This window comes from Gavia stellata, chromosome 1 (assembly GCF_030936135.1).
Source record: "Gavia stellata isolate bGavSte3 chromosome 1, bGavSte3.hap2, whole genome shotgun sequence".
NCBI lineage: Eukaryota > Metazoa > Chordata > Aves > Gaviiformes > Gaviidae > Gavia > Gavia stellata.
This window is the reverse complement of record NC_082594.1, coordinates 84,328,116-84,472,294: the sequence shown is the minus strand read 5'-3', so window position 1 is coordinate 84,472,294 and position 144,179 is coordinate 84,328,116. Positions and strand designations below refer to the sequence as shown.

The following is a 144,179-nucleotide window of genomic DNA, read 5'->3' as shown; positions in this document are numbered from 1 at the left end:
ACGCCACTTGGCGAGGAGCAGGGTGCCAAAAAAAATGTCAGCGAGAAGGAAGGTGTCTGCCGAGCAGTGAGGTGAGGGAGCCCTGCAAAGGGGGAGATGGTCTAGGTGTGGTGCCCACTGCCACCACTGCTCCTGTGCTTTACCCCAAGCCTTTCCATGCATAGATTTGTGCACTGGCCATGAAGAGGAGATCTGAACACAGGACTTTTCTATCCATGTTGAACCCCCACATCCCCGACTAGAAAGCCATGCTCCCACACATTCATTCCCTGTAAATCTTATCTTCTCTGTCCTCTCCCTTATCCTCCTTTCAGTTCGTCCCTCATCTAGAAAGTGCGAGCAATGTCTTCAGCCCTGCTCTGACTTGGATGCTGCTCTCCCATTTCCCAGCAAATGCTTTGACCAAAGGGTATTATGCAAGCAATATAATCATAGAATCATAGAATCATAGAATATCTCAAGTTGGAAGAGACCCATAAGGATCATCGAGTCCAGCTCCATGATATGTGCTTTCATTTACGTATATGCTTTCATATATGTTGTGTGACAATGAAACAAAAGGCAAATTAGTAACTCAGTAAACTAACTTGAATAATTAAAGAATATAGTAATAGCTTCCTTTGCCAAACTCTCCCCAAATTACCTGGCTTTCCACAGGCACTAGTGGACAAAATGGACCATGATTTTAATCTGAATGCACTGTTTTGAATGCAAGGAACATACACTTTAAGCATGCATAGGAGTATGTATGAGCATACACCTAACATACAACAGAATGTAAGAATAAAATGGGAAAACGAGAGGGGGAAGGGGACAGGAGTGGTCAGGGTGATTTCAGCATCACAGGATTGCGTAGGGGGGCATGTACAGATCTCAGAAAGTTCATTGCAACTTCTTTTGATTTGTTCCAGCTCTTGTCCAGTGTTTCCTGCTCTCCCTTCTCCTTCACCACTTCCCTACTTCATGGCAAAAGTGAGCTTCATCAGATAGGGAGAAAACCCCAAACACTTAGTTGTTTCCTCTTGTATTGTTGGGCACTTGAGCTTTTTGAAAAGTTGTTGCATAAAACAAATTTGTATTGCATTTGGTGAATATTTGAGACACGAAGAGTTTTATTACACATGATTACTATCAGCAATAATGGGTTTAAACTCTGAAGATCTCATACTGTGTGTGCATTTCCCTGACTAATTTTCAGTAGGATATTCCCAATATCCTCTGCTGTGTAGATAAGAGAGACAGTCAAAGGATGGATGTCATTAATTTCCAGGAGACCTTGTTTTCTTTTCTTGTTTAATTATTACATCATTACTTTTTATTTTATGTATTTCAAATAGCAAATAATAGCATTGAGTCTATTGAGATAACTATGGCTTAGCAACTTATTAGCATATATACAACACTACATGGCTTACTAGAGAGAAAATTTAAGAGTATTTCAATCTTTCCTATGTCTGTGTAATCAGATACTAGATCCTGCATAGCTGTAGTATACTCTAAATCACTCTTCAGCTGGAATACATGAACTGATTACCATTCATCTTACTTGAAATACTGTTAAAAGTTAGGCCTTGTCTCTGTTTCTTCTTCTGTATTGTCTTCTTGTTGCTTCCCAGCTATATCCTTTAAGTGTATATTTCTGAACTTTACTAAGATGACCTGAAATGGCCCTTCCATAACTTCACATCTTAAAGCAAAAGAAAAAAACCACCATAGTCATTGTGCCTATAATTTAAATATAACTTATGATTTAGGATGTTAGTATTTCATATTGGCATTTTAACAGAAACTGAAAGGAGTAAGATGGTGAAGTGTAAAACAGCAACACATCTAAACAAATATTTTTTTTTAGCTCATAACAGAACAGCAGTCACACATAAAATGCATCTGTGTGGAGCCGGAATGGAGCACAAGGAAAAGCTGGTCATGCAGCATCCATTTCCTGATCACCATGAGGGGAGCTGCCCCAAGCTGGCAGTCCTGGACCGCTCTGCAGCTGCTTTGCTATACTGAGATGATGCTGCAGCTGGGGAGAGGCAGGGGCAGCAGGCAGGGGAGGGATGCGGCAATGCACGGCTAGCAGAAACCCAGCAGAGCAAGCTGGTAGCTTGGAAGAGCTTGTGCCCAATGTGATGTGCTCATGTTGCTTATCCAGATTTGGAGTTTGCCTTGTCAGCCAGCTCCCGGCGGGTAGGAAGGGCCTTGAAAGGGCCCCTGCATCTGCGGGGCAGGGCAGGGAGCTCTGGCAGAGAAGAGCAGGAAGAGCAAATGGGCAGCGGGTCCCTGCAGGGCCCCCACGCGGAAAACCACTAATTACCTTGTGAGCAGATAGGAGGGCAGGCTGTTTTATTGACGATGAGGTATGTTTTCTCTTAAAATGCTTTTCTCCTAAATGACACTTCGCTCTAAGGAAGCTCTTCAGTCACCAGTTACGACTTTTCTTGTATCTGGAGAGAACAAAATTACCAAATGGGAGCCTAAATCAGATTCACCAAGGTAACTGCATTTTACCCCAGGGAGTGGCACCCTCAGAGCCAACTCACAGAGTGGCAGAATCAAGTAATGCTGTTCTCAGAAAAAATGCAGAAGCTGAAGGGCAAAAACCAGTGGGGTACGCCAGAGATGAGGAAGCATCAGAGGTGATCACCTGGTGATTATAACAATTAGGTTTGGGGATATGAAGCAACCCTACATTTGGTTTGTTTTCTTTGTAATTACGGTTGCATTGTGGTGACAGAAGACAGGCAAACCACAGCATCCGGCATCATCCTGCTGCACAGAGTCCTGGGGCCCATGGCTGGGGCTGACTGTCTGTGGATGAGATGCAAAGCTGGACACAAGATGAACTTCTCCTCATTGCCCACAACTGCCCCAGCTGCTTCCCGAGGGGAAGTGGCACACCAGTTTTACTCCTCCTGGCCGAACAACCATAGCAGCGTATGGTTAGAGGCTCAAAATGGAAACCCGGGCAGCTGTCATAGCACCTCTGCCAAGGATTAGCCTGCCTGGGCTGTGCCATCTTAAGTATTGCTTGAGCCTCCACAACTGATCAGCCAGAGCAATCAGGAGAAATGTACAACCCCTTTCGTGCAGTGCAGGAGGGCTGGCTGTGCGTTGTGTCGGGCATCTCTGCAGCACATGACTCGCTGTCACTCCTTACTGGATCCTCCTATTCCCAGCTCCAGCTTAGGTCTCTACATTGAGCCATATGTTAAAAATGTCCTTCCCCTTCCTCCCTCCCTTTTCAACCAGCCTGTGAAAGAGCCGCAGTTGAGGTTTAAGTGTCTGTAATGTAACATTGCCAAGCCTCCAAAGACTGCAAAATTTCTCAGCGGAAAGCTAGGACATGACATGTGGTATTTGGAATGATTAAGTTGGCTTTATGCACCACAAAGGGCACAAACACCATTATGAACATGACTGATGTAATGCATTTACAAGTCATTTTTTAAAACAATATTCACAAAACGGAGTGCTAACAAGACTATTTCAAAATGCGTGAAAATGACTCCAAGTGAAAGTGTTGTGGGCAGATACAGTCTATGAAGTCACTTAGAAGCTAAGCCCCTCTTAGGCCCATCAACAGCAGACAAGTTTAAGCAAAACAGTCATTTATCTTGGTTTTCACAGCCTTGGAACTCCATCTTAACTGCCGATGTCCAGTGTGTCTGCAGCCCTCCCTGGGAAAGATTAATAGGTCTTGTCAGATGCAAAGCATCAACTTTTTCTTTCAGGAGCTAATTATTTTGTTTAATTGTAAGTTATGTATGGAATTGACTCTTAAAATTATAAAGAAATATCACATAAAGTTCAGATCATAACAATTACAGCCAGGGAAAGGAAAGCACAAAGCAAGTATTCACGAGACTGTCATTCTGCAGATATGAAGAGCTCTCTCTCAGTGACATTAAACTGCAGGAAATAGATGTTTTTGAAACTTTAAAGCTACAGAAGCCAGTCTGTGCTCCTAAACATTACCACATTCAAGGGATGCAGGTTTGCTCAGCAGTGCACCAAAGGTGCTCACCAGCCTGCAGATGTGTTGATCTTGAGCATCCCATTAATAAATCCCATTATGAATAAATCACAGAGAAGAAATCTTGAGCTAGCACGAGAATGACCAAACTGATCTAGCTCTTTCCAACCCCAAATTTATAGAAGACCTGAACAAATGTAGTCTTCCTACATATTGATAATAAACTTAAGTTTCCCTTACAGTTTTCTCCCTGGGATCATGGCATGCCATTTGTAGGCAAGATAAGGTTTCCCACTAAAATGAGTAGGGCTATTTTCAGAGTTTTTCTTTTTAAATGAAAAATAGCACCAACCAATAAGAATTTGTTAAAAAAACCACTGGGTAGTAATGCCACCATGTCCAGTGAGATTTTGATTAAGTGGTTTCTGATCTATGAATTTCACTTACTGCACTGAAAGTAGAGAGGGTTAAAGCAATCTCGGAAGACAATCAATATTTCATTTCTTTGGAGCCAAGTAAGAGCCAAGATAAACACTTCTGATGAAGATGTCTGTAGGACTGGTGCTTTTCAGTTTTACCAGCACATCCTGATGAATCCTCCCAAACTCCTGTGGGAATGGTTAAAATTATTCTCATCATTTTATAGGTAGCAGCATTGAAACACAGGCAGAACAGCTGACATTTCAAATGCAGGTGTCTTAAATTAGGACTTAATCCATCTTTTGACATCTAAACAAAGGTCTGGACAGAAGTTCACTGAAGTCAACTAAGTTTTCATTACTATTTAACTGGGTCCAGAATAATTTCATATTGGTCATATAGCAAATGGGACATGCAAAATTCATGAACCTTTTAAGAAAACGGGCAGAGTCCTTGTGGAAATGCTGGGGTTAGAATTCAGATGCTTCTGGCTTTCATCCCCTATTTTATATTTTTGGCATAGACAACAGAATCAAATAACACAGACCTCAGTTGCTTTTATTCGAAGTAGCTACAGGAATATGCCACAAGCCCCAAACTGGTTTTAGAAGTGGATGATGTGTTTAATGTTAATTGCTAATTATAATATGTTTGGTCCGAAATATTTATTTATTTATTTATTATTCAACCAGTTCTAAACGGTCTGCATTAAGGAAAGGTCTACAGAGTACTGAAAAGTAGCAAATTATTCTTCAAGACACATCTGCAGAAGAGTGCTGTGTTATTTAAATCCTTGAATCCTGATTGCAAGGTTCTGCTGCATCATCTGGTAAATCTGGTCCCATTTCTACCAAAGAGTGGAATTTAATTACAAAGGCTTGTGAGTATATCATGCATAATGATATACGCACAGATGTTAAGTCCATCGACAGCTTTCTCTGAACATTAACAAAACATAGCAATGTACCCAGGGGAAAACAGCAGGCTCACCAGTTTACTGATGTGTATATGAGTTTTTCTAAGACAACAAAGGCTTTTCTAAGATGTTAAACAATAAAACAAATTGATTCAGGCCTGTCTAAATAATAATACGTTGTAGTCTCAGATGTTGCGCATCTCATTGATAGTATTTTCAAAGGGTTGTTGAGCACTTAACTGTATAATCTTTAGTAAAAATGCTGAAAAACATGTAATTAAAATGCCATCTAATAATGAACTTTATGGCTCGTTTTAATATTTAATTTTTAAATGTATGTAAACTGACAATCAATCTACAAAATCCTTTATGAGGTAGATAGGTTTGAAAAAAACACTGCTCCAGTATAAAGGCAAACATATTTAAACAGCTGAAATTCTCATTCTTCTGCATTGTGATATGCATATTGGAGTTCAGTGACAGACTTCTGCAATAGTTTAATTCTGCTTTTAAAGGATACTTTAGAATCTGTATTTTAGAATAGTGTCACCATCTCATAGTAAAAGATCTTTTCTGGTATAAGCACAGGATGTAAAACAAGCCATTTTTTATCAAAACTCTTCACTTCAGCTTTAGCATCTCAAGAAAGCCTTTGCAAATAAAATCCCATGAAACATCTTGCACATAAAAATGTACCTTTCAATCCCAAGAAAAGAAACTCAGCAATAATATTATGAACTCCAGAAAATCACAGTGGCGTAGAGGAGGTGAACAGAAAAATTACATAATTCAAGAACTAGCAAGAGTTTTAAAATGATCAAACAAATGGAAGTATTTTCCCCAAATCATGAAACATTAAACTGGAGAATTTGATGTTAGAGGTAATTCTGAAGGCAAAAAACTTGAGTGAAGTTAAAAATGATTCAGATGAAGAAGGAAAAAAATCTGTCATCAGTAGCTCAGCATGAAGGTGCAGCTAGAACCTGTACTTCAGGATCATGAACTGCTGTGAAGCTGGGAGATTATACTGGGGAAATGTTGCCAGTTCTTAAAATTTAGCCCTTTTTTCTATTGCAGACTATTATACAAATGAAGGACCATTGGTTTGACTCAATAGGGTGGCACATTCTTACTGTTCAGTAAAAGGTGCACCACTGTTAAGTGGAATAACTTCAGATCACAGGCTAGCTATTTTGAGCACTTCATTCCTGCTCTATTTTCTTGCTAACAGTTTTGGAAGACGTACCTTCTCTGTTATAAATTGCATTTGAAGAGGTAGTTTTTCAGACAACAGAGGTAAACAAATGCATATACAACAAATAATTCCAAGGAATGAGTCAGTAGAGGTAGGAGGTCAAATTATTACGCTGACATATCCAAACTATCCAAACTGGCCACAGAAAGGTGAATCTCTGATGCAGACATCAGATCATCAGAAAGATCTCCACAGCCTTCAGGATAGGCAAAGACAAGCCTTTGTACATTTACTAGAGTTTTGGTGGGTTTCATAGTTGCACAGTCTGTGTGATGAGGTGAATGACACACTGGGGCAACTGGATGGGCTGGGTATGAACTCTCAGGCGGGTTTCCCATTTGAGGTCAATGGTTATGGCATAATTTAGATGAGGTAGAAACTGATAAGCCCGTGGATGTCACCAGGAGCCGCAACCACCTACGCTACTTCAGATCAAGGGATAGAAGTGGCTGCTGTACAACAATAACAATAGTAACAACAGCAAGAGATTAAAGTATCACTTGTGGTTTGGTTCAACTATCTGCCTCTCTCCCCAGTTGGCAGCTGTGGCATGATACCTCCCAAAGGTAAGTGCTGTGGTTCCAGAAGCAAACAGCGAGAGCGCGGTGTTCAGTTGCACAGGACAGTGTAAAAGCTTAATTCACAGTGGTTAAAACAGCTAGGAACTTTCTTCATAAACATTTTCTTTTGTGTAATCTTCTCCATGTTGGACTGGAGATACCAACAGGGCATGCAAAGGAAAGTTTCCAAAGTAACAATGGGACATTCCAGATGACTTTTGTGGGTCCAAAATGGTCATTGTGCAGAAAGACAGTAAAAAACCATGGGATAGCCTCCTAATTTACTAAATTATCTGAAGTCTGACTGTAAGAGTGACTTACGGCTCCAGAAACAGGAAAGAAAATATTTCAAGTGGATTCACTGCTGACCTATTGCCAGGTACGGCAATATTTAGGATGCAAAGAAATTATTGTACATATGTAAAGGGTACCTCAGAGATTGTATGGCTGATCTTTCCTGTTTTTTCCTGCCCCGCAAATGTATCACAGTGTGAGGGGCAATGGGAGTGGCTGTGGTGACTGACTGAAAAGGCCTCGTGAAAATTTTATGTCCAACAACAGTAATCTCCCTTAGAAGTATATGATGGTAATTATTTTAACACAGTGAAATGCACAATACAAAGAAGCACCTGACAAGGCAAATTACAGTATTTAAGTGTAAATTAGGCACTAGACCAGCAGACATGTAATTAGCCAATCAAAAAATATCACTAGTGGATTTTCATGCTCATTGCTTCTGTTCACCTGCAGTGGCTTAAATTACCCCTGTATCTCCAAGGCGGGGGGGATGAAACTTGTTAATCTATTCTTCTATTGGAAATTTCTGTGGGTACCTGTATCTATCAAGAATTTCTCACCTTCCTGTGATGGGACCAGCCTTGGACTGGGGGATCACCGTCCCCTTTTTCTTTCCTGAGAAGTGGCTATGCTTGCAGTGATGGAGTTTGGAGCAACACCTAGAGCTGAGGTAAATCTTTCCAAAAGGCTATGGACCGTGTCCTGAGCAGTCAAATCAACCCACCAGCAGCTGCACCGGTTCAGTTTAGTTTCTCTGACAGCCTCTTCTAGGAGAAAGGCGTTGTTCCAGGGGACAAGATTTCCTTTTAGAGCTCTGAAAGAACAAACGCATCTAACCCAGAAGCCAAGAGGAGCAGTTACTGCACAAAAATTAGGACTGCAAAGCAGGGCAAGTTCTCGAGATACTTGAAATGTATACCTTTGTGAAGGCTTGTACAAGTAATAGTTTGTAAATCCACGTAAACCCAAAACATTTTTTTTTAGCCCTGTTCTCAGGTGTGAGATCATCCAAGAAGCGCATCTGTTCATTTAAATCTTTCTTGTAGTCTAAAGCTCGTTTAGCTGGGATTCCTTAGGTGCACTAAATCCCAAATAAGAGCAGGTACCAAGTACTTTGAGTGTCTGGCCCAGAATGCTTTGTAATTTTTAATTTTTAATTAATTATGGGAAGGAAAGATTGGACTGAGGTCGTAGAGGTCTATTTTCATAGGAAATTTTTTCTTAAGGTAGTACAAAATAAAACAAAAATCAGGTACTAATGCATATGTCTCAGAGGTTAAGACGGGGAATTGCTGAAACATCATCTCAATTAGTAGCACTCAGTACCAGGCAAATCCTCATATAGTTTGTGGATTTAAAATGGTATGTGAATTTATAATACCACACTGGTAGAATTCAGTATTCACAAACACCATAACAGCACCCACCAAATAGAATGGCAAGAAAATTATAAATGAAAATTTTCAACAAATAAATGCAAATATGGAATCACGGTTCTCATCTTCTGGGCTCTAATTACATGCTTACTTAGGAAAAGATGGCTAAACAATATTGCAACCTATAAACAGGGTTAAGTCAGCCTTTAGATGAAGCTCTGGCCTGTAAAACCCTTTTTGAAGTTGCCTAGTCCACAGCTACGAATAAAGGTGAAAGAGTATCTTAATTGTTAAACCTAATATATTATTTAAAGCTATATTTAAAATTATTAACAGCATTGAAATGCTGAGAAATGCAAGCTAATGAGCATTTATCCTTGAAAAACATTACTCTGGAGGCAAATTTGTTGATGTTATAAAAAATTTTTCACTACATGTTTTTAATAGGTCTGTGGGTATTTAAAATCTAATTTAAAGGTATCTTAATGTATTTTTATTTCCTTCTTGTAAAATTTTAATAAGAAACAACAGAACTACTCAATTCCCTGAAAGTGCATAAAAACAAATTCAGACATCAGAATGCGGAAACTGCCAGTTTCAAAGCTTTCACCCAAAGCAAGTCCAAAACATTTTTTTTGTTTTCCTGAGGCCTAAACATTTTGCTTCTTCTTTTCTCATAAATAGGCAAATATCATACTTCAGCCTCTCTTGGAAGGAGATGTTCCAGGAGCACGGCAGCTACAGCTCCCCAAGCGGGCCTGAGATCAGCATCTGCTGGTACCTTTCTGCCGCTACTGATCGTACCATTGTCAGGCAATGACCATCCGCCTACTTCATATCAAGTATTAGGATTGTAAGACCCAACATGTCTGGTTTTCACCCTTCTCTGTCCTTGCTATCCTTTATTTCTATGTAATTTTCTCCTTATCTAATTCCAAATTATTATTGAATGTAACAGGCCTGTCATTCCTGCAGAAGTGGTATGTTAGCAGGGTATGCTAGGAAACACTTGGCAAATGTAGTTAGCAATCTGACTGCTGTCCATAGAAATATAGGGTTGTAAGACTAATTTTCATTTATTGTTGACATCCTAAAAATGTCCTATGCCTGTTATGTGTTGCAGAAAAATTTTTGTTACAAGTTGTTTTGAAATAAACAGCGAAAATGCATCAATCTATACAGACTCATGGCAAAATCTTCATCATTCGCTTTCAGTTGTTGAGACAAATTAATACCAGGTACAGACCTTGTCCATTAGGCCCTCATCCTGCAAACACTGGTGTAACATACAAACAGTTTAGTGGAAGATTAGGTGACTACTTCCATGTTTGCAAGGACTCTCAGGACGGGGACCTAGAGGTGGATAAAGGAAACGAACAGAATTACTTCTCCTTTTCTTGCTTAGTACACCTCCCCAAGGCCAGTTCTTCTTGCCTAGCTCACACCGAAACTCCATGTATTTGCAAAACTAATGGGGCCCAGTAAAAGCAGAATTCCCCTGGCTGGACGTGCATTCAAATCATTTTAGGTAAATGCTGCAGTGCTGAGACTGCACTGGATGCACCATTTTGCTGTCTTAACTTACCCTTCCCCACATGCTACTGCATAACCCACCTTTCGAACCCTGTCTTTTACTTCAGAATAGAAGCAGAAATACTTAACCCATCTGTGGTTTCTCAGTTAAACCATATTGTTGAAAGCAGTATCAAGAGTTATTTATGTTGTTGAAACCTAAAGAGCCATCAGCCCCATATTTTTCTCAACATAAATACAAGCACAAAAAAAAGTCCCTGTCCTAAAACAGCTTACAGTCAATATAAGATATTACAGGCAAAACCGTATTACACTCAACACTGAGGGCAGTGCTGGGTAGTGGTGGTCCTACCATACAAACATCCTAATACAGTGATAGGCTTTAATTACATTCATATCCTCTAACAGACACTTTATGAAAAGTTTACACGGTTGTTTTGATGTAACTAAGGTACACAAGAGGTCGTGGTGTATGCAATTCATTTTCTCAGACCATCCTCATACTCAAATAAAACAATCTGTTTGAAAGGAGCCTTGTTTCATTGCTTTATAATTCTTCCAGTTGGTAATATTTTCCTTGACTTATACCATGGAAAAGTACAAACACTTCTGAGCCATACTTCTAGCCCCTACCACACTATGTGTCCCAGTCTCAGTAATTAGTACCTCTGAGATATTCCATCTTCATTTTTCTAGCCTAGTATTTTAGAGACTTACTTAAATTTTCTTTTTCAAAGCTGTAGTGCTTTTGTTCTTCAATAATAAATGACACATACAGAAAAGCAAGAAAGCATATTTAAAGCATTACATATAAGATGGGGTCAAAACTTTTTGATGTTTCGTTTTCTGAGATACTTTGAATTTTCTTCTTTAAGTCATCGTGCTTTCATTCACTGCTAGTAAGTGATGTACTGTAAAGGCAGAAATGCTTTTAAAGGCATCAGGTGTAAGACTGAGTCAAAATGTTGTAATGCTAACGGTCAGTAAGCTCATTCATGGAAATAGTACTCAAATTCAAGAGAAAATATCTTGGATAGTGAGTTTTACCATGGGTTTCTAGTCAGTCAAGAAAGAACTGGACATTGCTGAGTGGATAAAGACTCAGGAAATAATTTCCAGTCAATTCTATTTGTAATAGGTGTAAAGCTTCCTCTCACTTTGAGTAAAGCTGGGTAGAGCATTAAAAGTGATGGCAATGGAAACGCACCTTTAGCACCGCTACCAGGCTGCTAGCGAAACAGAATCACAGAATCACAGAATCACTGAGGTTGGAAAAGACCTGTAAGATCATCAAGTCCAACCATAAAAAAACAAAAACCAAAAACAAACAAACAAACAAAAAAACCCAACACACCCACACACACCCACAAAAAAACCAAAACCACCCACAAACCACAAAACACACCACAACCCACACCAAAAACAACCCACCCACACCACACAGCACCATGCCCATCAAGCCACATCCCACAATGCCACATCCACACGCTCCTTGAATACCTCCAGAGAGGGTGACTCTACCACCTCCCTGGGCAGCCTATTCCAATGTTTCACTACTCTCTCAGTAAAGAACTTTTTCCTAATATCTAGCCTGAATCTCCCCTGGCGCAACTTGAGGCCATTTCCTCTAGTCCTGTCACTTGTCACTTGGGAGAAGAGACCAACACCCACCTCTCTGTAACCTCCTTTCAGGTAATTGTAGAGAGCGATAAGGTCTCCCCTCAGCCTCCTCTTCTCCAGATTGAACAACCCCAGTTCCCTCAGCCGCTCCTCATAAGACTTGTGCTCCAGACCCCTCACCAGCTTCGTCGCCCTTCTCTGGACACGCTCCAGCACCTCAATGTCCTTCTTGTAGTGAGGGGCCCAAAACTGAACACAGGATTTGAGGTGCGGCCTCACCAGAGCCGAGTACAGAGGCACGATCACCTCCCTGCTCCTGTTGGTCACACTATTTCTGATACAGGCCAGGATGCCGTTGGCCTTCTTGGCCACCTGGGCACACTGCTGGCTCATATTCAGCTGGCTGTCAATCAACACCCCCAGGTCCTTTTCTGCGGGGCAGCTTTCCAGCCACTCGTCCCCAAGCCTGTAGTGTTGTCTGGGGTTGTTGTGGCCAAAGTGTAGGACCCGGCACTTGGCCTTATTGAACTTCATCCAATTGGCCTCAGCCCATCGATCCAGCCTGTCCAGATCCCTCTGCAGAGCCTTCCTACCCTCAAGCAGATCAACACTCCCGCCCAACTTGGTGTCATCTGCAAACTTGCTGAGGGTGCACTCTATCCCCTCATCCAGATCATCGATAAAGATATTAAACAAGACCGGTCCCAAAATTGAGCCCTGGGGGACTCCGCTTGCGACCGGCCGCCAACTGGATTTCACCCCATTCACCACAACTCTCTGGGCTTGGCCGTCCAGCCAGTTTTTAACCCAGCTAAGAGTGTACCTGTCTAAACCACAGGCCGCCAGCTTCTCCAGGAGAATACTGTGGGGAACAGTGTCGAAGGCTTTACTAAAGTCCAGGTAGACAACATCCACAGCCTTTCCCTCATCCACTAGGCGGGTCACCTGGTCATAGAAGGAGATCAGGTTGGTCAAGCAGGACCTGCCCTTCATGAACCCGTGCTGGCTGGGCCTGACCCCTTGGTTATCCTGCACGTACCCTGTGAGCACCCTCAAGATGAGCCTCTCCATAATCTTCCCCGGCACCGAGGTCAGGCTGACAGGCCTGTAGTTTCCCGGATCCTCCTTCTGGCCCTTCTTGTAGATGGGCATCACGTTGGCAATCTTCCAGTCGTCCGGGACCTCCCCCGTTAACCAGGACTGTTGATAAATGATGGAGAGCGGCTTGGCAAGCTCCTCCGCCAGCCCCCTCAGCACCCTTGGGTGGATGCCATCAGGCCCCATAGACTTATGAGTGTCCAGGTGGCATAGCAGGTCATTAACTGCTTCCTCCTGGATCATGGGGAGCCTATTTTGCTCTCCATCCCTGTCTTCCAGCTCAGGGAGCTGGATACCCTGAGGATACCTGGTCTGACTATTAACAGTTTTATTTTAAACTCCCTAAACCAGCATAAAGGTGACTATGGTTTCAAAGACAGTCACTAAAGAAGCACTGAGGCACAAGTTTCATAAGAACCACAGTAAAAATATCAAAGAATTTAAAAAAAAATGAATGGTAAATTTATGCATAAATACACTGAAGAACGTGCTTCTCCTCTGTAGATGTATTTACTGAATATGATCTTCAGTTCTTTATATTATCATTTTGAGATTTTTTTTCAATGACTGTCAAAATTAATAGAAGCGTTCAGTCTCTGAAACTACAAAAAAATACTAAGCTTCAGCTATCAAGCATTAAAAGTTCGTGCACCGAATACAAATCATTCTCACTAAAGGAATGAGGCAAAAAGCCCCACCTTAATTATTCACAGATTTAATACATTGAAGTATCATTAACATTCAGGACTCCATCTTAAAGTAATTAAAATGCAGGAAGACTTAGAGTGGAGGTCATTTAGAAAAACATCTATACAGGTGTATTAAGAAGGAGGCTGGCTGGAAGAGAGAAGCAAGACATTTTAAGGAGGAAGACAAATGCTTGTTGACTCAGAGGTCCAAAAATACCCTCAAAGAGCCTTGATTAAGGAGACATAAGGTATCTACACATTTTTATAAGGTGTATTTTAGCCAAGTGCTTTGTACATAAGCTTCCTGACACATGACCAGCACTTTGGGGCTAGTTTTCAGTAACGTGTTTGTTTACAAACCACTTCTGTCAAGCTCTCTGTGTTGTGTTTAACCTTGAACCGTGCATAAGGAAGTTGTGTATCCAGTGTGGTGCCTCAAGCAGCTCGGTTTCAAGGCCTCCTGAAAGGGAAGTCTGGTTGGTAGACCTGGCTGAAAACTGGGATAAGCTTTGCTTCTGCAGCAGGTAACACACATGCCTTCTCCTTGTTTCCTCCAAATGCTGAGCATTTCTTTAAACCATTTTTTTAAAACCTGGATTTCAAAGCCATTTTACTCCGGACTAAAAGTTTCATTTTACAGTCCTCTGACTCTCATCAACTGAAATGAATACTTAGATAAATGAGACATTATTTTCCTGCAGGGCTATTTTCCTGAGATTAGAATGATTAAAATTTCTTCAGCTAAAAAACCACCATTAAGTAATTTATGAGCCAGTGGCAGATTTAGTGGGCACATTTGCCCCAACGCTGTATGACATAGTTGTGACATCTGAAAGAACAATGTTAAGCTAAATGGTTAGTATGCAAAAGGGCTAGTGATGACAGTCCCACATAATCCGCCATAGTTTTTCTCTACACTCAGCTTGTTTTTTCAAGAAAGCATTTAAATAAGTCAGTCCTCAGTATGAAAAGAAAGGACAGCCTTGTGATAAAGACATTTGATTTGCATTTCAATTTGAGTCCTGTTCCTGTCTTTTTCTTGCTGCCCCACTTAATTTGCCTGTTCCTCATTTTTCTCTTCTATAAAGTGGAGAGAGTCAAGCCTTGGTTTTACCTATTTGGACTGGGTGTTTCGAAAGCAGAAGTATGAATTGGAGGCTGATAGGGACCTTTTCTTCTGAAAAACACTGCAGAATCTCAATGGCTGAAAAGTGAAGTTTTCCTGTTCAGCCATCCTTAGCTCCACAGCTTTTGGGGCTAATTCTTGCTTCTTTTGTTAATCACATGTTTACATTTTGTTATTCAAGGAGCTGAAGTAAAGTAAACATGAGCTTTAGGTTTAAGTGTCATGCTCTGTATTTGTTGCACAAGGCCAGGGGAGAAAACACTTGAAGAAAACCTCACTGGATTTACTCAGGTTCAGGAGAAACAGCAGATTTTGGCAGCAGGCTAAAGATAGCCGGGTAAGATGAAGTGCAGCAACAGAAAATGTTTCGAGCTGCTGAAGAAAGTTGTTAGGATTAGGGCTGGAAAAGGCAGGATGTTAGTGACATTCTGAAGGGCCATCCAGTATGGGAATGACTTACTACTTCATAAATTAGCCACAAGGCATTCCTGAGAGGCAGGAATTTGCCTGTGACACCATCACAGAGCTGCAGAGGGAGGATACATTGTCCACACTCCCACAGGAGAAGTGGATTCACAGATTCCTCAGAGCCCAGGCAGTTTATGAGTTATCATGTATCCACAGAGCAGATCTAAGCCATGATGCTGAAAAGGCCTCCCGAGTGACAAAGAAGAATGTCAGCTATTTGTAGCTGACGTTCATTTCTGTTGCAGGCAATGCCCACCTAAAACCAAGTAAAGGCATGTTTACACCACTCGGAAGTGTGTGTGATCCCAGGGCAGATCTGGGGATGATGGTTGCTAAGCTGGGGTCCCAGAGGAAGCATGCCTCCACTGCTGCAAGGCTGTGCCCAGCCAGTTAAATCTCCCTTTCAGAAGCTGGCATCTGTCTATCCATGCTCTTCTGGACTTTTTTTGCAGCAGTCAGCACTTCACACTAAGGTATTCACTACAGTTTGAGTTTTTCCCGGACAAAGTACCAAAAAAAGTTACAAAGGAAAACTGCACCACCACCCCTGGTCTGCTTTCTCTCTTGGAGCATCACAGGGACGTATCAGCTTTCTACTACTGTTTTGTCAGTATCTGTATCTGAAACATAAGTTGAAATGGTCAGAAGACATTGACTCAAGTACCAGTCTAAGCGTGCAGTACAGATTTCATATCAGTACTGTTATACAAAGAACACACAGCTCTCCTTTTCCTTCCCCTACAGCAGCACTGCCTCTGGAAGGATTGAGTTCACAGAAGATAATCAGGTGGATTACACAAATGGACAAAACTGAACTGATGCTGCTCACTCAAGGGCTTGTGGTCATCTGGGCATGAAGCTTGCCTAGTTTAATAAATACCAATTAGTACCCCGTGTGGCAACATGTCTTTCAGGATATGCACCCAAATACAGTGTGTATTTTTCTATCTACGCTGGCTTCATGTACCACAAAAGCTCATCCCACCTGATGCTGACACCACATAACAAGCGCTGTGCAGAGATCTCCAACCTCACCATGGTCAGGCAGTTCCCATGGTGTTGCATCGCTCTGTGCAGGCGTATCAGCTTGGACATTGAAGCAACACAGCTGGAAATCACTAGGCAGGTGCCTCTAGCTCAGCCCAGTGGTGCGACACAGCTGTACTACTTCTCATACCAGCCAGCTCCATGCAGAAGCAGTTCAAGTGGCTCTCCACGGTTTTTGCCAGTTTGCTCCACTTTTCAAGGTTACCTCATTCGGTATTTGAAGAAGTATTTGCAGTTACTTTGTTTTCTGTTACTGTGATGTTAAGTGTCATATAAAAATCCACTCAAAAGAGAATCCAAAAACATTGCTTTTTGGCCAAGAACAATTTTAAGCATGCAATCCCTGTGAAATGTCTATAGCGGTTATTTTAGGACCATAACCCTAAAGTCCTTTACACTTCTGTACATAAAAGCCTTTTTGCTAGCAACCTCTGTTACCAATTCTACCGCAAGCAGGAACACGACCTTTACAAAAGATAAACACAAGTGGAGCAAGAACTGCCAAGCAGTCTGACAGTGCTAATACCTCTCTATGAAAAACAAACCGCAGTGCTAATTTACGGAGTTGAAGATCAAAAGGAGATGTATCCACACTTAGACTATTCAAGTGTAGCAATTACTTTCAGATCTTAAAATGGAGCTTTCCCTTAAGCCAAGCTGCTACCTCCTGTCCCTTGCTGTGAGGAAGCTTTGTTGAGGACAGCTATGCTTGTCTTGCAGAAAACGAGTACTTTTAGCAAACGAAGGCTGAGTTTAAATCTCACACCGCTGCACACAGGGACTAATAATTTCACTTCAGAGGTGGCCTCACAACTGAGTGAGGGCACTAGAAGCGTGCTAGCCATCAGTGGTAATAGCATTACCGTATTTGATGAGAGTCCAGTTTCTCCACATCTGAGTATGCTTTAAAGGTCACAAGTCAATGCTCAGAAGTCAATGGAAGCTGTCTGTTGCAAATGGTAGGAAACATCACTAAGGGTGTATCAGCTTTGGTGTAAACAGTGTGGTTTCCTCTGGGTCCATGGCAGCTAAAAAATCTGCTCTCTACTACCAACTGTTTAAGAGCCTAATACTTCTCCTTTCTAACACAGAAGTGGACACTGATTTCAGTGGGGAGCATGATGAATTTCACTATCTCTCTGGTTAATATATTTGTATTACACTTCCAAAGTTCACACCTGAGGATAAACAGAGGCTTTAAATCAATTGTGAATGTTTGTAAAGTTCCTTACAATTTAAAAAGCTAAGTGCAAGCTATTATTATCTTCTTGTTACAATTTTTCTGTCATTAATCATTCTGCTTTTTAGGGGGAGGACAGCTGACAACCTCCTTAAAATTTGATTCATCTATATTCATCAGAACTATTAGCCAAACCTTTCCCACAGTGAATACACTAAATACTGCCAAAACCTAATTGTTACATCATGCATATTATCACTCCTTTTGACCCAGTTGGTTAAACCAAGCTATGGTGTCTTCTAGGTTATTTATCTTGGGCGAAGACATGGACGGTAGAGTCAAGTGCCCTAGACGCAGTGTGTGCAACCCATGATTTTCCTGCACTAGGGCAATCCAACAGAAGATGGCTATTTCTTCTCTCACAGCTATAAACCACTGTCAGACAAGGCTCAGCACAGAGAACTCTCGGTGCACTTTTTCTGTACAGTGCTGCCCACGCTGTTTCACAGTGGGCCCAGTGTTTTCTTGATCTCTTCCCCCACTTTTCTGGTGTTCCTCTTCTCCTCCTCCTTATCAAGAAGCCAGCCTATTACCAGCCACTCTCCTCTATCATATTATTTCCTACTGCACACCGTTCCTGTGTGTAGTTTTGTCCAGGTTTTCACCTGAGGTCCATACTTGGGTTATATTACATCTAACATAAGTAGGACTAGAGCAGAGACCAATTGCTGAGATGAACAGAAAGCAGAGAGTGAGGTCTCAGATGGGACAGTAAGAAAAACTTTCCTTAAGGACCCAGATGGGACTGTGTGACTTGTTACTTGAAGATGCTGGACTAACAACAAGAATGAAAGATTGGTCCCTCTCTTCCAGAATGAAGCAGGAAGGCAGAGATTTGTTTACAAGTCTTTTTAATTTCTGTTTTTCTGAGTTCTGCATTTTTGTTGGTTTAAGGGTTTTGTATTCATAAATCTAGCTTTCACATTTGATTTTTTTTCCTGGAATTTCTTACTTTAGGGAAATGACTAATGCAGATCCACATCAAATTTCTGGGAAGCCTCACCACAGGTGAGTATTTATAGTGTGGTCTAGGGATGAATTTTGCAAGAAATTTGTATTCAGAAAAACTGAGCAGGCACGGCACAAGACTTGGCCAGGATATAATAACTTTTCACTGTAATTATCCTAATGCCTATGCTCAGTTGTCCTAGATGACTGGCTCTGAAAGGACTTCGATGAAAGAAACGAAACTGCCTGTTCTGGCAAAGCAGGATATAAAAAGGAGCTGAGGGAAAGGTAGGAGTGAGTATTTGGTGTGGGAAAAAAATGGATGTTCTTGTCCTCTTTGCAGACTTCATCTGAAAGCCTACTGTCACCCTGCCAGCTTGTCTGTCGTCTGTCACATTTCCAATTTGCCTGTCAGCAAGACAGAGGGAAATTGCTTTGGATGAAAGTTATTGACTGTGTCTTGAGACATCTGAATTCAATCCACAGCTCTGTCCCAGGGTCTCAGGATGATACTGTGATGATCTTAAGATAGCTTCTGTAAAGGCATCCCAGGCTGCCCCCCGCCTGCCCACTCACTGAAGGGAAAAAAAACTTCACCAACCCTTTTGCTGCTACTTTTCTCTGCTGTCAATTCAGAGGACATTGGTACATGCTGTGCTTACATGTCCTAACAAATGTAGCCAAGTCCAATCTCCATACAGGACTTCAGGTGTTTCTGTATCACAAATAATTATTTCACAATAACTATGGAAAGTATATATTTTCCCTCCATTTTACATGTGGACTGCAGATGGGAAATCTTTACTCTGGCAGTTTTGGCAGCATGGTCTGATAGTGCCAAAAACTTTTGATATGTGCTGCATGTGACCCAACACCTATGGAGCAGCATGCTCCACATCCACGGCAAGGTACCTTTTGTCCTAGGGTGCAGTTAGCCCCAAAGGTGTAAACAGAGATTTAAACCACAAAAAAAAAATCAAAACATATGAAAGCATTAGCTGAGTCTTAAAAAAGACTACAGTAGGACTCAGTAAACGCTCACTACATCCATAGTCCTGAAGTTAAAGCCATGTGGGCCATGTATTCAGGAGCTCTGTGAGCCAGGGCACTTGTCCATGCAGGGATGTCGCGAATGAGTGGTTTAGGCCACTTAAAGAATCACCATCAAGGATATTGACAAAAGCGATTTTAACAGAAGTTTATAAAAATGCGACTTAACAGAATTCGATGGCAAGGTTCACTCTATTACTTACTAAAACATACAAAGGGAAAATTGAATTAGGATCGAATCAGAATGGTTTATACAGAGAGATCAGAGAAAGAAAAGGATAAAGAGGACCCTCCTGTTGAGTCAGGAGGTGCAGAATGGACCCCCTTGCTTTCTAAACTTCTCAGAGAGGAGTTTAGGTGTGGCTGAATCCAGACTTAGTCTCAGACTTGGTCAATGGTTCATATCTAAAGGAAAGGAAGGGTACAAGGGACAAAGAAATCCTCCCATTGAGTCACAAAGTTCAGAGAAGACTGGCTGGGTCCAATCCTAGTCCCAGACTTGGACAATGGTTTATGTCTAGTGGAAGAAATACAAAGAGTAAGGAAGACCCTTTCGTTGAGTCACGAGGTTCAGAATAGACCCTCTTGCTTTCTAAACTCCTTCTCAGAGAGGAGTCTAGGTGCAGCTAGGTCTAATCCTAGTCTCAGACTTGGTCAATGGTTCATATTTAAAGGATTATATCTATTTAGTAGCAATCTAAGGTTCATTCACAGTTTAAGGTAAATCATAAAATCTTAGCAGCACTTAGTTTAATATTCGCAAACTGAGTTGACAGAATTTACTACAATCACAACAGTGGCTTGATTACAGATTTGGAATGATAGTATTATACTTGCTATTCAGTACATAGATTGATTCACACACACACAGACATCTCTGTAGATCTAGAACTATATATATATAGAATAGAAAGAGATATATATAAAGGTATACCTTTATATATAAAATTCCCCTAAAATTTATATTTAAAATTCCCCTCAAGTTCCATGCAATATTCACTTCAAATGTCTCAGAATTTCTCAATGGGCAAAGGTTGAGCCTCAAGGAGGAGAGGGTTTTAGCCCAGGTCCCACTGCCAGCTTTCGGTGGCGGTCCTCCAAATTTCACAAACTGGAGAGTTTGTGAGACTCTGAAAGGCGTCCCACTCAGAGGGAGATGCTGGTCGCAGCCCACTGCAGTCCAGGAGAGCTCAAAAGGTCTCACTTGGGACCGCTGTTTATAGGTTCGTTAGATGATTGGCTTTAGTCATCAGCAAGTTACTGGAAATTTACTGGAATTCTGGTAACACTGGTACCGTTCCTCTTGGGCTACAGTCCAGGTAAGGGATGCTCCAGGGCTGTCAGGGGATGACTGATTATTCCCGTTCTCGTTACCCACCTTGAGTTGGGTAACAGGAATGCCTGGTACAGTCAGTGCTACTCCCCACCTTAGCCGTGCAACAGTTCCTGGTATGGTCAAGGGATGCTTAACCACCAACTCATTGCGCTAAGGCCAAGGCCTAGCTGGAATTCCTGAGAGTGGCCCAGGAAAAAAAAAAGGGGGGGTGGTGGTGAAGGGAATGCATCACCACAAGGGATGAACTAAGATGGTGGCAAGCATGAATTTAAATGACAACTTCAGCCTTTGCAGCACTCAGGACAAAACCTGACATCAACACATAGTTGATTGCGACTGGAAAGAGTTAGGTTTCTTTCTCTCTCCACTTTCTCAAAGCTAGAAGAAAATCCTGTTGTTGAACTAGCAGGACAGAGGCATACCAGCATCAGCCTGCCTTGCACTATTTTTAACTTGGTGTCACCAAATGGCATGCAGGATATACTTGTGGCAATGCATGTCATACCTGAGCATCTTCCCTTCCCATCTCCCACCTCCACTTCTTCATACTCAAAATAATAACTTTCTGATTCACTGTTATTATATTCTAATCTCCTAAAATCATATTGGCAGACTAGATTGATCTGTCTGTATATTTTCCTTAGTCTCAGAAAACTTTGTTTCTTAACATATAAAAGAAAAGATTGAAGAGCTCTGAAAATACCTTCCATCGGCTTTTTTTCTGGTTTCAGTTATGACATTCTCATTCCAGTGGCTTTCCTGACTGCAGATGGTGCTTATTGGATGTGCAGAAGTATGATAACATAATTTTAAAGTAAAGTAGCATCTTTAGATCCCTACTTTCTTTTGATTTAGCCAAAAGAGGCATCTTTGAGACTTCTTAGCTCCTTTCCGGAAACCCGTAACAGTATCCGAGTGGCAAGGTACTGCCATGTACAATACATGCAAATTCCTGGATCCCAGGCCTGGTGAAAGCTGACACTATGGAGATGGAAAAGACTGCCGGGAGGGGAAGGGAGCGTTTTAACATCTTCTTCTTTGTTGTTTGTGAACTGCCTGGGGTCTTGTTGGAGACAGCTGATGCAGCCCACTTTTGATATAAGCACCGACCACGGTTCCAGTCTAATTACAGTGTGGTAGATTGTGTCTATATGCTTTTATAGCACTTTCCAGAATGGTATCAAAATATTTCATGGGTAAATTAGGTCTATAATGTTTCCTGGTGGACATCAGGATCTTTTGATGCTTTGCTGGTGAAGCAGGCATTACTTGGCACGATCGTTGTTCTCTCTTTTCCTTTCTGCTATATTAACCTACGGCAATCTATATGTCTTAGTAAGGATAACGGTTTTGCAAGATGCTCTGAAAAGAAGGCTAATTCAGAGCCTGGCAATATCCTCTGAAAGTTCAGTTTGTAGCTCAAGAACAGTGTCTATAATTCAGACTCCTTGTGCTGGGCTCCAGGAACTGCCCTGGTAAAGTCATGAGTGAGTCACAAATGATGATGAGACCAGTAATATAACTTTGCCCACAGCAGCAACCAACAGTCTTGGAAACTGAAACTAAGATTTTGAAATGACTGAGAAAATGGATGGAACAATTTGAGCCCAAGAATAATGTAGTTAATAGTGGACCATGCCCCAGAGAATGTAAAGAGCTACATTCTGCATATAGTGCAATAGTCACCTGCGGTTGAAGTTTTTGCCTGGGTATGTAGTAATCTTACTAAGCACCATCTTATCTTATTAGTATGAAAGGAATTTTGGCATTGAAAGGCCTAATGAATTAAAGCTTTGTTCGGGTACACAGTGGAAAGAGATTTACACTTGATGTGGACAGTGCTCGGGTTTTTTCTGATTAGGGAATAGGGCAGTAAGCTTTGTAACACGTTAATTTGTTAGAGCTAGAATGTGTTTTGACTAAGTGGAAAGAAAAGTTGCTTTAATTCTTAAAATGAATAAGACATTTAATGAGACAAGTTGTTTTCATTTGAAAATATTTGATATATGTGTAAGATATGCTATCACGAAGTAAATGCAAATGAAATTAAACAAAAACAACACAGGACACTAAGTTTATTGCTGGATGATATATGTCATCTCTAGCTAATTAATAAACATGTAAATTAGGCATGCTGAGGACAAAGAATGTGTCAAAGAATGGCTTTCTGGAATGATTCCTCAAGATGATGTCATCATGGCTACCATTTATCTTGTTTCTACCACGCTGAGGGTCTAAGTGTGGAGAAGCTTGTCTGGTTTGGTAAAGCTATCTTGGATTTTAGCAGTAAAGATGGTTATTCCAGATTTTGTTTGACTGTTTAAAGAAGCAAATCTCATACAAGCTACAAACTTCATAAATTAGAAACTTGACTAAACAACAGGATTAATACACGAGAACCTCAAAGAAGGTGAAGCAAATATGGGGGAAAAATGTCAGAAGAAAGTATTGTTTACATCTGACTCAAGTTAAATGCAGAGTTCATCATCTTGAGAAGAAAGCAGCAAGTGAAGCTTTCTTCTTGTGGAGAAAAGGCAGTCCCTCAAAGTATTGCTCCCTGCTTATCAGACCTATCTCAGTCCTGCTTGTGCTGAGGGAGTCGTCTACATCTCAGTGCCAGTCTCTCCTCAGAACAAGAACAACTTTGTAGAGTAACATACTAAAATGGAAACAGTGGTACCCAACGGTACCAGTAACCCGTCACCAGCAGCAGAACTGACAGTGTCTCCTCCACCATAGTCAGAGTATGAGTAGTCTCATATGGACACTAAGGTGCAAGGGCTCAAGGTGTAGAGTTTGGGCCCTGGATGGGTAGACTCCCATCAACCCCCGCTCAATAGCTGTAGCAGTAGCACAGCAGTGGGAGAACCTCGACGCATGAGAAAACAGAGCAAGGCACACGTTTCACTGGCTCTCCTGGCTATGGATAGATCTTGCTTGACACCCTCTTTAACCAGACTGCACAGAGGAGATTCCTAAAGCTGGAGTCTGCTCACTGGACTTCCCTTTTCATCTTGCTTCCTATGACCTGATGGTTCCTGGTTCTGGTACCACCTACTTTCTGCAGAGGCCAAACATGCTTATTAATGTGACTGTCAGACAAAAATAGTAGCAACTCCCATACTCAGTAGTGTGAGAAGGTGTTGAGAGAAGACTACGTGTACCTGCGAGCATAAAGAGAAGCAAGAAAGCCCGGGACACTCCACTCATTAGAGCACTGAAAACGTGCTACCTTTCTTCACATACCCTATCAACTCCAGCCAGCTCAGAAGGAACGACTAGATCCATACTCATCCTGCAGGTGCTTAAAATTAGGTTTGAGGAGCATGTATGCACGTGGTAGGGATGAGGCCGGGCACATCAGCCTTCCACCATGTGTGGAAACCTCTTGGCAACATATGTGTGAGGCACACACCTCCCCTAAGGGCCCCATATAATCAGCCTTGAAACGGATTATGATTTAGCTCCTATTCAGTCATTTTAAGTGATTTTTCTTTTAGCTAAGGCATGTTCAGAGAGTCTGGAATAGGCTGGAATAGATAGCCCCTTTGCTAACCTGTCTTAGTCCTAACAGAGCAAGACAGGTTAGCAAGGGGACTACCTATGGCAGGGCTACCTGCTCCTAATGGAGCAAGAGGTATGGAGTGATTCCACTTGATCTGTAGGATATCTGGAGTTGTGCATAGATTAGTGACTTTGTGGTTTGTTGGACATTTATCAGACAGAGATTGCCAGGATGAAAGGTAAGGACTCCCTGCACTTCTAATAGCACTTCTCATCTCCTTTTTTTAATTCCATCTCTAAAATTAACGTTTGTAGCAGATCTGAAGGAACGTCTCTCTTCCACTCCTCTCCTACAAGAAAGCATGCAATTGTTTCCCTGGGGTTAGACATCTACAAACTTCAATGACTTTGCAATTGAGCTTTTACAAAGCTTGTTTGCTTGGTAAAAGAGCGAACCACCGTGAAACTGCCAGGGCTTGGTGGCCCTCTCCTGGCCACACCTGTGCCATGCACTTGTCCTCAGACACAAACCCAGCTGCAGGGCAGCCCCAGACTCTGCACTGTGCGCTGTACTTTGCTTGGCAGCTTGCTGGCAGCCAGCAGCAGCCAAAAGCAGACGTGTAAAATAAAGCAAGAAGTTGAATACATTTACTTTGGATGAAACAGGACGCCTTCATGTTTTACGTGCTGGCATTTTGCCAAGTGGCACGCTAAATATAACCAAAGCTCCTTTATCGCCTGCAATATGAGGTGCAACATGTTCATCACAAATAAATGTTTAGAAGTGTGTTGATCATTACAGGTAGGATCCACCTCACCTAATTTTGGTCCCTCAGGTCTTTTGACACCTATCCTATGTTAGCATCCTTTATAGTCATTCACTTTGCCTCTTTCAGGTTGCGATGAGACGTTTTCTAAGGGTGGCTATTTCGCTCCACCGTGAAGGCAAGTGATCAGTGCCATCCACCAGAATATAGTCAGTTAGCTTTCCTCTTTCCTTGTGAGAGCCTGGTTCTCCTCTTATTTTCACTGGGGTGGAAAACAGCTATTCCAGTGAAGGCCATCACATTGCCTTGGTGTGGAAAATAGTGTAGATAAAACCAGAACTGGGCTGCAAATCTCTTTAAGGATAAAGGGGATTCTTGCCACTGCTGGTATCCTTCCCCTTCCTTCCTCTCTCCCCTTTCTCCTCGTCCCTTCCTTCCCCCATCTCTCTGGGTCCGAAACCATTCAGGGCTTGTGAGCCTCCTCTTTTGTCTGGCAACACGGCAAATTCCTCCTGCCTTGATTTTAAATATTTAAGACTACAATATTTGAAATACAGTACACTGACAACATGTCTTTCATAAAGACTGATGAGTCACATAGCAGGAAAAAGAAATCAAAATACCCGTTAATGACACATTGCTGATGGAGTTTGCAGGTGACAGAAGAGACTGGGCAGTGCCAAATAATGTAAAGTGTTAGGTCACTGTTACAGTATAATCTGAATTGTTTGGTGAAGTGGAGAAATTCAAAGGCTTATGTTATTATAATGCCACATGTCTTATGTGTGTAGGAAGATACGAATTCCCATAGCATCAGGCACTGTCCTGAGAAGCTGTGACTGTTCCTTGTATATCTTTTTTAACCAGCTGAACCTGAGTACCCAGTGCAACCATAGAGTCAAAAGCCTCAACATCACCCCAGGAAGGACAAACCACCAGCTATGAGAAGAGTCCATTGCCCCCTCTTTGGCCTGAGTAGGGGTGTGTGTACAACTCCACACCCAGTCCTGCTGCCCCTGGCTCCATAGGGTGCTGGAAAAACAAAGCAGGTGTCGGAGAGGAACAAAAAGGAAAATCAGAGAAGTGGAAAATTTGCTTTTTCATGAAAAACTGAGGTATGAGTTCACATTGCTTATGCAACAGAGAGTTAAGGGTTTGAACAAAATTTCTAAGAACGCACATGAGAACAAAACTTAGTTAAACAGTTCTCAGACCCATAGGATATAATGAGCTACCAGGACTGGAAGCAGAAGTCAAAAACATTTGTACTGAAATAAAAAGATAAATTACATGCCTGGAAAAAAAAAGAAGGAGATATAAAGGCATAGAGTAACATCCTACAATGAGATTGTGAAAGCTTGTCGATACCTAAGAGCAAGAAGTAGCATTTCAGAAGTGTGTGTGATGCCAAGATCTCATTAATTTGTCTCTGAAAAACTTATGCTTGAAGTTAACTAGGAATACGTGATATAAATTGATAACTGATCTACACCTTTGTTAGCATAGCAATCGCTTGGAAAGCCTAGCACAGAAGTGCTTTGTGACCATTAATAAGCTGAATGTATCACTCTTATTTGCAGCAAGGTGTTACTTCCTAAAGAGTAGGCTCCTGGTATGAAAAGACTGACAGTACAAACAGAACAGACTTGTCCCTGATCGAGAGCCCAGCCCCTAATCCCGGTTTAAAAAAAAGATGTATCTGCTCACTGTGAAAGGCAATTCAGGACTGCCTTGGCAGCAGGCAGCACTGCTCCGCTGCAGGGCTGCCCCAGGCTGTACCATCATGTCTCCTTGGCTTCATCCCTGCTACAGCTCTTGATTGTAACAGGGCACCACTGTGAAGAGCCACATCAGCTAATAGCGTGCTAAAATGACTCTGCAGCCTTGGAAAAAGAGTGTAAGGTTGGCTGATGATGGTTAGAGCCTGGTGCAGGAAGGTGCTTACATTTCTAATTTAGAACAATAGTGCTAAATCCTAACAGCCACTGTTACAATGAGCAACACATTATAAAATCTGAACATTTATTACAATGCTTTTCTGGAAAGATTTGTTATCATCTGTAGCATTCTTCAGAGATTAGTACTGTTATTACAGTCTCCTTTACACTACTTCATATTTACCTCTGAAGACAGGAGAGATGATGAGACCTTTGTAATATTGCCTTGTGTTCCTTATGTGTTGGCTTGCTCCAGACTGAATCAGTCCCACATAGGCAGAGCTATCCTACTGTTGACTTCTGGAGACTTTTGCTGCTGGAGGAAAAGGCAATTCCTACACTTCCTGAACTTTAAAAGTCCTGAACTCTGAATTCAAAGAGAGGCCTGGAGTTGCTTCTCAGACTCTTCTGCTTTTCTACTTCTCCCATCACCTGTTTGGTAAAACGAATCTCTGTTTCTCTCTGGGAGAAAGCACGAAGAGAGCTGTCAAATGCCAAAACATAAGAAGTCTTTGGACTGTAACAACAAAGAAATAAGCTGACAAAATATGCACTGCCCTGCCTATAGTCAAAGGACTTCTGATCTGCAGGTCCAAGAAGAAAGAAAAAAAGTACCATTTTAGCTGCCAGGGTGCTTTAGCCATTTTAAAATTATGTTTAGGTGAAGTTGAAAACAAAACTCCACTTGGAAATGAAAAAATCAGTATTTTGTTTAAGTGTCGAAAAATGCTCTTGATGTTTCTACTTTTCACTTTTCCAATACTCTAAATGATTCTGTCAGTTTGGCTAGAACTTGCAAATAATGTCAGCCAATTCTCAAATGGCTTTTTTTTCTTTTTCTCTTTTTTCTTTTTCTCTCTTTTTTTTTTTCGCAAATGATGTGGCTTTTTTTTTATCTTTTAAGCAGGAGGCGGAATGGTTCTTCCTTGTGAAACTTCATTCCCTGCATGTGTACAGGCACACAGTACTGTGCATGATCCTTTGGAGAGGGAGACTGGGCTAATACTTCCTTCAGCCTCAGAAAGAGAGAGCTAAATACTAATAAGCTGCTAGGACATCGTTTCCCTGTCTCTCTCACTATTTGTAACCCATGGGGATGTACACAAACCCATGGGGATGTCAGGGAGAAAATGTCTTTCCTTTTTCACCCTAAGCAACTGCATTTGTTATAGGTAAGTCTATCATACCCTGCACCTGTATTTTTAGAGCACAGAGAGAATTGGTTGGCTATTTCTAGCTCCAAAACACTGGATTAGACAGACTGAGGTTTCAACTGAATACAACCCCACTGTAACAGCCCTTAGTAATGACCTTGGCAAGACATGCATGTCCCTGCTAGTGCTGCAGAACAGAACTGCATATTATTTTTTCCCAAGTAACATGCATATACCTTTAATTTCCCAAAGAGTCCAATTCCCAGATGGAATTACACATCACTACTAAATCATTGTTGCCGAGGACCTCCATCCACCCCAGCCCTGGTGAGCAGAGCTGCAGATGGCCAGGGACTGACAGCAAACTGTCTGGACCCCTAGAAGACCCTCTTTCCTCTCATGCAAAGGAGCAGAATTGAGGGTGACAAGGCACTCAGTCTGACAGCCCTGGACTTTGCCTACCCACTTTGTCCTGTTTTTTGGGGGATTGGGGGAGTACGTGAGGCTCATTTTCTTTTCTGGAACTGGAGATTTCATTTGTTTCTCCTGGGCTGTTCCCAATGGTCTAGTAAGTCAACAGTTTGGTCCAAGCCATGTATCTTGCATCAGATTGCATGGCCTTGGGGAGGGTGGGGATGTTCCCTTCTTCACTCTGGCAAGATGTCTCCTTCTTCACATCACCAGAGCCAGTTTGTAGGGCTGGGCAGAATGCATGTGTTATGTTGGACAAGCTGGAGCAGAAGTACCCTGACATGTGCCCATGACATGGGGTCACATCCACAGTATATTCCCCTTGAGCTGTGTGGTTAACTGGTCATCTTAGTTTTTCTTCTGAACTTGATGATAGGCTCCAAAATGCAGCTTTTTGCAAGGACTGCAGGAGAAAATGAGTGCTGAGGGAAACATACCTGTCTGGTACAGTCACAGAGGGGAGATGTGTACTCAGTAGCAGAGGTAGCTGTTGCAGAGGGAGGATAAAGTGCTGTTTAATTTCATGTATGTGTTCGTAATACAGTCATTAAACAAGAATGTTGTAAGAATTATTTTAGATTTTCATCTAACGGCTACAACTGCAGCAATTAAAAAAAAAATGCAGATGCTGATGAGAAATAACAACATTATGGGAGGCATAAGAATTCAAAAGTTATTTAACTTGCATAACTCCCAAATGAAGACCCAATAAAGCTGTTCAGACACAGCTGCGGAAACTATTGCTACCCTCAGAATACAGGTTATTGAAATAAAATGCATTGTTAAAACACCAGTTTCAGGATGAAAATATTTTCATGGGATACACTTAGAACAGAATTATTTTTCTATCATCTCACATCCTTGAACATCAGCCTTGGGTCTGATCTGCATTATGCAAGTTGGAGTCAGCCACAGGGTTTGCATGGCCGAAAATGGAAAAAAAATGTAAAATTTTTGTTTGCAAGGCTTCCTAGATTAATGAATCTGCCTTAAAGTAGTCTTGAGACACAAAAAACAGAGCATCCCTGTTGATGGTGGGTGAAACATTTGGTCTTAACTACCTGTAAATAATTTAAGTGCTGAAAAGTTTGGTGATGCTGAGTAGGCCAAAGGCACTTAATTATCTAACAAGATTCCTAGGGAACTCCAATAGTGTTTTCTGCCTCATTAGGATAGAAATACAATTTTTCTCCTGTTTCAGCAAACGCCTGCTCAACAAGCAATAAAATGTGCAAGCTGGAACTTAAAGACTGGTTAATGGTCCCTTGACATGATCCTACTGAAGTAAAAACGAGTAAAACCAGCATATGCTGTGTACACAAAAAAGACATTTCCGCTTAGAAGCTAATATTATAAAGAAAACATGCTGAAGGCCACAAAGATCTCTGTATCTCCATGGATGGCAATTCCAAAGTTTTGCTCAGCACCCATTTTTGTTTGTTATGTAGTTTCTAATACTGTATTTCCTATCATTAAAAGGAAAACGAGGTGCTGTAAAGCAAGTTAACAAGTAGCTTTTCTCGAGCTGGAGATGGAGCATTTACTTTACTGCCCGCGCACATGCCAGCTGTGTGAGAGTGTCTTCAACCAGGCATGCTATGGTTTATGAATTTCATGCCACTTATTATTATTTATTATTTATTATGGCTGGTTATGAGTACTTAGAAAGTGCTTTTTATCAAAGGACTGTGTGACAGCTAAACAGTTTTGTAAAGGAAAACCACGTTTGACTTTTCTTTTTGTAATTTACTGAAGGAACTTAAGACTCTTTTTCAAAAAGGATGGACAAAGGGCCTTGAGCTCCCACCTTCCAGGCTGCTGGAGAGCTGGCTGTCAGGGACGGTGTCTATTTATTGCCCTCTGCTGGTATCATCCCTAAATTTGATGTTTCAAACCAGAGTTGTCTACCATTTGTCTCATCATTTATTTGCAACTCTCTGGCAGTGCAAATGATATTTTGGAGGAAAGACAGATTTGAAGATTGTTACGGGTAGGATGAACTGTCATGTGCTTAACTGTCAAGAAATGAGAATGTTCACAAATGAAGTGCTGAGAAGCTGAATCTCTTAGGCTATTTCTTGAAGAGGGTCTTCAAACATGAGAAAGAATAAGAAAATGTTCTCCACAGAAACAGACCCTTGAGAAAGGGAATCACACTTTGAGGAAACTGAAGAAACTCCTGCTCATTTTCTTTTAATAGAAAGCTCGAAGCAGTAAAACTGAAGTCAAGTTTCGCTATTGTTTAAGTATTCATTGCTTCACTACATCATAAAAAGAACGTTTTAGGTAAGAAAATAGAATAACTTAGCAAATAGACTGAAAATGTAACATTTCATTTATCATATGTGCAGATAATATCTGTTCCTTCTTAAATCATATAAAAAATGATTAAGCCCTTTTGGTGAGAAACTATATCCTTTGCTTTTAACAACAAAAGTACTCAGCCATAGTAATATTTGCCAACAGATATGGTGCTACTCAATTGCTGGCAATGTAAAAAAAAATAATTCATTTGTGGGGTATTTCTGTTCCTAAAACTAGAAGCACTAGCTTAAATAGTGATGGTTTCTGGGAAGTCTCAGGGCGTGCAGTCTAGCTGGGTCCCTTCTGGTTTATGATCTAATAATCCAACTGCACAGCTGTCCCTCTTTCCCGTATTCTCCCACCCCTTCATCATCCATCTTCTTTAGCCATTCCTTTTCCTTTTCCTCCTTCCTCTTGCTCAGTGCGTATCTTCATCCTGTCCTTGCCACTACTCCGCTTTTTGTATGTTCAAAGAGTTCAAGACTAAAAGGCACCAAGTCTTCACCTAACCTTATTTAATATATAAAACTAGCTATAGACTGTCACCCGAAAAAAATTATATTAAGCACAAGATGCTGCAGTGGTCAAAAGCACACTCTTTAGAGACAGAAAGACTGGATAAGATACCAAAAGCAGTAAATTGATATCTTCCTTTAGGAATTTGTTCCAGTGTTTTCACTCTCTTTCTCAACAACCTTGCCTAAATTTTTATTTGAATCCAGCTTCCTCAGATGTTGTTACAGTACACCACTGAATCTTCCTCTCAAAGATCAAAGACTGCTGTAGTACTCAGCATTTTCCTCTTGTGAAAACACTCACTGAAATCACATCACCCATGAACTTGCTTTTAGGTAAGATAAATGGACCAAAAGATTTAAGCCTTTCGTTATACCACATTTTCTCCATACCCTCAAAATTTCTCTCTTTTCCTTTCTCTTCTGTCCTCCAGCCTCCCTTGCTACATCTTGCTGCTCCCAAAAGTCTCTTTACCGTGAGAAAAAATAAGAGAGAAATTCTGTTTCTGCTACTGTATGAACTGAGGATGACAGCTCTTGTGATCCCAGACCCATTCCAGCTCCAAGCAGCTAGAACACACTTGGGCTGGACAGCTTTCATAGGACAGAGTTGAAAAGCCTTCAGCACTTGCAAATTAATACTAGTTTAAACATTGTAACTCATCAAATGTGGGCAATTTTTCTAAGAGAAAGAAAAAGTTATGCCTCCAAACCCCGGGTGAGTTCTCTGCTCTTGAAAAAGTCCAAATTCCTGCTCCAAAGCAAGAAGATGCCTGCTGACACTACTGAAAGAAATCACTTGTAAAACTGTTTGAACTTAGTAGAGCAATCTGTTCTCTTCTAATTTCAGTCCTGAAAATGGCCAGACTACTTTTACTGAAAATTCCTTCCCCCTGGGGTCTCCACCCCACTCCCCTCCAAAAAAAATACCAAGCCTAACACCTAATCAGCCTACAAACATTCAGCAGGTACACTGAAGTTGTATGTAAACAGCAGCAGAGTAACAACATAATATCCATGCCAGTTGTAAAGCTGCAATAGGCCCTGGATTTTGCACTATCTATAACCCTTTTCCTAGAATTACTCTTCTGTTAGATTTCTATATGAATCTGCTTTTATTTTGGTACTGAACATCTCAATATTCATCAGTGGAGTTAAGGTGCTGTATTTAATGTATATTTTCCAATGATATTTGGAACTTAGTTAGAAAAACAGCTTGTATTTCTTTAAATACAAGCCCCAGTTTACTTGATATATCCGTGCGCGTGTTCTGCATTCTAGTATACTGGCTATAAAGTCGAATTTGAAATAACATTATATTACATGACTGTCACTCATAATTATGCAGTCCCCTTTGCCCCTTGCTTTTCACAAGTGTTAATATCTCTAGTACTGTACAGAGAAAGGAAGTCCTGAAATACCTTTGTTGGTTTTCTGTACATTTCTAAAAAATCTTGCAGAAGGAGTTATGAATATTTATTACAGTCATATATTTAAATGGCTCTTATAACATCTTTATCCATAAATGAATACTGCATAGCACAGAATGAATAAGAAATTGCTGAGTATACTGGAAATTCTGCATGACTTCCTTTGCTGTTTAAAAGCTCCCCTTTTGCTTTGCTGTGGAAGAGAGTTATTGAGATATGCAAGCAGCTGGTTCACTTCACACCACAGAGGAATAGATCAGTCCTGACTAGCAAAGCAGAAGATGGACTGTACTGTAGAAGGAAGGCTGGAATAGAGCTAAGCCATGTTAAATTAATGGGTAAAGCTTTCAGAAATACCATTTTATACATGAAGCTCTGCTACTTTCACAAGTCGCCCAAAGCAAAACTTCTTAGTTGAATTATTCACTGAGGGCAGAGTGAATTCTTTTCTCCCCTGAGAACTGATTTTCTAACTTCTGTCAAGGACGTGTTTTCTTCGGTCACGGCACTCTCCTCCATGGTGGATAAGGTTGGATTGATACTCTGCAGCTGCTACATTCCCTGGTAAACTTGGCAGGACAATCTTGACAGTGTGAGGCCAACTGATTTTCCAGCTGCTATTCTCTTGGATGATCTGCATTTGCTAGGAGACACCAGATTTGCACAACTTGTCATCAGCTTTTCCCAAACCGCTGCTAGATATAGCCTCATTCATGCTTATTAATCTTTGTGAACCAAACAAATTCAAACAGGAGGCAGGTGCCAACCTCTCCCCAGAGCATCAGTTAGCACTGAAAGCAAGTAAGGTGGATACCCAGTGACACAGGTTGAGAAAGATTCAAGGTACCTAGCACGTGCTGGGTGTAAGCTGTAACCTGAATGAACAATATCCATAGCCACACTTTTCCGTTTTAATGTTAACCATAATGACCTCTAGTTTCCAGGAAGCCTCCAGGAACTCTGCTGGTCAACCCCACTTCTTGCAAGTTTCATGGAGCAAAACTGACCAAAAAGTCTCTGCTTCTCAGGGCAGTGGGATATCACCCTGGTACCTTCCCGCTGTTGGGGCTCAGTTCCTCGAGCGTGCCTTGCACAGAGCTCTGCAGGGCACAAAACCTCCCCACATGGGGCCAAGACTGGCGGCAGGATTTGGCAGGGGAAGGTGCCCACATCCTTCCCCCAGGAGCAGCAGGCCTTCCCGCCTGCAGGATTTGGCACTCCTCACTCCCCACTCTTGCAGAATCCCTGCTTGGGGTCACCAGAACCCTCTTTCTCATAACACAGGACTTTGCACCTCCAGGAAGCTACTGCTCAGCAGCAGTTTTGCCAGCAGGCAGTAGTTTCAGGGCTTAAACAGATCTCAGTGCCCCAGAGCCCCAGCCCTACTCTCCCCAGCCACTGAAGCTGAGCTTGCATTGTCCATAAAACATAAGTAGAACCCTTAAAACCAATAAAAGGTGAAAGGGGAAAAGGGACATGCTGGAAAAGTTGGACACTTCCATTTGAGTTCCAAGTCTGTCACCCCAGTCATTAATTTTGCCACTTGTAGTCTTGGCAATGCATTACCCTGAGCCAGAGATTGTGGATATAATCAGGTATCAGCACTGTGAATCTTTTTTCATAGCACAGGCTTTATAAAGCTCCGTAGCAATCCTGAAAATGATATGAAAAGCAAGAAGGCTCTTTAAGCTAGAAAAGATCTGCTTGGTAACGACTGCAACATCAGTGCATGTGCAGAGGAGCTGCCAGGACTGGGACGTGTCCCATTTAAAGCCTTTGTAGCTTGAACATCAGAACCCAATTCCAAGGGAGGGGAGAGGAAGATGGGTCCTTCTGCTCAGGAGGGAAGATCCATAAATGATGACAGGCAGGTGGGATAGAAAAGCTTGGTGATGCTAAAGCTGTGCTGAAGAATTGAAGAAAAGGTGGGAAGGGCATCCTGCAGACTGACAAGACAGGTAGGGAGAAGACTAGATGTTGGACAAAAAAAGAAAATACAAAGGATACTCCTCAGTGTGGGGGGACTAGACTGTCAGGCCCTCATGCTACCTGATATGTGGGACCAGCTCTAATTGCTAAACATCACAGAGAATTGCTCTTCATAGATTTATTTTTCTCTTTCTTTTATGTGTTTCTAATTCCAATTTCTGTAACTAAATGACAAACCCATTTTCTTTTCTAGAATAAACTTGCTGGTTTGTTCTTAAGTTTATCTGTTATCAAGACTAAGTCCCTCCTGACAGATATTAGGCAGTGACCAACCAGTAGGTCACAGCTTCAGGAGCCCCACATGATATGAAGGGAGTTACAAGAATAAAAATAAACCTTCATTCTGTTTCTTAGGGGAAGAGGCAGACATAGAAAGATTGCATGTGTATCTGCAAATGAGTGGAGCTCTTAGAAACCTTGCTGTCCTCTAATTATCATTACCGCCATTTCTAGTGGGACTTCTAGACAAGTATCACTTGGTGAATAGCCCTTTATTTCTACATAACCTTTCTAGAAAACCCTTTACTGACGTAATTTTTTATATCATCCCTATTTTGTCTCCAGCTATGCTGTCAAGATGCAAGTTTGCCTGATTTTCAGAAAGTTGGAGAAATATTTCAATTCTGATTCCGACATCAAACAGATTTAATAATCAAGCAGTAATTTAAAAGAAAATAAGTAGCTTCAGTCAACTAGAGAAGTTCATCACTGTAAGAGACAGCTTTTTTTATCTCAGTTCATAATTTTAGTGTATAGAATCTTCTATGAAGAGATATTGTAAAACAACTGGACCTTATGCCTTCAACAGTTTCACCGAGTAATTCAGGAAGATGCCATGCAGAAGGTGTCCATTGAGAAATAATAATTATTTCTTGAGGTCTCTCTGTTAACCTCTCAGGCTTCATCCAGGGGTTTGGAAGCATATGGAAAAGCCCTGAGCAAAAATCATTCAGACTTGGCAAGCTTTCCTCAACAGCAGCCTGTGAAAGAACCTGTTAGGGAATTTAATGATGGACTACAAGAGTTCATCAGCCACAAATTATATCAGTCCAAAAGCTGACAGAGGTTCCAGTTAATGTATTAAAATACTTTTGCCCTCATGAATGGATCATGGGGCCGGGGCATAGAAGAATAATGAGCAATATAATATCTACTCTTACTGAGCAACCTTTGCACAGCCATTGAGTTTCAAGTGTCAGCTGTCAACAGTGTTTGTATTTTTCCTAAATTGACTGACTTGACCTCAAAAACTCCTACTAACTGGACTAAATAAGGGAAGGAAGGCTGATGTGGGAAAGGTGTTTTGGAAGTAGGTTACAGCTTCTTGTCAGGCTGAAAGGAAAATGCTGTTTCCGCAAACTCTCAGCAACACTAATGCGATGATCGCCTTTCCCCAACATCGGGCTGTTCAGTCCCCTGCCCCACTGCAGCATGCTGCACGCTCGGTTGTGCCAAACAAGAAGTTCAGCTCTAGGCAAAACATAACGTTTCTTCTCATTCTTGACCTGGGCGGTTTCAGTGATCCAGCCACAGCTCAGCCCCCACAAAGACCTTGGCTGGCAGAGCTGAGGGGAACAAACACAAGGACAGCAAGGGCTGGGGTGGGCAGGCAGGAAGCTGAGGGGGTGGCACTCTTCAATGAGGTTTTGTATTAGCAGGTAACGTGAGTCAATAGGAGCAGCTCTCTAGAGTGAAACAGTTGGTGCTGAGGACCTGATGCCTGTGTTATACCCATCCTACATGGGACGTATATCCAGCTCTAGTCCAGCCTTGGAAACCGAATGCCCATCTATGGCTGTGATGAATTCGTTGCACTCCTGAAGCACCTCCACCCCTTCAGTTTTCCCAGTGAAATCCAGTCCCTGCAACCCAAGAGTGCTCCGTGATCACTGAACCCATGTGCAGAGCGGGTGTCTGGGCCGGGACGTTTGCTTCAAAAGCTCACCCTGAGCTGAGCGAATGCAGAACGCGGGCGGACCCTGCAGTGCTGCCATAGCCCCATTCAGCCTCGGCCACTGCCAGGAGGGTGGGCAGAATCACAGACGGAGGGTCTCAGCATGGTCGCAATACTGCTGCATCCATGCTAGTGGCCTCCTGGGCTTGGGTCCAGGGCCACCAGTGGCCTCTGAAGCCTCTCAGCTGCACAAGCTGCAGAACCAGGTAGGTGTTGATCCATTTAAACTTTTCACTACTGTCTTCCTCCTCTTGATTTTACCACACAGCTTCCAGAGGGCTCCTCACACCTTGCTTATCTTCCTTGGTCAAAAGTAGTCCTTCTTGATCTCCACAGCTCACAAACCAGGTTTCCAAGTGACACGGAGCAGCCGTGGCAGCACCTGGCAGCAGGAGAGGTCACAAGGCTTCACAAATGAAGCAATCCAAAGCACTTCTTTCTCTTGCCCAACCGTCCTACCATGGGAACCCCACCTCTCCCATCCAGGCATTGGGCAGGGTCCATAAACACTGTAGGTGGAAGAAAGGAGGATGCATCAGTGTTCTGTATGTCCTCCATCTTAAGGGCTAAAGTGATAACTCACCCTCCCCACTAACAGCGGGTGGGGGACATGTATCCTTGCACTGTAGTCTTTGTCCTATCCCTTTTAAATAATTTAGGTATCCACTTAACCTATTCAGTTCGCTCACTTCCAAGACAGGAGAAAGAGAAAGGCCCTGGTACAGATTTGGGGACTGGATTCCACAGCTGCTGGTTCCATACAAAGCCTGAGGACAGGTGTATGGCATAATTAATTAGCCTTTTTTTTTTTTTTTTGCATAGGACACATAAATGACAAACAGAGAAACTAAAATGCCTTTTGTTTTTGTAAAAATGCATTGAAGAGCAGAGAGATTCTGCCTTCGTTGTCACAGTTTGGACACTGTGCCATTCCTACGCTACAGCTACAGGGGACCTTCTATAGCATTACCACGCAAATTTGCTGAGATTACCATTTTTACAATGGATGACAGGAGAATTAATAAAGATGATGTGTTTAATTTATGTGCTTGACAGGAATATACTATTTAAGTCTATTAAAAATTAGAAAAGGAGCCTGGGACTTTCTTTACCTCAGTTTTAGTTCATGGGTTATTGCAAGAAATAAATTCTACTGTTCAATTATTTACAATCCTAATGGTGTTGCTTTCCTTTAATTGCTGAATATAGACAAAACTTTATTTATAGATAAATATATATTAAGTTTATTCAGGAGTTAGAGGAGAGCAATAATTAAACACACACAAAATATCTGAATAACTGCAAATTAAAGAAATGAATAATAACTGAAGAGATAAAATTATGTTTATTTTAGTAGAAAAATTATCTCCTATTTGTGACTAAATTCTGCCAATAATATATTACTGCTGTCCTCATATTTTGCACTATGAAATTAACTTGTCACTTCTGCAGTAATTCTTTATGAAAGATGTATTAAAGTCATGTCAGAATTTCTAAGTAATCAAAAGTATTTCACAAAGGCAAAGATTAAGTGTTAGAAACTAAAAAAGACTCTGACTACAGGATTACTTTATAAGCGACTTTTTGGCCACCGAATCTGAGCATGTTGGAGCCTGTTAAATATTAACAGACAAGTGCTAGGAAAGGATTAGCTTGGACTGTGAGCAGGTACGGCAAGAGGCAATCCCTTCTTGCTGGGTCTAAGTAGAACTGACAGTGCAATATTTTTCAATACCTCTGAGGTGAAAGCAGGAAAGTGGATGCTTATTTGATATTCTAAACAGATTTTTTTTTTGTCAGAACATAAAGTAAGGGGAAATAAGAGGAATTTTTCCAGTTCCTAGCACTGTTCCAACATCTGGCAGTTATAAAACACTGTAGATAAATACTATTGAATACAATTTTTTTAAAATAAACTTTTTTTATTTAACTTGGTCAAAAAATCTGAAAACTAGTTTGTTATGGCTATTTACCCAGGAAATCTTACTAGTGGGAACAAGAAGTAGGTTCTAGCATGTGGGAGGATGATGATGGCCTCACAAGTTTTCAGTTAATCTTTGTCTGCTGTTTACATCTTTGCAGGAGTGTCATTTCAGACAGTTACTGAGATGCTGAAGCAGTATCTTGTTAGTATCATCCATGCTGTTAGAGTTGTAAAATAATCCTGACCAGTTCCTACAAACTAACTGTAACCAGGGCTGGATCTGGTAGAAGCTCAGTGACTATACTCAGACAGGTTATTTTGCCACAGGAATCCCCCTTAGGACCTGTGGTTGGTTCCTAGGTGCAAGAGGCTGCCGGTTCTCCCGGCTATGTCCTGGTGGCACTCAGATTTAAGTATTTTTCTCCATTTTTGGACTGCTAAAAGCTTCCTAGGTGACTAAATACTGGTCAGGCAAGTTTTCATAAATCATAGAATCACAGAATGGTTTGTGTTGGAAGGGACCTTTAAATATCATCTAATCCAACCCCCCTGACAAGGGCAGGGACATCTTCCACTAGACCAGGGTGCTCAAAGCCTTGTCCAACCTGGCCTTGAACTCTTCCAATGATGGGGCATCCGCACCTTCGCTGGGCAACCTGTTCCAGTGCCTCACCACCCTCATCGTAAAACATTTCTTCCTAATGTCAATACCTCAGTTTAAACTTGTAGTCAGTGAAGGATTATTATGATCCAGAGAGAAGTAGAAACTTAAACTTCATCAGAAACATCTGAGGAGATTAACCTGTTAGACAGACCACCTGGGACCAAGACCTGTGCTGACCACTCTGGGTGACCAGCCAAAGGAGGACTGAAGATGTCAGAGCAGGAGACAAGCTCCAGGGCTGGGCTGGGGACAATCACCCTGCTGAAGGCGAGTCTGACTTTTCAGCCACCCTGTTGGAGATATATCCATCTATCCGTGTCAGCTGAGTCAACGGACGGCTCACAGAAAGCAATGACTCAGGAAAGGGCTTGGCAATCTCTATAACACAGAAAAATCAATACATAAAAAAGAGTATCAGGCTAGGGCTGGAAAGTGATCTTGCCTCCATATGCAGCGATTGTAAGACTGCTGCTAGAATAGTGTGCCACCAGGGTGGATGTTGGAGAGGGAGAATTCAACAGAAGGACACAGGAAATTATCCAGTAGAGGGAGGGGATTCTTAGGATGCAGAAGGATTGAGTTATTCACCTTGTTCAAGAAAGGGTGTGAGGTCTTACAATCATTTTAGATAGCTATTTACACAAGAAAAAAAATGCTGGCTTGGGGGTTACCTTTACAGACATGAATTCATGGGAAACAGGGCGGAGGAGGACCTTAAGAGGGTTGCAATCTACTGTCAGCACTGGTCAGGGCTGTGCATTTGCTTTGTTAGTGATACAGGAACAACACCCGCACATTCCCCCTTCGTCCCCCAGAAAGCTGCACAGCTCCTCCAGCCCCGGCTCTTCCACCCTGCAGACAGCAGCTTACTAGGGTTCAGTAGCTAGAAGCTGAACTCTGCCAGAACAAAGTCAGCCTTGAAATAGGACACAATTTCCTTGAAGTAAGGAAATTAACAGCTGGAATGATTTAGCTGGGGAATTGCACAGGCTCTTAAAATGAAATTAAGTGTCTTTCTAAACTGGCTGTCATCCAGTTGCAGAGAACAGCTCTACGCCCTCTTTCTACAGAAGACTAGAGCACATGAACACAGTGGTTCCTTTCACCTCTACAACCTATGAAAGATAAACCTGACATTTATAGGTATTTTGGTTCCTGATCATGCTGACTTCGCAGCAGTGTGTGTTCCTGACCTGACCCAGGGCAGGATGCGCAGCTGCCGTATTTGCTACTTGTAAGATTTGGCAGATACGGGGAGGAGGGAAATGAATCACTTGCAAAAAAGAAACAATGCATTTTCCTCACTTTTTTTCCCTAACGTCAATCAGTGTAGCAGCTGATTAAAAAAAAAATGAGGGCAGAGAGAAAAGAACCAACATCCAGTACAAAATTTCATACCTGTTTGGTCAAACTTTTAAAATAAATGTATGGATGTAAAGAAATTCTTCCTTTGCAGGCAGAAGTACCCATACAGAAACAGGTCACTCAGATCCCAATAACCAGCTCCGGCAGCTTGCATTTTATTCAGCTCCATCCTTTTCAGTGTGGCACCTCTGAGTGAAGCCCACAGCGCTGATGGCTGTGCCTCGGCTGATGTGGATGAGGATGCACCTGGGAGGAATGGGAATGCCGTCATGCCCTTGGCTTTCTTCTCTGATCCCAATGCCTGCTGGCTACGAAATGGTGGTGTATCACTTCTGCTTTACACACGCGCTGGCCAAGCCTTAATGTGCATTCAGAGCAAGCTGTCTTTCTTGGGCATGCCAGCTGCAATGCAGAGTAAAAGGAAAGGCAAGCAGGCACTTAAATGGGCTTTGAAGCCCTCATTGCGATGCAGTGAGAATAAAAGCTTCTTTGCTGCCAAAAAAAATCAATTGGCAGCGGTACAGAGTCTCTCTTTTCACTGTATCCCCTGCTTACACTCACACCTTTACTCTGTTACATTCTTCCACAAATTGACACCAGTTAAGACGCGGCAGCACACGTCACCTGGAGATACTACATGGCTGGCCTGGGAGAGCCCTCCGCTCCTCTCTTCTCATAACTCGCCTTGATTGCCTGCCTTCCAGCACGGAGGCGGATATGGCATGGGGATGGCAACACCTCCTGCATCCCTCTGCTCGGCTGGGGTGCAAGGCTGGGTGCCGACCAGGCCAGCAGCACCACTGGGACCTGGCTGCGGGTACCCCTTCCCGCAGGTGGGTTTTGGTCACAGCACTGCGGCGGGCTGGCCCTGCAGCTTTGGCCAGGCGTTTCCCGTCACTGAGCCTTTGCTTTCTTCCCCTCCCTCATCTTGCAAGCTCTTCAGGTCTGGAGCTCTTTTCTTTTGCTGGGCAATGGACAGTATTACATCAAATAACAAATAAATAACCTGTAACAGTCCATGTTGCTCTGTTCCTCCCCCGGCTGCATACGTAGCACCTCTGTTACTCCATGCTCGTCCATGCTAGTCAATCCAAGCAGGTTCCTGAGCACAGGACCACGAGTGTCTGCCCTAAACTGCTCCCTGACCCCCATTTTGGCTGAGCTAGTGCTCCCCCAGAGCAGCTTCCAGGCACAGTCTGGCAGTGAAGGCAGCAGAGTGGCCATCGCTAGCAAGCAGTGCCTACAGCTGCCTCCATCTGCAAGCCAGATGGTGAACTGGCATGGACGTGGGCTGTCTCACAGCGGTCAGTCCTGATGCCCAGGGAAGCTTCTGGGCATGCTTCATTTACTAGTATAGACACGTGGACATGGTCAGCATGCTCGTGAGTCTGTATAGCACCGACACAGCCAGTGTCTGTATGCAGATGGGGCATAGCTGTACCCAGAAATTGGGTCCAACAGGTGCAAACACTGTTTTTTAAAACGAAGCTGGACTGAACCCATAGCCCAAAAGGAGTGGGAGGTAAAGCAGCTTCATATCCCTTTTATTGCTTTCATTACTCAGCTGTTCCAGAGACTGGAGTTGTCTCTGACATAATTAGGGCTCTATTGCTCTGCCTATAACGTGCCCTGTACCAGAGCTCATGGTACAGTCCCTGTGAAGAAACCTTGATGGCAGTTATCCTCTATTGCTAAAATATTTCTGCAATCATACCCTTGGCTTTTCCATCATTTACTGAAGAGGCTGGAATGAGACAGTGGATCTTTATGTTGCACAAAACATACCAGAGCATTGGGAATAGCATATCAAAAGCAATAGATTGTATCTTAACTTCATGGGTAACCCTTAAATAACCAAATGGACAAAAATCTACATTTAAGTGCTCCCAAAATCTATAAGCTTTGTACTCCAGGCAGATTTTGCATCTTGGTATTCTTATTACTCAGTTTGTACCTGAGAAGCAAGGAAATGTGGAAAATATGAGGCAGTCCTAACAGCTATTTATACCACCCTAAATTATGGAAAACATAAGCTTTCCCTTGAATAATGCTTGCACCACCTTTTTCTAAGCAGTTGCACAAAATCATTACACTTTGCAAAATTAATATGTTTGCTTGACTTTGGAAAAAATAAGTTGCACATATCAGCATTTTGTTTTGATAACTTAAAAAATTATTATTATCTCCATATGCCAATATCTAGGCTATGATTAATAGCAGACAATTTTACCTCTAAACTGTCCAGCTTTTACTGTAAAATCCTGTAGGTCTTAGTGGAGGACTTGGGTTTATAATGAAATCTGAAAATGCTGATTTAGTTATTTTGCATCCCCAAGCTGGAGGGATAATTGAACTAGTTGCTCAGAAAAGCAAGCTCAGGCTGGTGAGATGAAAATCCGACCACAAGATGGCATCTCGTTCTCACAGTAACATTCAGCAATGGGCAGCAATATTTCTGAAAAGAAAATGAAGCGGTGATGGGCATTTCAGTAAACCAAAACCATTTTAGACGGCACTCACTCACAGGGCTGCCCAGTGTGGCACATGACTGGAGTAGCAAAACACAGAGCAACGAGCTCCTCTCCCTCTCACCCCACCCAAACTGAGGTTTCCTCCACTCACGGGTCCTAAGGAAAATTTTGACCTAATGTTTTTAATTGCTGTAATTAAAAAAAAAATAACCTGAAGCCACCATGAATATAATGCAGGCACTTTGAGGCTTTTAAAGGGAAGGTTAATCATTAAAACAGATTTGAGAACCTTTTGATTGTGAATTACTCCAGAAGACAATCTGTGGCTGATTTTCTTGACAGCAAAACGCTTTGTTACTCTCAAGGATGAGAGAACCATTTTCTATAATTCTTCATTTCCAGTACATATCTCATATCTATGGTATGTTTCCATTTATCAAAGAGTGATGAGACACAAAATAAGGCTACGGGCTCAGGTGAGAATTACTTTAGTAATATTACCACGGGGAAAATGTGACTGGCTCTGGAATTGATATAGTATGAAAGCTAAATTTAAAAATACACACATTTTAGCTGACACTGCTGTTTAAAACAGAAGGCTTTAGAAATTAGATGTCTTTTATTTCTTCTGTGTCCTAGTAAGTAGCACCTTTCCAGTCTCAAAGCACTATATTAATTAAGGACCCAATACCTGAGTGTGGATCCTCTCCAGGCTCAGACATTTCCTTTCCCCGAGTAACGCTATGTCCCTCTGCACCAGCAGCAGTGCCCCAGGGACGCCAGTGCCATGGGGGAGCTGCTCCCAGAGCGGAGGGAGAGGAGAGGCAGCAGGGCTCCGGACTGCCCTCTGCTCCATGACATCCTCATCAGCAGCGCATGCACCACCGTCTGGTTTCGCCTAGGTTTAAACAGGAGCCATGTCATGAGGGACGCGGTAAGGGAAGAACCAGTTGCCTGCTAGCTAGACACTGCTGAAATCTCCCTCTTGGCCTTGGTCATGTCCCTCCGTGCTGGAGGCGGCCGGGGTTACAGGCAGCCCTGAGAGCAGGGGAGAGGGGGCAAGCAGGCAGAAAGCAGATGTACTGCAAGGTGGGTAGAGTGGCCTGTGAAATCCCGCGAAACATCAGTCTATTTGGACAAGAGAGTGTCTTGTAAATCACGGTCCTTCCAAAGGCTGTTCCTCTGAGGGCGCGTGTGTACATCAGTCCTTGCTCAGGCACGCTGCCTTGCTCGCTGCTGCAGTTCTGCTTGCTCTGAAGTGAAATATCTTGTAAATGTTCTGTAAATCACAGCCTAAGACAGCAAAAATGCTGCATCCGGCTGAAATTGCAGGGAGAGTTTCAGAAGTCAGGCTGCTATCATCTGTATTGGATTAACAGCACCTCTTCACAAAATTTGACGTGGGATCTGCAATGACCATGAGGGGTCATGAACCCACCACAATGGCTCATCAGGAAGACAGCACCATGTTTCCCAGTAAAATACTGCTCATCTGCTGAACCATGAATATCGACTGCTGCAGCACCTTTGTCTTACTGAAGGCTTTCACTAATGCATTGGACAAGTATTCTGCTGCAATTAGCATCTGAAATCTAAGAAACAAAAGCACAGCTCTCTTCAGCTGTGGCTTGGAGAAATGCCATATCAAAGTTCTCCCAAGCTCTGCCCCCTTCGTAGCTGTGTAAGATACTCCTTGTTCCAAAACATTAAGTGAATGATTGCGTGCTACTCCTGTGTTTATTAGTGGGAGGCAACACTTCCCAAAGCCTTGTCTGTTCTTGAACTGAAAGAACTGTGCAATAAAAAACCCCAACATTATGAGAAGTGTTCAGAAAATATCAAGGAAAATATAATTGAAATTGTCCTTTTCTTTCACACATTGAAATCTGTGTCATTTTTATCCAGCCTGTTTAAAAATGGCTCTGTTCTGCTTGCAGTGGGAAAACAATAGTGTAGACAATTTATTCAGAACAATCACTTACTTGAGATCTGTTATAGTCAGAGAGCTTCAACAAAGTCTGTGTCATCATGGAAGCTCATGAATGCTTTTACATATTCGCACACACCTAATGTGACATTCCTGACACTCCCCTGTCATCTGAATAGCTGCCAAAAAAATACTTTAGGACACACTTCAAAGCTGAGAGCATCTTGCAAGAGCTTCCACAATTTAAAACACAGAATTGAGGGTTTTTTTTGATAAAATTTATTAAGAAATTTGTACTCATTATTATTTTGTTTCTACTACTGTGGCTTAATTTCAGCTTTTCTCCTCTGCACTGTTTCCACCCAGGAGAGCTATATTGCTCCATCCTGTGCTGCACCAAACCCCTGACACTTGAATGCCCACCTTGAATGCCACTGCGCTGGCAGAGCTCCCCAGAACTGAATAATACTCAGGTAGACATGACTGCTTTGCCTACACACCATGAGTCTGAGCTTCCCAAGTCAGAGAGGGAGCAAAACTGACCCAGATTTGAGATCTTTCCACATGGACTTGGGACCAGCTCCTTCATTTACCTGAGAGCTGGGACTTCACAACAAAACCGTTTAGCCCTGAAGATTACCCCAGCTTCTACCTCTGTGACCAAATCTGGGAGCACAGGAGAGTTCTGGTACCTGAACTAGAGCAAGAACCAACTATGAACTGGCCTCTCTCCTTCACTCCGGTTCCCACAGGCAAAATGACTGCATGAGAGCTGCAGTGTATCTGCAGGTAAGTACAGGTGCAGCTTCAGCTTAAATAGCTTAAACTGCAGGTTTTTCCAGAGTTCCACTAATATCAGTCCACGTCCTAAAAGACATGTTATATACGTAGCATATATGAATACATGCAGGCTTTTCAGATCCCAAAATGAGTGGATCTTCACTAAGGTTATGCAAACAGTACAAAGAGATAGATTAAATAATAAATGCAACATGTACTTCCCTCACTTAGTATTCCCTCAAGTTGGAACGGGATCATCTACGATATTCACACAAGCCCCATAGCTCCCTTTCTGACCATAAGGCTTCTTTTGCCATTGAAGGTCAGCGCACCTGACATGGCAAGTCCTGTGGTTAAAAGATGTTCCCATTCATCATACTTCCTACCAAAAGAACCCTCCTGACTCTCTTTGTCCCTTCATCCCAAAACTCCTCACACGGCTCCATATGGTACAATCTGCTCTAGAGTTGTGACGAGCACACAGTGAATACTATGTTCAGTGAGACCTCCCAGGGTCCAATGTAGTCATGATATTGAAGCCTTACCATGAATCAGAGTTAATTCAGATTTGCTGGTCATCATAGGGAAAGGAAGGGAAAGGAAGCCATACAATGCACAATCAGTATAACCTTGGTAATGCTGCCGGGTGTAGCTCCAGGTGTTATACTGGTATCGCAAAATTACAGTCACAGATGACAGTGAAAATCTTGGAAGCTACAGGTCAGAAGACCGCCTTTCCTACCTACCTACGGCTGCAATCTCCAACAGCCTGCTAACAAATACTTATTGAATGGGGCTTCTTTTTTTCATCTAAAAAACCATCCTCCAGACACATTTTCCCTTGCAGATGTTTTATCTAGACACTTATTTCTACAAAGAGCTTGTATTTTTCCTTCCTTATGCATCTATTCGTTTGTGGTATAAGGCTTGCAAAGGTTTTAATATTTGTTCCATTTTTACATCGCCCATAAGGACATTATTGTGATACAAAATAAATGTTTCAGTTAAGAATGTATAGAGCCTAGGGACAGATCACAGACACAGATGCGCATCAGAAATACGCCAGAGACAGGTAACATTCACTGTTTGGTTAGCAAGAAAATTTTCTGCTTACAGTAGATCCTTCCCACCTTGGCTGCAAAATTTATTTGAAGAATGTACCCTCCTAGAGAGGGTACAAAAGCTATGGTTCAGGAACAAAGAACAAATTTAAGTCTTGAACATTCCTCTGGTTCCATGACGAGTGGATCTAATCAATCAGTAAAATCAGTAATATCTCTTCAAAATGATGTTAAGGATTTCTTATCAAATGAGTATTGGTGGCATCATGATATGCAGAATACACATGGTACATCTGCAAGATCAATGGGCCTATAATCTTCTCTTTTCCCTATGGGAAAACAGGGAAAGATAGCATCACAGTGCCAATAAAATAAATAATACTCCGACACTGCCATTTCTATGTCATGTCCTCCACATGCCATTAAGGAGATACAATAATGTCAAAAGACCGCTTTAGATGGAAATGAAGAGAACTTCCCGCTGTTTCACTTCCAGCTGCCCCTACTACGACTCGATTTCTGTGTTCAGACTGCAGTTTTCAACCCAAGGTGCAGGCGCTGCTACAAAGTGGTAGTGAGGATGTCCTGTATGATGCTGAAGAGATGGGAGCGGTGACAGAAAATTGTGCGCAGACTTCGGCGCTCACCTCCACAAAACCAGCCTGGGTCCAGCTGGACACCACTGGATACAGATGGAGGGATGGTACCATGAAGCCCAGCACTCTCATATCTGAAAGCGAGGTATGAAGACATCTAAATGAACCCCTGATTCAGCCTGTAAGCATCCAGACTGTATTTGCACAGTGCCCAGCACACGGGGCTTTGGAAGCTCTAGGGATCAGAAAATAATAATATTTGTTTTCTAGATAGGATTTAAATAAGCACTATAGAACTATGTTAGCAAATAAATAAATACGCGTTAATGTGTCAGGTAGCTTCCTCGAGGCTAAATTAAAATGACCTAATAAAAATATCCAAATGTTTCAGTCAACTCACGTTTTTATCTATGTGACTTAGAAGAGGATTATCATGTGGCCATATTATTTATGTATTTTTCAGGCACGATTAAGAAAACATAGTGATTGGAAAAGTATCCCAAGTGGGACAGATAACATTTATGTGATACGTGGGCTGATTGGAGATTTAAAAGTGCTGTTTGTTATGCTACAGCCAGTTATGAAACAAATGATCTGGCTCCAACATAAACTGTTAAACTGAAAACATGCCAGAGGGAGACAGCTGTCAGTACATTAAAAAGTCATTTTCTCAGACAACAAAGACTTAAACCAATCATTTTATAAACATATTTCTTTGCCCAACCAGATTTCTGTAACTCTAATGGTTCGTCTGCTGCATGGAGAAATAAAGTAAGTTTTTGCTCATACAATTTGTCAGGAATTTCTACTTGGGAAGAACAGATGGTGCTAAAAAATTGAGCAAGGAAAACTGCATTATCAGGCTTTCAACTACAAAATCCATTCTTTCTGCACACGAATAAAATGGAAGCAATGCATACCACAAACCTTTGACCATGGCCAATCCACAGTTTGCATTTAAATGACACTGTTCCCAGTGTCCAGGATCACATTTTGGAGTAATTTTCTCCAGATTTGTGACAAAGGCTTTGGATTATAAATTAAAGACACCGCCAAACTTGCCAGTGGTGTAAACTTGTATATCTCTATCAAATCGGTGGATTCAGGGATTTGTACAGCACAAGGATCCAAAGTCACACTCTCCAAACAATCTATGCCATGTTTCATGCTGATCCACATGACTGCCTGGACACGTCTTTAGGGAGGTTGGCCCTCCAGACAAAGCTCAGGGCACTGCGTTTTCCCCAAAATAACTTTGTACTTTTGTAGCATCCTCCAAATAATTATTCCTGGATCCCCCACTGTCTTAACTCCTCTTCTGAAAGATCACCTCTGCGACCCTCAGCCAGTTAGAGAAACCAGAGATGCCAAATTACTCTGTCCTTCTGCACCTGCATATTCAATAGCCCAGAAAGTAAAGGTAGCACTCAAGTGTAAAAGCCTGAAATCCCAGCCCTCTCACTTCAGAAAATAACATAAATTTCAGCACCAAGGCAATCCATTACCTGGGCTGCTCCGGGTTAGAGTCCCAAGAATCACGAGTACTGAGGGGACAAGAAATCTCAAGTTCACAAATTCAAGCCAGGGAATTTATGAGCAGGGAATGGGGTGGCTTTACAGCCCTGCTAATGTCTGTGCTGGCATGGATAATTTTGAGCTGACAAGCTATGGCTGGGTAAAATATATTAATTTACTTTGCCTTTCACTTTTGTTCAGCGAGCCGAGTCTTGACAGAGCTATTGTCGCTGGTTTTATGTGAAACTTTTTTACCTGTTACTTTTCTTAAAGGCACAGTTCCTGGTGTTTTTTGGTAGAAATTATTTTTCTTTTCTTCTTCTTCTTCTTGCTATTCTTCCCTTTTTCCCTTCCCTTCGACCCCTTCTTTTTCCCCTCCTTCCCTCCTTTCCTTCCTTTCCCTTCCCTCCCCTCTTCCCCACTTCCTTCCCTCCTTCCCAAACATAAAATCTTGGTCAACTGTAGAGAGAAAAATGAAAAATGATTTGTATGGATGCTAAAGACCCAGAAGCCAAACAGCAAGGAAAAGGAACCCTCCAATGTATTTATTTCTAAATGGCATAATTTGAGGCCAGGCTTCTGTGGGCTTTGAAAACATGGAACTGATAATAAGGTCACCCACTAGGATTTAAAACCAGGGCTGTCTCTACAGCACAGTATTGAGAGTGGCAGGTGGCAGCCATGCACAGATACGATCTGTTAAAGCAATAGTAATGATTACTACTCAGCGCTCCTCTCCAGAAGCAGCACCACTAATGAAAATGTGATCCGCTGTAACCTAAATATGTCATTACCAGCGACTTCTAAGGCAAGTCTAACGGCACTGGTTGCATACACCACCGGCAAGGCCCACAGCTTCTGCTTCGCGAGAGATAGTGAGGCACTGGCTGCACTCTGCAGCACAGGGAGAAAAGAGCAACTGCATAAATCTGACTGCTTGGTGTCTGGCAAATCTGCCTTTTTCTCAGAGACAGACCCCGCACATCTGGCTCTGTCTGGCTCCGGAGGGGTCTGCCCTGTGCGGGTGGGAGGGTGGCTGTGCCTGCGCCCAGGAACCAGGAGCACCCCAAGCCTCAAAGCTCGCCCTGAGCCCCAAAGCTTGCCCTGAGCCCCAGCCAGGCATGGCCCCATGGCATGGCGGCATCCTTCCCTGGCATCCCTTCCCTGGCCAGGTGCTGCTCACCCCAGCTGAGCAGGATGATTCAGCGCTCGGTAGAAGGTAAGCGTAGATGCTGCCAAAGCCTCCTCCAGTGTGGTGATGTCTGAACTGGAGAGTTATTCAGGGCTCTCAGCCAGTTTTTAGCCTGCACCCATCCATCATCCACTCCTCAGTCTGGTGATTTCAGTCTGGTGCTGCTTTAAGTCCCAAAACTGACTTAGCGCCCATCTGTTTCTAGGACTGGGCAGATCTGCAGCGAGGGTGCAGGCAAGCCGAAGTGCCGGTGGCCCTGCATCCCTGTCCCCCAGCCCTGCCGCCCCTGGCCATGCCCGGGCTCCCGCAGGTGGCACAGGGCAGGTCCTGGCACACACAGAGCCACCGGCTCTGTGCTCCACTACACCCAAGTGGGTATGGAAACATTTCCAAGCTGTGGCATGGAAATGCTCCCACGTTGGGCTAATATGTAAGCTCAGAGCTGCTCACCTCTGAGGGAGGACCTCAGTGGAATGTATAGCGGGCATGTACCCTGCACACATTGGATATAAACATGCACATCCTGGTCTTAAATGAAACCTGCTGTGCAACGTGTCTAGTTACACAGAAAGAATCTTTTAAAAGCACACCACTCCTAATTAAGGAGATACTCAGTCTCATAAAAGTTGTTTTGAGCACGTAGTACATATAAATGAAAGACAGGAAAGGAAAAACATTTTTTTTCTCCGCTTATTATTTATAATGTAATCAATTAAATCAACATAAACTACACCCATTTCCGGTTCAGACTCCACCTGGTTTTTATGATGTCGCATTGCCACTGTACACAGAATTTTCCCAGGAAGGAGCAAATGATCATAGACAGTACCTCTTTCAATTTGCAAGTGTACAGTCGGTAATCCTTTCTCAGACAGAAAGGCGCACGCATGCACACACACGCACTTTGGGCTGTTGCTGCCTGGAGGTTTCTGACGCCAGGAGGCTGTGAGGCCAAGTCAGACAGTGAAATGGTGGTGGTGGTACCCTCTTCTGCAGGCCATCTACAGCGATGTTCTCCTTAACAAGTCACTACCCTGTTCCTCGCCATTTGCTCAAAAATGAGCAAGAAAGTCAGCTTCATGGTAAATATTTACAGAGCAAGCATTGGTGTTCCCATTTTTAAATCACTGCTCATTATATTACCCAAACCTTTCAGGTGATAAAATTGATGTTTTCTTCTATCTTTGAAGAACTTTGGTATCACAAGTAGTTCCGTCTAGTTGCCTATGAAGACACAATCTTTCTTCTTGAATTTGTTAGTGAATTAGGTATCCAAGAGAGAGGAGCCCAGCTGAATTAAACTGTTTCAGTGAGAGGTATACAAAAACTGTATATCCTGTATGTCAACTCTAGATGCGGTATTCTTAGGCGTGAGGCCTTCTTTTTGGGAAATTCAGTGGAGACCCCCCATTTGTATTTCTTTTCTTTAGACAGTATTTTTTAACCAATATGTATCATAGGCATCCATTTGACTAGCCACCTTCATCTGTCAGTCATCACCGCATCTTAGCCAGCTTGGGTGTTACGTGAAAATAAAAGGGTAATGCATGGAAAAAAGCAGACTAGTTTAGTTCACCTGCTAAATATGCTCTCTTAAAAAGAGAGCAGAGAGATAAATTATGCCTATCTAGTAGTAAGGCAGCGTCTGCATCTGTAGCCTCTACAAGCTTTAATAACCAAGGTACACTCTTTTCAGAAGATTTCTTCCCCTCCTGAGTACACAGTCTTTTGTGCACAGAACTGTCACTCAAAGCAGGCATCCATGATGGCGAAACCACAGATCCCTAGTTTTGGGCAACCACGCTGCTTCCACAGTTTTGCACTTGCATCTATTTCCTTTTTTAGCCACTTAGCTGTGTGATGAATTGTAATGGGAGTTGTTCTGGGTAACGCAAGTTAAGAGTGGGCTAAAGAAGGCGAACTGCTACATAAATTGTGCTGTTTGTTACAGCTTTTAAGTGGCTTAAACAGCCATACTGATGCAATGTTGGTAACCATCTGCTACCAACATTTGTAAATAAATGTAAACCAACCTAAATATTCCCTGGCTTGTTGCTCTGTTTCAGGCATGGGTGTCTTGTTTTTGTTGTTTCAGGGTTTTTCTTAAGTCCATATGTAGTTTATGCACAGCCTTAATTTCTTCAGACTGTTTAGCTGCCTGGGGGTGATTTCACCATCCTGTTCTTCAGTACCCCTCAATGCAAATTACTTATGACTGAACAGAAAGGAAGGATGCCTAATTCTGATAATTCAGTGGCAAAGCAAGCTGTAAAACTGTAATTTCTTCATGGCAGACTGGGCAGAGAGATTACTTACAAGCTTTCTTTACATGAGTTCTTTTTACAAATCTGAGCAAGGGGGACAAACCTGTTCTACTTACAGAAGGAAGAGATTTCATAGCATTTCGGTGCCCTACCCAATGCTCAGTTGTGTTTGGCTCTATAGAAATAACAGTTGGAATTTGGAAAGTTTGAATCTTTAGTTTTGGCCTTACATCACTTACATCAGAGTCCACTGTATTACACACAGCAGCTCTGGAACACTACTCATTTCAGTGAATCCTCTCCCATGCATGCTTCCTCTCGGACTTGTGATCATACAGTATCTCTTTTGTTTCCACAATAGTTGCTTACTGGGAAAAACAGTATTATGAAAATTGTACTACAAATCAGCTATTGGTTACTTCTTCAAGCATCTACCACAATAAACGTAACTTGTTGACCGTTGCTATCATTTTGCACCATAGTGCCCCAGGGAAATAAAAGCCGCTCACTCTCAGATCTGATTCCCTTTCTGACAGCTTTGTCTTTGCAACAAACACTGCCTCTAAGTTAAGAGTGCTCAGAGGGAAACTCACATTTTGGAGAAGGCGTTTAAAAAAATTATGATGAAATGAAAGGACTTCTTGATAGCCAGATTTTCCTATTAGAGTGTTACTTTCTGACAACTGGTAGTTAAGTTTTACAACATGATTTTACAACTCCTCCAACACATCAAGTGCTGTGCACATCTTTTTTTCTTTTGTTGCTGCTCAGCATTGAGTCATTATCTCTTATTGAACATGACTTCTAAATAGTTTGGTGAGATGTGACACAGTAGAAACGTCTCTTATTTTTTTAAAAAAGTTTAAGTATTCCTTTCCCCCTAGAGAGCTAGATCAAATATCATAATAGCTGTATTATTTTGCACAAACCAATGATCTCTTTTGCTTCCAGATGACTGCAATGCTTATGAAAGCTGCCAGGATGCATTAAAATCATTCATGAATTTGTAATAAGGGTCTTAGGTTCCACACGGCAAGTATTTTGCATTGCCAAAGAATTCATCCTCGTTAATAGTACACTCTGCAGTTTTGAAACACTGGCCTTTCAGACTTGAGCAAATAATTGAATTTCCTTTTGGCTTTGTTCCACTAATGACCCATTGGAATAGGGCAGAATCCTAAAGTCAGAGAGTAAATGGGGTCTTCTTACTGGGACAGGCTTCTAACTGTATTTGATATGCTACTGTATATATGGAAATAAAAAGTGAGGCTTGCACTTGAGGAACAAAGTGTTCAGGGAAAAAGGAGGAGCTACTTTGTTCTCTTGCAGTGATTTGTAATAAATATTAAGATTGGCATTAATGGAGTGTGAGTAGCGTGTGTTTGCATGTGAAAGTACCAAAAGAAGCAGCAGAACATGTATTAAAAAGAAAGGTATGTGAATGAAGAGAAGGAACAAACTGACCTAAAGATAAGGTATCAAACAAGACGAAGAACAAGTCCAGAGCCATAAAATACTCAAAGACAACAAGACATGCATGACATTCATGAATTTGTGAAGGGTGAAACAAAATAGTGAGGCAAAGTATCCCAAACACCATCCCCTCCTAGAGAGTATAAAAAGGAAGTCCAAAATCAGTTCATTTGCCATTCGAGAAACCCAGAGGCACAATGAGGACTTAACAGACAGCATCCTTATTCTCTGTGTGATCACACACGTGATCTTGGCCAGACCATTTGAACACGCAAATTTTGGTGCTTCTGAGTATGTGAGTATGAAAGTGTAAAGGGAGACAATCAACTGCTTACAGAGATATTGTTTATAAAATCACATTCCTCTTCCATAAGATCTCACGGTGAGCTTTATCATACTCATTTCCAATGCTCTTTAGTTCTTCAAAATCCTTCAAAACCTAGAGATCCCAGGTACACACTCTTTCAACTGATGCACACATCCCCCTGGCAAAGATGCTTGCTGTAATTGCTGTTCAGCAGCTTTAAGGTAGGACAAGGGTAGCACTGCAAAGACAGGCTTTACAAAGTAATAGCAACAGAGAGGGTCTAGAGAGCTGGAATGAGAATCCACATGGATAAAATTTTCGCACATGTGGACACAGCCAGCACAAAATCCATGCATCATTTAAATTCTTCTTGAGCCTTTAAAATTAGGGAGGAAATGGCAGCCTTTGGCTGCCCCAGTTTCATCCTCTTTAAACACTTCAGCCAAAAAGAAAATGGCAATAAATTAAGATCTTTCTTACAGACTGTCATCCCTTTATGGTAGTGGCAAGAACTAGGCAGATCATGTAATATGTTTTCTTTACAATGACAGAGGAAGTTGTACTGAGTTTTCCAGAAGGATTTGAAATGAAAGGTTAGTGTAACACTGTAGGATCAGTGTGGAAGCTTGGGAGATTTAGGAGTCTGATTATAACATAGAACATTTTAGTTTTAGGTTACCGTTTTGGATTCAGACCACTTTCCAAGTTTCCATGAAAAGTTTTTATCTGCTGAAAACTAGGACACATGCTATGCAAGTCTGTATCTTCTGTCCTGGTTACACAAAGCAACATGCCAATCTGGGAAAGTCAGAAGTTGGAAACTGGATTATCTCCTTGGTGCAAAAGGCAGTACCTTCTCAGCTACGTTAGAACAGGTTCCACACAGTCGGATCAAGAGGATCATCAGTTGGGCATGTCTCATAGCAGGGACATAAGAGGACATATATGCCTAAATGAGGACTTCAGTGGATGTAGGGTGATCAAACTGTGTTCCAGAAAAGCTACGCACAGTCTTACTCTGAATGTGTCTGACTTCACAGGCGTCCTATGCAGACTTGTGCTCTGGTGTACTAAAAATATTCCTCATGCTGGGCAAAACTGAGCAGCTCCGCACAAGCCTGTCCAAGTACTTCTTCATCTGAGGGGATGGATCCAGTAAGTATGTACTGCTTAACCTGCAGCATCAGCCACTTCACAAACTGCAGTGGCAGTTACTGCTTTCGTAGGATTGCCAGAGGATGAGCAAGATAGATGTGAGATGCTGTATTCAACAACTACTTAAAGTACTGACGTAGTCTCAGAAATCCCAGTCTCCTCTGCTTTCCTTTCCTCTCTCCCCCTCTCCCCCTTCCTCCCAGCAACTACCTTCCAAGCCTGAAAAGCCAGGTTTCCTCACACACTTCTTTCAGAAAACATGCAATTCTTTGCTGCACTGTGTCACAGTTTGTAGCACTGGAACAGGAAAGAGCATTAGGAGTCGTGACAATTTCTTCATAAATGTCTGCAGAGCAGTTAATTTCTTCACTTCTGTGGCCTCTGAGCAGTACTCCAACATAAACATTGAAAAATGAAAGATGAAAACATCACCTAAGCAAAAGAGAGAAATCTGCTGTTCACTAACCCAACATACACAATGCTACCAGCTGGCTTGTGCGTGTCTTATTCCAATGGCTGCTGTGCCTTGCACCAGGCTCAGGCTAATAAACATGGTAAATAAGAGGAAGGCCTTGCTGACTGGCAACTACCACATTCCCTTACCTCATTTCTGCGTATTCAGATACTTTCAAAAGCAGGTTTTTATTTTCCAAAGCAAATGACATATGTAAACCATGGTTTAGGTTCTGTAATTCTCATAACCAGGCTGGAAGACTTCAAACTATTCCTTCAGCTCTGAAAATTCAACTTCAAGGATGAACATCCGTGGTGCTCATTTTGTAGCTGTGCCTACCACACCTATGGCCTGACATCCATGTTCCTGAGAGACAGCCATACATGACTGTTAGAAACCAATCGTATTTAAAAGAATTTCAACGTCCAGAAGTCTCTCCCAGGCAAACCTATAACCCCTACACAGAAAAGACAGGCAGGTAAGGATTCCAGGCGTGATCTGATGATTTACTAGCATCTAGCAATCAGGCTACTAGATTGCACTAAATAGTATTTCATCAAGAGAGAGAGTTCCACGTAAAAAAAGGAGCATAGCAATGGGAACTGTCATTTACGGTCTCACGTATACTTTGGCTCCACTGAGATTAACTGTTCTGCATGAATCATAGTGGTACACGGATAGTTTGGCCAATGCTCAGACAGTACATCAGGGAAAAGAATTGCATATAATAACGCAACATCCTGTTTGGAAGCTTAAGAGGCAAAATTCTACCAGTAATCACTTCCAAGGCTAGTAACTCAGTTCTTATTGCCTTCATAATGACTCCACAGTTATTCAGTCAATGAAAATGGAGTCTGATATTGAGCATCAAGAAGATAAATTAACAATAAAATGAGTCTCACTCATACATCCACTGCCTACTTTAGTGGAGACCTGCAAAGATACAGTATGCACTTTTAAAGTATGTTGCCCTCCTCTTTCAGGTGGTGAGATGGTTGAAAGGGATGCAGGAGCAAAGCCTTTCTTTACTAAATAGTGGGTTGCTTTCCTGAAGCGGGGGGAAAAAAAAAAGCTGTTACAATTTAGTAAACAAATTTTCCATTGGAATTAATAAATAATTCATGTTATAAAGGCCTCTTGGTCTACCCATCATTTTGGCTAACCAACGAAAACACAACAAAATTCTTCTAGGGGCTTCAGATTTGGCACTAACACCATGCATGAACTGCCAAATGCCAGGATGTTGGCCTTATTAATTTTGGTATAAGACCCAATATTCCAGACAAACCTCCTGTACTGTAATTAATTAAAAAAACCCAACCAAACAAAAAAACCCAAGCAACTAATCAAACAAACAAAAACCCCTCAAGAATTGACATAAACCATACCAAGCAAATCCAAGCAAATTTAATCTTACTTGACGTAAGCTTCTTACCTCCCACCCTGCCTCTCTCCTCAGCTCCAGGCAGGTCTCTTCTGTGTCTCAACTCATGCTGGAAATAACCTAGGGAGCAAACTCTTGGCTGGGGACCCCAAATGTCTTATGGTCAATGGATATATCCCCTGAAGACTTGCCTTACATCTAAAATGGAGTATCAAGGATTTTACAACTATAGCAGTTAAAAAATCCATCCATAATAAAACAGGGGGTTATCATTCATGGCTTAGAAACCAAAATACTGAGCTCATTCTTTACAATCCATCTTGTTAAAGCTGGTTATAAGACAATAAACAAAGGCTAATGAACAGAAGACTCATTGTGTCATGTCTAAAATTAGACTGCATGACATTTGCATTGTCACGGGTTTGTGGAATACTCAAAGGCTATTATATTACTGTTTTAAGCGTCATATGTATCATTATCAATTTGATAATTACATTTAATTCAGTATATTGCTAGTTCAATGGCTAAGTGACAGGATAATTTCTTACGGGAACAAGCGACGGAGTGGGTATAGAGAGGGGTAATTAGTACAAATTGCAACATTGAAAAAAAAAATGCTAACAGCAAGTCTTCTGATGTCCCCGAAAGAAACAGCACAGAAAGGACAGCATTACCTCTGTCACTGCCCTCCTGACAGAGGTGCTCGATCCTGAAACCGACTCACTCAGTTGGTAATTGTATTCTCACCTGTACAGCCACAAGCAGCCTCGCTGGCAATGCCCCGTGTGAGACGCGGCAATGTGCCAGCACAGGGAAAGAGGTGGGCACATGGAGCTGGGAATGGGAGGAGAGGGTGGGAGAAGTGGGGATTTAGGTCATCTGAAACTGCCATGGAATTGCACCTTAAACGGCTTAAAATAAGCAGGCTCATTTTGAGAGAAACGAGTTAAAGAATGATCATATGAGCGTCTATCTGGGCAGGCTTGAGAAAATTGCATCCCCTGGCTGGAACAGTGATGAGGAGGCAGAAACAGGCTGAGGAAGACAGAAAGCTTCAGCTGAGCTAGACATAGTTTCCACCACACCTGACATACCACTGGTCTTCACACACCTTATCATACCACCGTAAACTGCATATAGCAGAGTGATTCTGACCGGGAGGAGATTTAATTAAGAAACTCCAGGTTAAGGTCTGAAGAAATCCAGACACATAACAGAGAGGAGAGAGAAAAACAGTGGAACAATGCCCTTGTATCACTGGATGAAACCATAAATTGAAACTGAGTGGGCAATCTGACAAAAAATTAAAACAAAGATATAGGATCAAAAAAAAAAAAAAGAATCAGTGGAGCTTTGAGACTTTGCCTTCAGGCCACCAAAATACGTAAATTTCTTGACTCATCTGTGTAGTTTGGCTGATTTCAATCAACTAAGTGTTTGTAGAATGTGTGGTTTGATCCATATGCAGAAATATTTCACTGAGCTGGGAAGTGACAAATCATAACACAGGTCTGGTGTGACTCCTTCAGAAATTAATTTCTGAGCTCCCATTACCATAATGATGCTAATATACTGGAAGTAGCTCCGATGAAGAGGAATAAAAGTTGGTTGCTGGCTTAAATAATAATTTAGAAGATCCAGAAGCACCTAAAGTATGCACGTACTCATAACAGAGACTCATGTGATATATGATACTAAATTCAAGAATAGTGAAGTGCAGATTAGGAAAGACATCATTTATGAAAGCTTTCTGAACAACAGGGTATTTTAGAACATGGAACAGCCTCAACAAGCGGAGCTGCAATGCGTGGCAACTGCTGAGGACAAAATAGTATGCTGGTTTAAGGGAAGATTCTATGAGATAACAGATCCATACACATCTGTTTCTGCACTTGATGAAAGGCAAGTTCAAATGACAACAGGAGGGCTGCTAAACAAACATTAAATATGATGGGAACAAGCCCCTACAACAGTAGTTCTCACTTTCTACGTGACCTCTAATATTCTAATTGTCTTACCCATTCAGTCTGGTTTCATGCATGCCTCATTGTCCTCATGTCACTTTTCTCTTGCAGTTATAACCTCTACTACAAAATGGGAAATATATTTGCAGTTTTCCTCAAGTACAATCGATTATAGCATTCCTTGAAATGCCAGAAAATTTGCTTTCCTTTCAGACCATCCACATTTTCACACAAAAGCATTTCCAGCACTGGTTTCTGCTGCCACAGCCGTTTTGTAGCCAGAATAGGCTTTTTTTAAGCGTCAATAATAAAAAGTAATAAAAGTGTGACACATCCCGAAGCGCTTGGAGCTACTCCTAATGGAGAGCTACGGAGGGGAGCACAATCTTTTCCCCTAGTCCTGTCAATCACTGTGTTACACCATTAAAGGATCAGCTGGTAGAAGTCGTCTTTTCTCGTTACTGGCACCTTTAATACTGGTGGGGGGAAGAGCACCAATGATGTAGAGAGCGTCAGGTCCCTAAAGGATTTTTTTTATAGGGTGCTCCAGCTTTGCCTGAAGTGACACGTCTCTAAATTTCTTTCAACTAAAATTTCACCACGTATTTCCAGCCTACCTCCATTAGAACTAGAAAAACCCCAACAAACCCACAAAACACCCCAAACCAGCTAACCAAACAAAAGCCCGAACCAGCCGCTTTGGCACAAAAAACCTCTTCAGCTGCACACGATTAAAAAAAAGACCCGTATTTGCGAAACACACCATCGCTAAATACATGACGGCGGCTCATGCTGCCAATCTAATTACCGCTCGCAACCAAGGTGACTTTGGGGAAAAACTGTCCGGGGAAGCGCGGTGCCGCCCGCACCCGCCCGGCTCCCCGCACGCCGCGGCCAGCGGCGGGCGCCCCTCTGCCGCGCCCCAGGCGGGGCCGCCTCTTCTCACGGGCAGCGCCTCCTCACGAGGAGAGCCCCCCGCCAACGGCTCCCGCCCACGCGCGACCCGCCCCGCGTATGCCTCTGCCTCCGCCCCACCCTCCACGCGGGGCGCGCACGTGCTAGAAGGAAACACGGCGCGGCGCAGGCGCGGCCTGGACGCCCCTCCCTCCCCCCCCTCCGCCTCGAGGACGGGGAGGTGGGAGGAGGAATCTCCAGCTCGGGGAGCCTGATTGACTGATGTCATTTCCCCAACTCCGTGCCTTGCCGGCCCATTGGCTGTTTGAGGACCGTTATCTGCATTGCGCTTTCTGGTTGGCTGTTGCCGCGCCGGCTGTTACCCTATCCTAATTCGGGCCACGCGGATTAGGTTCTTTAACCCCACCTCCTGCCGCAGCCCCGCCCACCGCCGCCGCCAACTCCTCCCCCGCTACCTTTTCCTCCCTCTCATTGGTCAATACAATGCTTCGCTCCTCCCGCCCACCGCCCCGCTGAGCTACCCGATTGGGTGGCGGCGAGCTCCCTCAGGCCCCGCCTTCCTTGCCGGAGTGCGCGTGCGCTCATCCCGCTCCCGCCCCCCCCCCCCCCCCACCCCCCCCTCTCCGCTAGCCGGCGAGCTAATAAAGTTTTGTTCGGAGAGGAAGGCGGGGAAACGGCAGCGCCTCTGGGCCCCGCCTCTTTCCCTCCCCGCCCCCTCTCCGGGAGCGAGCCCGGCCCCGCCCCGCCCCGCCCCGCCCCGCCCTGCCTGAGCCGGCGGGGGGGAGTGGGGGGGGGTGGCCGTTGAGGCGCGCGCGCGCTCGCGCCGGGCTCGAGCCGACGGCGTTTCCCCTCCCCTCAGTCCCGCTCGGCAGCCGCGGCGGCAGCAGCAGCAGCTTGGGCAGCGGTGCCGCGTCCTCCTCCTCGTTCTCAACCCCCCGCCCCGGGGCACGGTGAGCACAGCCGCGTGGAGATGGGCTCGCCTCCCTCACCGCGCCGGGATGCGGAGCCTGCTGTGGGGCGCGACGGGACGCGGGGGGTGTTCTCCCCCGCCCCGGATTGCGGGACCTCCTGCTCTGCAGCCCGCGCCGGGGAGCGGCCGTTAGCGGCCGAGGGAGGGGGCGGCCGGCGGCTCTCCCTCTTGCTCCCCCCCCGACATACAGACACACTGTGGCGAGCGGGGCGCAGCCCTGGCGGCAGCGCTTCCCTCCGCTGCGCACCCCGGGCTGGGACGGGCGGCGGCTGCCCCTCGCCCGGCGGAGGGGAGCGGGCGCTGCTCTCCTCACGGGGCGGGGCGGGCCCGCACCTCCGCGGCCGCCCCTCGTCCGCGCGGCCGGCGGCGCGTCTCGGGTCGCCCGCGACTGCTCCCGCGTGGGGAGGAGCCGCGGCGGCTGCTTGGGGACGGCGGGGAGCCGGGGAGGGTGTTATTGTGGCGGCGGTGCCGGCCGGAGGGGAGAGCGGCTGCGGGCTCGGAGGGCTGCCCCCACGGAGGAAGCGCCTCGGCACCGCTGGGCTTCGGAGCCGCTGCTGCTGCCGCCTCTTGTCTGGGCTGGCGCTGGTCGGACTTGTCACCCGGGACTAGGCTGGGCTTTCTCATCGTATTTCACGTTTGTCATATTGCTTGGGAAACTTCCTCAGCCCAATACAACTTTGAGCAAAAAGGAAAAAAAAAAAGAAAGAAAAGCTATTTCCTTTAATGTTACAGCTGCTGGAAAACACAGCCGACAAGTTCCTCTTAAAATATAATTGCAACATCACTGCTTTAGAGGAAGCGAGACCTGGAACATAGGACCGCAGGGAAGGCACTTAATCTCTACTCCTTTTGTGTTATGTGAGGAAAGACGAGGCTTTTCTATGCCGTAGGACTCTCCGTTGGGAGATTTAATGCCTTTTAAAGTATTCTGAGGCTTTTCAGAAAGATCTTAAGTGCAAATTGCTCCTGCTGCAAGGCTCTAATCCGGTGAATTGAAAATGAGTTTGGGTATTTGAGGACGTGGCTGTGCTATTTTTTTGTCGTTTTCTGTAGTAAACGCAAATGCAACCACACCAGTGCTGGAAATGGTTTGTCTGAAATTTGGGTGTATTCACTTGCTACCTGGCAGTTCTGACACCCGTTTCTGAAACTTATGTATCCTTTCTACTGTCTTTGCTTTGACTGACCTTATTCAGCGGAATCCTTTGTATTATTGGTACTTCCAAATCTTGTGTAACATCTGCCACTGCTATAGAAGTTCATAATGTAGTTAGGGTTTTGGATGGCTATCTTGCTTCCTGTTTGGTTTTCCTTACAGAAATATTTTTAGAACTAAGAGACTGAGATTAATCCTTTTTTTCCCTCCTTCTGATTCAACAGATGCAGTTTATGTTGCTTTTTAGTCGCCAGGGGAAACTGAGACTCCAGAAGTGGTATGTCCCATTATCTGACAAAGAAAAGAAGAAAATCACAAGGGAACTTGTTCAAACAGTATTAGCCCGCAAACCGAAAATGTGCAGCTTCCTGGAATGGAGAGACCTGAAGATTGTCTACAAAAGGTTGTTCTGTCTCACTAACCTCGTAATTGCCATACATCGCAAACAGCGTAATAAGTAGCAAGAAAATAATGAAGGTTGATTTTTTTCTTTTTTTGTTGTTGTTTTTTTCCTTCCCTCTGCTGGTTATGGAGAAGACTGACTTTTCCCTTGAATCTAATTTGATAACCAAGTAGGAATCATTCATGTGTGGAAAATCACTCATGCGTTTAGAAGTGTGCTGAAGAAAAGAAATGAGGTTTCCTTCTACTTTCATAAGGAGTGGCAGTTCTTAGTTCTCTGTTTAGAGTCACACAATACATAAATGCATACAAATATGAAGTATATAAGATTTAATAGGTGATAAAGAAAACCTAAATTTTATAAACATTTACATTAGGCAGTGACTTCATAAATCACCTGCAAATGTAACTTGCTTTTAAAGACTCATAGAAATAAGGATATCTTTCTTTCAGAGTACCTAGTTTGGTTTTTGGGTTTTTTTAAATTATTTTTTTGCTATGAATACAAAAAGGCATTTCTCCTAACTGAAGAAATTATGGCTAGCTTTCTTTTGGTGGAAGCACTGTATCATTTTCTTTGCAATAGTTTCATTTCTCATTTGTTCCCTAACTTTTCTAGGAGTATTTGGCAAGCATTTTTTAGCTTTGTGCTGATCTTTAGAATGTATGACAATGTAGAGGTGTGAAAATAATGTTCTCCACAATTACAGTAATCCTCATCCTGATTTGGTAGGCTGCATCTCTTCCAGTTAAAGCTGGTGCTACCAAACCTTGGGTTATCTTCCTTCCTTAGTTAGTTATAAACTTCAGAAGGTTTATGCATTCTTATTTTCTCTTTGAGATGGTAAATAATTTGTGCCCTACAATAAATATTGTTGTATTCTCTCTGTAGGGAGGACAGAGAGAACTGGAGCTGAAATGAAGAGTTTGTAACTTTCTTCCAGTGTACCAAATCGGTAGAATCAAAAATGTTTAGATGTTTTAAGTCCTGGTTTCATACATACATTGGTGCATGTAACATCATGCACATGAATGTTACGAGTTTATCTAATGCATGTTAATTCTTTCACACAAGGAGGAAAGAGGAGGAACAACGCATAAGGTTGTGCTTAAAGAAAGCATACACATTTTTTTATTTTGCTTCTTGATTTCCTCACAAAACTTCTTGTACATACATGTAGACAAGTTTGCTCAGATGCTTTGTGTGCTCCCTTAAGCGATAATGCCTGCAAGTGCTCTTTCAGCTGGGCTTTTATGGGACTAGATCAGAAAAATTAGGTGTGAGTAGGCCAGTCTGTTCCCTTCCTTGCCCAGTCTTGAAGAGCAGTAGCTGTTCTGGTGGTGAGTTGATTCCACACAGCTGGTTTCCCTCCCTGTCTGTTTATTGCTGTTAACAACTACTTGTCGTGTCCTTTTGTGTCTAGGGAACTGGTGGGAATTTGGGTATGACCGAGTTGCTGAAAGTTGTGGTGTTGATGCATCTCAGTAGTGTGCTGTGGGTCCTGTGGTCAAGGAGAATGAAGACATTTGCTGGGAGATATATCTAGACCATTTTCGGCTGGATGTAGGCTGCAGTCCATCTGTTAGACTGCTGGTGTGCACAGCTGACTGCAGTAGCTTATTTCACTGTCTGCAAACCAATCTGGCACAGCTGGCCTGTGAAATCTTGCTGAAGATAAGCTTGTATCAAGCTAATGAACATCTCAAATCTTGTTTTACTTCTGCTTTTTTGGAAGGTTTCGTAAGGCTAAAATGTCACCAGAAGGACTGGGTATAAGAGGTGATAGTTTAAATTCTTGTATCTGATGACAGTAACAGGTTTTAGGTTCGTGGGACAGACTTTTTCCAATCATCACACCATAGTTAAAGTTAATGAGTAACCAACTAGTATGATTTCATTGAAAGGGGAGATGTTAGGTCAAAAGTAGATAATCCCAAGAAGACAACCATAATAGTCAAAGTCTAATCCTTTCTGAAAGGTGGGTGGCTTAAAGATCAACACACCTGCAGCAACTTTGCGTAGTTTGTGAAATTGCAGAAGATGCTCCCAATTGCTAGCAGACAAAAGGCTCTTGAGCATCTCTACTAAGATCTGCTCTTGTCTAATCTGTTATTGGAAGGATGTTAACCTCCTGGTGCAAATGTTTTTCAATATAAGCTATGAAGGTACGTACATAGTGCTATTGTACATGTGGCATGTGCGTATTGCTATTGTGAGTCTTAAATTGCTGAAATTGATGTGCTATTCTTGTTTTTAGAGTGTATTTACTGTCAATGTTTCAGGTGTAAGAGAGAATTGACCTAGATATTGCGATTCAAAGAATGGTTGGCATTATTAGAAGTATACTCAAGGGTCTCACTGATGTACCTTTTTGCAAGAACAGAATGAACTCAAATGCAAAATTGGCAAGCCAGTAGCTGTTGCTGCCTTCTGATACTGAACATTTATCAAGAAAGCTGGACTATTCTGATTAGCCTCCTTAGCTCTGTAGCATTTCATCCTTATAGGATGCTTTCTGAATGAAACTTCAAGAAAATGGAACTGAGTATTTTAAAATCCATCTGAATGTATGTGACTAACTTTTATTTTCCTTGGTTTCATACATGTAGCACTGATAATGGTTGCAAAATAGGGTCAGTCATTGCTCCCTTAGTTTTTTTCTTTAGCACTGCAAAACACAGATGAAAAGGTGCCCTGCTTTTGACATAGTTCATGAATTGGGATGTATGTATTCTGTAGCTGGTTTGGAAGAGAGTTTTTCAGGCAGGTGGACACCAGAAGATTGAAAAAGGATGTGAGGTTCTAACTTCAAGAGACAAATAGAGATTTGAAGTGACTTGCTGGAAAAAAGAAGAAATTCAAATATGGGAAGCCAACAACAATTGCACTTTATGAAAATAGAGAGGGAGTCATCTGCAGACAGCTGATTAGAAACTTAGAAAGCACAATGATCGCTGTTCACGTTTTGTCATTTTAAAAATGTAACTGTAGTGGTATTGGATCATATAGGGTAGAAGTTCATGCAGCTTTCCCTTGTGACAGAGAAATGTGTTAAATGTTAAAATTTCTGATTTTACTAAAAAAAAAGGAACTTAAGACAGGATGTGATTTTTTTTTTTTGTTTGAAGATCTCAGCTGTTCACTATTTTAGCTTCTGGCAGTATGAGTTATTTTCATTGTGTAGTATATTGTAGACAAAATCAGAAATTGCAGAGTAACTGATTTTTATGTAAATGTTACTTTGTTAGCATTTGGTTAACTGAGATCGTGGAACTTGGTTATTGTTGATTGTAATTTGATTAAGCGTTGTGGCTTTGCTTTTATGTGTCAGTTTGGAACTGTATTTGCAGTATACACAAAAGTTATAAAACTGTCATAGCTTGTGCTGCCCTTAATGTTGTGGCAGTTGTCTTTTACTTTAACATAAAATAACCATAATCATAGGTTATGTTAAAGACTTATCGAAAAATAAGTTCTAAGACTTTATTACCCTCCCCCCACTGAAATAAACAAGGAAAGAGCCCATTCTGCAAGTAGTGTGCCTCTTGGGTTCAAAATACTTTGAGCTCTAAGGTGTAGTCATGTGGCTGGTGGCATGTGCCCAGCAGTTGACATGATCCCTATGTTTCTTTGTGTATGTCTTAACATTTTTAACAGATACAACTGGCATTTACTACGGTGTTGATTAGGTGGCTCTGTAAAACTGACTGAATGCAATGATTATAGTGAATTAGGTACTTGAGTTTGATTATTTTAACTTGATCAGGTCCTCTTTGTATAGTATTCTAGTTCGCATGGCACTAGGAGAACTGCAGCATCAAGAAGCAGCAGCTTTTTCATAGAGGATCACCATTACCAAGCTTTTGTTCATTTCTAAAACTACTGAGGAATATAGCCTTGCTGAAATGAGAAACTGTAAAAGAAATGTTTAAATTTGATAGTGTTATTGTTGTTGATTTCTGTATCCTTGACTGAATAGTGACTGATCTGCCTATCCTAGAGTCTCAGAACTTCTTGTTTTATTGAAGAAATGTGTAAGTTTTTTGGAGGAGAAAAAAAAAATCTTTTGCCAAGCACAACTTCTTAGTGGTCCCAGTTTTCACTGGGTCAGCTATCACCAAACAACAGATTCTTGGGCTCCCTTAAGCACCTGTCTGCTTCTTAAAGGCAGCGTGGTTGTCACTTGCAGTTTAGCTCTGCTTCTGCCAAACTCTAAGCTTTAAATCTCTGCAGTTAGAATCTACACACAAAGTGACTTAGATGCTGACAGACTTATGGCTTGCTTGCAGCTTTACCTGGTGACAAACTTCCAGGGATGACTTCAAGCAGGTGTTCTCTCAGCTAGTAGAACATCACTGAACTCGTAGGATTTGCAAGTTATGCTCTGCCCACAGTGACCTCATCTCCCAGCAGTTACTGAACCTGCAGAGTTACTGAACCTGGTTGTGAGCCTGCCAGTTGTGAGGCTTCCCACTACTGAACTGTTGCAACTCTTGAGGGTGAGGTTCATTAAGTTGTTTCCTATCACAAAAAACCCCTAAGGTCATCTTATCTGAAGGCAGGAATTTGTGTAAGTATTTATACTTCCAGTGTTTCCTTTTTTGTTCTTTTATTCCATATTACATTTTTAGGTGATTTTTCCAAACTGTTTTGGTGTCTCTGTTTTGGTCTGACAAGTAGAGGATGTTTATCATAAAATATTTCCCTAAATGAGTGTAAGCAGATGAGTTGGGTCTGAAGATTCTGCTAATAATACCTACTGAGAAAAAAACCCCCCACAATTGCAATAGGAATAAAAAGGGCAGAATGTTTCTTACAAACTGCACTACATTTGCTTTTGTGTGATGTGGCATACTTTACTAAGGATTTGCCTTTTCACTGGGTGCATATGAAAGACAGGTTTCTGTCAGGCTCATTAGGAAGAAACAAGCTTTTGCAGAGCAGAAATTTTTTTCAGCCTGAGTACAGTAATCTACCATCTTTGTATGGACACTCTCCATCTAAGCTTTTACACTTGGCAAAACCTCTGTAGTTTATCTGCTCTAGACTATATGTGGATACTTTTTTCTGAAGCCCTGGCCTGCAGAGAAAAAAAAATACAATAAACTATTGCCTTTGAGAATTTGGGTCTGAAGAAGAGTATACCTTTTAGTGTGCTCATGCCCTTTGCTGACTTGTGTATACTTTTCCACTATTTGCAATGTAGGCTTATTGAATCTGCATTTCTTTTCTTTTGTTGAGTAGTGATCCATGAGTCATGGTTGCTACTTAAAAAAATACTTTGAAAAATATTCTCTGCGTATGATGCTAGATACCCAGGCCTCCATTTTGTGTTAAGATGACCACTGAGTAGTTTTTGTTTCTTGATACTCTTTCTCCAAAACTGCAGTTGGCAGAGCTTGAATGTGTAGTCCACTCACTTGCTGCCAAATAAAGTCTTTGAAAAGTATGTTATGTTTTCTTTTAAATGAGGACACTGAGAGCAGACCAGTATTTTATATTAGGTAGTCTCCCTCTCTCCCCCTTCCCCCCTCTTTTTTTGGGGGGTATTTACATAAAATAGTTCTGTGCATCAAAAGAGACTCTTAAGTAATAGGGAAGCACAAAAGGACTGTCCCATGTAGATAAATTTCAAATATTTGAGTCAAATTTGATTTGATAAGGTCTGCTGGTATGTGATTCAACTTATGTTTAAGCACTGTAAGGGAACAGTTTAACTGCACTTCATAATCAGTGCTGCTCATCTGAATATGAAGAAAGCTTTGTTTAGGTGGATTTGACCTGAGTGCTGGTAATTAGCGTAAATGTCAACTAATGTGCCAAAGCTTTTTTTTGCCCTACAATGAAATGCAATAACATGGAGTTTGACTTATAAATTCCTCAGTAGGTTTGAAAACACGGGGATTTTTTATAGTATCACTTTCCAATACTTTTTTTAAATAGCTTTGTCTAAAAGATGCCTTATACAGATTGAATCTTGCAAGCTACTACAATGACTGTAAATGTCCTTGAAGAATTAGTGAGGCACAAATACAACAGTGTCAAATCAAAAGGACTGTGCTCTGATACGACTTCTGATGAGCTGACAAGTCACCATGGTGAAGAGATGAAAAAGCAAGGGAATTAAAGTGTTAAGTGCTTCAGCAAACGCGTCTTCCTTTCTTCCCTCCCATCTTGTTTTGTGGTAGGATGGAAAGAAGTTGTAGGCAGTAATTTTTTTATAATAGTTTAAAGCTTATGAGTAAAAGTTACTCGGATTAGTGGTTCATGATGAAGCCATAGCAATTTGACTCAGCTAGAACAGAGTGGGGGGACTTTCAGGTCATAAACGATGCTAGCTAAGTGGCTGGGAGACAAATTTGAACATACTATAAAATACAACTTTTTTTTGGAGGACTTCTAGCCACAAAACCCCTGACAGTTTCTTTGGGGGCTTACAAAGTCCCAGCTGATAAAATGTGTGTAACCTTTAAAAGGTGTATGCCTTTCTGTGTATGGGAAACAAATATGCATCTTAAACTTGGCATTTACATCTGAATGACTTCTTTTTCAATAGAGCTGGCTACTCAGAGTGCTTAATGTGGCCAGTTGTCCTCTCTAAACAGGCAAACAAAAGCTGTTTTTGGTTCATGTAAATTATCAGTTACAACAGGTGTTACTTGAAATCTCATTTGTGCCCCGTGTGTCTGTATGGCATATGGTTTTGGCACTTTAGAAAAGACTAAATGGCTTTTTCAGCTTTCATTCCTGTTTTGGTTTTGCATCAGCTTTTTTCAATGTAACTTGAACAAATATATGGTAGAGCACAGTAGAATTGGATGGTCTTTTTGTTAAAGTGGAACTCAAGGTCAGATATGAAGTAAAGAATTCCCTATCTTCCAAGGTAGAAGTAGATTGCTAGAAACTAGCTGATGTCCTCTTGTTAGTCTGGTACCAGGACAGTTGGTAGTGATTCAGCTGTTGACTTAATAGCAGTTGGGGTATATGACAGTGTTAGTTTTAGATTTTTTTTTTTTGGCATTTGTTAAATTCTCTATAAAGACCAAATCCTAATTGCTAATTCAATTTATTTTTCCCAAGGCATTTTCTGTAGTTTTTAATATCTCTGTGTGTAGCTCGTGTGATAAAAATTTAAGATTGAATCTGATTAGTATACCAGTGTTTGGATGTTACAGATAGAGAAAATATCTTGCCTCAGAACTCTGCCAGGAGGCCAAAAAAATCAAATACATTTTTTTTTCCAGCCACCTCTTAGGCTAATTTAATTCCATCAGCTAAAGGATGGTAAAGACTGAAGTCTTGCTTGACTCAAGGAGGCAGATCCCTTTTGTACATGCGTATGTCTGCTGGTCTTTCAGCCATTCTTTGGCAGAATTTGCATGGCTGTTGATACAGAGTAACAGTATGCTAAACTTGAGTATGAAGGACTACTGAGAATGTAATATATCTCAAGAGCATTCATTTTGCTCATGTTCTTATGCTAACATCAAGATTATTTTGTTATTACAGGTATGCAAGCCTCTATTTCTGCTGTGCTATTGAAGATCAGGACAATGAGCTAATAACTCTGGAAATAATTCATCGCTATGTAGAACTTCTTGACAAGTATTTTGGCAGTGTGAGTTAGTAATTTCTTTTTAATTTTTATAGATTCACAGTCTCTTTATATTATGTCATTTTTGGTTTATGCCCACAGCACTTTTAAAAAACATAATCAACTAGCTTTTGAAAGGGTGCATCTAACACATTTTATGTTGCTTGCTTGGCCAAACTAAACTGATGGTTGCCTATAAAACTGTTAAAATACAAAATTAAATTATTAATTTAGGAGAAGAACTGTTACTAATCTGGTGTTAATAGCCTTTATTTCATTTTATAGTAGTTTTACTTGAGGTCAGATAAAATCTTATCCTTAGCTTTCTGTCTAGGTGCCCAGCTTTCTTTCTCCTTGGCACTGCTCTGGTGTTTGAGCACTTCTTACATCTGCTTCTAAAACAAGCCGTTGGTTGTGAACTAGCAGGAGTGGTAAGGAAAGAAAAGGCAGACATCTGCTTACCCAGATAGCAAACACAAATAGCTGTAGTAATGTACATTAGCAGTCTTGGAAAAACTGCTGCTCATCCTTCTGACTAGGATATGCACAGGATGAATAAGAAATTTGAGATGATTGTGTTTTCACATTTTTCTGTAAGATTGCATGATCTGCCTTTGGAATACTGCAGGCAAGAAGAGAACTTTTACAGGGATATTCTCTTTGCCTCATGAAGAGCTGTGTCATACTGGCAGTTGTGAATTGAACCCTTTTTAACAATGAAAATGTGTTTCAAAGGATTGCTATAACTGTTTTAAACTCAAACAAAAATTTTTTTCATTCATTTTTTTCTCAAAGGACTGGGGTTTTTTTGTTGCCCCATTTCTTAAAAGGTTATGGGCTGAGGCTAACATCTTGATTTGGTGAAGTCTGGTGAAGCTGTGAACAACTTAAGTTTTGTGAGAGGATATACCTGAGGTATATTGAGGTAGCATCCTCCCACTTTGCAATAATGCTTGATGTTGTTTTTAGGTATGTGAACTTGATATCATCTTCAATTTTGAAAAAGCCTATTTCATTCTGGATGAGTTCCTTTTAGGAGGAGAAGTTCAGGAGACTTCCAAGAAAAATGTTCTCAAAGCCATTGAACAGGCAGATCTTTTACAGGAGGTAAGCAAATTCAACTTCTCTGGCCAAAGTATTAGCATGGTAGGCTGTGACTTGAAAAAGCTCCTGTTTCTCTAAGCTTGTAGCAGGTGCTTTTTTGCATGCTTAGCATGTAGTTTCTAGTTTGTCTTAATTGTGCTATATGATGATGTTATCTGCTCTTTTCATTTCATTTGGCATGTATATATTGTAACCTACTGTGATTTTGCGTTTTGCTAGAAATGCAAATGTCTGTTTTATGTGCATATGTAGATAATTATAGTTCTTGCTGCTTTAACTTAGTTTTGTTCATGTCTTTCATTTCTTATTTTTATTAATCAACCATTAGTTTTTTGTCATACCTGATTGCATGTTCACTTCTTTACTGTTTCATTGCTGAAATCCAGAAGCTAGACTCTCTTCTTTGAGACTCATTCAGGTATAGTTCTTATTCTAAAGACCTGCCTTTCTGCTATAGGTTGCTTAATCTGGAACATTGCTGTCTTAAGTTGACAAAGCAGTAATAGTAGTGTCATAGAAAGATACAGAATGAAGTATAAGAACATTTGTTTTTTCACTTTGAATGCTTTTGGTGTTCATTACTAACTTTTAAGACAGACAGATTGCATCTCTACTATTTTTCTTCGGGACATTTGATCGGAAGGGGTTCAATGGTATAGAAAAACTTAATATCATTTCCCCATGTTTCTCCATCCTATACTGTTTTTTTGGTGTGGTGTTTTTTTTACTGAACTGCTGTAGTCTTGAGCTCAGTGTTAAAGTCCTTGAATGTCTGCACGGAAGTCAAAAAATTCTGGTGTACTGGTGGAATCATCAGTCTTGTGTGCAAGTCAGTGGAACATAGGGTTTAACAGGGATGATGAACCTTAATTTTTTTAAATGTACTGAGGTTCACTGATAAGATACCATATAAATGTAAGCTCCTCTCTTTTTTCCCCTCATGTGAACCTTCAATTTGTTATTTTGTCCTGTGAGTTAATTGCTTAATTCTTGTATAAGCATTCTGTGTTCCACTTGGTACTCTTTTCTGTTGAACGTGATATTAATAGGATGGGGAAACACATCATGTTCTTTACCCATGTAGTTGTGTTTGTAATCCTTTCAGAGTACAGGCAAATCCACAGTACATTGAAGTTCTAGTCTGTCAACAGCTAGTTAGTGTCATGAACGAGGTCAGCCATTACACACAGATTTGCTACACTTTTTCTAGGAATGAAATACATGCACTTATTTACTGCTTGTGTTCTAATGCAGTTTTTGTTGAGCTCTTCTTTACTCTTAGAAGGCATTGGGTTAACCAGAAGTCCTGTTTCAGTTTACGGGGGGTGGGGTGGGGGGGGGGGGGGGGGATAATCCGTTTATTCTCTTAAAATCTTTTGCTCTTCTTTATATGAAAACAGATACAACAGACTGGAATAGATAACTAATCTGTTTCCTGCAAATGCACAGTTAATTATACATAAAATAGAATTACTGTATTTTTTCTCATTCTCACTGGTTTTGAATTTTATCTTCACCATTTTCTTAGGGCTCTTCTAAAGCAAAAATGCATTCTACCTCTAGGAATTAATCACTGATTTTCTATCCAGAAAATTAGCATTCTCTTTTTACACTTAATATAATATCAAGTTAAAAATTTTATGCAAAAGGAAGTATTACTTTTTCAACGGGAGACTTTTCCCTTGCCCTGATAGCTTTACTCTGATTACTTTTCCTTTCCCCCATCCTTACGAGATTTTTCTGTTCTGTAAAGGTTTATTAAATCTTTTCAATTGGAATGTAACAGTTTATCACAGCACCACTGTAGTCTTATGTTTGATTTTTGTTTTTCATTCTTAGTTATATTGACTGTTGATCAAGTATAAAACTACTCCATATATCTGATTTTTAGTTTATAAAACCTGTAAAAGTCTGAGTTCATATTTAAATTGAGCTTCCAATAAATTTGGGCTCTTTCTGCAGAGGTTTGTTTTTGTGTCAACTGCTGCTATATGCATGCTGAGTTTGATGAAGAAGGTTGTTAAAATAATAGTTTGTCACAACTGGAGACTTTTTGGTACTTTGAGTTAATTTCTGCTTCCCAGAATACTTGAAAGCTACCAGAATGAAATGTGGTTTGATTCCAAATGCAAACCATTTGTAGCAGGGTTGTTGTGTGTTTGGTTTTGACCATGTCAGATTCTAATTATGTGCAACAAAAGGACTTCTATTTGGCCCTGAATACTCATATTGCCTAATTTAAAAATTATTAATCAGTGTTGAATACACAACATTATTAATTAGTAATGCTACATACATTCATGTATGAAGCACCTTAAAGATTAAAAGCTGTACAGAACTTACACAAAGGAAAATCATTACAAATACATTAAGTGGCTATTTGTGTGATGTTGAAAGAAAATATGCAGAGGCATAAATTGCTGAATAGTGAATTCTTAACAGCCTTGCCTACTTCTATTTTCTGTGGCACTTTTCCAGGATGTGCTTCTGTTTCTGAGCACCTACTTCAGTTTGTCATTAAGTTCTTGGTGCTGTGCAGTTCACTTACTAACTGCTAGAGTTCATGTGACTGAAACATAGTAACTTTTTAAGCCTTTTTCACCTTCACTTTCTTGTTAGCTCTTCAATAATGTGCTCAATTCAAATATTCATTCCCTACCCAACTCCCCCCCCCCCCCCATTTATTACCACCTGATAACTTACCAATGGTTGGTTGTCAATACTGGCTGTGTTATCCATATGAATGGTAGTAAAAACTAATTATTGCACTGCTTCCATGCTTCCTTGTAAATCTATTGCTAGACATAATTCTGTTCAAAAGAATGCTGTCACATGTCTTGTTTGGTAATTTTATATCTTGCTTGCTATGGAAATTTTAAATACTTAACTAGTGATTACAAAGGCATGCATTTCCGAAAAGGTGTGTTTTTGCTTGTGTGAACAACTCAATTATACTGAGAGAAAAAAAATTGGCAGATGCAGTATGTTGTTGCATGAGTTATATACATGTGGTGTGTGGAACAGCTAAAGGACAATCCTGTGCATGATTTCATAATTCTTTTAATGCATGAAACTAGCAACAAAATATGTTCTATGCAAAAGAGGGGATCTGATTTTTTTCACTTGAAAGTCTAATTGCTGTGTTTTTATTTGATGGTCCAAGTAATTCAGTATGGTGCTTGGAAGTTCATGGTCATTTACTGTGCTAAAACACTAAAATCAGGGAGTTGTTAATTCCAACATTTAAAACAGGCAGTTATGTATGTATTTAAAAGCAGATATATACAGACTCGCTCAGCATCATTTGAAGTAGAAGAAAGTTCCTAAACACTGGCTTCAAGTGAAAATTATTATTGTTATTGATCCTATGTAATTTTTATATGAAAGTGTTGTGGAAATTATCCCCATTTTGTTCACCACTACTCTCTTGTAGGGTGTGTATATATTCTTTCAGTAGTTGATTGCAGAACATCTAAAATACTTAAAAATATTTTATGTGCTGGATGCTTAGGGTTACTATGTAGATTTAAGCTTTTAGTTTTAGAATGAGCATCTTCCACCGAATTTTCATTTCCAGTTAATTTCCTGCATATGCCATGAAAACTTTCTTCTTGGAGATGAAATGTACTAATTGGAAACTGTAGGTTTGAAGGTATGCATAATAATGGAGAGATGGTAATAGGTTGTCCTTGAGATATGACAAAATAAAGGAATGTTAGCATTAGCGATGACAAAAGAAAATCCCTGGTACTTAAGCCTGGAATGGGTGGGAGTATAAGGATTTTTGTCTGGTTTAGGAAACAGCCTTTGTAAGCACCTATTTCTTACTAGTCTCCTGAGAAACTTACCATAATTAATGCAAGTAATGCAGTTTTCACTTAATGTTAGCTCTTAAATATAGACTACTGAAATAGACTGCCTTCCTAAGTTGGCAGTGACATTATTTGCCTCGGCTATGCCTGCATTCCTCTCAATGTGAAACAAGAATGAATAATGAAATCTTCATTATAATGGAGACCTGACTGCCTTGATTGCCATCTGTTCTTCATGTGTAACTTCTGGCTTGGTTTCAGGTAGTCAGCTTGGTTGGTCAGTTTAAGGCTGCAGTTCTTAAGACATGTATGTGCTTGATTTTAGGCACAGATAATGATCTGTAATTACGTTTTAGAAGATATGCATGGGGAGCTATGAGAGTTACCATGAATCAGAAAGGGATATGTTGTTAGTTCATTATTTAAGGATTAGGAAATAGCTACGCTCTTTGCGGATTTGGAATCTTTCCCAACTTGCAGAACGTAGAGTAAGTTGTGGTAGTGTTTTGGTAGCTGACGCTTTTGTAAAATGCATTTCAGACTTCAGTCCCTGCAGGATGTTGGATATGTAGCAGGGAAGAGGTTATAATGCAGTTAGATTGTTTGATCTTTTGGTTTAAGTGTGAAGTGTATGCCTTGTCTATTTATATTGAAGGTATTGACTCCGATACATTGATCAAAAATAAAGTGAGCTTGTTCATGGTATTGGTTCTAGATGTTATTTAAGAACCTGGAATGAAACTATTTCTGGTTTTATGTGATAGGTAAAGGCTATACATTATCAGAATAAATAAGTCCAATTTGGGAATGTGCATTCAACATAATTACTTTCTTTTTGAGGTATTGCTTGTTTTCTGAATTGTGCTGTTGAAAATGTTGGAGCTTCTTAAGTAGTAGGTGAAGCATGTGTGTGGAAATGGCTGTTTGTAAGATACTTTGAGTGTGAGAGGTAGGCTTTTTTCCCCCAGTCTTGGGAATAAAAAGTTGAATTGCTTGTTCTTAAAGACTGGCATAGTTTGTCATGGAACATATTACTCAAAATCAAAATAAAGCATATTGGGCCTAAGTGAAGAGGTCAGTTGCTTTTGTGTTCGTTTTCCCACATCAACGGAACAGATGGTTATTTTTTGTAGGCCTTGTATATGTGTTTGACTACAGTGGTGCTCTATAACATTGTATATAAAATATGCTTCACTTTGGAAGAATTTATTTGTGCAATGTCTTAGGAAAATTTGTTTATTTGTTGTTCAGTTATGGTATGGGTTATTCTTGTGGTCATAAAATCTACACTGCTTCTTAAATTCAGTGTTTGCAGGATGGAGAGCAAGGAGATACTAAAGTTACGAAGTGTTTGATTGCGTGGAACTGTGCAAGTGTGGTATTTCCAAATGTGTCAGTTAAAGTTCCAAGCCTTGTCATACTATCATCTACTCCTTGTGTATGTTTTGTGTTAATTACTTTGCTCTTTGTAGCATTCTGTTCAAGTAAAAAGTGACTTAAAACCTTTACAGAACTACATTTCTGACTTCATATATATATGTTTATGGCTATCGTGCTTGTCATTGACTGTACTATAGACTACTGAGTTTATAAAATCACTGATAACACCTGCCAACAGTATTTTAAGAAGTTGTCATAGCTTCATGAATACCTAATATAAATTCAGCTGGACTTCAGAATGAACTGTAAGGATATATGTAATCAGGAATCATAGGAACATAGCTTCTCTTTGGAACAAACCTCTAAAGATGACAAGTTGTAAATTTAATAGTAGCAGACAGGTCTGTAATCCTTAATATCAAAGGTGTTTCCATATTTTTAATAGATATTTTTGAACTGTCCTCCTTGTACTGTGGAGTAGGCTTTCCTGTAAATACTTACAAATCATGCTCTTCTGTTTAAAGCAATAGGAATTGGTCCAGAAAATTAATAGGAGAACCTGCATCTGTTTTTCTCCCTAGTAGGAGTGGTGGGGGCAGGGGAAGTTAACCTTTTCAGATTTAAATGTTGTCTTGAAAAAGTGCCATTGAGTATCCAGGAAGTTATCCTATCATGCTTCACTCCCTTCCCATTCTCAGACTGCTTTTTTTCTGGTAACTTAAAATATTTTACTGGTCTGTATGTGAGTCTTTTCTTTTTGGAAGAATGCAGTTCAGTATCTTAATGTTCTTTGTGAAGTTTCTTGCTTTTCTGGATGTGTCATGATGCTTAGTACTTATCATAGGTTTGCAGGCTGTGATTTCTAAATGCTTTAGAAATCCAGTTGTCTTTCCAGAAACATGTTGTCAAATCTTAATCTAACCTTGGCTTTATAAATTGAAAAGGATAGAAAGCAGTCTGCTTTTCACCTGAGCAGCTTTTGTTCAGACCTTTAAAATACCATTTTAGTAAATCCGTCTCCATAATAGTCTCCTTTTTTCCTGACTGTTTTGTTTAGTGTGTATGCATGTAACATGTGAGTAATCTTATTCTGTTAGAGAAATCAAAATGCTGATTAGAAGTTCCAAAGGCTCAACAAGTTGTGAGGAAGGAGTCTTCCATATAAGTATTAAGTATGCATTCGGTCAGCTTTGCAAATTGAAACATTAGGAAGTTTCAATTGTGAGTAAGACAAATTAGTGTAAGTGATGTTCTTGCTGTCTGGTAACTACTCAGTATCCTCTCTGATGTGAATTCCAGTACTGATCAACAACATCCACTTCGCAAAACTACCTGTGAAGTTGATCGTTGATTGGTATAAGCAATCCTTGTAGAACTGTTGAGGATATATTAACATGACACCGAACTCCTCATAGATTATAATTCTATTAAGGGTATATTTATTTTCTGTACACTGAAATAATAGATTTTTTTCTCCAGAGATACTCTTCCATTGCTGTCTGTAGAAGCACTGCGTCAGGGTGACACAATGAAAATTTTAGCACTGCTGCATATGCCATAGCTGTTTTCAGGAGCTTAGTCCTGTGCTTTTGGTCAATAAATATAGTAAATTCAATGAACAATTGCAGAAGGCTGCTTGACAGTAGAGAGTATCTTATCTTCAAAATTATATGTTCTTTTTGAATGAGCATATTAATCTGCATTTTGATAGAACATGTTCCCTGAATCTGGCAGAATGCTGAAAAGAGCAATGTTAATGTTTGAACTTTGAGATAGTGAGGAGAAAATTCCATTTTTACTCTGGTGTCTGAGAACTGTCTGAGATGATGTGTCATGTTGTGGTGCTACTACCCTTTCCTAAAATTCTCACTGCCTGTGAAGATGGTTTTAGAGCGCCCCAGAATAGTAGGTGAAAAGAATATGAATGTTCCCAGAAGGCATCCCATTGTGTTTGGGTTTTAGATTCTTATTTCTCTGTGGTCTTACCTGTGTGTTGTACAGATGTCAGGCACGTTGCTGGTATATGTTTTGGGGCTTTTATTATTTTTAAGGGAGAAGCCATTACTACATGAAAATGACTGGCTTATCACATACAGCTCAGCAAGTAACAATGATGACTTATTAGTAAATATGATTACATAGCTCCTGAATTAAATTATTTAAATTACTTCAGGGATGGTAGGTAGATAAGTTGAACGAAACTCTTACTTGCCTTCATGGAACAAATTTTACTTTGATATCAATATTAGTAATAATACTGTGTGAAACTTAGTCACTGAATTAAATATATGTAAATTTGGTAGCATCTTATTCTATTACACTCTCAATCTGTTATAATAATGAACAACTGATCTTAAGTTCTCTTTTAAAAAAAAAAATCTTTGCATTAATATTCCTTCAAGCACAGGTGAAGCTTTCCAAACAACTCTCTAGACCTTATTCTTTTAAGGTACTAATATCCTTTATCTTGTTAAGAAATGAAAAATAAGCTTAAGAGGTTTTTTAATACATCTGCTTGGAGTCTTTGAACAGGTGTTTTTACTGATGCATTTCTGTTGTTTGCTTTCTTAACAATGGACTTGTAGTAGGACTTAATAAAATTGTATTAACTTAATAACGATAGCTGAAACACATTTGAGTGAAATAACTGAATTTACTTTTGTATATAGCTTAGAGTATTTTCTAACTTTTGTTTTAAATGGAGATAAGCTGTAAATAATTGGGTGGGTATTGTTTTTTTGTTTTGTTTTAATTAAGTAGTTGGTATTACATTTTCACTGCTGCTTGATTTTGTGTTTGTAGAGCCAGAATGAAGACTGGGGAGGTTTGTCTGAGGATATCTTATGATTAAGAGCAATCTAAGGCATTAGCCCTTTTGACCCCCATCTAAATGATTGGTAACTACCAAGTTTACCATTTTGGTGGCATGGATTAAATGGGTGCTATGCAAAGACTGCTGCACGTGTAATTAAGTCCTTGCAAGGGTAAACAGAAAATGGGTGATGGGCTTAACTTTCTGCAACACTTGCATGATGGTCTTTTGAAGAGTGCTTTGAGTGTTCCCTTTTATTTTCCTTTTTTTGTACTAACCGCATCAACTTGAAGTGTCTGACTTCTACTAGCTTTCTTTGGTGTTGATAATTAAGTGGGATAATGCAAGTTAGAGAAATGGATACCAAAACTAATAACTAAACAGATGTTTGGCTTTGTTTACTTACAATCAACCCATGTAAATGTGTATTTACTGGAAAATGAGCTGTTTACATCTGCTGTGCAAAGACCACGGGCCCTAAAAAGACTGGGTGCTGCTGCAATTGACTGTATATCAAGTGCCGGATGCTGCATGACAGAACAAAGCTTATTTGCATATATAGTGCATTGCAACATATTTTTGTCCAAAGCATAAGTGGAATACATTGTGGCAGTCCTACTAATAAAGGTAAGATTTTATTTTACATAAGGCAAGTAAAACACACATGAAAATGATTTGCTGGAGAAAACTTAATTAGTCTGCTGCTTATTTGATATCATGATAAACAAGTAGTTCAGCAAACAAATGGGCTTTTGTAATGTGGAACTGCAGTAATAGATCTAATTTCATATGCAGCTTTATAAATACCAGGATTTAGTTTCCAGACAAAAGAAAATTATTATAATAGCCTAAATATTTTATAACATGTTCAAAATCAAATTCACTGTTGGTGTATGGCTATTTTTACCATTTAAAAGTTACCTAGTATATGATGTAACTGTTGATCTGTGTTGGGGAGTGGGTAGTAGCTAATAACCTGCTTGTGTATTAGACCTGTAGAATTAGGGCAGCCAACAAGTCATTTGTTCAAAATAGAATTTCTTATGAGTTTGGACATATTCTAAAATAAGAAAACCTAAATGCTCAAGCTTGATTTTTTTCCCTGCCATGTTTATTGCTTTTTCTCTCATCTTTATGATAACAAGTTCATGTATGAAGAGTGTGATTCTTATGGTGAGGTTAATATTAATACTACAACTATAAAAGTTTCCTTGTGATTAAAACTTCAGAAAGTATTCATATTGTTTGGGACCTATGCTAAGCATAGAGCTTTTACTTAGGAGTCTTAATCTTGTTTTTGTTGTCTTAGATGGCTACGAAGACCAATTCTGGAACATGCAAGCTCAGGCTTAGAGAATTCTGTGTGACTCCAGTTTACCTGTCTACACTATGTCCCTGACAAATTCTACGTATGGGCACAGTTTTAGTTTAAGAAATGTGCTTTGTCCCCATTAATTTAAACACAGTGGCATTATCAGATGCCCATGGGATGCTTCTTCCTGGCCTGTACTGTTCCGTTGAAGGAGTGAGGGAATAGTCACTGTGTACAGAGCTTAATTTACATGGTTGTCATGCCCGTTTCTCCATATTCTCTGGAGTCATGACATCTGCTGGGATGAGTGGAGGAGGGCAGATAGATGGTTGCACGTAAGAGATGGGCATCGTTTGCCTGCAGGAAGGAACTGCAGCTTGTGTATATAGGAATGAAAATTGTCTGTGGTAAAGAAAGATCTCCTGAGGTAAAGAAGGTTGTCTCTGGGCAAGGGGAGGAGTTTGACTCATATGGCTTCTGTGCTTGGATTAACCTGATATTTAACTAATAGGTTATACAGGTTCAAATTACTTAATCTGTGTTACTCTTATCAAGCATAAACAAGTACTAAATGAGTAGAATTTGTTTTTTTGAGGGCTGTTCCAGAGAGATTTGCTTGTAAACTAGGGTGTTGAGTTCTACATGTGTTGTATGGCAAGTGTAATAAGCCACATATTCAGAAGTAGTCTATTCCATACAGAATTTGGTTAAATTTAAGGGGAGCCTTGTATAATGTTGACAACCTAAGTGGTATACAACTAGACAGGGTGAAATCTTTTTATTGTACACTCAAGTTCTACTGAAGAGAACTTACACTTTCTATAAAGAGCGGTTTACAGGTAGTAAAGTCATGGTCTTCAGTCAGGGTGCAGTTTCCTCATCACAGTGACTCTTGTTGAGAAGGCCAGATCCATTCCTGCTGCCACCTTTGTGGTGGCACTTTTGTTGATCCACTTGCCCTGTGATTATGCAGCTCCTAGCTTGCTAGCTAAAACCTGAGAATATGCAGGCGAGCATGAGGAAAGCAGTGACATTGAAAAGGGAGGTAAAAGGCAGCTGCTTTTGGTGGCAGCCAGGACTTTTGCTAAAGCTAATAGTGTAATTTAAATTACGTTCTATTTTCAACAATTCCCGGTGTATCTTTGTGTTTTAAAAAGCCAGAGCTCCCCATGTATCTTGTCTTGACCCATGTCTGCTGTGAACCCCCAAGTCAGCTAGCAGTAGTTAGGTAAGTGCTAATTTACCTGTCTTATGCTGCACCCCTGCTGTTGGCCTGAGTCATAGGAGTGTGACAACAAGCTTCAGCAGCAGCATTGACTTACAGAGTTTTCAGTTGTCCTTTTCCTCCCTCTTTCCTTTGTGACAGAGAAACTATTTATATGACCATTCTAGAACTGGATTTCAGATCCATTTAAACTGATCCAATTTAAATTGCTCCTTTCTAAAAGCATATAGTCAGCAGCTTTTTTGTGTTTACAACTTGGCCCTGTAAACATTTGTCCAAACAACTATAAGAAGGCAAAGTGCTGCAGGAACAGGAAGGAAGGGGAATGCTTAAATGCCCTTGCTGTGGAAGCTGAAAGATATTGGATGTAACATGGCTTGTTACAGCAGTATATTGTGGTCATCCCTTCAGAGATACAGCCTTGCAGTCTAAGGAATGGTTCCTTAGGCAAAGGGGAATAAGTAATGCAAACCCGTAGCTGCAGTGCTGGAAGAAGATGGAAGAAAACATTAATGAATCCTTATGTGCGTGGTTTGGCAAACTGCCAAACATACAGACACTGTGGGATTATCTGATAGAGAACTCGGTGATTTGTAATACTTTTGGCTCTAGCGTCACAATACAAAGTATTCAGCAGTAGTATTTGCTTAAAGCATTTTTTTGTAGTGAGGAAGTGGAGCCTCCAGTGGATGCTTAGAACCATCCTTACCCTTAAAGATGAGACTGTCAGTTCTTCATAGCTCACTGCATAGCAACTGATTGGCAGGTATAAAGCACTGCCTTCCGGAGCGATTATCACCCCTGATCCAGCAGATCAGAATAGCAACTAAGAGCAGGAAGCATCCACTATTATCCAGTTACAGTACATGAAGTTTCGGCTGATATTTTTACTTCTGCTTTTGAGAGGGAGGCAGGCAGGCCACTGCTGATCTTACGTTATATCCTTCTGCTCTGGTCTGTTGAGGTGATGTTTTAGAGCCAAAGTGTGTGCATATGCTAGGATGTTTTGCTGAATAACACTTTCATGATGACTGTTGCTGTTTCAGACTCTAATTGAGTATTGTGTTGACTAATTTGCACCAATCTTGAAGATTTTTTTTTGTCCTCTTTGTATTGGAAGTTGCAGACAAGATCTTGACTTGGAGTGGGCATTGATGTAGGATTGTTCTTTGTTTTTTGAACAGCATCGTAGTTAATATTTGTCTTTGAACATGTTCAAGATCTCACGGGTGTTTCTAGGCTCTCTGAGAAAACACTTTGCTCTCCTTTGGGAAAATTCTGCTTTACTTTCAATAACTATGGAATTGGAGTTTCGGAATAGTTAGCTAACCAAAGATTGGGAAACAGATACTCTGCTATTTTGAAATCCCTGAAAAGGCAAGTGAACAGCAGCAATTTCTTAAAGCAGCCTTTCATTAGAAGTATTTCCTAATAAAGATTCAGAAGTAGAGTGTAAAAGTAATTGCTTCTGAAGCACTGCTGAAGAAGTGCTTGTTAAATGTTAATCTCTTTCTACTGTAAGAACTTCATGTTTCTAAACAGAAACCCTCATCCTTCCTCTCTCTTTTCCCCATAGCCTGTTTCTGTAGAATTGTTTTCAAACTGCTGTGCACTCCATGGTCCTGCATCTTGTCTGTTTTTCTAGCTTGGGGTTTGTTTAGATGCTGGGGGTGAAAAAAAACCCAAGCCTTTATCAAAAGGTAGTGGTTGTACTTTTTGCCTGCAGTTTAACATGGCTTGCCTTCATAGGCTTTGTGCTGGTTTTGATGGGAAAGAAGTTAAAACAAAAACCTAAGCAAACTTTCCCTAAAAGAAGGTGTGCTAAGTATTCATGAAGTCTGTCACCGCTGTGTGGTGATGGCAGTAAAATGGCAGCACTGCAAAACACTGAACTTGAGTATGTTTGGTGTAGGCGTAAATAATTTCTTGTCTCTCTCTTGCCTGAGGAAATAGACTGTTTTCTTGTCCACTACAGACATAAAATAGCTTAAATTGCAGCAAGAATATAATTTCAAAGTAGTTGTTTGGCAAATTTTCCAGTGGTGATGATAATGAATCACAGAATCATTAAGGTTGGAAAAGACCTGTAAGATCGTCAAGTCCAACCATCAACCCAACACCACCATGCCCACTAAACCATGTCCCCCAATGCCAGGTCTACACGTTCCTTAAACAGCTCCAGCGATAGTGACTCCACCACCTCCCTGCGCAGCCTGTTCCAATGCTTGACCACTCTCTCAGTGAAGAAATTTTTCCTAATATCCAGTCTAAACCTCCCCTGGCGCAACTTGCGGCCTTTTCCTCTTGTCCTATCACTTGTCACTTGGGCGAAGAGACCAACACCCACCTCTCTGCAACCCGCTTTCAGGTAATTGTAGAGAGTGATAAGGTCTCCCCTCAGCCTCCTCTTCTCCAGGCTGAACAACCCCAGTTCCCTCAGCCGCCCCTCATAAGACTTGTGCTCCAGACCCCTCACCAGCTTCGTCGCCCTTCTCTGGACACGCTCCAGCACCTCAATGTCCTTCTTGCAGTGAGGGACCCAACACTGAACACAGGATTTGAGGTGCGGCCTCACCGGCACCAAGTACAGGGGCATGATCACTTCCCTACTCTTCCTGGGAAGCATTTAACTAGATTGCCTGAGGGGCATTAAAAAGTTTCCATCACTGTATGCCTTTAACAGATTAAATATCTCTCAGGAATCTTACAGGTATGTTGTTTGGGGGGCTGGATTAAATGAAGTCCCTTCTGATTTGAGTTTGATTATAATTTTTTAATTAGGTTGGATCATGACAAAGTTGGCTGAGAAAAATGTCAGTGGGGTTGGGTTAGCTAAATAGTTCTGTTGACTCAAATCAACTCTACCATTTTTCTGATTTAGAAATCTCTAATGACTCAGGCTGATAATTTCAGAGAGTATTACTAGCTTTTAAAAATGAGTTGTAAACACAGATGTCAGTTTGAAAAAGATGGATTGTAGTTACTTTAAAACATTGTGGAATTGCAATGTGCAGCTATTACTGCTTTGGCAAAACTAGGACCTTAAAGTCAGATAAACAATTACATCCAAATTTTTAAATAAGTGATGATTTTTCAGAGGTAGTATTTCAAGTTAATTTGCTGTTGTATTGTGCTGTAAGGATACCATTGCCTCTTCCCTAGCTGCTAGATCAACTCATTTATAAACTCATTAGACCCAGATAGCTAGCTGTCTCAAGGACATGCTTCACACACTCAGATGTTGTCCGAGGTCTGTAGAGTCCCACAGAAGGAAGGCAAGATAGTCTAGATACTGATTGTAAAAATTGACATCTGTCCTTTCTTCCAAATTGTTTTTTCTGGTATCCAGACCAGCAGGCTAACTGCTCTGGAGACAATGTGGCAGGGAACACAGTAAAAAATTTAACAAATCATAGTTGGAGTTTGTGAGATACTGTAGTTTTGTGATGGCAAATAATTTGTCAAAACTTTATTTTCCTTTCTGTTGTTTGTCAGGCTGCTCACAGTGCCAGACCCTCTATGTGTAATGGTCTTGGATGTTCTCAGTGGGGTACAGAGGTCTCACTGAAACTGCAGTGTTATCCGCCTCACAATATTGCTGTGTTACTGCTTCATATCTCAGTTACTGTTGTCTTCCATTTAATCTTTTAGATTCATCTCTACAATGTCCGTTTATTGCTAGTCTAGTTGCAGGTGGTGTTTACATGTTCTGTAAGCTAAAAAGCCACCAGGAGCAAAATAACCACTTTCTTCCTATTTTTATCTGACAATCCATCTTGCTTTATCAGTAGATAAGTTTCTGTCAAGATGAGACACTAATCCCATAACAGCAATTTGAGTCAATCATCTAATTTTGTGTACCAGGATTTTCACATCAAAGACAGTTAATTCCTCAAGTTATAAACCATTGAAAATATGAACAGGGTCGGGAATACCCCGGGGGTGTGTAGGAGAGTAGATGTTTGGAAAGTACTGAAAGGTAACAAGTAGATAAACATGAAATTAACACTTCCTTATTGATAGCAGTTATGTAAAAGGGAAAATGGTGAGTGCTTCCAGGCCGAAGAGTGTGCTAAAGAATGTGTGTGGCCTCTGATAATCTTTGAACACAACAACAGTGAATGGTAGTCAACCTCATAAGAGTGCTAGAAAATGAGCTGCTCTCATTCTTCTTTCTGTCCAGAGAACTATTGTAAAATTCAGGAGAAATCTGTTATGAGAGTTGACAAGCATTTCAGTGAAGTCATCAACTTTGCTGGCTTCAGGTTTCTCAGGGTGAAACACTGGAAGACATGAGTTTTGGGGTTTTTTTTAAGGAGGAGGAGAATCACAGTGCATTTATGTTCCAGTTAAAAACTGAAAATACGAAACCATAAAAATTGGGCATTTGAGATTGTAACAATATGCCTGTTTTACAGTTGTCTTCATGAATCTGTCATGCCAGCAGTGTAAGTAAAGCAAAAGTTTTCCATAAATACCTCTCTGGGAATTTTTTGTCTGTAGAGGCTCCGGCAGTTCTAGAATTAGTATTTTCATTTTAGTCAACGCTCCTACTCCTTGGGGCTAGTGCTGTATACTACCATCATGCAGTTCCTTTTCCAGTTAGCAATATGCCTCAGCATTTTGTTTTTAATGTAGGCTGACACTTGACTTAAGCAGTAAGAGAGGTTTTAAGAGTTAAAATTCAGATTTGTAATTCTCTATTATATACCAAATTCTTTTGAGTTCTACCAAGAATCACAGCAGGCTTCATATAATTTATTTGCAACTGTCACTGAGCTATAGGTGCCATTATTTTGAGAACCACCTGATTTGTAGTTGGCTTGTTCAGAATAATTTTAACTACTATGGAATAATGTTCAGATTATTGATACTGAAAAGCAGTATAAATCCTGTAAAGCTGCTAGGGTATTTTTGTTGTGCTTTTTTGTGAGCTTGAACGTGTGAATAAACTGAGATGGCACGGAGGAAATTGTTAGGTTTAGAAGTCACAGGAGCTTTCTCAGTTCCGTTGTAAGACTTGTACAATTTTTGGGGGGTGGGATACTAAAATAGATTGAAGATTTTAATTGGTACCTCATGAAAGGTGGTAACTTATATGCAGAGCTGTGTTTTGTGCTTCTGGGAGGAAAAAAAATGTGTAATGGGCATACGTGGGGCTGATACTCCTAGATTGCTATTACTCCATTAAAAATGTCCTCATCTGTCTTCAGGGCACAGATTTTTAATACGAAAAATTGAGTATTGCTTGCTTCTAACTCATCTTTAAACAAATTGTATACTAACATTCATGCTAATAATATAAGAGAATATTAAGTTCAGTGGCATAATTCAAAAGCAAAGAAAACTTTGCCTGCTGTGAGAGCCGTCTCAGAGTGCCTGTTCAAAAAATGGTAGATATATTTGATAGATAATTTTTATTGCAAGTAATACCACTGCTGTACTACCCTGGCGTGGTGCTGCTCACAACAGTGTTCTAGAGGCCTGTTACCAATGTGTACCTGTTACAATACCAGGGCAGATATGGTAGGTGATGTCAAAAGTTCACTTAGCCCAGTACCCTGTCTCTGACAGTAGCCAGTAGTTGATGTCTACGGAAGGGTCTAGAATGGAGCAAATACAACAAATTCAAACAATTTTTGGCTGAAAACAAACTCTGAGCTTACATAATACAGTAATTACGATGTGAAGCTGTCCTGTGTGTTGTTGGACCCAGCATGCAAGTATAGGGGGTAAAACGATGGTTCTCCCTGCTCCTGGAGGTCTAGAGTAGTCAAAAAATACAATATTGTATTTCTGTATCAAATGTCCTTTTCATGTCAGAGATACAATAATAAGATAATATTTTTGTTTTCTTGCATATCTGTCCACCTTTCTATTATGTATAAGAATATGTACATTTCTTTTGTAGCCACGTCATGAATACTTTAATGTCCCAGTGTACTAAATGGCTTCATTCATCATGCATGCAGAATTTCAGAGGAGATAGACCTGTGACTTACTCATGACAGAACATTATCATCAGCTTGGTGAATCCAGTCATCTTGAATCTAATAGAATACCACAAGCATTCTCTGCTGTTGTACCTTCCTCTTCCCCCTCTGTTTTACAGTGTTGTCTCTTCACATGTCTCATTTCAACAAAACTTGTGCTTTGCATATGGTTTAACTTTTTTATTGTGTGTAAGCTTGAAGTCTTATGCTTAAAAGTTCTGTAGAATTTCCTGAGCTAAACATCTATATACTGCAACACCTATACTGTAACATTACTTGACCTGTGTTTATCTTTCAAAAAAGTTGTAGTGGTATTTAAACATACACTTAAAACCTATAGATGAAGTTAATATTTACAGAGAAACTAGTGAACGAGGAGTAGTATGTGAAATGTGTATACACACAAGTATTAAATGATGTTACACACAACTCTACACCGACCTTGCATCTTAAAGATGAACATACCAATATCCTTTCCTGAGACTGGCATGATAGTGTGACTTACCTTATAAAGAGGAGGAAGGGAGAATTTATTAGGGCAAAGAGAATGACTTACATAAATCTGAAGTTACAACATTTGTTTTTAAATGTTCAAAACACTGAGTAGTTGAACAATTGCTGCTACTGAAGGAGAGAACAAGTTCATTGCTTTACAAATAGTTAGGGTTGGAAAGACTTAAAGTCCATTAACAGCATACTTGAAATATGTCTCCTTCAATTCGCTTTTCCAGTTTTAAGTGCCTAGCTTGTGTATCAGAACTGCCACAAGGATGAATGCGATAAGTACCTTTCAATTAAAAATTGTGGGCAGAGTGAGAAAGCATGTATTGCATCCTCTGTTTGCCTAGTAGAAGAGAGTAATTTGTAACCTAAAGCCAGTGCTGTTCTTAAATTGTTTAAATGTAATTAGCAAGGAGGTGGTTACTGAGATTAACCACAAAAAGCTAGTTCCATGTACTATATGTGGTAATGCACTACCTTTCAAATGTTAAACTGACATAAAAATGGGAGATTTAGGGGATTAGACAAAAGATTTGGATTAGACATGCAGCATTCTGAAATCTTAGAAAGCAAGATCATAGGAGTGGATCTCCATTTCCAAGTTTGCCTTTTTTCTGTAAGACATTAACAATGTGTTTGAATGTCTGGTTAATGCTGCTTTAGCCTGCATTATTTCATGCCTTTTGGCTTAAAATGCTGTGCATTGAGCTGTAATGAGATGCTGTTTTTCTTGTTATCTGTATACAGCTGCTTGCTTCTAAATGACTAGGTAATGAATTAGCTTTCCTGGCATGTTTGAAATAAAGTATTGCATGCACTTTTGTCTCATGTGAATGACTTCTTTTGCTCATCTGTGTTCTGATATATTTCAAATTTGCATTGTTTGCCTTGGGTGATTCTGAGATGCAGGTAGTGTATAATACTGCAGAGTGTTTTCCATAACAATTGGATAAAATGTTTGACACTTCCTAAAACAAATAATGTGAACAAAACATAATATAATTAATTCTATTTGTTTCTTAAAAGTTGTAATTGATGAAATTATTCTTCCAGCAAAACACATTAGCCTTTAGGTGTTCCTTTTGAGTTTATATTGCTGATGTGCACATAGGAAGGCATGTCTGCCTCAAGGTTACTCCCGTTGTATTTAAAAATTAAAATCTTACGGAGTTTTACTGGTAGAGGTATCTGTGGACAAGTAGCCAATGTCCTTGCAATACATTGCTTTAAATTTGTTGTTAGCCAATAACCTTGATTTAATAGAAATTTAATCTTTATTTAAGTATATGCCTGGTGAAAATTACCTACAACTTCGAATTGTCAGTGGAGACAATAATACTAAACTGCTCTAAAGATAGTAGCAGCTGTGCACTGTATTTTTTCATAGCTATTGAGCAACTTTCTTTTCACATAATTTAGTAAAATCCTGTTTCACCACTGAGTAACTGTAAGTCTTCACAGTTTTAAATTGATTAGACAGCAGTGGAAAGTTGTTCTATTATAAATATTTTCAAGACCCTGAAATGCTTGAGAAGTTATATTCTGTTAGAATGCGGAGTTCTGTTGCTGTAGTTAAGAATGTCATGGTTTTTTGAGTAAAATGCTTGAAGTTGGTGAATAGGTGAGAGGCATGTCCTCTAAAATATATGCAACAAAATAATCTGGGAATATAATGTGACAGGTTATATTAAAAATGCTACATAGCCTTTTCTTCAATCAGTGTCTCCTTTTGGGGGATTTGTGTTAAAACACACATGCAAATCTTTAATCCTGCCATCCTGTCTGGCTTTATCAAGGTCACTGCAGTTCCAAGAATATTTAATTATTGCATCAATGAGAAAACCACTATATCTTTAATAAACCAAGTATCTTGTTTCCAGTTTTGCCTTTTTTGTGCAATTTTTTATTTGCTGCTGGAGTTTGGAAGCCATCTCGAAGTGCTCAGAGGTGGCCTGTTCCAAGCACTGCCTTACTTTCAAATGAAGTTGCCTTTAAAATATCATAGCTTGTTCCTTCAATACTAAATCACCTTATACATGAACTGAATGAGGATTGTAAACTTAATCATGTTGTGCTACGCAGTCCAGGTTGATAGAAACAATGTTCTGATGTTATTTGCAAGATTTGAGGTGTTTAATTATGTATTTTACTGATAAATTTTTTAATAAATATTTAGAGAGCAGTTGAAAAAAAATGTTTGCTGCCTTAACTGTTATCTGCTTTTTTTTCTGCTTCATGACATGTCTTGTTTTAGGATGCTAAAGTAAGTTTATTCATACTCTGGATACTAAAACAGTTTGTTTCCATAAGGACACAGTATCCCTTCTTATTTACTATGATATTGTTAATAATTATGGAAAAGGACAGCCTAATGTTTCCAGTTAAACTACTATTTCTTTTCAGATGCCATAGGAGTAATGAATACAAAACTGATGATAACCCTTTGGAATTTTGTATTAAACAACTTGCTCTGAATCTAAACAAAGCTTTTTAAAATTAGAATTAACCTAAAACTTTATGCCTGGTGTGGAATAATACAATTCCAATCCTGGCAATTACCGTGCTTCTGTAGGGGGCAGTTTATTGACACCAGGTGTATGAAGGTACCTTGATCTGGTTTTATGAACTAAGCATGGGACTGGTGTAAAAAAATCTAGGCTCTTTTTATAAAGACCGTAAGGGATACTGTATCTTAGTTGCATCAGTCATTTCATTCATCCATTTATTCATTCTTCCCTAACAGATTTTTGAGACCCATGAAACAATTCACCACAAAAATCACTGACTCCATTGCAAGATGCTTCCCCATCCCTCCCCAATTCGCATATCTCTTACTGGGTTGTGATTTGTTCCCTGCTGGTACATCTGAATTGCTTTATTTTTATTGCGCTTAAGGGCAATAAAATCTACTAGCTATTCCTGTGAACCATGACAATCTAATTAACAGCTGTTTGAGAGGTGTGGCTAATACATGTTTGCAAACTGCAGTACTTTTATATTTTCATGCCTTTCAGCTTTTCTTTTTTAATTAAGCATCTTTCTTACTAACTCATGTATGGTACTGTTCGATAGAAGCACAGGGTTCATTTACCACTGTCTCAAATTTTCCCTCCATAGGAAGCAGAGACCCCACGTAGTGTACTTGAAGAAATTGGATTGACATAAATCTTCACTTCAGCTGACGACATCTCAGTGTTTCATACTGTAAATGTTCACTGCCTTCATTGTAATGTTTAGCTAATGGTGTAAGATGCTGTTTGTCAGTATTACTGTTTTGCTAAGCTGCTTTATTCAGGCCTACAAGAAAAAAACTACTTTGAAAAGGGAACAAGAAACTAAAGTCCAAAAACCGTAAATGAAAGGGAATTAGATTTAAATTGACTCAGTGTCTTCCTTCACTGCATTTATAGGAAGATTGCATTTGACTTCAGTAAGTGTACTGTTTTTTTATAAGCAAACTTGACTTCAGGAAATAAGTGTATCATTATGACATAGCATATCTAAATGAAAAGGAACTACATGGACAACTCCAAATATGAAGTGTTATGGTGTAAAAATTATGTTTATGCAACCAAAGACTTCTGTTCATCTACATTTTAGTCACCACTTGTGATAATTCTGTGTGTTTCAGTTGATGCATAAAGATTGGAAATACCTGTTTACTACTGAATTTGTCATTATACCAAAGAATCCTGTTAGGCTCTGCATATCAAACTGGTAAAAACTGTTAAGACGATACTGCTTTTTGCAAGAACACTGCACACTGATCAACTTACTAGAAATGAAGATGTATTTAAGCGTCGCTACCTTGAGCAAAACTGTGCAAGTTACTATACTAAAAAGGGAATGCATGTAGTAAAAAAAAAAAAATAAATCCAAATAAGGAAACTATTTTTAGGTCTGATATTAGCTTTCTCTGAATATAAACATAAGACAGGAAGTAGGCTTTCTGACTGTATAGAGAGGTGCCTAATGAAAATTGGATACTTATGAAGATGGGAAAGAAGGAGCTTTACAAAAGGGATTTTTTTTATTATTTTCTTTCAAACTCTACAAATTAATTTGTATTTATTGGTGTTCTATAGTTATGCTTTAATCATTGTATAGGTACCTTTAAAAAAAAACACAGTAAGTGTCTGTCATTTTAACTGCTTTTCTTGACTTACATGTGGCACATGCCCTATGAAACTCCTGTGTGATGTACAGTTGAACCAACTAATTTGCAGTGAGAGTTTTTAAATATTAGATTTGTATACTAGAGTCACTGCAAATTGTGCAAAGTGATACCAAGTAATATTTTGACACTTGTAGCAGATTTTCAGTAATTATAAAATAAACCTGTTTCACTTGAGGAAATTAGATTCCTGTATGCTTTTGAGTTGTGAGGCGGTAGTGCCACACTTCAGAGTGGCCAGGTTCTGCTGTGCGTCTGCGTGGTCCCCGAGAAGGCAAGGCTGTTCCCCTCCCCAGCCTCCCCTGTAACTTCACTCTAGGAGTCTGTGGCTTGGCTTGTTCACTTGGGGAAGCAGTGCCATGTTTTCAGAGAGCCTAGCTTTGGCGTTGTTGCTGGAAGCAGCTGTGCACTGCCAGTGTAAGCATTTATGCAACCCTCTGTAGAGCCAGGCTGTGGGCTTGGTGCGATCCAGCTGAAATTTAACCCACCAGGAAAGGCTCAGCCTTGGTGCTTGCAGGTCCCCTGATCCAAATCCCAGTGTAAATGCTTGTGGCAGCAAAAGGGCCAGCTGGGGCAGGGGTGGGTCTGCATGCTTCTGTGGCAGTGCCAGGGTGGAGCCTGTGAACTCACAGTGTTAGAATTTGTCTACTTAGGCCCCTTGTCTGGGATTTAAACAGATCTGATTGCTAGAGACAGTTTTTAATCCAGGGCATGCAAAAGCAGCGTTGTGCATGTCCTCAGTGCGCAACATGCAGGGATAGATGAGGTTAAAGTGGTAGCAGAATGACCCTGTGTGTGAGGCTGAAGTGGTAAAATTAAGTCAAACCTGAAGCAATTTTATATGTATTAAACATGTTTTTACACTGTCACTTGTATGTGCTTGGCTGGATTAAGCTTTGTTGTGATTGTGACAAACTGTTTGACCTCTGTCTGTCACATTGGTTTAGTTGTAATAAATGTCCATTTTTACACCATTGCTTTGTGTTTATATGTAATTAGTTATGTTTTTTTGCAGAGGAAAGAAGAGGCTACTCATTGCTAGCTTAAAAAAAAGGGAAATTTTATTACAGTGCTTAACCTGTTCTTGAGCTCTTTATTAAAAAATGTGCGAGTATACTGTGTCCAAGATTAGTTATTTACATCTGTTTAAATTGTACAGAAAGCAATAAATTAGCAAGTTTTTGGAAGGCTTACCACATTAAACATGAAATTTATTAAAGTGGATGTTAAATTGATGCCGTAGTGCATTTAATTTGAAAATTAAACCACATGTTGAGCGAGGATCCTGGATAATACAAACTCAATATTCAGTTCCTTAAATGGAATTATGAGCAAGTGAATGCAATGTTCACAATCCTACTCTCAACCAAAAATTTCAAATTAATCTGTTCTCCAGCTTTCTAAAAGAACTGACCTAGTTGATGTTACCAGCAAAAGCATGGGGAAAACTTACCATCTTAGGCCATTTCTTAAATCTAATATGAAATAAAAATTTGTTTCTTAAATTCCCTGTCTTACAGGGGAGGGGGAGCTAAAGAATCAGTTGGAATTTCTGGATTGTTTAGGCAGGTGATTGTTGGCTTGAGTGTCTTCAACTTCATCACTGAATCTTAGTCTTTAACTTGAAGAGCTGTTCCTAAACATCTGCTGTTTCCTTTGGGTTAACACCGTGTTGATGGGCACCCTGTGGCTGCCTTTAAGTAAGTTACCATGTGCCATGGGCTATGCTTGTATGGCTTGCTTTGTCATCTGACTCAGTTTACTCAAGTGTAACTTGTCAATGTTATCTCTTTTCTTTTTAATCAGAGATAGATCTTGAATTCAGCTGATAACACCTGTGCTGAATAGGATATGTGGAATAATAGGGATTTATTTCAACTACAACGAACTTACAGTCAAAGAAAAATCAGCTGTACTGTTTAGATGATGTAAGGAAGTAAATTAAGCTTTTACGTTATTAACTAGCATAGACTTTTATGTTTTTTAAGAAGTGCTGATCCAGGACAGGAAGCAATAGCATCTTAACCAGGCTGTTGCATTTCTTTTGAAAAAATGTTATTTAGTGCTCAGGAATGTCACTGGTAAACTTCAGGGCAATTTCTGACACACTGAATGTGGTAATGCAAAACTGAATCTGAGAAGAACATGCTATCATCAACGGACATGGAGCGGTCAGTTAGGATGCATTTCAGACCATCTGCCCTGTAAGTGAGGGAAGGGCCAAGGAAGAAAGGCTGTTTCACGTGTGCTTGTTCCACCTCCATGACAAATGAAGGCCTTGTGTTCAGCATGTGAATGTGTGCTGCCCCTTCTCACCCCCCTGTGATGGCAGTTAGCTGCTCTGGGCAGGCAAAAAGGGCAATCACATGGAAGCAGCCACCAGCCAGAACTGGAGGGCATGCTGCTGCGAGGGGGCAAGCCCAGTTCCCTGATGCCTAGACCCTGTTGGGCAGGAATACTGCCTGTGCTTACAGGAGTTCCCACCGTGCTGTCATTATTCCCTTTCTGCCACTGGAAAAATGCGATCTTGCTGCCTGGCTCAGCTGTGTTCCTCCTCCCACGGGAGAAGGGTATGAGCAGCGCCTGCTCCCCATCCTGTCTGCTAAGGGAGCTGCTTGGCAGGCTCTGTTGGAAGGGGCCCCGCTGCTGCCCTAACCAACCTCTTGCAGCTCTGTGTAAATGCCCGCTTTCATCATTGCTCTAAAGACCTCAGTGATCCTTGCAGAATTCTCAACTGAAAAAAAGAATTCTGAAAGCCACTGCTTTTAAGCAGTCTTTAAAAACAAACAAAACAAAACTTCGCCAAAATTAATTCACTTTATAAGGTCCTTTTAAGTGGAATACGCAGAATAACACGCAGTGAGAACAAGCTATTCCTTGCAAATTTAAATCCTTTCTGTGTTATTCTGGGGCTTCTCCCCTTTGGAAAAAAAAAAAAAGAATTAAGCTTAACATTTAAGAACTTCTAGTCTCTTTTGTCTCTTCAGAATAAATAGCTCACTCAGCTAATAAGGAAACACAAAACCATGCATATAACACTACTTAAGATTATGAAGTAGGGAAACAGTACTGAAATATATGAACTCTGAAGTTAGAAAACTGGTTGAATTCCAGGTTTCATGCTAACAAATGCAAACTACATGTCAGATCTACAGCACTCAGTTTCTGTGTAATAAACAGACTGCATGTGAAAGTGGATGATAGTTACAGCTGCCAGTCCTATACTGCACAGGTACAGCCAGTAAGTTTGGGTCCAGACCTCCAGAAAAAAAGCTGAAGCTTCAGCCATTACAGTAGCAGAAATAAAGTATATTTAAATTTTTTACATACATCTCTGAGCAAGTCTTTTTTTTAAGAACTTTTTTTTTTAAAAAAACAGCAGCTCAGCTACCCAGATCCCATTACAAAACTGTGGGGACAAGGAGCCTAATTACCTGTGGAATTCTCACATGGGTCTTAGTTGGCACTTGGTTCCTAATCCTACAGAGGCCTGCTTTGCTCATTTCACCCGACTGGTCACAGGTTCCTACCACCCATTCCACCACTTCTGTTTGAGCTCGGCAATTGATTTCTCTCAGATAATGCTCAGCAACAGCCTGCTGCGTGACACAGGTTGTATGGCGTGCTACAGACGGCCTAAGTCAACTCTTCCACCTGAAAGCCTTAACCAGCAAGCCTGCTGACCAGCACGAGTCGTGGGACGCAAGGCAGCACCAGTGAAAGGGAGGTCTCATCGGGCTGTTGGTGGTGCCTCTCGGCAAATAGAAAATGCCATTCTGCACAAGTGACCCAACTAGACAAGTGAGCATCGATGAAAAAACAGAAACCTCGGGGAAAAGCCGTCTGTAAGCTCTAGTCAGAAAAAGATACATTATGAGAAACTGGTGGTCACAAATCTCTCAAATATAATTTAAAACTTGGTGCTGTCTCTATCCTTGGAAATATGCCTTTCAAACAAAGTTACTATTCCAAAAGTTACGCTATTAAATTACAATTCCTACATCTGTTAATAACTAAAACATTTAATCAAATTAACTAAGCTACAATTCTGCCTACAGTTATGACAAGATATAGTGAAAGTCAGGTTTGAACTGAACATCAATATATAGCACTTTTGTTGTATTACTCCATATTGGACAACAGTTACACATGAAAGAAGGAAAATGTATAATCAGCATGCTAGGTGCAGTATGCATTTAGAAAAGCAAAAATATATATATTCTATCGAGAAGCAATGTTCATTCACTCTTAACTATCCTGGGGGAAAACTGTTCTTGCTGTGAGGAATGCTACCATAAAGTTCGGATATCCAGATTTTCTACGGGACTTTACATTGGATTGTTGAAGTCATAATGAATATCTGTTTGGGAGCACTTCATGTCTACTTTAGGCTTCTAACTTAGGTGCTCTGAACTGTACTCTAAAGGCAGGCACCCAAATTCTCTGGAGAGGCTAAAGAGAGGGAGGTATCTCTGCAGACTGTTCAGGGCACCTGCACCTCCAGTGCCACAAACTGCTCTCTCCAAGCACCTAAGGAGGCCTAAGCACCTCAGTAAAATACCTGAAGTTAAGCAGTGTGAAGTACAGTCCATTTAACAGCACAGATCTTTCATTTAAAAGTGAAGAAGTATTTGTAAGGATTTATCTAATTGCAGGTACTTTGCTAATACAGCTGTCATTTCAAAAAAGTTTTGTCGTGGTAACTTCCTTTTTATGTACCCTACTCTCCACCTTGACCGTAGGGAAGCTAGGCAGTAGGGTGCCTTAAACTGTTTGTAAAATAAGCCTGAACAGGCTTTAAGTCAAGTCCTCCTCTCCAGAAAGCCTTAAGTATTGTTTCAGGTATAAAACCTTCAGTTTCTTTAGCCGCTCCACAATCATCTTGAGCCTTCACAACTACATATATGCATCTTCAGTTACCAGATGTACACTTTTCCACCATTCCATCACAGGTGAGGCAGGTTGTTTTCAACTACAAATGGTATGCAACCAAGAGATATGCAAAGTATTTTCTGTTCTCACTCAAGGATTACAAGTGCATGGTCTCCACTCTTAACTTGAGAATTAAGGTACTGAATAGATAGATTGTTTTCCCGTCTACTTCCTACTTGGTTTTAATCTACTGCAATCCCTACAGGCAATTAGCTCAGCAGCTCAGTCAGGGGAGAGAGAAAAATCCAACACTTATGACCACAAAAGCTCCTACTGGGCAAGTATTGTACAGTCAAACAGTGATGTCTTTTAGATCCCTTTTCTCTAACTCATAACATGATTGTATTTAGTTTGTCTAGAAAGAGATTTCCCATAAATGGACGGAAAAATATAAATGGCCAGAAAATATAAATGGCAGTCTTCTACACAGACTTCAGTTTGCAGTATGCTGTGGTGTGAATTTACAGCACACTGGCTGTTCTGCACTAACTCCTTACAGGGACAGTAAACACTTAACACACACATAACACAGAAATAAGCATATACCAAATAAGCTTTACTTCTCTTTCTATTTGTACTCAGTATGCATCCAGGTGTTGCAGCAGGTCAGAGGGACAGAGTAGCTAGAGTACTTGACATTCACACCTTATGTAGGACTTAAACTTTTAATTTTCTGAAGCTTAGCACACAATAAACTAGGTTCCTTTATTAGGAAGAAACATTTTAATGTGCAAGAACACTTTATTTGAAACTCAAATATATCTGTTGCCCTACTGGAAAGATTTCTTTGTCAGCTCTATGTTTGATCAATTAGCAACTTCTAAAAGTAATTCTCACTTTGTTTTGGGAGTTTCACTATTTTTTCCTCTGCTGCTTGATCTCTTTTTACCCCTGCTCCTGGATCGAGAGGAACTCCGACTTCTGCTCCTACTGCGTGTTCGACTATGACTTCTGCTGCGACTGCGGCCTCTCCTCTTTCTCCCCCTGCTGTGAGACCTCCTCCTTTCTCGACTTCTTGACCTGCCAGACCGGCGCCTTCTCTTGTTTTTGCGGCGATTCTTTTTTCTCTCAGATTCTCCATTTCTCCGGTAAGAATGATCTGGGCTTGGGCTGCCCCTTCTCCTTGACCGGCTGTAATAGTCATCACGATGGCTTGTTCTGTTTCTCCTTTCAGAGTTTTTAGACAACTGATTAGTCCGTTCAGGAGAAATACGTATGTCTCTATTGGCCTCCCAAAACTCATTGTTTGGATTTTTGAATACATGAAGAAAGTTGCAGTGTTTCCCTCTTGGACACTTCTGCCTTTCAAATAAGCCTGCAACAGATTAGCGGGTTTTTTTTTTTTTATGAACCAGACCTGTTCTTCATTACGTACCTACTGGAAAGAAACTTATTAAACTGAATTTTGCTTATTCAAACAGAAAAACATGCATCTGACCACCTATCAATTTAATTCACACAAGATTATTTTTCAATATATACTTTTCTTGGAATTAACTTTTTAACAGCTATGAAGGTTTTAGCTTAAAATGTTTTTCATAAATAATTTTACTACCATAATCTAAGAATGTAAATATAGGTAAGTCAAATGTGATAGTTACTGCTAAGAACTGTTGACGGTTCAGAAATTTCTGTTGCTTTTTAAAGAGATAAATTAGCACTTCCTGTAGTTCCACCTTAAAATTATTATTTCCAAAGCTAGGATCCAAACTTACTTTTCCAGTCCAAGGTAAATCCACTAGAATGATTCAGACACTTACATGACATGGTATGAATATTCGCTTTCTTTCCTAGATCTACACAAGCAAGTTAGCATATGTCTTCCCAACAGAAAAGAACTGCAACATTAGGCAGATCTGAAAGCTACAGGCTAATTCCCTCTTTTTCACTTCCATAAGTACTCTTTCAATAAAACACATCCTCTTTTCCAAGTGTTTATGTGACTCACCACATATAGCAGTTTTCCACCTTGTCACAGGACAAAATTCACAGTGAAGCTGTCGGCCTGCATACCATCGTCCACTGAACAGAGCAAGAGCTGCCTGACAGTCCTTCTCCCTTTAGAGAGTAAAAATCACACACAGCGTTATCATCATACAATCATTTAAGATGTTACTTATCAATTTTAGGCTCCCATTACAGTATGAGAATGAATCACTTGGATTATACAAACAGTGTTCACAGTTCTAAAACTTAGTAAGATTGCGAGTACTTACGACTGATACTGGACATACACATTTCCTCGCAGGTGAGGCTCGTAGTTGCAACTGACCTAAGGGGATGGAAATACTAAGTTAGTAGAACGGAAGGTTTATGCTTTACAGCAGCTCACACATGTTGAGATGGCAGCCATTCCGATTTCTGACAGCTCATCAGTATGAACTTACAGGTAACTTTCTTCTGAACACTTAGTTTTAGCCAAATAAAAGCTTTTGAAGAAAAAAAAAAGAAAAAAAAAAAGCCCTTCTGGCTTATGTCCGACTGTTTCCAGCATTATGCTTTGATTAGCGCTGGGACCTCTGCTTCACTTTGCCCACAAGACAGCTTGTACTCAATTGTCTCGCACTTGTCTGGGCCAACCCTACTGCGCAACAGCCAAATCCTGCTCTGAAAACAATTAGTAGTATCCTCATGGGGAAATGTGGGATTCATTATGGTAAGAGAATCTTTGGAGCAATTTTGCTTCACAGCATCCCTGTGAGATGAGTTAGAAAAGCTGAAGTCACTAACTTTCACTGTACAGTTCTGAAACACCTTTTTTTTATAATAATTTAGCATTCAAAGTATAGCTAAAGCTTTCAAAAATACACAATTTAACTTCCAAAAAGCTTGCTGCTAGTTACAAAGAATTCTGAAACGGGCAGGCCCAAGCAGGCTAGAAGCCAGTTCTCCAGGGCAGAACTGTGAGCCCAGACTCTTTTGCCCCCAGGCCTCTTCCAGTATCCACACCAAATGAGGCAAGTGGCTCCTTTCATCACTGACCCTCAGAGAATACCTCTCTATGCGCTGGCTTAGGCAGGGGCTTCAGACATGACAACGAGCAGTTGTATAAATATTACGGAATAAGCAGTCAAACTATTTGAGAAAAACGTCAACACAAGAACGACCAAGAATGATTTCGCCATGGACACTTTTGGGTGGGAAAAGTGTGTTTTGTAAGATCTGCCAGATTCTAGAGTAGCTTCCCAGAAAGAAAAGCAAGAATAAAACCTTGGGCTACATTGGAAAGGGAAGTCAGCTGCAAGAGGGGTGTGTATAATCTGATTCTAAATAGTAGCAGAGACTCAAGTCAATCACAGCTAAGATCCCTGCAGCCAACATGTAATTTCTAAGCGTCTCCAATATAATGAAAATGCCCATGAGAATCAGATTACAGTTGCACAATTACTTCAGAGGCTAAAAAATCCCACACTAAAAGCTCTTACCCCGTTATTAGTTGTAGGGACCCAAGTATGTGCAACTTAGCACAGTTGCATATAACAACGATATAAAGTCGAGGATCTGAGTTTGATGTTAAGACAGCATTTCAACCCACACTCCATTAGGAATCTGCATCCTGTCTTCTAGAATGGAGCACAGCTTGCTAATATCCCATGAGTCAAAATATGGGGGGGATACTCCTCCAAACAAGGGAAGGTTTCTTACCTATAAAGCTCATTATACAACTATTGAAAATTCACTTTTTCTACTTTCCTCTTGCCTGAAATGCTAATACAATCTCAGTTCTGAGGCAGCTGTCAGTAGATGTAAACAGAAGGATAAAAGGCACTGCGTGCCTCCTGGTCACTGCAGGAAAACACTCAGGAATGGCAAGCAGAAAGGGATGCTGCAGTAGGTTCTGCTACAAGGAGATTTCACCATCCAAGCTGCGTATTTTGGGGCAACATGGGACTGTTAACACACATCATTCATCTCTGAGTTCGTCTCCACTTACAGGGCCCTCTTTTTCCCCCATAAAAAAATAATATTAAATGGGAAAAATTCAGGAAAGAACATTCAGCAAACCAAGTGCAGAAACTAAGGATGGATGACAAATCTCAACACCATTTTACATAACTTTTTATAATTCCTCCTACTGAAGTATCTACTACCTTTTCAGCTCATTGTCATTTGATTTTATTTTATCCAACCAGTCCTAAAATGACATTGTTTGGGTGTATACTCCAAATACATTTTATACCCCCACTAATTCATTCCTTAGGCACAAATACAATAGCCCAGATACACTGTCTAACAGTCTTAGTGGACCCTCTGGGGCTTATCACGGGCTAGGTAAAGAAGGGACTGTGAGGTAAGTGGACTGTTGAGCAGTATGAGTAACTTGCAATATAAAAGCACAAGCTTTTGTAACAGTTCGAGGGAACGGGAGAAAAGATTCACCCAGAGTAAGACAATGCTCTGTAACAGCAGTGACAAGTTTACAGGTGACATGAGAAATGCACAGTTTGCTGTAAGGATACGGTATAGTTCTCTAATGTACATGGGATTTAGCTGGGGCATGCTGGACAGAATTCCTGTTAAGGCTAGTAAAACACAATTTATGTGGTATACGTTACATATTTAACAAGCTATTACACTCAGATGCATACCTTGAATTGAACAACCTTCCCCACATTCTGAAACTCGGGGAGCACGTCCTCATAGAACTCCAGGAACTGCTGGTAGGTCTCCTCGTCACTGTACTCGAGACTTGCGTCTGTGTCATAGTCATCTCTCCGGCACTGCTCCATGCCAAAAGTAATGAACATGCCTCGGACAAGTAGTGTCTTACTAGATGTTGGATAGTTATGCTTGCGAGAACACCTGGACATTCATAGTGAAGAAAGGAAAGTGAAAAGATCAGCACTTTCAGCAGAAGAGTTACTTGCTGAAACTTCAAACACTTGCCATTTTGAGTAACAGCTATTACAAAAGAAAATCCATTAGTGTAAGATCGACATATTTCAATTATTAAAACAAGGATTTTGGAAGTGAGTTGACATATAATCTTAATGCTCTCTGCCACGCGTAAATACATTCTTGCTGAAAAAAGCACGTCTGCAAAAGCTATAGATACCAGTAACATAGTAAAAGCTAAAGTAATTACTTTTAGGCTGCTAGGGTTAAATGTGTTCTCCATTTCTGAAGGGCTTTACAGAAAGACTCCTGACAATCTTTCAAGACATTTTAAAGCAAGTCCCTGCTCTTCTTTTTGCAAACTGAACAACTTTTACTGAAGTTGTTCTCATCATACAGGGGAGCGGGGAGGGAGGGAAAGCATGTTTAGACCTGAAGTTGGATGAGTACGGGATTGCTATTTTTCCACTTTTAAAAAAACGCTTCTTATAACTAAGTCTTATCTTAATCTGCATCTTCTCAGCAGCCATAAAAATATTAGATCTCCCTCACCATAGATCATATTCAGGCTACCTCCCTAACATGCTGAAATACAGTTCTTCCCCACAAACCTTTAGATTCAGTAAGAACATAGATGTTAGCCTCCAGGTTTATTTCACTGTGCTTTATGATTGCCGTTTCAAGTACTTCCCCGAGCAACTGGGTCATGCACTCTCCCAACACATTTCTCCTTTTCATGACATGATCAGAGACACAGTCAGACTAGTCTACTCTCTTTATCTAGCACTGGCAAAGCACAGACAAATTGGAGGGAGGTCAGGTCTCAAAATGGGCAATTACAACCTAGACTTCAGATAGGAAGTTTCTTTCCAAATCTAGTCAGTCAGAAATTGATTGTCACTTTCTGGTTGGCAGTCAGACTTCAAAAAACAAACAACAAAAACCAAAACTCCAAGACCAGAGACAATTAATTTGTTTTTTTTTTTTTTAACATTTTAGAAGCTGCCTCATTTCACTGCTCGATTTGAATGATAGAACTCTAAATATTATACCCAACCAATATTGGCTGAACACAAAATGAATATAGCACATGAGACAATAAAAAGGAACCCCAAGGAAATGAATGATCCAAAATCCAGTATTACTACAAAGTATTAGGGTTTGAATTACTGGGGAAATTAGTAACAGTGAACTTAGCTTCTTCAAGACATAGTGAGCTTTGACAAGATTCAACAATTATTTTATTGATAACATTGGCTCTCAATTTTTCACCACTGTGGTCCATTTCAGCTTCCAACCCATTCTTCCAGTCCTTATCCTAGCTGTATCTCAGTCCTTCAATTTATGGTCAACACTAGAGGTTAAAATGACCAGAATATGAAGGAAGCAGTTATGTGAGGAGGAAGAAGGAAGACGAAGGAGAGGTAGGTGAGATCAACAATTACAGGTAAGAGAAGAAGGGCAGAATATGATGTTCCTCAGTATTTATTTACCAAGCCTATTCATAGTTCAAAGCAAACCTGATTTTTAGCCCATCCATAATTAATCCAAGGAGGTCACCTCCATTAAATACTACTGAAATGAAAATACTGCAAAGATTACAAAAAACTAAATATTGGAAAAGCAAAAATGCTGCCTGCAGTGACATAGCTGGCCCAAGTTTTATTTAGGAATTCAACACATTTCAGAATAGAAAAAAGATGTGGACTTGGAAGCTTCCATAGACTTGAATTATCATATAATTATCCACAATATACACCACAATAAAACAAATTACTTCTAGGATGAAGAAAACTACAATAGATGGATCACACATGTTTCAGTGATACAAGTTAGTAAAATAGCCTTCCTAGTTTATGCTGAAGATTCATGTAATAAGTATCAGAGTCTTTCCTGCTGAGCTATTTTTCCTCCTTAACACACACACAAAAATTCAGGAATTTTCTAGCCAGATGCTGCATTTGGGTCATCATCTTTAATGGTCACCGATGAACGTGTACTCCATGAACGCGTTTATACTTTCGGCTTCCTCTATGTCCTCTGGCAAAAAGTTTCACCGTTTGTTTCATGTAAGAAAGTATTTTATTTTTTTTTAAAGCTGGTAAACACTCAGGGACACCTAATTAAACTATTTCATAATAAAAGCAAATAATCCTTCCCATCCTGCTCATGAGTTCAATGTTCATCTACCACAGCCCTCTTCCATTATCTCTTTGAAAGTGGAGTCTAGACTAGTTAGCCACTCCTCCTACAGAAGCTGTTCCTCTTCTCTGATCATCTTGTCCTTCTCTCTTCTTGCCTTTTACCATACTTCCTTTCCAAGACAGAGCACCCGTAACAGTATAAAAAAAAATTAATAATCAAGAATGAATGTATCATGCATTTAAACACTATACAAACAGGAGAATTCTGGAAGTTACACAGCAGCTTTCTCAGCTGCAGATGTAATTTGCTTTAGTTCATTTGAGATTTATTTTTTTAAAAGATGCAGCATATGCAAATTGTACAAGACAAAAGACAATATCTGACATATCAGGCCTGTACTAATAGCAGAAATCAAATATATTCTGTCTGATTTTATCTGTGCATCTGTCGGAGCTAAGGAAAAGTCAGTTTGGCCAATGTAACCAGAATGAACCATCAATAATATGCCATAACAATAAATAGTTCCATTCCAGCCAGGCAACGCTTTTGCTTTCAATGTCTAGTTCCGTCATGAATAACAGAACCACATCCAAATACATGAAAGTAATCTATATAGCAATTTTTCTTCAGTTTGCATATGACCTAATGAAGTTGCTTCCCTTTCATCTCTCCAAAACACTTCTATGTTGCTAAATATTCAATTGATTACCTGTCTCCAAATCGGCAGGAACCTGTTTTAATATAGAATGGGCAATTCGCTCTATCCTTCTCTGTTCCTATATTCTCTGGGGGCTCTGGGTTATGCCAGGTCACACCATTCTCCAGCTGTGGAAAAAACATTAAAATACATAGAAGTTAGAAAAGAATAAAGAGATGTAATGTCAAAATAAAACTACCAATTAAATCCACATGCAATTATGAGCACTGTGTTACTACAATGCAAGCTGAACTTATTTTAAGCATTGTTTTATAAAGCTGCCCAGTGCCTTAGGTCGCTGGTGATGGAAACTTTTCTTGATAATTGTTCAGTTTTAAGAACAAGTCTATATTCATGATTTCTTTCTTAAAAACAAAAAACAAACAAACAAAAAAAACCACAAAAAACAACCCAAAAAAACCCAATCCCACCACCACCAAACTGGATGTTTTCTTTTGCTAAAGGAAAAGCTGCTTAAGATTTTATAACCAAAAGAGTTGCAATAATATTTGCTCCTCAAACAATTTTATTTGTCATTTACGAGAATTACAAATATTGGGACAGATTCTTTCCATTCAGGTAAGTCCGTTACCTACTTCACTCCAGGACCCACTGAGCAGCACTTTATACACGTGGCAGATTACTGAAAGCTAGGACTATTTACTTATTTGTCTTTGCAACAGCTCAAAGCTCAGTAAGGTTATCACTATCACTTTTTATGCAGCTAGAAAAAGCTAAAATAGAAGTAACCTGCCAAAGGTCAGAATTAAAAAAAAATAAATTCATAGTTAGCACTGAAATTAAAAGCCTCCATACTGCTCATCTCAAGCCATTAAGATTTCTATAATTCAAAATGGAATTATCAAGCTGCAAGCATTGACTAACTACAAACAAAACACACATTTTAAAAAGGGAATTTTCATTTTGTTAGCCAAAAGATCTCTAAAGCTGACTAGCCTAAGTTCTTGTTTTAAATCAACTGAAAACTGTTTATTTACGAGCAGCATTTGACCCTGCTACCAGTTCTGTTCATGACTCTCAGCCATAATTTTCTTTCAACAAAACAGCACTGTCACTTCAACAGTGTCAACAGTAAGTAACTGAACCCTGAACTGATAGTACAATGAAGTCTCTAACATACCACATTTCTGCCTATTCCCTTGCAGAAATGGCTGCTGATACATCTTGAGCTCTTGGCAGGTAATATTTCAGAGCATTTTTCTACCCATAGTATGAAAGAGTTAGATTTCCTATCTAAAAAACTGTTTAAACATCATTTGGAATGGAATGCAACTCCAGTATAGCTATGACAATCAATATACAATGGGTTTATTAAGTTAAAACTTAATTTTCAAATTCATGCAGTGGTTTAAGCAGAGCAAGAATCTTCACAAGCTTAACTGTATGACAGGGATAAAAAGCCAAATTATTCTTTAATGCAATAGGAAAGACTGAATTCATCCTCTCTAAGATTCAAATGAAGACTGCAGTTTTCTTTACTACACACTGCCAGCTTGAGATCCATGCTCTTCTAGGAACCGGAGCAGTCAGCTTCTCCCTCCCCCACCTCTTTTTTTTTTTTCCCCCCTTAAGGATCTGGGCCCTCCTTTACTGCTGAATCCTTTTATTTAGAGCCTGCCATCTGCTTAAAAAGACAAGTTTGTCTTGCCACGCAGAAGGACTGACAGATTTATTTAGAATTCTAATTCACAAATAAACCGTTATGCATAGTGTTTTTTAACAGCAAACAGCAGTATTTCCAGATTCATTTTGACTCAGATCTCCTGAACAGGAATGAGCAAGCACAACTGCACTGCCACCAACCAGCCAGAAGAAATATGCTTAATTATGTTCCACTCAGTAAATAATTGTTTACAGCTCATGCAAGCCACTACATATTAAATTTATTCAGGCCATTAGGTTCTTGAGAACAGATGGACAACTTGCTAGAAGGCAAACGCCGGATGGCAATTAAATTACTTTTCAGTTGTTTTTGAAAAAGTCTCTGAGCATACCTGGCTTTCAGCTTGATCCAGCATCCTCTGCACAGCTGCCTATAAATGGTGCAAACACAGGACTAGTGAAAACCCCGAGGACACGCAAAACATCTGGTTTCTTTAGTTAAGAGCCTAATTTACAATACTCGATGATTATGCGTAGTAAAAGTTTGATGGGGTTTGCTTTAAAAACCGAAGTTCTACTTTTGCTCTGTAGCAATTCATGTACTACAAGGCTGTTAAAGGATACATCAGACAAGACCCTCATGTAGATGATTTTCTAAACTTAAAAACTTAACTTAAAAAGTTTCATTTTCTTATTTTTTAAAACTATACTTCAACTATTGAATACTTAAATACATCTCTTGCTCTAGTACTCAGTCTGGTTACAGTTAAATTCATAATCGTTTAGTTGCACTAAACTTTTTAACTTGGAACATTCTATGTAACACACAGAAAACCACATTGCTTAGTAAGCCTCTGTTAAAGCAAAACGTGTAACTGTTAAGAAACTTTGATATCCTAAGTTCATTGTATTTAGCCTTCTAAATACATGAAAACAATGAGGATATTCTTTCCCTTCCTCCTTCTAAGTGGGCTGAGCAAAACAATAAAGTCACTCTCCAAAACTGGCTGGAAACTAGTTCTAACAAATTATTCTAGGAATTTCCAAGAAAAAAGACATTTAAACATCAAGTATGTCAGGTATTTTCCACCCTAAAACATAAGTAAATAAATAAATAAATAACAAAAAACACCAAACCAGAAAATCTATTTTCTCAACTTAGGGAGGAAGAAGTACTGAAATAAACTGCTGCTTCAAGAGACAGGCCAAATCAATTGAACAACCTTCTGCTGCTGAAATGGGTGGCTCCACTCCCAGCTGGGTACTCTGTTTCCCTCTAGGTGCCTGTCAATGCCCTCTATGAGCCAATTTAGTTCACTAAAACAGTAAAATAGTAGCCCAGAAAAAAAACAACACAAACAAAACAACAACCAACAAAAAAGAAAGCAGCTTACATCTAGTTCAGGGAACCAAATTAGCCCACAGAGGGCTTGGACAAAGCCAGACACAAGGAGAGGGAAGGAACAAAATCCCTCTTTACCATGGTTCACCTCTCTTGGAACTATATCTCAACCTTAAATAAAGGACACGACCATCATTTTCTCTCCCTACTCTGCAAAGAGAGAAATGGACACTTAACACAAGAGGAAGTAAGACAAGAAATACAACAACTGCTGTTCTTTTTCATTTCTCATGCAAGCGTTACACAATCAGTGACACAACCAGCTATGAAATGCAGGAGACAATACTGTTGGCTCATGTCTCTTTTCCTGCTGTGGTTACCAGACGCAGCAGCAAAACACCTCCTAGTGAAATGACTGGGATCTTTTGCGATTGTGGAGAAGCTAAAATGACCGGATCCTAGAAAGCTGCAATCACCCTTCACTGGCGATAGGCCAGTCCTCACATTGGATTTCTGTACAGGACATCTTACATCCAGATCATTCAACTTCTAAAACTTAAGAAGAACGTATCGTTAACAGAAATGTTATCAAGGACTAGTATCTTCAGTATAATTTTTTTCTCGAGCCAAGGAGCTCTGAAAAAAGATACGTCCTGTTGGATGAGTCAGGTAAAGAAGAGCTGTAATATATCTTTTGATTAAGAACTGTGTTAAGGAACAGCAGCAATGTAACTCCATATTCCATATCCTCATTGGGCATTTTCTTCAACACTGACTGTGTTCAACTGGGGCATTAAGTAAGGATTATCTTTAACGCATGACGCAAAAAGTGCACATATCAGAACCTGCATTCACAGCGTGCCTTTGTGTTTAACTGATATAAAAAATTACATACTATGAACAACCAGATGCGTTAAAACTAGTTACCCTTCTAGGTATACGGATTCACTAGATCCTCTTTAACAGTTAATAATAGTTTCAGGAATTTAGACAGAATTGAGAGAAGTAGTAACTAACACATTTATATGTTTGTTAATTAGAATAAAATCCCTCTTCAACATGCATAGACTGTTGCATCTGATAACGTAAGAGGATATGTAACATGTTTATCCTCCCACTGCCAGGAATCACCTCTCTCTCTCTCTTCTCCTGTTGCTTCTGCTGTGCCACTTCTCTCTCTTTTCTTTGCTGCTCTTCCCATTCTTCTTTGATCTTCCTCTTTATGATAAAAAAAACATTTTAACAAATTATTTATGAAACAAATGCTTTATAATCAGTCAAATTCAAAACTATCATGTTGTATTACAACTCCTTGACCATTAAGTTTTCATCCAGTCATAAGCAACTAATCTCTGGACAAAAACCCTTCTAAAGAGTCTTTTTTTTTTTCCTTTTTAATTTTGCTCTTCTACAATGGAATGAAGAAGAGCTTACACTTTCAAACATAGCAACATCACAAAAACTGCGTCCACTACAGAACAGTAAAAGATATTACACTAAGTCTAGCTTATTGCCAGACACAACTGTAACACTCAGTTTATACATCACCTCTTCTTCTTCCTGACGCTTTCTTGCAGCCTCTTCTTTTTCTTTCTTAAGCTTGAACTCTTCTTGGGCCTTTTCTTCCCTCAGCAACCACTGCTCGTGTAGTTTTTGTCTGCCAAGGAAACCAGATACCACTCAAAAAATTTAATGACTACCCACAACTGATGCAACTGTCATGCATACAACACTTCAGATTTATTAGTTCAGCAATAACTACAGCTTATGTAATCTTCTTTAAAAGAGAAAATTTCATAGGAATCATTCAGGCTTTAGAGAAAAACTGTGTAGCCTGAAATATACAAAAAGGATTCTATTTTACAGAATATATTGAAACTTTTCAATGTATCAAAATGGAGTTGACTACAAATGTATTTGCTGCACATATGCCATTTTCTAGATTTTTCACCTTTCTGCCTCAAGTTTTTTTTCTTCTTCTTCTTCTTCCTCCTCTTCTTCCAGTTCCTCCTCTTCCTCCTCAGACACCGATTCATCTTTTTCTGTAGCTTCTGAGAAGAAACACAAAACAATGCATCTAAATGACTGAATGTTACAGTCAGTAAAGACACACAAAATTATATCCTTTCAAAAAAAAAAAAGAGAGAAAAAAAATCACTACTATTTCCACTGCCAATACAAAACACTTCACAGTTACCTGAGTCTCTTAGTTTGGCAAGTGCCTGCCGCTTTTTTTTCCGCTTTTCTTTCTTCAGAATAGCTCTGTATTTTTGATGGCTGATGAAAGAATATTATTTACGTTAAAACACCCAAACAAAGGATTTTTACTGTCATACATGCACTCAATTTACATCAGCAGTACAAAACCCCACAAACCGCAAAATTAACAGCTATTCATATGAAACAGTAAACTCTACAGGGACATCTGACATGACAATGGAATCTCTAGCTATGCTGTTAGAGCTGCATATGGACAGCAGCAACGATCATGTTCGGACACAACACAGTGGGTCTCACCCTTCTTGAGCTCTGCAGTATGTGATGTTATCACCAACTCCATGAAATCTCCCTTAGTTCCTGAAATTTCATCGCTAGATAAGATTAGGGAAAAAAACTTGTGGATCTCCTACCCTATAATTTTGGCACACTTTTCAGCACATTCTAGTCTACCTCTCTTTTATAGGGTATGAAATTTTAAGTCCCTTCCCTTCTCCCTTGATATTTTCTACAGGCAACACTCTTAATGTATAGATAACAAAAGCACACTTAACAACCACCACAGACAATGCTCAGGTCTACTCTTCTGCTACTGAAGCTTGGCCAGACTCATCCTTGCTTGTCTGACAACTCTGCAAGGCTGCCTAGAAACAGCACCATGCTTTTATTATGCTTAAAAACTCCTAAGTATCTGAAAGCCTTTTCATATCAACCCCTCTTCTGCCATTTTTCATTCTAGGTCTTTTCTTTCTAGCCAGTTCGTAATGGAGAAATAGGAGGGAGAGATGATCTTCAAATCTTGTCATTCTTCCATGCAAAATATTGACAGAAGATCAAAATCTTGCCATTTCGGAATATGTAATTTTAAAAGATTCCATAGACGTAACTCAGACAGCCAAAACTTCACCCGCATCTCTAACCCCTCCGCCATTCAGAGTTACTCACAGCCTCACCATCTGCACACCTGTGCATGCCATCAATAACACCATGGTGGTTATCCCAGCAGCAGAACGCTTGCCCTCAAAGACCAATGCCTGACTGCATGCTCTGCTCACATCTGAGCCTTCTACCTTTGATCAAGCAAGACTAACGACTCCTCCTGTAATGTCACCTGCCTGAAACAAATCTCATCCACTCAGCAGGCGCCTAGGGCTGACAAGCCAGGATACCCCCTTCCCAGTTCCCAGGCTTTCTAAGGTGCTCGTGAAGCCCAAGGAAGGAAGAGAGCAACTCTCCTCACTCCTAGGCCACAACAGCACACGAGGAGATGGGCAAACAGCTGAAGCGCAAGGAACAGCGGCGCCCCAGCCGCTTCAGGGCTAGGGCTCGTCTCCCCCTCCAGCCACACGGCACTGGCGAGCAAGGCCACTCCACCAAGCGGGGGGCGTAGGCGCTTGCAAAGACTTAGAGGCCTGGTCCGGGGATCCCGTCATCTGCGGAGGCGACTGGACGGGCTCAGCCCAGGCACGCACATGCCCGCGGCCTCCCCAACGCCGCGGCCTTCGCCGAGCCTCACACCGCCCCACGGCCGCCGCCTCCCCCGGGCCGTGGGGCGTTGACCCCCGCCCCCCCCAGCAGCGCGGGCAGGCGGGCCGCAGCGGAGTCCCAGCGGCGGCCGCCCAAGCGCGCTCAGCCGGGGCGCTGCAGCGCCGACTCCCCCCGCGGCTGGGCCGGGTCGAGCCGAGCCGGCCCGGTCGGCGGCCCCAGCAGCGCCGAGCGCCCCGCGCCGCTGCACCCGCTGCCCGCTTCCGGCCCCGCCCCCCGGGCGCCCCCCGTGGCCCCACTCGCCGCCCTTCAGTGCCAGTCCGCGCTCCCAACTGCCGCCCCCAACAGGCACCGGTTACCCCCCCGCGCCCGGCGGCGGCCAGTCGGCCATGGCCGCTGCCTCACGTAGCTACGCCACTCCCAGGCCCGGCCGCGAGGCGGCCTCAGCCTCGGCCGCTGCGCGGCCGGGCGGTCTCAGCCGGGGCTGGCCCGCAACCCTCCTCGGGGATCCCTGAGCCCTTCCCCTTCTCCCTAGGGGCGGCAGGGAGGCTCGGCACCGACACCGGCCTCGGCCTCACCTCAACTTCCCCAGAGGGGACTCGGGCAGCAACATGGGCGCCGCCATCTTGCGTTACCAAGGGGATGTCACGTGACCCCACGGCGGAAGGGCACAAAATCCCTTCCGGCAGCGGAACGGAGAGCGGTGGCGGCGGGTGGGCGGTGCAACCGCACGCGCACTGGGCGGCCGTTGGGGAGGCGGGCGGGCGGGCGGCCTGGCTCCCTTCCCCTCACCCGGCTTCACGAAGGGCGCCGGGGGCTGGGCCCCGGCTCCTGGAGACGTGGAGCGGCGCGGAAGGGGGTTGGGCAGCGCAGTAACCGGCACGGGACGGTTACAGGTCTGGGTCGTTCGTCGGGGCGGGTAGGGGCACTTGCTGTCCCTGGGCGGCCAGGGCCGGCTCGCTGAGGAGGTTTTCCCGCCGCTCTTCAGCCGTTTGTAGTAACCATCTGAAGCTACGGCTGTAAGCGGCTGGGTAGGGAAGGCGGGGGAAGGGAAAACCAGCTTTGGGCGATTACATATCACCGACTAGCACAGCTGCTTTCAACATGCTTACATGCTGTTAGAGCCGCCTTTGCAAAATTCAGAAAACAGGACCAGAGCAATTAATATGTTGATGAGATGGAGTTTGTGTTGTTCGTCCTGTCAAAGGCGTTTGGGATTCAGTGAATACTCTGAAAAGTAGCATTTTGCATTTCTGTTTATTAATCTCTCATTAAGAAAGACCAGAAAAGATTCAGCCCACTGAGTCTTTCATTGTGATATCTGTAATTTCCCCAGCCCTTCTGAGTAAAGCAGTGCGTGTGGTGGGCAGTGTCATAGCTAGCCTGGGTCTTTTTCTGCACATTGCAGTGTCTGCTATGTGGATGCTCCCCAGCTGTAGTAATTAGCTGCTGACAGCTTGTGCTTTGTAAGTTGCATTGGTTGCTTTGTGAAATACGTGTGCAAATGTGAGGTGTACTATGCCTGCCACGAGGCAAGCTTCTAGCGTGTCTCTTGCCTGCTGCAAACACAGGTGATGGATGGCTACCCTACAGCCTCCAGCATCTCAAAGAGTTGAGGGAAAAACTCAAAGAGTTGAGGGAAATCCCAGCTCCAGTGTGGCAGGGGCACACCAGATGCGTATGTTGGCGAATTTAACTGATGCTGCTGATACATTCTTCTTGTCACCATCGCTGAGGCATGCTACCTGTCTTGATTATAAACATATTTCATGGCAGGAAATGAGTTACAATGGACAGACCGTCATGGATATGATGGGTCAAAATATGCAAGTTGTCAGTAATCCAGTTCCTCCATGGCATGCATTATACATTGCAGCCTTCAGAGGTAATGAATTTTTAGGTTTTATTTGGGTGTGTTTTGCATAGCCATTAATAATGTACATTGTTGATTAAGATCTAAATTATTGTCATAAACCACAATGTAGGAGCTTACTTTGTATATCCTAGAGGTTGTATGTTGCATAAATAGTCTGAGCTGCTGGCGGTCAAGCATACCAGAGCAGGCTTTGTCAAAATCAGACTAATTGACTGTGCTGTTCATTAACAGCATAATGAGTATCCCCTTAGTTATTCTGAATCTCAGTGAAGTTATTCAAACCAGGCATGTGACTGCTATAGTCAGCAGTTACATTTGCTATTTGACCGATGAATATTCAGACCATGACCTCTGTGCTATTACTTAACCATGTTTCAGATTCTAGATTTTCTTTTAAAATGAAGTTGACATCACTATTACTGTTTGCTTGTGCAGAACATACGTGTAAAATAACATAATTTGCTGCTGTTTAGATACAGAAGATGGCAGCATTGTGCATTTTACAACTGGTGAACCATTGACACCCATGAAAGTTTTGAAAAAACACAACCAAATGTGTTTTGTAAATTTTATTTCATTAAGGAATTACAACTATAACTTTTTGTCCTCCTTTTAACAGGGTAAGTGCTGTAACAACAACCTTCCATTGAACTATTTATAAGTCAAAATTGAGAAATTCAATCATTCCTTTCATTAGTATCCTACCTTTCATTATGGCATTTTCCCACTATACAGGGGGAAAGAACCATCTTAACTTATATATTTGAGTAGTGAAGAGGATCTCTTTATAAGGAAGCACAAAATGCATCAGCTATTACAGGTACTCGTAATGATTCTGGAAAAAGCTATTATGCCTCTTTGAAGTAGGAATGCAATAGTTGCGTTCTTCTCCATTTTGTTTATTCTCATTAATTTATACACATAACAACAGTTTGATAGTCAAGTACAGGTGCAGAATTCCATACAATTTAATTGATACAATGTCAGAAAGAAGTAAATATGGTCATTTCGGGCAAGAGGCAAGAGCCATTCACATATCCAAAGTAATGTAGCATTCTGGTCACTAGTTGTTAGCCCTTGCACTGAGGGTTAACACTAAGGACCATGGGCCTTTTCAAGCAGTTTATTTTTGTGGAAACCTTCAAGAAATTTGTGGAACTTACTCTTCCGTGTTTCCTAAAGAAAAATATGCCTGCATGGTACGGTACTATGTGAACCCCATCACGTGAAGGTTAATACCAGGTGCACGGATTATGCTTCACAGAATAGCACCGAACAGAGAAACTTTTCTCATCCAACTTGAAGTTACATACCGTATTCCATTCTAAATCTCTGCGTGTCTTGTAACATCTATGCACAGAACTGCATGCACAGCAGATCAGCTCTGAGCAAGAGTACAGGTACTCCTTTTAGCACACATTTGCACTTTGTTTCCATGTGGTTCTTCTGGTTTCCATTTCTCTTGTATTTCCTACCAGTATGGACTGGCATAAACAGATAAGAAGTGTTCACTCTCTTCCTTGTATGCCCAAGCCCTGTGGGGAAAAAAGAAAGATACATTTTATAGGCATACAGATTACTTAACAGTTGTCCTCATCGTAATTTTTGCCATATGCTCCAGTAGAAGAGCGGTGCCTTTCCTCGTCGAATTGTGCAGCTTTTATTTTCCTGACTGAAGAAAATGGATGTAGGAGAACGTGTGGGAAACGGCAATAAATCACTAGTGTGGATTTGGTTGACTCAGAAAATACGCGTTGATGAGGAGACATTCAGGAAGTGTTGGTTTGAGATGGGAAGTGGTCAGTTTCCATTGATGCTTCAGGGCTGTAGACTGTACTAGAAACTTGCTAATGACGTGGTGGCAGCAGCACCATCCTTCTCCTCTGCGCTGTTTGGAAGTTGCTGTTTGTTCTCAGTGCCAGCCACGTTGTGGGCCATCCTCAGTGCTTTCCATTGCAAAGTGCACATTTTGAGGCAATATATGTGAACTCTAGAGAGCACATCCTTCCCCCACATGCATAGCCAGTAGGCAGTTACTGTCTCAAGGGGTAAACGATTTCTCTCATACTGTCTACTTCTGTGAGCACTGATAAAACACTCCGTGACAACGTAAGTCACTTTTGCATCATTACAATGATGGCAGTGGTTATGTGTCTCATTCAACACCCTGTTCCCTGCAAAGTTACTGGAAAAACTCCCATTTAATGAGGCTTAGGCTGGACCTGTATCAGCCAGCCTGGTCTATTGGATGATACCGATATTTGCTTAGATTCTAATCTCACCGACTCCTAAGTCTGCAGCAGATATGCAGTGTTCGTTGTTTCCACTGCACCTGGAGTACTGCAAGGCACCGTGTACAATTAGACCTGCAGTTCTACAGGTACATTTCCATGAGTGACTAATGCTGACAGTGGCATATTGACTCTTTCCTCATAAGAGTTGAACACAACTATTTAAGACTAAAGATTAACTTCCTCAGAGTTTAAAACTGTTAATTTGTCAAATTTGAAAACTGATGTTAAGTTTGGCCATAGCTGTTAATTAACTTATATGATAGCTATCAATTTTTTACTTTCCTGGGATTTTCCATTTCAAAGACATTGAAAGAAGCAGAAAAGTACATTGCTAATCACATCGAGAAGATGGAAGGGTTTTGTTTGTTTTACCAAGTCATATGCTTTCTTGAAATTTCAGTCCTCTCTTGATTTGTTTGGAAGTCCAAATTACAGTATACTTTTAAGTATATACATACAGATAATACATGAACTTCTGGAGGTCACAAGCACTGGAAAAAATTATAGAGATACTGTTATTTTCAACCATGCAGACAAATTCATTTAGTACTAGAAGAGAAATAGTTCTTTGCAGTAGTTCAATGATATTTCTAGGATGCAGATCGTGTATGAGATTCTGCATGGCTATGACCTGTAGCTCAAAAGTAGTTAGGAAAAGCAAAGTCACTATAGGAACTATTTAAAAACCTAATACCTCACAAAGTACTGAATTAAAAACATACCTTGCATATATGCATGTAGATTGTCATTTGTTCAAGCAAACTGATGCCTGACTGATTAATCAGTGACAAAGAATTGCACATGTGCTTAAACAGTGCTACATATCTTGCCAAAATGGGAGAAAAGAGGCTGGGCAGAAAGTTATCCATGCATGTAGATTTATTAGAGAGATATGAAGTGTCAAAATGTCTTTTTAGATTATGCTGATATACTCCATTTGTAATCTGAAAAGTTACAGTGTTTTTTAAGACAGTATTTAAAAATTTCATTGTTTTGAAGAAAAATTAGCCTTCTACTAACACCTGGTCTAGGCTTGCTTGTCCATCTGGCTTGTTTAAAAAACATGCCAGCTTTGGAAAAAGATTTATAGATGTGCAGTAATCGGTTGCTTATGTGCAGTGCTCTGTGCATATACAACCAGTTAAGTGCATGGGCAGTCCAGTCAGATGGATGCATTTGGCATGCATCCAAGTTGCTGTGCACGTATATATCAACTGCACAATGCTCTCCGTGCGAGCTCTGCGCTGGGGTGTTTATCACACTGCTGCTTCTCCTGGCCTCGTCCCCTCTCCACTGGCAAAAATAATTTGGCTTGCTTGCTTGCCAGCAAGACAAATTGGGGAAAATCAGTCATCCTGGCTGGAAGTCAGCAGCCCTGATCAGGGAATCCAGTCGTGTCCCCTGGAGTTGTTCCTGCTGGGAGTCCTGTGCCTTCCATGTACTTTGACACCAGCTCCATGTGATTCTGAGGGAAAGAACTGATTTACAGTGGTTTACAGCGGGGAGAGTGGTGATGCTGCGTGTCGACGCTCAGTTCCATTCGCCTTCTGGCAGCAGGGAGACAACGCTTGGCTTTTCCACTCTGTTCCTATGTTCGTCAGTATTTTCCCCAAAGGTACAACAAAGTTCAGATGCTTAATATTGAAGCAATGCACATGAAGTTAGAATGAAACTGATAGCATTCACATTCTTTTAAGATTTTTTTTTAAATTACAAATTTTACAGAAAACTGATAGCCTTTCCTACATATTTTAGTGCTCTCCTTCTGATGCGTGTACATACGGTGTGTTAATGTAAGCCATCGTTAGAAATTAATACATCACTTTTTTGTTTTCATAGGCATGGATTGAACATCTAAGCAGATAATGTATCCAATAGGTTTGTACTCAGAGCTGGTTGCCTAGTGAGAGTAAACAGATGCCCAGGAATCAGCTTGATTTAATGACTTTTAAAGATGGGATATCAAGTCCTTTGACAGTGGCTTCTAAAAATAAGATTAAATTAGTGAAACAGGTAAGTTCTCAATTACCGGAAAGTCCAAGTATTCTTACATAGTAAATACTGGTTATTGTTTTCCATTAATTCAGTCCCACAGTTAAGTAAAATTTTCTCACTGGTAGTCATTCTTGTGAAGGTCTTTGGGTTTGCAGTCTCAAGACATGCTTCTCAGTGCTAAAGGACCAACTGAAAGTAATTTTGAAGTGATCTTCAATTTAGGAACTAACCATTAATCAGAGTGGCTACAGGAGGAGCACAGCAGCAGAGTAGAATAAAATAATCCTGTCTTGCTGCCCAGATTGCAAAGACTGTTCAAGTACCTGCAATATATTTCAATTTCTGAATTCTTTCTCCTCTGCATTTATTTCTTCATCTTGGTAAACATTTGGCTAATACTGTAGAGTGCATCATTAAAATATTAACATACATGTGTATGTATTTGTATACACAGCATCTCATGTTTACAAAACAAGAATATGCCCTTATTCAACATGCTTCGTATGAAGCCCTTTTATTGCACCTCTTCTTACTCCAGTTGCTACCATAACAATCCTCCAACAGCAAGAAAGTAGTTCTCCACCTTTATAACTTGTTTTTGTGCAAAGCGATGCCTCAGATGTGGGTTTTTTTGTGTGGAACAAGGCGTTTGCTCTGCCAGGCTCAGGCAATCTCCTGAGCTAGGACACAGGAGTGGGACTGGGGCAGGGATGGGGGGGGACATGGCACTGGGGCCACCAGGTCTGCCCTTCAGAAGTGCTGGGAGTTCAAAGGCAAATGAGGGGCAAATCTGGAGCCCTGTTTTTGGGGACCAGGGCTTCTGTGTTCATCATGCCTTTCCTTTAGAGGGATGAAAAGGGTGCCCAGTCTTCCTTTATCCTCAAGAGCCCTCTGTGGGGCCAGCCAATTTCCCAAGGAAGCCAGGTGGCAGCTTCCTTTGAGATCTGGTGGCAGCCAAGTTTCAAATTCACCTGCTGTGGGTAACAGCACGGCGTCCCACCACTGTAGTCACCGGCTGCTCTGGTGCTGTGTTCCTCAGACATCTTGTGTGCCTGTCTGACATCACATCTGGGGGAAAAAAAGGTTGGCCTGGAGCACTGTGTGAAGTTTTGTATTATTCTAAAAATGAAGAAGGAAAATTAAAATCTTGTTATGGCCTTTTTTTTAATACAGAGAAAGGTAGTAAATAACTAACAGAAGACAGTTGTTTCTAGTGCCTGTTTTAGCTAAAATGACGGGGGTTAATTATTAAACCTTTTACTTGGTTGCTCACTTGTGCTGCTGATGCTTTAATCCTGGGTCACAGAAAGTTTAAGAGTGCTTTACAGGGGAGACTCACTTCTTTTTGCCTCAACCTTTCCACGCTGACGGGATGTTACGGGTTTTGCTGCTTACTCTCTCTCTAGTTGCCATTGCTCATGCTGAGCTCTGCAAGCCAGGTAAGTTTTGGAGCTGATTCCCATCCTTCCCCAGGTAAATGTAGCTATGAGTTTATGCCCACAAAGCTGCCAGCTTCTCAGATTTTTATTTCAACTGGTTGTCTCCAGTTTGAAGATTGAAACTCTGAGCATTCGCTTCTTTTATGAGTTTGCAAATTGAGTATGGAGGTTGATCTCAATTAAACAGGTCATGGTAAACCTCACTGAGACTCTGTAGGGCTGTGGCTTTTTTCAAGCTAGTAACTTCTGTTCTCCTAACCAGATGATCTGTTAAGACACATTTAGAAGCTGCCATTTGTGAAATAATTAGAGAAGTAAATGATTTAAAATCCTATTTTGGCTGACTAGCAATATATGTTTGCTTTTTTCTCTTTGTGTCAGATGCACAGAATGCTTTCAAAGTACGGCTTAGTATCAAAACAGCTTTGGGAGATAACGCAGTAAGTAAAGTATCTTCACATATTTTTTCTAATGGAATATCTGCCAAAATAGAAGTAATACTTCTGAAGGCAGCACAAGCAATTTGTTCTGAAGTGTTAATTGTAATAGCTTGCTCAAGTCATGATCCAGGCATCCATTTCTTGACATTTGACTAGCCCACTCCTTAAAATGGCATCTTTTAAGAGAAGTATAAAGCTTGCCTTTTCATAAAGATAATTTTCTGTCAAAGATTTTTTTTTTCCTGGAAAAACGGTAGCGATGTTACACTTCATGCATGAGAGGTGCTGCATAAATCTAAGTGTATTTTGGGAAAAGCACTTCTGCTTGAGAGTGCTGATTGTAAAGTCAAGCATGTCTGGGAAGAGAAGCAGGAAAAGATTGTTAGGTCTGCATGGAATGGGACTTATTTCAGGCTCTCAGGCAAGCATGATCTGTAGAGATCATTCAAGCATATCTCATCAATTCTCTACTAATGTAGGGCTTCAGATAGTGGCCTTTCTTCTCTGCCTGTGGCGCACAGGCTAGTCTCATGAGGACTGAAATGCTTTGGCTTAATTCAAGTCCTTGGGCTTAATGTAGAAATACTAGTCCGAGCAGTAAGGATCTGTGATACACAAGAGATTGGGACATTAGATGACTGAATGGTCCTTCCTGATCTAAAGCACTATGAAATATGGCAGAGCCCAGTACTTCGTTTGCAGTTTTGAATGCTTAGAGCAAATCTGCAGTGTGTTACAGGGCTCAGCATAAAATTAGATACGAAATGTCTTGGACAGTCATCTCCACTGGAAGTCTGGTGTCTGATTATGTTAGGAGCCCTGGGAAACAAAAAGCAGTAGGTTACACATTATAAGAGATTGGAGATATGACAATCTCCCTATGACTGTAGAAGCCATTCTAAAATTGCCCTGAAATATCAGGTAATTTAGACTAACATTAGCAGGGACCTAATTCCACTGTTAACATCATAAACCAGACAAATTGGGAAGAAATATTCAAGATACATGCTGAAGTATTTATGGATATTCGTATTGAAGTCAATTCTCTTGGGTGAGAGACTTTAATTAAACAGTAGTGCGAACCTGGTTTGTTTAAAAATTCATTAAAAATAGTGTAAACCTATGGCTGAAAATATGTCAAAATCATTATTGAAGCACCTTTTGATAATGACCACTAATATTTTGATGATAACCACTGATATTTTGATTTAATCTTAGTTCAAAATAGTAGCAAAGAATTAAAATTTCAGTTCCCAGTAATGCTCTTTCTTAGTGCTTTTTACTTCTCCAACTATAGTAAAATAAGGGGGGTTTGTTTGATCATTTGTGATTTTTTTTTTTTTTTATTTTTCATCCAAAAAGGGTATGATACAAGTCATTAATCTTAAAGGCATTTTATATTACAAGAAAAAAGCAATAACTGAGGAGTCTATTGGTTTTTGTAGATAGATAGTAGTTTATTTCATATAACAAAGTGTGTGAAAGCCCTGAGAATGGGACAATCTAGAACAGCATTTTAGAACAACAACATGCTGAAAGTGGTATGATGCCATATGAAATTATCCATAAACAATGAACAATTTATTAAGTGCACAGGTAGTAGTTGCTTTTCATAGCCATTGCAATCTTCTCTGCAAATGACTGAAATTGAAAACTGAAACTACTATCAAACTGAAATTCATTTTGGTTGAAGAATTTGGGACACTTCTTGATTTTATTTATTTATTTTAGCAAAGAAAAGCGTAATAGTGTCATTGTATCACAGTAGGACACAGCCAGCTTATAATATCTTGGTATGATGCTCTGCTACTGAATTCTGTTTTATTCATTTCCAAGTCACTTCAAGCTAGATGGTAACAGAAAACCCTGATACTGTGGGCTTTTTGCTCTAGGACTGGCGGGATAACTCCAATGAACATTCAGGGGCATAGAAAATAGGTTAGTGTAGTTTTCCACATGGCTTAGTGCATGCCATCCACTTTGTGTGAGGCTGATAAAGACAGGACACCTTTTTTTAATTTGTTCACAAGGTAGGCTGTACTTTGAAGCAGGGAGTGCTATTTAGCGTATTTATATAGTTCTTATCACAGTGAAGCTGGAAAGAGCAGCTAAGATACCGTAAGTATTTAGCTGTTATCATTTTATTTGCAAATAATGGGTGTACTTGACAGAGACATTGTTTGCTAACCGGTGGGAGGAAACATGGTGTCTGTAAGCCTAAATGGAAGGAAGATGATTTATGATTCTCTCTAAGGATGGTGCTAACTTTGAGTGGCTTCTGGAATAGTTGCTAGTCACTCCTGGTGTTAGCAGAGTGGTAGAGAGTTAATTCAAAAGGGCCAAAGACAACTAGGGAGTGAGCAGAAGTGATGTGCACTGAGAAGTCTATGTAACTCTGTCACCACTCAGTTTAACCATGAGAGTCAAATAGCTGGCACATCAGGGGCTGCAGCCAGCTGAAGTAGAAGGTGTACTTCCCTTCTGGCTCATGTATTCAGGCTGCTTCCAGGGTAGAGGATGAAGGGAAGAAAGGCTGATACGCACCTGGTGTCTTGTCACCAAATGGGACCCCGAAGTGTGGTCATGTGTCTGTAGCCACACTGCAGTCTGAATGTCTGTCTAGTTAAAACACAGAACCATTCAGGAGGGAAGGTACCTTGGGAAGTCCTAGTCCCCTGCTGCTCAAAGCCAGGTCAATGCTGGAATCAGATCAGGTTGCTCAGGGCAATCTTGTAATATTATAATCTCGTTCTGGTAGCTTAAATTTTGTCTTCCTTAGAGCACTACTATAGCATTTCACCCCATCAACAACCTACACTCATCATCTTTTACCCATTATCTCATCAACCTCCTCTTTCACTAACAGACACTTAAGACTGGCTTTCACAGTCAGTTCTGTCTAATTCTGCTCCTTCTTAACGTATAAAGGATGGCAAGTGCAGCTGAGCCCAAGTGTTTGTGCCTTTGTAGAGCAAAGAAGATGGTAAGCATTAATAGTTCTGACACCATCATGTAAGGTTTCATTGATAACAGAGTTATTCTATGTTTATAGTGTGTGGTTACAAATGATTTAATACATTTCCTCTATAGCAGCACAAAATGTGCATCAATAGCTGTACTTCATAGGAACATAAGAACAGAAGCAACATCCTCAGTCATCAGCTGCAGTCCAGGCCTTTGCAATTGGAGGATAAAGATGAAACTGATAAAGCCCCACAGTGGAACGATTCAGGTTTCTTTGCACCTATCCCTCTGACTGGAGAAAGTTGATGATCAGAAATTGGCTTCTGGCAATTCGTGCCCACTTGTCCTGAGTTCATACAGTTTATTAGTTTTAAAGGTATTCTTGCCATACTTTTCCTCCTCATTATGTTGCCTCCCCCCTGCATATTCCTGCATGCAGTCATGTAAAGAGGTTCTTGTTCATATGAATCACAGAATCACAGAATCACTACGGTTGGAAAAGACCTGTAAGATCATCAAGTCCAACCTGAAAAAAAAAAAACAAAACAAAACAAAAAAAAAAAAAAAAACAAAAAACCAACCCATGCAAGCCAACCACCACACAACCACAACAAGGCACAACACACCAAAAACCAACCCACCCAACACCACACAGCACCATGTCCATCAAGCTACATCCCACAATGCCACATCCACACGCTCCTTGAATACCTCCAGGGAGGGTGACTCTACCACCTCCCTGGGCAGCCTATTCCAATGTTTCACTACTCTCTCAGTAAAGAACTTTTTCCTAATATCTAGCCTGAACCTCCCCGGTGCAACTTGAGGCCATTTCCTCTAGTCCTGTCACTAGTCACTTGGGAGAAGAGACCAACACCCACCTCTCTGCAACCCCCCTTCAGGTAGTTGTAGAGAGCGATAAGGTCTCCCCTCAGCCTCCTCTTCTCCAGGCTAAACAACCCCAGCTCCCTCAGCCGCTCCTCATAAGACTTGTGTTCCAGACCCCTCACCAGCTTCGTCGCCCTTCTCTGGACACACTCCAGCACCTCAATGTCTTTCTTGTAGTAAGGGGCCCAAAACTGAACACAGTATTCGAGGTGCGGCCTCACCAGCGCCGAGTACAGAGGCATGATCACCTCCCTGCTCCTGCTGGCCACACCATTTCTGAGACAAGCCAGGATGCCGTTGGCCTTCTTGGCCACCTGGGCACACTGCTGGCTCATACTCAGCCGGGTGTCGATCAACACCCCCAGGTCCTTTTCTGCGGGGGAGCTTTCCAGCCACTCATCCCCAAGCCTGTAGCGTTGCCTGGGGTTGTAGTGGCCAAAGTGTAGAACCCGGCACTTGGCCTTATTGAACTTCATCCAGTTGGTCTCAGCCCATCGATCCAGCCTGTCCAGATCCCTCTGCAGAGCCTTCCTACCCTCAAGCAGATCAACACTCCCTCCCAACTTGGTGTCATCTGCAAACTTGCTGAGGGTGCACTCTATCCCCTCATCCAGATCATCAATGAAGACATTAAACAAGACCGGTCCCAAAACTGAGCCCTGGGGGACTCCGCTTGTGACCGGCCGCCAGCTGGATTTCACCCCATTCACTACAACTCTCTGGGCTCGGCCGTCCAGCCAGTTTTTTACCCAGCGAAGAGTGTACCTGTCTAAACCACAGGCCGCCAGCTTCTCTAGGAGAATACTGTGGGGAACAGTGTCAAAGGCTTTGCTGAAGTCCAGGTAGACAACATCAACAGCTTTCCCCTCATCCACTAGGCAGGTCACCTGGTCATAGAAGGAGATCAGGTTGGTCAAGCAGGACCTGCCTTTCATGAACCCGTGCTGGCTTGGCCTGATCCCTTGGGTATCCTGCACGTGTCCCGTGAGCGCCCTCAAGATGAGCCTCTCTATAACCTTCCCCGGCACCGAGGTCAGGCTGACAGGCCTGTAGTTCCCCGGATCCTCCTTCCGACCCTTCTTGTAGATGGGCGTCACGTTGGCAAGCCTATATGGAGCCCACTGCCATCTCCATCTCCTCTACCTCCCATCTGATCACTCTTTTCATGGGGCTTCTTGCCCTTCTGCCTAGAAGGTTGTCTTCAGCATCTTCTCCTCACTCAAGCAGACCTCTGACTTCTGCTGAGCTTTCTCTGCCTGTCTCCCCCTCCATTTCTTGCAGCTTTCTGCTTATTCTGTCTTTTTTAAAGTGCTTACTCTTTCAGCTGGGGCTGGAGTTCCTCACTACAAATTATTTTTCTTGGTTTGAGATGCCCTTTTTGTTACTCTGACTTAAAGAAGCTCTAGGCTACTGCATTATTTATGAAAACTGAATACTTGATAGTGATGAATTGTGCGTATATACATGTACTGCACTAAACATAAACATATCAAGTACATATACTTGGTAGTGCTGCATTGCATTTGTGTCCATGTAGGCATGAAACAGTGTGCTTCATCATTATCCATTTTCAAGACAACTGGTTAAATTATCTCTACAGCTGGTTTAATCCACTGGATAACAAATGATTTTTTTTCTGTTCTTTTGCACCTGTTCTCAAAGACTGCAGATGGCATGTAGGGATTCAGTCAATAGTACCACACACAGAATAAGGAAGATCTTCCCTTTTAGTGCTGCAAATTGTGCTCTGTGGTTTAAATACAGAGGTCTTTAAAATTATGATAAATAGTTTTATGGCTCTCATCTATATTAATTCCTCTACTACATTACACAGAATCAGAATCACAGAATGACAGGGGTTGGAAGGGACCTCTGGAGATCATCTAGTCCAAGCCCCTGCCAGATCAGGTTCACGTAGAGCAGATTGCACAGGAATGCATCCAGGTGAATTGGTGAATTTTGAATATCTCCAGAGAAGGAGACTCCACAACGTCTCTGGGCAGCTTGTTCCAGTGCTCTACAACCCTCAAAGTAAAGAAGTTCCTCCTCATGTCTTTTAGTACTGGTTGTTGTCATTACTGTCACGTTTTCATCAGTGCAGTGGGAACAAAATACAGGCTTTTATAATTTCTTTTCAAAGAGTGTCTCTTTTTTTTTTTTTTCCCCCCAGTTTAAATTCCCAGACTGGCATGCATTATCACAGTATGCTTACACCTCCCTTCATTCACAAGGCAAGAGTGGTGAGTCAGAACCCAGATTCTCAGCACTGCATCTGGATTTTAATGCTACTCAAGTTGTCTGTTGCTCAGCTTTGTTGTCCCTGTCCTACCGTATCTCAGAGAGACCATTTCACAATTCATCATTTGTCTAGGGATGATAAATATGATCAGTATGACTTTCTGCCCTTTAAGTGACTGCTTCCTTCCCTGCTTAGGTTCCCAGTCCACAGGATATCCAAGCAAAATGAGGGCTGATGCCTGGAAGTTGGATTCCTTCTTACTGCGGAGAGGTTGCAGCTCCGTGCATCCAAAATCAGAATTCAAAAACCAGAATTAAGATTTGGCATTTTTAGTGCTGTTAACTACTTTTTGATGTGCATTTCTGTTTTTTGAATGTGTTATAAAGGCCCATGAAAAAGTAGGTCCAAGTTGTCAACAGCATTAAGTATCCACATGGCTGAGTTTCTGGCTTGGATGATTACAGTGCAGATTTTTTTAATGCTGAAAGTTAAAGGTTAGATTTGTATTCTGATTGACTGAAGAAAGCTGCCTCTAACCTCCATTAATATAATTCCAAGAAACTATTAATCTTTGTAATCTGCTGAAAGGGGAAATTCAATAAGTATGCCTCAGTCATGGCTCTTGTTATAAAAATGTAATAGGTAGAGTTCTTACAGGTCATTAGAATTGCATATGTGAATGAAAGCCCGGGGGAACCTAGTGAAGCTATCTCAGAAAACTGAAATTACGGAAGCATGATTTTTCATCAAGACAACAGACAACAGTTTTTGGAGTCTGTATTTTACTTCTTATTGAAGTAGTAAGGATGCTATTTTCTTTCTTTTGTCTCACGTGCAATGTAGTAATTTGTACTATAGTTGAGTCTGTCTTCCTGTTGCAAGGATGGCCTGCAGCAATAAGGTCATAATCTTGTTTTATTTCCTGGTGTCCTGATATCCAACTCCCAGAGACTACCTTCAACATTAGCTTTTTTTTTATTTTTAGGCAGAGCCAAATGGTCTTTGAGAGTGGATTTAAACCTACTTTAACAGGGTTTATCCAGCAAAAAGAGGCAAGGCCGTGGGTGCAGCTGTGTGGGGAAAATTCTAGTAATATGCCTACTCTTTGGTACAAGAAACTTTACATCTCCAGTTTGGTCAGCTTTCAGAAACATTCAATTCATTCAGTTTTTGGAAACACTGTATGCACTTTAAGTTGCGCTTTATAACAGCCATTAGAAAAAGTCCTTTGTGCACACTAAATAATGGACAGAAATTTGTTTTTGTAGCACAACCAGAGAATTTATTAATTTTCTTGATCAATATAGCATTTCAAGTTCAGTGACTCTTTTCCCTTTCTGTACTGCCAGCACTGGTGCTAAAACTGATTATTTTCCATCTTCCTTTTCAGTATGTCTGGGATGCTAATGAAGAGTACCTCTTCAAAGCAATGGTGGCTTTTGCAATGAGAAGATATTCCAGCAAGAACACAACTCAGTAAGCGTATACTCTGACTTGCCTTATACATATTAATAATGCTGCATGTAGTGGCCCATCTCTGCTGTACTGAACTGTAGAAATCATTATATACAGCTTCAAAAAACAGACTGTTCCAGTATATTTCTTTGACACCCAGATATATGTTAAACATCACACTCTCTCTGTCTTAAGCAATGTTCAAGCTTTGGACCGTATCCCTGTTGATGTGAAGTGACACAGCTGTGGATCTCAGTGGGACTGTGTCAATTAGCTCTAGCAGAATCTGGCAGTAAGACATGATAACTTCTGGAGACCATACTGGGAGGAGGTGAAGGGACACATTGGCAAGGTCAAGAAATGCAGTACACATCCTTGAATAAGCAGCTTTGGTGCATGTTTTCTTAGAGCACAGCTTCAGCAGTATGCTGAAAATGAGCTGACTCAGAGAACTGGAAGGTGGATAGCTATGCTAGTGCTGTGTTCTGCTGGGGGTATCTATCCCTAATATTTCAGCGGTTGAGTTACCTAGCATCAAGAAGTTTCAGATGTTGCAGTTCAGACATAAATCAGCCTTTAATTGGTTTTGGGATTAAATCTACCCTGAGGTATTGAATATTCTTCTGAGGCTTCTGATCCTTGCTACTTAGGAAATTAGATACCAGATTAGACAGACCATTTAGCAAGCTGTATTTTCAGAATGTTCTTATCTTTCTTAAATGAGAAACCTTGTAAGTGTATTTCTATAGGCCTATTATTTTTTCATTGTTTTTCAATCTTAAAGGAAAGATTTATGGTTCTGGTAGGCTAATGAGCATGGGGTTCTCAATTTACTTTTAAAAAAGCTGCTTCAGGCTGTCATTGCATCAGATGAAGCATATTCCACATTTGTAAAATTATTAGTTGAGTTTAGTCACATGATGATTATTGTGGCTGCTGCACTTTCTCTTAAATAGAAGGTGATTCCCCCCTCCATGTAAGAGGAGTGTTTGATTCCTTTCTGTTTCTTTTTGATTCTTCAGAAGTTGTCTCCTTTGAGCAAGAGAGCCATTACACCAAGCTTAACAAAAACAGCCAAGTATGTTACTGCACCCAATTAAAATGACACTTAAAAAAATTAGTTCAAGATACAAGCTAAAGATGATTATGCAGGGCTTTTTTTCAGGTTTTCAAATTAGCAGAGTTTTCATCCAGTATCTGATCCATAAAGATTTGCTTTTGTATACTTATTTCAGTCCCAGGTCCATTTTTAAAATTATTCTTTTCCTTCAAAGTCATGGTGTCTTCACAGAGCAAAGAACCTGTGTCAGAAGCCGGTGATCTTTTTCCTCTTCAAGCACCATGGCTCTCTGCAAACTCAACGAATATTAGAAAGATTGGTGTGGGAATGGGAAAAAATCAAGCCAGTATGAAAAGACTTAAAGTTTTAATGGAAGTTATCTCTATCCACTCTGGGAAATCACAGAATTTATGCTCACTTAGTTCAGTTTCCTACCAAGACGATTTTTCCTATGGACAAATATGATAATGTCAGTGTTACTCCAGTTTGGAGGTGGGGTTGCACACATCAATAATTTCCTGCTACTACGTTTGTCAGAGGAGAAGTCAGTATAATATTTGGAAACAGCTAGGTGTGGGCATCTTTACCTCTTTTTAAGATGGTATAGGACTTCCTTATAGAATCATAGAATCATATCACACACACAGAATCATTAAGGTTGGAAAAGACCTGTAAGATCATCAAGTCCAACCATCAACCCAACACCACCATGCCCACTAAACCATGTTCCACAGTGCCACAACTACACGTTGTTTGAAAACCTCCAGTGATGGTGACTCCACCACCTCCCTGGGCAGCCTGTTCCAGTGCTTCACCGCTCTCTCAGTAAAGAAGTTTTTCCTAATGGTTTAGGTTGGAAGGGACCTTAAAGACCATCCAACCTGGCCTTGAACACTTCCAGGGTTGGAGCATCCACAACTTCTCTGGGCAACCTGTTCCAGTGCGTCACCACCCTCATGTTGAAGAATTTCTTCCTTATATCTAATCTAAATCTACCCTCTTTCAGCTTAAAGCCATTACCCCTTGTCTCCTATCACTACATGCCCTTGTAAAAAGTCCCTCTCCAGCTTTCTTGTAGACCCCCTTCAGCTACTGGAAGGCTGCTGTAAGATCTGCCTGGAGCCTTCTCTTCTCCAGGCTGAACAACCTCAACTCTCTCAGCCTGTGCTCATAGAAGAGGTGCTCCAGCCCTCTGATAATCTTCATGGCCCTCCTCTCAACTCGTGCCAACAGGTCCATGTCCTTATGTTGGGGGCCCCAGAGCTGGATGCAGTACTCCAGGTGGGGTCTAACAAGAGCAGAGTAAAGGGGCAGAATCACCTCTCTGGACCTGCTGGTCATGCTTCTTTTGATGCAGCCCAGGATACGGTTGGCTTTCTGGGCTGCAAGCGAGCACTGCCGGCTCACATTGAGCTTCTTCTCAACTAACACCCCTAAGTCCTCCTCGGGGCTGCTCTCAATCCATTCTCCGCCCATCCTGTATTTGTGCTTGGGATTGTCCCAACCCAGGTGCAGGACCTTGCCCTTGGCCTTGTTGAACTTCATGAGTTTTGCATGGGCCCACCTCTCAAGCCTGTCAAGGTCCCTCTGGATGGCATCCCTTCTCTCCAGCGTGTCGACCTCTCCACACAGCTTGGTGTCGTCAGCAAACTTGCTGAGGGTGCACTCAATCCCACTGTCCGTGTCGCCAACAAAGATGTTAAACAGTGCTGGGTATAACTTGTTGGGGGGTACCTTGGAGGTATAACTGATAACTCTTCTAGGACTTCTAGATACCTTTGGGGTCATGTGTAAACAGCATGTCAACTGAAGGACAGCTGTACAGCTCTGACATCTGGTACAACTTACTAGGCAACAGGCTGAGGAGTTTCCTATCCATAGATCTCTCCCAAATCCCAAGGTACCTCAGAGTCCTTGTTCAGTGATGGAGAGCTAGATGAACCTCCCAATACAACCCAAATAACCTGCCTGTTACATGGGAGCAGGAAAGCTATGAAAGCCTCCATCCTGTTAGAAGTCCTGGAAATAATGCACTCCTTTCCCTACCCTTGTGGCTGGCAGCTGGAAGAAACTGGGTATAGAGGAAGGAGTGCATTCCGTCTCCATCCTCTCTGTAGTGGGTGTGGAGGTGTGGGAGCACTCAGCATCCCAGAAGGTACAGCAGCATGCCGTGCACACAGGAACGGCACTCTCACATAGCTGATAAGGATAGTGGCAGGGGCTTGCAGTGTGGTGAAGAGGGAGGCAGAAGCAGGAGCTTGTGGCAAATAAATTACATTACACTACAGGAGCTTTTACAGATAAATGCCAACAGATTTTCTTCGGGAGCTGTAAAAGGTCAATGATCAATTATTGTGTCATAAAAGAACAAACAAATTGCTTGTGATTGCATTCTGGTAGCATCTAAATTTACCCAAATTTTGCATCTGGTTAATTAAAGACTTATGAAAAATTCACCAGTAACGTACATAACCAAATACTGGTTCTGCTAGGGTATAGATTCTGCACAGGGCCATAACCAGGATGTGACAAACCTCCCCTTTAACATCCCATTAATTTCTAACACACCCACAGCCCTGCAGTAACTCACAGCCACAACTAACTCCCACATGAGACCAAATACCATTAACTTCAACAAGCTGGATCAGGCCCCAAAATAATTTGTCTGGTGGATCAGCATAATCGTCGTTGCAGTCTGTCCCATCATTTTGGAGATTCAAAGTCACCTTTTGTTAGGCTTCTGAAGCTGGATAAAAGCCATCCTGTAACAACAAGCATTTGAATGTGCTGCTGGAAACAGCAGTTGGTGCTGTGGTTGTCCTTGTGTAACCACTGAGTGATCCAACGCAGAATGGACAGGATTGCACATTACATCTCGAGTTCTCTAAAGTTAATTTCTAAGCTAAAATTTAATAAATCATGGAGCTGTGTTTAATGTTTGAAAGGCTTTTCAAATTTTCAAGTTTGTGTGAAACAGAAGAAAGACACAATCCATCAAATTACTCAGTAATTATCAATACAGATAAAAGAAATACTTCTTTTTCAGTGGAGAAATAAAACCCCTTTATTTCCTGCTCTATATATGGCCTTTCAATTCATTCTCAATACATACATTCATGAACTACATAAGCCAACCTTTGATCTCTCAGTGTTAAAAATGATTGTCTGTAGTCTGCGTTAGTAACCCTAGTTTCTCTAATCTGTGACTCATTTGAAATAATATGCACCTCTTTTGGGTCTTAGACTAGTTAATCTTTAGAGCAGAAGGAATGTCATCACATTTACTTTCATTTAAGTAATAGAATCTACTTTTGGTATATCTTCCCCCCATTTGTAGATAAAAGAAGCTTCAGTTTTCCTCATGAAGTAACCAAAAAAAAAGCATCAACATAATCCATCTTCCTAAGACAGGCTATTTTGATACTAAAAATATTTTCACTGTTTAGAACAAAAAATAAGCTTCTAGAGTTAAAGCTGTTACGTCAAGGTGATCCCATGGCTGCTGTTCACAGAAAGGAAGAAAATAACGTTCCTTTGCAGGAGCAGCTGCACAGCACTGGGTTGGAAGAGGGCTGATGCTTTTGGGAGAGCTGGAGCTAGACACTTGGGGCTTGGGGACTGTGCTTCTCCCACGAGCTAACGGCCACTGTAGGCACCCAGCTCCCTTTGAGTCTCTGGCAGCTCTTTCTTGCCCCTAACCAGTCCTTTAAATCTCCATAAGGAACAATGATGGTGTTTCAGGCCAAGGAACCATCGGGGTTTCCTGCACTCTACTCACTGATGTTCACTTGCGTATATTAAAGGAAATGCAATTTTGGACTCTTGCCATGGTGCCATAAGGCAGAAGCAGGATCTTGTCATTTTGGTGATAACAGTCTCCTATAATCCCCATGACAAAAGTCCATAACCTGCTAAGGAAATAAAAAGATGTCCACAAATATGTTTACAAGTTCACTTAATTAGCATAGTGCATGGAGAAGTCAGGTTTCTCAAATCTAAACAGTGTAAGGGCATAGTTTTGTACTGATTCTGCATGCTGTGAATGCAACCTGCATGCAAACAGCACAGGGTGAAAAAAAAAAAGGTGTACCAGCTGCAAAGAAATTGCCACATTGGTGCTTGTTGAACCAGTCTGTTTTGGTGTTCACTCAATCCCCTTTGAACTTCTTGTGAGTGGTATTATTCTCTTTGGAGCCTGGAAGGATGTACAACATTCAGATTCTGCTGATGAAAAACTGGCAGCAGTGAAGCCAGGTTTTGGATGCTTATAGTCAAGCAAGAATTTTAGACACAACAGGGATCAGAAAGGAGCAAAAGTTACGTATCCTAGTGTAAGCCTTGCTGCCCAATTAATTCAATGCTCTTTGTTCTAGAAAGAGAGAGATGCTCCCTCTAATGATGACTGACTGCCCTATCTCGTGCTGAAAGCCTTGGCACTGTAGGGAAGACCCCAGGTTGAAGAGTCTCTTCAAGTCTCTGAATGAGAATGAGAAAGTCAGGGTGTTCTGCCAGTCTTTATCTACCAAATTTATCTTTCTTTTTGGGGGTCAAACTTTCCTCAATCACCCCATTTCAAGAACATCTGTAGGGCAACACAAACCCAGGTTTGCTACCTGGACCAGTTTTTGATTGCACCACAGAAATTCCAGCTTTAAGAACTGCAGTAACATGAAGCTTTAGGTCCTACTGTTATAAATTCTTCTTCTGCAGATACAATTTTAGATATTCTGTGAAGTCAGCAAGAGTTTGTCAGCCACGAGCCAAAAGTAGTCTTTTTTTTTACCCCCTTCCTGTAAATTTTGTGCTTTGCTTTTGTTTTGGGAGAAATAAATCTGCTTTCATCTTCTGACTGTTGCCAGCAAACTGATGTGAACATCTTTTCAAATTCCAGGGGATGGCTTTCCCCTTTATCCATACGGATTCTCTGTATTTACAAAATTGACATTGTTCCAGAGAGGCAAAAGTGGGTATTTCAGCTCTGCAAAATCTTTGCTTTCCATTTTATTGCATATCTCTATGGAATATATACCTTCTCTGTAAAAGGTTGCACTGCCCGAGGCACCCAAAACACTATACAAAAAAAACCTTTCAGCAGTAAGTAAAATATTTCTGAAAAATACCCATAATGAACTACTGTGATCAACCCAATGCCTGTCCTGCCTTAAAAGCGAACTCGTTCCTTTCTGGATGGAGACTACGCATTGATGGGCAATTTTGGCTCCCTTATATTCCTTCCTACCTCATGCTTCCTGCTCCTCCAGCCACTGCAGGGGTCATTTAATTATATTTGTAATTAGCCAGCAGATGGCACTACAAAACAGACCTCTGTGGCAGGGGGGATTGCTTGCAGCTGGGGATTTGTCACCCTGAGAAAGAGCACAGGCTGGAAAGGAAGTGTTAAAATTTGCATTTTGATGATGGACAGGCCAAACGCTAAAACCAATTATAGTAGTTAGTAATGGGCATTACAAACACCACTGCACCACTGCAGTTAATTAAAAGAGGGTTGCATTTTTCTTCACTGGCTCACTGCAGGGTTTCCTTCTCCGGAACAGCAAGTAGTATCTGAAGACTGATCATCCCCAGCAGGGTCTGTCAAGATAGGGCGGCTGTGTTGTGCTTGTGGCCAGATAGACCTTGTGCAAAGGTGAACCAAGTCCAGGCTGCTATCTGGAAATAAAAATGATCCTAATTCTTGGTCCTGGACTTTCAGAACATCTCCTCGCTGCTTGGACATGGCCAGTAAATCTGAATCCTGAGCCAAATTCTTTGGGTTATTTATTAATGATATAGAACTAAATATTTTTTTCATTTTTATCTCTCTAGCTATCTGTCATTGAATTTGTAAAGGCTTTGGCTATCCTTTTATGATACATGCTACATTCCTTGCCATGCTGTAATAAATGCCACCTTATACAATTCCTGTATATTACACAAGTTTGGCTGCTTTGTTTGTTAGTGTGAATAAAGTAAGAACAGAGAAGAACATAGGGGCACCAGCTTCCTCAGTCACTATTATGGTACTAATGTATTAGACTTAATTTCTTTAGTTTAAATACTCATGATGATGTCATTCCATGGGGTTTTTCTGATGATAATTCCACCATTTACTAGTATTAGTGGTAGAAAACAAATTTGTAAGAATCTGAAAAAAGGCATTTAAAAGAAATTTCTCACACTTTTTACGTAGTATGCCATGAGATGCTGCATGCCTGTGCCCTTCAACTATTAACTTCACATAAAGCTGAGCAATCTTCTTTTAAAACAGATAGATATTTGTCATACCATAAGCTAAAGGACATAGGCCAGTGCCAGTAGAATGTCTACATTTAGGCTGTTGCCTCCACTCCGTGCCTGACTCTGTCAACAAAGATGTCAAAAAGAATAACATCAATTTCATTGCTCTTCCCTCCAACAAATGTATCCTGTAGAAGGACTGCAATCACTTGAAAATCACGTGGGGAATCCCCCATGCCTAGTTCCTGTGGTATTAGCTGTCAAAACCAAAATTCTTAGTTCACCAATGCATTTGCCTCATTATATGGCCTTTGCCACAGCCCTGATGATTAAGATGCAAATATGTATTTTTCCATTTGATTATGCTAAATGTATGTCCAAGACCATGCAAGTTTGTAATAGATTCAGAAATTAATTTGAAGACTCAACTTTGGTGTCAATAAGCTTAATTTGTTTTTATCATATTGGGAAATGGGAAATGCTGTGAGTGATATTTCTTCCTTGAGCATTAACTGTTAACTTTTTTAAAAGTAAGAATTTTTCCCCCTTTAGATGAAAGCAGTATTTTAAGAAAATCTAATATATTTCAATAATTCCTTCCATGCTTCTTTAATGATGTTTTTTGTTTTAACCATCTGCAGAATTTCCAATGTGCTGCTCTGCAATGTGACAGATCGGGTGTCATTTTGGTTTGTGGTCACAGATTCTTCCAAAAATGTGACAACTGTTTCTGGAAGTGAGGTAGAGGCAGCCATCAGGTACAGTCACTGCTTCTGCAACCTTTTCTTCCTTGCTGACTGAGGATACTTTCTCTCTCTAGGCCTTGTATGAATGAGCACTCTGCCTCTTTAAGGATGAACTAATCCAAGTAGTTAAAACACCAGGGAGTCAGTCCTCTTTTAGGCATGTGACATTAGAAGGATTTTTAACAGTCGCACAGAATGCAAAGCATGTGAGCCTTGGGATTATAACTTTGGAAGGAGTCTTTCTTAATGCTGGAGCCTCAGAAGAAATCTAGTTCGTTACCTGTAATTTGCTGTGCAGTGCATGGCACATACACTGCTATCATCCAGCTGCTGCCTTTCCCAGAGAGAGAGCCTTCTGCCTCAGATGACGGAATTGCACACTTTCTGGGTGGGATTTATATAATTTAACTTTCATTGCATGCCACACGTACATCTACACTTGGACTAACAACCATAGGCTCCCTTTCGGTGCTTCTCAAGTACAGTTCATCTGACTTAATTTGGAAGTCAGCTTTCACATGAGAAAAGCTTGTGTGATCTCTTCATGAGCAGAGCTGGCTGTGTCCCAGCTTGGTTTAAACAATCTTATACTCACATTCTTTTCATACCAGCTCTTTCTAGAATGCCAGTCAATATCGTAGCTGAGCATTGCTTGTACAAAGTACTATGCGGTACAAATCGGTTTGCTTTCTACTAGATGTCGCATTCTGTAGCCAATAAAAGCAAGAGTGTGGAGCTGAAGAGGGAAAAAGAAAAAATGGATAATCTGCCTTCAATGATCCACCAAACCTACATAAGGGTTTTATAGGGATGACTCCCACAAGCAGCATAACTCATGTACATTTCTCAAGCACAGAGTGGAAAACAGACCTCTTTGTTTTTAGGCATTCTGTACTTTGTTGTGAAAATTAATGTTATCTCCGTGGAGGTGTAATGCCTAATTCCTGATGAATGAGTATGTGTTCTTTTGGAAAGATTAACTTTTAAGCTTATGAGCAGATTAAACTATTTCCTACAGAGACACCAAACAATAGCTTCATAGCATTAGTGAAGGAAGCAGATTATTTATTCACTGAAGCTCTCTGTAAGAGTGCTGGAATGCAGGGTTTTTGCATTTCTGTTATTCTTTGATACGTTTAGTAGCATAAGCTGATTTATTTAAGTCTTTTATGTGCCCTGTTTGCCACAGAAATTGGATGCCCTTATAGTATGTTTGTTTTTTAACTGTTGTCTGTCACCCAATAAAGAATATGCTATTTATAAAGAGTTTTAATTCCTACCTAACTTAGAAACAAGAAGTAAAATGGTCTATAAAACTACAATACTTTTTATTCAGTTGCTTCTAATTGCAGGCTTCCATACTAAACTATTATTTAAATTCTTCATACTACAGTAGAATATAAGAGCCCTACCCGTGGACCAGAATTTTATTGTATGAGATTCTCTACAAAGTAAGAATGAAGAGGAAGGTAAACCTTGTCAGAGCTCTGTATGAGACCCAAGATGTTGCATAAATATACACAAGATATATTTATGCATGTACAAACACAAAATGCACCTGTAGTTGCCTGCATGTGTTTCAGCACATAATTCTGTAACTCCAGCCATTAGATGAGGGTGAACAATGCTTATTTCAGCTGCTCACAATGATCCTTTCATATCATTGAGGATGAAAATCTTTTCTAAATTAAAGACGGCTTACCGTATAATGAGTCTTACAATCTGCCATGGCTTTCAGTCCTCTCCAGGAATGCTGTCTTTCCATTAAGGCTAAAAACTTCTTGTTTAAGGGACAGTCAAACGTTATGATTTCCAAGAAAAGAAATTTGAAAAATCTTACCTGTATTTCCCATATATCTGTTCCTAGGAAATACTTGCTCTATGGTAAATAAATTGAATTGTATACAAGAAAGAGCTGCTGTAAAACATACAACTGCAATCAAAAGAATCTCTCAAGACCAATATATGTAATACATTTTCTCAAAAATTTTTAACATTTTGAAAAAGCTAATGAAAGATACTGCTAAAGCCTCTTAAGGCTGCTTAGATTCAGATCCCGAAATACCTGCAAATGCTTAGAAGTAGTGAATGTGGGTGAAGATAACCATTGAAGGGTAGCAGTTGTACTACTCATATGAAAAAGCGTATTTCTCAGAGTTACAGTTCCTCATAATGGAAAAAATGTGCAAAGTACAAATCCCTTTAGCTGCATCCTGCAGGGAAGAAGGGCATGTTGGCAGTCGGGGGTGATTCTTCTGGACCAAATTGTATCCTGTGCTTCATGGACCTAAGAAAATCTACAGCAGCAAGAGCAGATGTACTGACCCATAACACACAGGATGGTTCCGTTTGAGGAACCAAGGGGCATTGATAAGTGAATCCTCTGAGCATTGCAGGGTAGATCTGCCACTCCCATGCTGATCTTGAATGCTGCATGAGCAAGACAACAGAACCACTCTCACAGATTACAACCTACTGTGTCTTCAGCACATGGTCCAAAACTGAAATAAATAATAATACTACAGGTCTCATCTGTATTTCCCAGTTTTTCAGATAAATACATATGGAAGTCTGGTGTTCAAAACCCTGTAAGTGTGTGAGTGTCTATGGATTACTGACAAGGTCTATGTTAAAGTGAAGGTCTATGTAACCCTACCAGTATTATGCTGGATCAAATTCAGCCCTGCCAGTCTTGCAGCACATGCATGCAAATTCCTTTTTTTTCTTCTATCTTTTTAACTTAAAAAATATCTTTATGAAAGTTGTGATGTTCTTTGTGTTTTTATGAAGGATGAACCGAAACAGAATCAACAGTGCCTTCCTACTGAGTGACAAAACACTGCAGTTCCTGAAAATAACCTCAACCTTATCACCTCCTGTTGAACCCTCCACGCCGGTCTGGCTTATCGTATTTGGTGTTGTTCTTTGTCTAATTGTGGCTGGAATTGTTTTCCTCATTGCTGCAGGGATTCAGCAACGTAAGAAGTAAGCGGCTTAGCTTCTGTTTTAACTGAATAATGGCAAGTCAGCTGGACTGGTTTTGCTTTTCATATCAGCCTCAGAGAAATTATAGCTGTGCCCCCCTCCCTCAATAGGTGAAGATAACCCATGTGTCCTTTCTGCAGAAAGGTGTTAAAATTTTTAATTGTGAAGTATAGATGCCTTAATAATGCTTGGGTGTAATGAGGAAAAGAATATGATCCTGGAGGCCACTTAAATAGAGATGATAGCTTTACAACAACATTTGCTGTCAGTCTTCTCAAGGTTTTGTGTGCCACAGGTGAGCCTCCTCTTACAGACTACCCAAATAGCTACCAAGAGGGAGAAGGCTGGCAGTGACTGTGTCCCTTTCAGGGCAGTAGTGTCAAAAGCTGGCAGGGCTGAAAAAAATTTGCTGCTGCAGTTTGAGAAGCCTTAGTAGAGGACACAATAATGATTAATATATGGCTGAAGAGGGCCTGCTCAATGGAACTGTGCATGGTCTCACCTGCCATTCATGACCTGATGAGTCTAAAGTACCCAGCCCTTCACAGGTTCATGACCAGATGTCCCCATAAGCCTAGGTGTTTGCTGTTTGGCAGTAGGGTAGGAGAGAGATACTCTCTTTTCCTCTGAGTTTCTGCCCTGTGGTGACGCTGGTGAGAAAGAGAAGGCTATTCATGCTTCCCTAGCATGAGCATGTTGGAGAAAGACGGAGACTAGGTGGAGTTTTGGTCCTGCCATCTCTGTTGGCTCAGAGTTGGGCATAAAGAGTAAAGATTTCTCAGCTGAGCTGGGATTCTGCCATAGAAGTTCAGCTTCTGCCATGCTTAAGGCTGCCATGGAGGTTAGGTTAACAGAGAATTATGACTTCAGCAACAGAGTCATACAGCAGAAGAACTGAAAAAGGGTAAATTTCTGCTGACAACTAGATAATGTTGAAATTATTGACTGTATGATGTACTGCATCCTCAAATATATCAGAACAAGGGATTCATATATGAAAAGTGATGTGTTGCAGAGACTTTTCATTTCTGCCTCCTTATCACCTTGATAAACAACATCAAAAGACCTCAGAAAAACAACACTTATTGATAAGTGCTTCTCATAGAGAACCCTTAGTAGCGTAGTCAGAATCCCTTCAGTTGTATTTTGCATTCAGAAGAGTTGCATGAATTTGCAAAACCCCTTTCTGTTTTCAAAAAACAAAATTCAACAAACAATAGATGAGAGATGCTGTTGGGGAAAGAGTCTGGGCAGGTACTTGGGATCTATGGATAGTTTAAGCCCTGTCGCAACCTTCCATGTGGTATGGGCTGAGTTATTTCATTCCCTGAACCTAGGCAACCTCCTCTGTAGAATTGAAAAATAACGTTGCTACCTGAAGCCCCTCTCAGCCCTCTGTGTAGTATCATGCCTCTGTGTGTCTATATAGTGCCTAACTTAAAGGGGGTCTTTGAACATTTCAAATATAATAAAAAAAAATAAATAAATTATACTAAATAGCTATGATTTTTCAGCATGTCCAGTAATGAGTTTTCTTGGAAACCTGTCCGAAGCTGACATAATGGCAGCTCTGTTGCCTAGTAAGCTGTGTTGGAAATCTGGCCCCAAGGATGGTGTTGACTTCTCATAAATCTGTCATTTTGTCTTTATAGGCCTTTAAAGTATCAGTTAAATACCTTGGTTCAGATAAGCCCAAAAGCACGTGCTTCAGGCCATTCGTACTCAGGGTGGCAGGGAAGCACATGATTGGCCAATAATGGAGTTTCAGTAATGAGTTAGACTCATGCGTCATTTCTTGAACTGAAAGATTTTCTTAATTAGGTCTTCACTGTGCATCACTGCCAACATGTAAAATTCCAAGCTGCAGCTGCCTGCAGCTTGAAGAGTTCCATGTGATTGTAGCCCTTAGCTCTACAGTGAGCTGGATCAGACACACTGTCTCCCAGCGTTATGTTTGTTCTCCTGTCATTGCAGCAATAGGACACCTCCCTCTCCGATAACAGATTTGGCACATACCCAGGGCAGGACCATCCTCTACTGGCTATGCTGAACTAGACTGAAGTCTACCCCTACCCCCCAAAATCCCATCTGCAGCAGAGGCCATAAATATTTGCCTTGGGAAGAGTGAAAACAGAGTAAGCACACACAGCGTTTCCCTCTATTACTCTCCCAGCATCTAATTTGCAGCTGGAGGCCTTCCTGAGTTGGATTTGGTCTTCATGTATTGGGTAACCCACAATGTTTTCTCTTCCCTTAACTTGTTGAGTCTCCCCTTGGACTCATAGAAATTTTTAGCTTCTCTGAATTCCTATGGCAACGAGTTCCATACATCTCCTACTCCTCTCATTTCTTTTGAACCTGCTTCTTAGTATCTTGTTTTATGTTCTGCCCCCACATTTTTTGTAATAAAGAACACTCCTTTTATCACTATAAGAGCAGATACAGCAGCCAGAGGTCAGAGGTTTTCACTACTACCCCCACGTTTATTTTTAGCAAGTCTGTAATGCCAAGAGTTTCCCAAAGGTAAATAAAATTTTATTATTGTTAATATCACTGTTATTAGCAGTTACACTGAGTCAGGTTGTTAGGATTGTCCTGAGTCAGATTGTTACAGTACATGTTGCGGGATAGGAAGAAGCAGTGGAGCTGACCTTTGAGTTTCTTATCCTCTGAAACCGCTGATGGTGCAAGCTGTAAAGTACAGCAGGTTTTTCAACTATGAACTAGTAGATCTCAAGGTCAGAATAAATCTGGAATTAAAGGAACATCGTGACATGTTGACTGATATTTCTGTATTACATCTTCTCGTGGTTGTATTTTTAGATAATTTTATTCAGCAACTATTTTAATGTGCTTTTGGTGAGAACTGGAACATGTAAAAGTGAAAGCCGTGCAAGTGTTCGATTTAGAAAACAAAAGTATAAAATACTGGGTAAGAAGGTGGCTGTTAATGAAGTTTGAACTGAAAATGTAGATTTGCAGCATTAAGAGTACCTAACTTCTGGAGAAGATCATCAAAGAGTGTGAGGGCAGTCAAATCTCTACATTTGGAGGCTATAGTCTAAAGCTGATCTGTTTCTAAAAAGTATGTTTTCATTTGTCCACATCATGGTGTGAAATCTATGACATACATAACACGGTCAGACTAGATGTTTAGTGCAGTCCTTCCTGATGTAAAGCAAACACAGATTTAGAGATTTTTTCTATTTTTGTTTTGCACCAGCTTTTCCTTCTGCACCCTCCAGTCATTTTACAGAATAAGGAGGTGAAGTAATATTTACAGCATACGTACAACATGTTTAGTCTTGGTTTTCTGATTCCCAGTCCTGACCTCAGACCACTAAACCAGGGCTTCCAATCTGTGGACCTTCGGTGATATATTTACAACAGCAAAGAGGTGCACCAGATTATGCCTTTTAGAACATAATTTACAATAAACTCATGATTAAATGTACAGTTTTCTGTCTGTGGAATCGTGCCAAAGTGCTGCAGGTCAACAGAATAAGATGATTTTCTCTTTCTTGCTTTTAGAAAGAATAAAGAGTCAACAGAGAGAGAAAATTTAGAAGAGAAAGGCGAAGTGACAGTAACAGTAGAGAATGGGATTCCTTGTGAAACACTGGATTTGAAAGCAGGCCACATTAATGGAGTCTTTGCTGCAGATGATGAACGGTACACGTCCTTATGAAATGCTGCCATTGCTATCTGGCGGTTTTTTGAAAGACTCCTGTGCCTACCTTATCTCGTCTCTACTCCTGAATGTCAAACATGAAGACAAGAAAAATGTCCTTTCACTTAATTTCCCTCGAGAGAACCTTTTGCTGATAACACATACACTCAAACCTCCATTACAAAGCTTTTGTTCATGAGCAAAGCAAATGAGAAGACCTCAAATGATATCCACTAAAGATTTCCAGAAGATGTGCGGCAGAACAGGGTTGAAACCTGCCTTGTGTCAGGCATTTAATTTTTAATGATAATTTAAATATGTCTATTGCTTGGTTTTCCCTGATATAAACGTGAAACTGCATTATTCCTGAATGTCACTGGGGAGATCATCTATCATTGTCAATTCTTGCTGGGCTTTCCTTCAAGCCATATGCAAAAGTTTCTCTGTAAAATGACTTCTGTTTGCTGATATGCAGTGTGCCTCTGGATGGAATAGTGATCAGTGCATGAAAGTTTTCATTTATTAAGGAGAAAAAAGAAAGCTTTCACAGCCTCCGTAAGAGCAGGTTAAAAAGTGGCTGGGTCATCTATAGCTTTAGGGCTACCAAAGATTTGGTGCTAAAGTGTTTCTCACTTAACAGTCAGTCACAGATCACATGACCTGGAAATAAAAAGTTGCAAAAGTTTGAAATTTAAAGTTGCTCAAAGGGCAGATTTTCCAAAGGTGCAGTCTGTGGTTAGCGGCCCAGCTCTCATTAAATCTATGAGGGCATTTCACAGCTCTTTGAAAAAAAAATTCCTTATATTTTTTAATAATAAAACTAGAGTAGATTTCCAAGACATAGCCGACCCGGGGTCAGATGAACCTTCATGTGACAGCTGGATAGCTTTTGAAAAGATTCAGTACTTGAAACACCAGCTGCTGGGCTTGGTGCACCCGACCTGGATGAGAACGCGTAGGTGGTGGTAAGTCAGCAGAGACCATTCAGACCTGTGTTTCTTGTTTGTGTGGCTGAGAGCTGAGGGCATCAAATGGTGCCAGACCCTAAACTGCATTATTGGATTACTTTGAAGTCAGCCATACATACAGACTGTGCTATCTCTGCCCTAATCCCATTCCCATTTAAATCAATGATAAATTCTGACTGATTTCAGAACAACTGGACCCCAGTAAAGGGTACTTGTACACAGAGAATGGAAGTGTGTTGAAGCAAAATACAGTATCTGCAGTCACCAAACAGCTACCCACATCACTGGAGGCAGGATTTGACCATTAGCCATCCTGTTTACAGTGTCATGTTTGGAGGCAATATTAGAAAACCCATTTCCATATTAGGGTTATTCCATCAGGCTCCTCACCAACAGGAACAGGGTAAAACAGGGTAAAAGCTGCTTGTAAAGGACCATCCAGTGTTGTGAAGAGTGCAAAGGTTTCTTGTCTCCCAGGGTACAAATCCCTCAGCATTTTGGCTGTATTGAGCACCTTTGGCTGTCCATTTGACTCAGCACTGACTCTTGGGAACAGGGTGAGCAGAAGGGGAGGAAGGGGGAGGAGAAGGGGAAGCAGCGGGGCGAAGGGAGGAAGCTGAGCGGGGGAAGCCCAAGGCTAGGGGAGGTGGGGAGAGGAGGGCTAAATGCAAAATAAAACTATGGAACCCACTGATCATTTGCCTCATGTGGTCTCATCTGTCACGGTTGTCTTTGATGTCCTGCTGGTGGGTCCCTCTGGACAAGGACTGAGTCTTCTCTGTGTCCCAGAGGGTGTGCTGCTCCATTCTGTCAGTTATT

At 41.0% G+C, this 144,179-nt stretch overlaps 3 protein-coding genes across 5 annotated transcripts; 2 read left to right on the top strand and 1 right to left on the bottom strand.

Annotated features, from left to right (window-relative positions):
- The first annotated feature begins 61,279 nt into the window (after positions 1 to 61,279).
- AP1S2 (adaptor related protein complex 1 subunit sigma 2) lies at positions 61,280 to 91,840 on the top strand. 3 transcript variants are annotated; one of them, XM_059825638.1, is made up of 5 exons: positions 61,280 to 61,341; positions 62,742 to 62,920; positions 70,430 to 70,538; positions 71,484 to 71,621; positions 91,771 to 91,840. In XM_059825638.1, exons 2-5 carry the CDS (start codon positions 62,742 to 62,744, stop codon positions 91,816 to 91,818), a joined length of 474 nt encoding a protein of 157 aa, XP_059681621.1. In that variant the 5' UTR covers positions 61,280 to 61,341; the 3' UTR covers positions 91,819 to 91,840. The 3 variants fall into 3 exon arrangements, with proteins under 3 accessions (XP_059681621.1, XP_059681639.1, XP_059681630.1); XM_059825656.1 differs by lacking the exon at positions 91,771 to 91,840 and adding an exon at positions 88,071 to 88,322; XM_059825647.1 differs by lacking the exon at positions 91,771 to 91,840 and adding an exon at positions 79,613 to 79,702.
- Positions 91,841 to 98,592: 6,752 nt separating this feature from the next.
- On the bottom strand, positions 98,593 to 112,729 carry ZRSR2 (zinc finger CCCH-type, RNA binding motif and serine/arginine rich 2). The gene is made up of 11 exons (XM_059825628.1): positions 112,683 to 112,729; positions 110,600 to 110,679; positions 110,354 to 110,453; positions 109,951 to 110,059; positions 109,534 to 109,620; positions 107,453 to 107,491; positions 105,450 to 105,565; positions 102,349 to 102,562; positions 99,976 to 100,031; positions 99,708 to 99,817; positions 98,593 to 99,074 (listed from the first exon to the last, which is right to left on the bottom strand). Exons 1-11 carry the CDS (start codon positions 112,727 to 112,729, stop codon positions 98,593 to 98,595), a joined length of 1,440 nt encoding a protein of 479 aa, XP_059681611.1.
- Positions 112,730 to 119,641: 6,912 nt separating this feature from the next.
- Positions 119,642 to 142,434, top strand: CLTRN (collectrin, amino acid transport regulator). Its single transcript, XM_059824590.1, has 6 exons — positions 119,642 to 119,708; positions 120,090 to 120,148; positions 127,630 to 127,715; positions 135,633 to 135,749; positions 138,528 to 138,722; positions 142,254 to 142,434. Exons 1-6 carry the CDS (start codon positions 119,642 to 119,644, stop codon positions 142,408 to 142,410), a joined length of 681 nt encoding a protein of 226 aa, XP_059680573.1. The 3' UTR covers positions 142,411 to 142,434.
- The last annotated feature ends 1,745 nt before the right edge of the window (positions 142,435 to 144,179 follow it).

What these genes read in the sequence shown, in the direction of transcription:
- AP1S2 (XM_059825638.1), top strand. Translation starts at nt 62,742, where the DNA reads ATGCAGTTTATGTTGCTTTTTAGTCGCCAGGGGAAACTGAGACTCCAG. An exon ending in CTGAAGATTGTCTACAAAAG is followed by an intron (nt 62,921 to 70,429) that starts GTTGTTCTGTCT and finishes TTGTTATTACAG; the next exon opens with GTATGCAAGCCTCTATTTCT. An exon ending in AGGCAGATCTTTTACAGGAG is followed by an intron (nt 71,622 to 91,770) that starts GTAAGCAAATTC and finishes TTCCCTCCATAG; the next exon opens with GAAGCAGAGACCCCACGTAG.
- ZRSR2 (XM_059825628.1), bottom strand. Translation starts at nt 112,729, where the DNA reads ATGGCGGCGCCCATGTTGCTGCCCGAGTCCCCTCTGGGGAAGTTGAG. An exon ending in TGCCAAACTAAGAGACTCAG is followed by an intron (nt 110,454 to 110,599) that starts GTAACTGTGAAG and finishes GTTTCTTCTCAG; the next exon opens with AAGCTACAGAAAAAGATGAA. An exon ending in GGAAGGTTGTTCAATTCAAG is followed by an intron (nt 100,032 to 102,348) that starts GTATGCATCTGA and finishes CCATCCCCTTAG; the next exon opens with GTCAGTTGCAACTACGAGCC.
- CLTRN (XM_059824590.1), top strand. Translation starts at nt 119,642, where the DNA reads ATGTTACGGGTTTTGCTGCTTACTCTCTCTCTAGTTGCCATTGCTCAT. An exon ending in GAGGTAGAGGCAGCCATCAG is followed by an intron (nt 135,750 to 138,527) that starts GTACAGTCACTG and finishes GTTTTTATGAAG; the next exon opens with GATGAACCGAAACAGAATCA. An exon ending in GGGATTCAGCAACGTAAGAA is followed by an intron (nt 138,723 to 142,253) that starts GTAAGCGGCTTA and finishes TCTTGCTTTTAG; the next exon opens with AAAGAATAAAGAGTCAACAG.